Here is a 114589-nt window from a genome sequence, read left to right as displayed (position 1 = left end):
CAACACATTTAAAACGGCCAGGGTGAGAACAGGAGAGATAGTACAGCAGGTAGAGTGTTTGCCTTGCCATGCAACCTAGCTGGGTTCTATTCCCAGAACCCTATATAATCTCCTGAGCCAGCCAGGAGTGATCCCTGATCGTAGAGGCAGGATTAAGTCCAGGGTACTGCCAAATGTGGCCCCAAAACAAAAACGGGGGCTGGAGCAATAGTACAGCAGGTAAGGCGTTTGCCCTGCACGCATGGCTGACCTGGGCTCAATTCTCGGCATCCCATATAGTCCACTGAGCACCGCCAGGAGTAACCCCTGAGCATCCCTGGGTGTGACCACCCCCCCACCACACACACAAACGGGCCAGAGAGATAGTACAAGGATAAAGGTGTTTGTCTTGCATGAGTCTGGCTGGGGTTAGATTCCTGTAGCTACAAGCAGCCAACGCAGCCCAGAATAGTCCCTCAGTCACCCCTGGACCTCAAAACAAAAGTTGCAGGGCTATGGTATGGCTTAATGTTAAAGTAATGTGTCTTTGCATCTGAGGTCATGGTTTTGCATGCGCTGACCCTGGTTTGATCCCTGGCACCTGAGTACTGTAGGGCTGGTTAATAACTTTCTTTACCTTGAAAAAGGAAAAATCTGCAGATGTGCAATCTTCAAAGTGACAGAAGAATGAATAATGACACAATTTTGCTTTTTTCTTTATCTCTTATTCTTTTGTAGAGAGCAAAGATGAAACATTTTGGTGGCAATATCCAAACAAGAAATTAATTCAAGGAACCAGAGCAATAGTACAGCACATAGGACATTAATTTTGCACGCACCAACCTGGGTTCAGTCCCTGGTATGGTACCCTGAGCACTGCCAGGAGTAATTCCTGAGTGCAGAGCCAAGAATAACCTCTGAGCACTGAGCATCACCAGGTATGCCCCCTTCCACATACACACACACACAAAAAAAATCAAGTCAGGGGTTGGAAAGATATGGAGAGATACTAAAGCCAGTTAGGTGCTTGCCTTGCAGGTGGCTGACCTAGACTTGATCCCTGGCACCACATATGGTCCCTTGAGCCTGCCAGAAGTGATCCTTAAACACAGAAGCAAGATATGAAATAATTAGATAATAAACCTGTTGCATGAACGTTCTGCAATCAGAGGCGCTGAGGTAGGAACGCGGAAGAAATAATCACTGACTGGAGGACTAAGGCTCGCTCTGGCTCTTAGCAAAGGCAGATGGCCTCGTGGACCTCCTTTTATTGATCATGGTACCTCTAAAGGGCGCAATATAGTGACTTCACCAAAGGCATCAAAAAATGGTACAGGGAGAACATTGAGACAATGGGAACATATTGTTTCCTTGTATGGGTAGGCCTATAGCCTCGGGAAAAGAATACAGAACTGAGAAGGAAAAGATACAAAACCGAAACTGAAACCTTCTACAGGCACCTGGATTTACATCCCAAAGACAAATCTGGGCCAGCACCTGAAATCTACAATTTACAATATCAAAGGTCAGGCCTGGCTAACGCCATCTGCATGTCAAAGACCAGCCAGGCTTCTGTGAGAGAAGGAAAAACTGCTCTTTTCAGTATTCTGAAATTATTTTTCTGAAGGCAGCTTGAAGGGGGAAAATGTTCAGCTTCATCCAAACCAGTCAGGACACACGAGAAGTCTCGCCCATTTTCATGGGTCCCTATGTTCCTGTCCGTAGCACGGTACAGTGTACATGGGCTCGCCCTGATAGCTCAGTCCAGCCCCAACATAAACCTATTGTTGTCAAAATCATTAACTTGGGGGTGTGGTGTCACCAGCATGTCAACCTGTATCTTTGGGGCAAGTGCATCAGCAGCCTGATGGTGCCTTGAGGCTTCCTGATACCCTAAAAATTGCTACTGTGCATTTGGCTGAACCCTAACAACTTGTGACCAAGTTTTCCAAGAAACTGTATCACTGCCATCCTGTTGCTTATCGATTTTCTCGACTAGGCACCAGTAACGTCTCCATTGTGAGACTTGTTACTGTTTTTGGCATATCGAATACACCATGGGTAGCTTGCCATGCTCTGCCATGCGTATGAGATACTCTCAGTAGCTTGCCGAGCTCTCTGAGAGTGGCAGAGAAATCAAACACGGGTCATCCATGTGCAAGGCAAACACCCCACCCACTGTGCTGTCACTCCAGCTCTTCCAAAAAACTAAACTGCCAAAATTTAGGTATGTGAGAGCCACACCTAACCTACAAACAACCACCAGCTCAGCTATACAAAGTTCATTTATCAGCCTTATTTCAGAGACCCATAAATAAATCTCAAAAGAGATCAAAAGTCACAGAAAAGCTCAAACCCACACATGGCTTAACAGACTAGGGTAAATCAGAGAGGGACGGGTTGGCCTGAGGCCTGTGCAGCACCTGTATTGCAAACCCCCCAGAAGCCGCTTGCTTTCACAATCCAAAATTGCCACCATACCGCTGGCTTGGCTCCACCATCTCAGGACAGACCTCACTAAGATATAATCTGCTGAAAATTCAGATATGCGGGTTTTGTGACTGAAATATCCAGGCTTTCTTGGGGTCAGAATGGGCTTCAGAATGGGCTACCTTCCCTCACCACCCTGTACTTCCAGAAGCCTTGGAAGTCACATCCACACCCCAAAGTGGATACCCAATTAAAAAGCTACTCCAGCCTTACTGTCCCCATAAAAGAACTGAATGCCCTGAACAAAAACCATGACTTCTTAGCACCTGTATTGCAAACCATAATGCACAAAAGGAAAAGGAGAGAGCCAGCAAGAAGGAAAGTGGCTCCCATAGAGGGAGACTGGGGTTGGGGGTGGGATGTTGGGGGATTGTGGGAGGAAACGGGACATTGGTGGTGGGAAATGTATACTGGTAGAACGATGGGCACTGGATCATTGTGTGACTGAAACCCAATTATCAATAGTTTTATAATTCAATAAAAAAATTTAAAGAAAAAGTAATGTGGAGTTCATGCCCAATTCAATCAGCTTAATCAATGGCTGAATAAATAGTAGTACTCCTACATTTAAAAAAAACATTAATTTGGGGGGCTGGAGCAGGTAGGGTGTTTGCCTTCCACACAGCCGACCCGGGTTCAATTCCTAGCATCCCATATGGTCTTCTGAACACTGCCAAGAGTAATTCCTGAGTACAGAGCCAGGAGTAACCCCTGTACGTTGCCAGGTGTGACCCAAAGGCAAAAACAACAACATTAACTTGGGTGTATTTTGTACCTCTAGGAAACTGAGATTGTATTTTGGGGGCTGGAGATATATTGCATCACATAGCTTACCTTGCATGTAGCCTGTTGGATATCATTGGTTTGTCCTTTCCCCCTTGCCACAAGGAGCTTAGGTTTATCAGTCACACCCATCAAAGTGCTCCCGAGTCACTCCCATTCTTTTGTTTATCTGTAACCAATTCTACCAGTTTATCTGCTCTTCCCTTAATCAAACTCTGTTAATTGGTAAGGTCAGAACTTCCTAGGACACTGAATATTATAACATTGCCTTTCTCTCCTCTTTATGCCTTTTGAATAATTTACTTTAAAGCTATGTCTTTTTTGTATGGACACAAGAAGACAATATTATGTTTTTATAACTTAAGACTTAATTGGCCTCGATATTCCCTCCTGGGCATCTGCTTTCTCCACTTAAGCCTCAGTTGCCCTCAGTTCCTAGCACCCCAAAGTAGGGTCCCCGACGTGGGACGGGAAGGATCCAGGGCAAGCGGTGAGTTATGTGCTACCCTGGCATCGAGATGGGCCTGGCCAAAGTGCCTAATTCTTAACTATAAGTTAAGAGCTTGATCATAGACAAATGCTGTCATGATCCAATAGTAATTATGAGACAGGGACCCTGCCAGGGATAGGAAAGACTGATCTGGCCTGAGCACTGTAGTCTGAGATTGAGATGGCCCCAGGAGAGCAATTCTATAAGCTTTAATGCATCTCTTATTGTGTCCATACAAAATAATTAATATTATGAATTCTTATATGTTTGCTGGCTGAGGAGAAGAGAAACACATTCATGGGACTCCGCCCTTGGGTGGATCCTCCTGCTGATAGAGAATTAAGTCCTAGGAGAAGCATCCCCTGAGGGAAAAGAACCTTACCTTATTGCTGACCACACCTATGTGTATGCCCCAACCCCCTCATGCTGGGGAGATTTAACTAGGCTGTAAGAGTGGGTTGGGGGCCAGATCCACCGGAGCCAGATCCACCGGGGCCAGATCCACAGGGCCAGATCCACGGGGGCCAGATCCACAGATCGAGAGAGAGACCGAGAGCCGGGAGAGAGGCAGAGAGAGAGAGAATGAAGTAGGATGGGGGAGAAAGAAGCAGGAGGAGAATCAGAGGAGAATGGAGATGGACATGAAATAAACCGATCGAGCAACCAGTTTGGCCTTCTTCCTTCCTTCGCCTGCCTCGCCGCCGCCTGCGCGCCTTTTCTTTTTCTTTTTATTTTTATACAGTAGCCAACCCAGGTTTAATCCCCAGCACTCCATGTCTCCCCTCACCAGCCCCCCTCACCACCCATGTTGTGGTCCCTGAGCACACAGCCAGGAGTGACCTCAAAAAAAAATTAGGGCCAGGGGCTGGAGTGATAGCACAGCGGGTAGGGTGCTTGCCTTGCACTCGGCCGACCCGGGTTCGATTCCCAGCATCCCGTATGGTCCCCTGAGTACTGCCAGGGGTAATTCCTGAGTGCAGAGCCAGGAGTGACCCCTGTGCATCGCCAGGTGTGACCCAAAAAGAAAAAAAAATTAGGGCCAGAGTGATAGTACAGCAGATAGGGCATTTACCTTGTACATGCTTGACCTGAGTTTGATCGCCGGCATCCATATGGTCCCCTGAGGACTGCCAGAAGTAATTAATGATGCAGAGCCAGGGATATCTGGATATTCTCTGAGCATCACTGGATGTGACCCAAAAAGACAAAAGAATGTACATTTCTTTTGTTCTAAACCCAAGTTCTGGTGCACACCATTCAAAGGCCAACTGTTTATGAGGCAAGATGATGTGAGAAAAGGATTTATTTGGGGCCCTAAACCTGAGATTGATGTCGGTGGGCCCCATGGGTGGCTTATATGAAGCGGAGAGAAGAAAGACGGTTACTTTCTCCCCATCTGCCTCTGCCACCAGGATCCAGCGTTACTGGGTTCTTGTCTCGTCTCACAAAAAGAACTTCAGAAATAGATGAGAAATGAAGCAAAACAGATTTTATTTGGAGGTTTCTGAAGGGAAGGAGGAAGAGAAAGTAAGTGAGAGAGAGTAGAGAGTAACATGCTCAAGAGAGAACATGGGGGGCTGGAGCAATAGCATAGCGGGTAGGGTGTTTGCCTTGTACACGGCCGACCCGGGTTTGATTTCCAGCATCCCATATGGTCCCCTGAGCACCTCCAAGAGTAATTCCTGAGTACAGAGCCAGGAATAACCCCTGTGCATCGCCGGGTGTGACCCAAGAAAAGAAAAAAAAGGAGAGAATGTGGGCTTCTCCAAGGGCAGAGAGAGCGCCCTACACACATCCTAGCATTAAATAGGAAAGCATGAAAATATACATCTCAAGTGGAGAGATACAGGTGCTCCGGCACAACATGTGCTTGGCCATGTGGGCACAAGTAGCACCTAGACTAGGGCAGCATATGTGCTCCCTTCCTTTGTTCAAGGGGCTTTTATAGGGTTTTTCCAACTTACCTCCATGCGGGGCTTCTACCTAGATAAAAGTCCATGCTAAGGTTGTTGCTAAGTGGGTAGAACTCCTTTTCTTGACCTTTGGTTCTGCTGGATCTTCTCTCAGAGAATGGGTCCAGCCTTCTCTGGTCTAGGCTACTAATGGTTAATCAGGTTAAGGGAAGGAATTGAGGTTCTCCAGTAATTTCTTTCAGGATCTTTCTGTAGGGAGAGGTCCAGTATCTTCAGGGTGTGTTCCCAGAGAAAGTCTTATCAGGTATTACTATCTGTATCCACAAAGTGGGTCAGATGTAGGACTGGTGGCTTTATTACTTCCAGATATTTCATTGCCATCATGTTGGTTATGATGGTAGCCACTATAAGCCACACTCATAAACTGCCCTCAGTGCCGTGTAATCCCACCAAGGGCCAACATCCAGAGACTGTAAGACCAAGCTCCAAGAAGCCCTTGGTCTAATAGCCTTGTTCTCCCTCTTGGAGAACCTGACAAGCTACCAAGAGTCTATTGCCCGCACGAGAGAGCCTTGCAAGCTCCCCAGGGCATATTCATATCCCAAATACAGTAAAAGATAAATACATACCTCTCGGAGAGCCCGGCAAGCTACCAAGAGTATCTGACCTGCATGGCAGAGCCCGGCAAGCTACCCGTGGTGTATTCGATATGCCAAAAACAGTAATGATAGTCTCATTCCCCTGACTCTGAAAGAGCCTCCAATCGTTGGGAAAGACAAGTAAGAAGAGGCTGCTAAAATCTCAGGGCTGAGTGTAATAGAGACGTTACTGGTGCCCGCTTGAGTAAATCGACAAACAACAGGATGACAATGATACAGTGGTACAGTTATCATGTTGGTGGGGTTGGAGGGAAGCCTTCCCTAACCTACCTGCCTGCATCAAGATGATGATTCATGTTCCTCCCCCAAATCCACCTTCCTCTCCAATAGGGAAGATAGGGGCTTATATAGAGCTGGTTGGGAAAATAAGTTAGAAGAGGAACTTGTCTTGAGGACATCAGGGCAGTGCCAATGGTGAGATCCTTGGAGCATGATGGCCTGTTCTGTGACATGGTCAGGCAACCATACTTCTCCTGAGTCTTCAAAATAACCTTGAAGAGTCCTTCTGGAGGGCCAGTTGTTTTCTTCTCCATCCTTTTTTTCAACTGGACCTGGTTTCAACACACAAAAGGATTAACACAAGGCATTGAGACTGGGCAAAGACTAAAAGAAAAAGATATTACAAGCACTGTGTCCATTGTTGGATAACACTGGTTCAATCCTTTCTTCTCCACTGCAAGGACCTTAGGTTTATTGAGTAACACCCGTCACAATGCTCCCAAGGCACTCCCATTCCTCTGTGTTTATCTCTAACTTCTCTTTTGTGCTCTGCTTCCCCTATCTGCTAATCACTTATATTCCCAAATCAGACCTTGTGACTTATAGAGTCAGATTCTTCTGAGGACTCTGTATTTTGTATATGCAAGTGAAAGACTGCTTTTCTCTTTCCTTTATGTCCATTTTTTTTTTTTTTTTTTGCTTTTGAGTCACACCTGGTAATGCTCTGTACTCAGGAATTACTTCTGGTGGTACTTGGAGAATTGGACCTGGGAGGGCTGCATGCAAGGCAGATGCCCTCCCGCTGTACTATTGTTTCAGCTCTCCTTTTTGTCCTTTGCATAGTTTACTTTATTTATTTGATTTGCTCATTTTATTTTATTATTTTGTAAATTTTATATTTTTTATAAAGTAGTTCACAATCTTTTATTACATTTAATATTCAAACACCAATCTCACCACCATTACATGTTTCTCACCACCATATTTTGGATGTTTCCATCCCAAACTCAAGCCCTGCCCCAAAGCAGAACCAAAATAATTTATTTTGAATTGTTTTTTGAATAAACTGCTGAAAATTATCCAAAAAATGTTTCCTTAGAGAAAAATGTGTGAAGATTGTTGTATTTCACCGAGGGACCATTAAGCCCTTCTATAAGAGATCACTAACATGTTGTTAAAGATTAAACCTTGTGCTTATATATATATGTATATGTATATACATATATGTGTGTGTGTATATATATATCTGTAAAAATATATTTTCCCCTAAGATTGGTTGCCTTCTATTTTAAAACCCATCAAATTTGAGTGTTACTCTCAGAATCATAAAGGGAAATACATATATATATGTATAAGTATATATATATATTTGCCTCTCGTCGTTTGGACAGGCCTCACGCATGAAGGTACAGGCAGAGGAACCCAGGTGTGTGTAATCCCATCAACGGCCAACATCCAGAGACTTAAAAGCAAGCTTCCAGAAGCATGAGGCGGCGAAGTAGCTGCAAGATATAACTTCTCCCCCTGGAAGAAACTAGCAAGCTACTGAGAGCTTCCTGCTCACATGGGACAGCCTCGAAAGCTTCCCATGGTGTATTCATATGCTAAAGCCAGTAACAAGCTGGATCTCATTCCCCTGACCCTGAAAGAGCCTCCAGTGCGACATCCTTGGGAGGGCCGAGTTGAGAGAGACTTCTTAGATCTCAGGGAAAGGACAAATGAGAGGTTACTGAGCCTGCTCGAGAAATCGATGATCAATGGGATTTCATGATTCGTGATTTGTGATTTGCCTCTCGGAGAGCCCGGCAAGCTACTGAGAGTATCCCGCCTGCACGGAAGAGCCTGGCAAGCTCCCCGTAGCGTATTCAATATGCCAAATACAGTAACAATAACAGGTCTCATTCCCCTGACCCTGAAAGAGCCTCCAATCATTGGGAAAGATGAATAAGGAGAGGCTGCTTGTTAAAAATAAAAAGAAAAGGCGCGGGCGAGGGAAGGACGCCTCACCGCACCGAGCCAGGCACAGGGCCTAGGGCAGCAGCTGTCTCTCCCGCCACCCGAGTTCGGTAGCCTCCGGCCGCTTCCCCCACCCCGGGGAGGTTGATGGCGAAGATGTGGCAGGCGAAGGAAGGAACGGAGCCAAGATGGTTGGTCTCACTTGCAGTTTATTCCAATCTTCCCTCTATACACTCTCCGTCTTCTCTACACCTTTATGCCCCCCCCCACCTTCTCTCCGAACCCCCTTTTATTGATCATGGCCCTTCCAAAGGGCGCAACACATTGACGTCACCAAAAGCACCAAAAGATCTTACAGGAAGAACATTGAGGCAACATAATTCTCTTGTATCTGCAGGCCGCTAATCTAGGCCCCCCGGAAAGAAGATACAAAAACAAAACCAAGGCCTTCTTTGGGCTGAAAGTACTCGGATTTACATCCCAAAGACCAGGCTGGGCTGCAGCAAGAAATCTACATGTCAATTACAAACTAGACAGCACCTGAAATTTACATTCCAAAGACTAGGCTGGGCCAGAGCCTGGAATCTACAAAGTCAAATCAATTCTGGCTAGCACCTTAGATCCGGGTCAAAGATCAGCTAGGTTTCTGTGACAAAAGGTTTCTGTAACAAAACTCCAGAAGGCAGCTGGAAAAGGGGAAATATTCCAACAGCTGCTAAAATCTCAGGGCTGGGACAAATGGAGATATTTCTGGCACCCACTTGAGTAAATCGATGAACAACGGGATGACAGTGATACAGTGATTCAGTGATACTCTCAAAACATTAGTGGTGTGAAGTATGAGATGTCGCGCAGCCTCGATGCAGCCATGTGGTCCAGGAATAAGTTCAGTCATGGGTGAGCCTTGGCCCAAGCATGTGGACAGAGGCTGTGAGCACGGTGGTGGCTGAGTATGGAAGTTTTCAGCTGCTGGGGCTGGCTCCTTTGGGGAGGGGAAGGGCCTCACCCTCCTGGCTACAGATAGCCCCGAATGAAACAGTGTCGTGTGGGGTCTGGCAGCATGGCTATGGCATGTCGTTTTATGCTCGCTTCAGAGGGATTTACATTGAGTGTGCATAGTTTACTTTAGAGCAATGTACTTTTTGTATAGACACAGGAAGACAGCTAATGCTGTGCTTTTGTAACTTGGGAGTTAATTGACTCTGAATAATATTTATTACTGGGCATCTGTCATATTTACTCAGCTTAAGCCTTAGTTGCCCTCAGTTCATAACACCCCTAAAGGAGGGGCCCAATAAGGGACTTGGATAGATCCAAGGCAAGCTATAATCTACACAGGAATCAAAAAAGGTACAAGCTATATGCTACCTTTTTATCAAAAAGGGACAGTCTGAGTGCCATAAAACTTATTATAAGTTAAGAGCCTGGTCATGGACAAACTCTGTCATGACCCAGGAACTTGGAAAAAGGGATGAACTATTTCTATCTAGGTCTTTTTTCTTCTTTTTCAGAGAGTTTGAGGTCATATCTAGTGGTGTTCACTCCCTAAATTGGGGGTGAAGGAGGATTCAGCACAGGAATCTCACTGGTGGAAGCTGAGTTCACCCTTGTATTCTCGCTGGCCTGGATCCAGGGCTTCCTAATCTGCTTTTAGCTGACGAGTGGAGAGAGGACTGGGAGAAGTCAGGGACACACTGTAGCCCCACCAAAGGTCTCTGTAACATCTCAATTCAGGGGCAGGAGCAATAGTACAGCATCCCTTGCTGCACTTTCCTTGCATGTGGCCAACCTGGTTCAATCCCAGGTACCCTATAAAGTCCTCCGTGTCAGGAGTGATTCTTGAGCACAAAGCCAGGAGTAAGCCTTGAACGCTGCCAGGTGTGGTCCCAAAACAGAAAATAAGCAAATGAATCTCAATTCAACATGGCCAAAACCTAACTGCTAGTGTTCCCACTAAAAACTGCTTTTACCACCAATGTCCAAGAGGTGGCACTAACTTGCTGGATTGCACACAAGGATCATACAGGCAGGAAAGCAGTGTCTTGAGGCTTCAAGTTATACATCAACACCCCTACTCCATGTTCACATTGCATTGCTGGAGTAATTTCTCTTGTTACTGATCCAATGATAAGGGTCACAAAGCCTAATCAAAAATATATTGAAAGAAAAAGGACCACTTCGACTCCATTTTGGAAAGTCAGACACCATTTTGTGCCCTAGGGTCATGAGTTTACAACCTAGTAAGAAAAACATGGCAGACTCCAAGGGCATGACATAAACGCCAGGCATTACTACAGATATCAAGGATGATTCAAGTCGATGTAACAAGATGTGTGAACTGCTGTTTCGCTTCTGTACCCTCCGCTTGCTTGCTCAAAGCCGGGAGAATGCACCTGGCAAGGGGCACCCAGACACACAGGCATGAACCCAGGCATGCGGGCAGGAGGGCATAGGGTTTAAAACCTCTTCCGAGGGCGAATCGGGGTTCCAAGTCTCTTAAGCTTGAGAACCTTCAGTGTTAAATCACTTGTATGAGTGCTCTCAGCGCTGAGTCCCTTGTATGAGAGTCTTTTGGTGTATGAATAAAACCTTGAGAAATCTGTCCTATCTCTGAGTATTGAGTCGGCCATTGAGATCAGGCTGTGGCCACTTAACATTTGGAGGTTTCACAAAGATCTCTGACACTTAATAATAGCACTGTAGCACTGTCGTTCCGTTGTTCATCTATTTGCTCGAGCGGGCACCAGTAATGTCTCCACTGCGAGACTTGTTACTGTTTTTGGCATATCCAATACTCCACGGGCAGCTTACCAGGCTCTGCCGTGTGGGTGGAATACTCTCGGTAGCTCTCCGACAACGATGAAGAAATCGAACCCAGGTTGGCCATGTGAAAGGCAAATGCCCTATCCCACTCCAGCCAGTTAATAATATTTATTTGTTTTGAAACAATATTAATTTCCAGTTATCAGCTGTGTGACATATATAGTGTGTCCTTCATTCAAACATCTTTGTATTCATTTGTCTGTATTAAAAGAAAAAAAAAGGAAAAAAATACACAACATATAATAAAATTGTGGGTGAAAAATCCCTGGAAATGAGGACGCGATTCCTTTAAGCATCGCAGCTCCACCCACTTTGCCAGTCTGACGTTTTTAACCCGCACTGGGGACCTGGTGGTTTGACCTTTGCCCTGGAGGTGTAGCTTTTAGTTTTGTCCTGGGGCCACATTCGGAGGGCCAGCGCTCAGGGATCACTCCTGGCAGTGGTTGGGGAACGAACCCGGGACGCCTCCGTGCAAGGTTAGCCTTGCACTCTGCCATCCGGCACCCGCCTGGCCCCCGGATTGCGGCTGAGACTGTTCCGCGGTTCGGGGCCCCAGGCTGAAAGTTCTGAAGCGGTGGCATTCCCACCAACAGTCTGTGCGTGCTTGACTTCTATCTTCAGTGCATCATGGTCTTCAAAGGTAGTTGATATGATTTCTATCTTCCTGATTCTGTTGAGGTATGTTTTGTGACCCAGCACATGGTCTATTTTGGAAAATGTTTCATATGCACTGGAAAAAAATGTATTTTTTCTTTTTGGGATTCTTTTTGGGATATACTCCCTGTATAGATCTATTAGCCCTCTCTCTTCTATCTCTTCCTTCAAAGCCAGTGTTTCCTTGCTGAGTTTTTTTGTTTTACTTTTTGGGTCACACCCGGTGATGCACAGGGGTCACTCCTGGCTCTGCACTCAGGAATTACCCCTGGCAGTGCTCAGGGGACCATATGGGATGCTGGGAATTGAACCTGAGTCAGCTGCGTGCAAGGCAAATGCCCTACCTGCTGTGCTATTGCTCCAGCCCCTCCTTGCTGAGTTTTAATCTTGTTGATCTATCTAGAGGTGATAGGGCAGTATTGAAGTCTCCAACTACTATTGTCTTGTTAGCAATGTCCTTGTTAAAATCTGTTAGCAGTTGTTCTAAGTATTTAGCTGGTCCCTCATTAGGTACATACACGTTTAGGAAGTGTGATTTCTTCCTGCTGCACATATCCCTTGACTAGTAAAAAAATGTCCTCAGGAAGAACCAAACTTTATAGCTCTTACTGTGCTCATACAGAATGACATTGCTGGAAATATTAGAAATATTAGAAGTAGATTTACTGTAACTATTTAAGCAGATTACTAGCTCACACCCTGACACACCCTTGTTTGGAATCACTCCCTTGAGTGGATCTCCTTAGATGAGATTTCTTTAGATGAGGTCTTGTTAATCTCCTCAAAAAACGGTCTTACCCTTCTTTGTTGATTTGTTGATGTTAAACCCACCTTTGTGCTACGCCCTATGTAATTTGCTATATAAACAGACTGTGGGACAAAGGGGGAGGGGCCTTACTCAGAAGAAGGAGAGAGAGAGAAGGAAATAAACTGATCGAGCAACCAGTTTGGCCTTCTTCCTTCCGTCGCCTTCCTTTGACCGACAGCACACACAGCGGTTCCAGAGCACGGACGTGGGTGGTGAGACAGAGCTACCCGGAGAGCCCGAGTACACGTGCCCATTGGCGTGCCTTAGTTTTTTACAGCAGTGTCACAGTCAGAGCACCCAAGACTAGCTCTTTTATCCAGAAGATGCACCCATGTGAAAAATGTGGCCCAGTCTTTGAAAGACATTTTCGACCTGGCTGAGCATCAGGAAACATATTCTATCTAGAAACAATGTATGTGTATCACATGTGGGAAACAAGTCTGGTTTAATACAAACCCTAAGAGCCAGAAACAACAGCGTGGAGAGAAATCCCTAGAGGAGATGAAGACAGGGTCTTGCGTGTGAGCAGTTTTTCTGTCCTATCATCTGAGATGCCCTTTATGACAGGAGAGAGCGGTATGGACATTCCAGCTACCTCAGGCATTTTCCAGCATTATGCCCCTCCTGGTAAATGAGAGCCACAGAGTAACACCAAGTATGTAGAAGCCTTTCACAGGGGACAGAGACATTATGAGTGCAATGAGTGTGTAAAAGCCTCAGCTGCAAAGACTCACTTGTTCAGCACTGGAGAGTTCACACTGGAGAAATGCCTTATCAGTGTGGCACATGTGGGAAAGTTTTTAACCATAGCTCTAAGCTTATTGTACACCAGACCTTACAGGCCTTACTGGAGCAAGACCTTACAAGGGCAGTGAGTGTGGGAAAGCTTACAGCCACAAGTCCACACTTGTTCAACATGAGAGTCTCCACACTGGAGAAAGGCCTGATGAGTGTAGTGAATGTGGGAAATACTTTGGACACAAATACAAACTTATTAAACACTGGAGTATTCACACTGGGGCAAGGCCTTATGAGTGCATTGCATGTGGGAAGTTCTTCAGCCAAAGCTCTTACCTTGTTGCACACCAGAGAGTGCACAATGATGAGAAGCCCCATGTATGTGATGAGTGTGGAAAAGCCTTCAGCCACAAACACGTACTTGTTCAGCACTACAGAATCCATACTAGAGAAAGGCCGTATAAGTGCAGTGAGTGTGGAAAGGCTTTCAGGCAAAGTGCTTCCCTCTTCTGACACTGGAAGGTTAACACTGGAGAAAGGCCTTAGGATAGCAAAGAATATACCATCTTCTTGTTCACCTTGATTCCTGACACCACAGAATCTCTGAAAATAGCTTCTGTGAATAGCCATCAGCTGAAATTGAACCTCCTGGAAATCCCTGCGTGCCATCAGTGAGGAAAGCTTCCTGGAGCTATGCTGTACCTGGTAATCTGCCCAGGATCCTTGCTGAAATGATGTCACTGTGATTATCTCTGTTAGAAGACATCACTTTACACAGTGGCCCATGTTACTCCATCATGTCTAAGGAGACATATCTCTGTTCCTCTTTCCTTACCTAGGGGACAAGCATTAGTAAGCTAAGGCCATTAAAGATCCTCACTCTGGGGCTGGAGCCATAGCACAGCGGGTAGGGCATTTGCCTTGCATGCGGCCAATCCGGGTTCAATTCCCAGCTTCCCATATGGTCCCCTTAGCACTGCCAGGAATAATTCCTGAGTGCATGAACCAGGAGTAACCCCTATGCACTGCCGGGTGTGACCCAAAAAGGCAAAAAGAAAAAAAGAAAAAGATCCTTACTTCTTTCTCCCACTATCCATTTAAAACATGAACATGACTCTGGCAGGAGGGTATAATCATTCTGCTGGTCACTTGTAGAGAAGGTTTCCAGTACGGACTTTTGGTAGATTTGCCCGGATTTCAAGTTTTCTAACTTAAGAATTGCCTGCCTCAGGACTGAACTTGGGGGTGCTGGAGCAAAAGCATTTGCCTTGCACATGGCCAACCCAGGTTCAAGCCCCAGAACCCCTAAGGTCCCTCAAGCACCACAGAAATGGGCCCTTCCCCCCAAAAAAAAGAGAAAAAGCCAAGGAAAAGCAGGGCTGAGCCAACAGCACAGTTGTAGAGTACTTGCCTTGCATGTAAGAAATCCTAGGTTTGCTCTCTGGCACAGCAAGAAAAAATACTGCTCCTTTTTCTCTCCTAACTGTTCACTTTGTGGGTTAGACTGAAAACAGAATTAGAATTTTTTTTTAAGAAAGAAGATTCAGCCTAATTCTATTACTGCTATGGCCTATTAGAAAAGAATTAATCCTTGTAGATCTATCCTTGTGAACTGTACGCCAAGGTCATGGAGACGTTTGATGTGATAGTCTCTCCCTTAGGAACAGTGTGCACTGGATCCCTCATTCCCAGGGAGTGTTTCATATTCCTTAGCTCCTTTGTTGGAAAACTTGATGCCCTGGAATCTTCATACATCCCTAAAATTACTACTTGGGATACAAATGTCACTGTCCCTGAAAAGGACTAGGTAAGGAGGCCGGAGAGATAGTACAGTGGGTAGGGCACTTGCCTTGCACATAGCTGACTCATGCTTGACCCTGGCACCTCAAGCCCCACCAGGAGTGATCCCTGAGTGCAAAGTCAGGAATAAGCCCTGCACACCACTGGGTGTGGCCCCACCACCAACAGGGTGCACAAAAATTGGAAAGGACTAGGTGGGAATATTTGATATATAAAAAATGATTAATAGGGGTTTGAGACTGCAGCAAACTATAGAGAATCAGACACTATCCATGAGTGTTTCTAGCACTGGGTCTGGTATGGAGTTAGGGAAATTCTCAGGACTCCCATAGTTATATCTCTTTTGTGGCTGTGTCACTGTGACAACAGTTAGTCTATTATCTACAGTAGACTGGACCTATTGTATGATGTTTAGTTTGATATGTTTCAATATATATTTATGCCCAGGAAGCTTTATCGCTCCCTTTAAAATCTTCTCCACCCCCCCAATAGCCTGATTACTATATTATTTTATATCACTATAGATATTTTCTACTTCCTAGGACTTTGAGAATAATTTAATATGTATTGCTAATTATTTTGTGACTCGCCAATGTCTACGCATAAGTGCCTTATTTTCATTTATGCTTTTGCTGAAAGTAGTTCACTTTGGAGAAATAATTCCAAAGCAAATGATATAGGAGGGATGAACCTGGGTTGGTTGCATGCAAGACAAATGCCCCTCCTGCTATACTATCTCTTTGACCCAATTTAATATTTTTGTGTTTCATCTTTTTTCCATCTTGACTTGCCACTGCCTTTTTCTTTAATTAGATTTTATTTCTCCTCTTTCGCTCTTGTTAACATGAAAGCTGCCGAGATTCTTCATATGCAACTTTTCAGTTTTTTCCTAATATTGGTGTGCTAGGTGTTCTGTAAGAATTGCTCTGGTTCTCTCCTACAAAACAAAATATGGTGGGCCTCTGAGATAGTTTAAAGAGCAGGAGTATGTGCTTTGCACACAGTCCCCATGTTTGATCCCTGGTACCAAATGGTCCCCTGAGCATCACAGAGTGTTGCCCTGATGGCCCAATGGCACTTAACACTGAATGTTCAGACCTGCACAGCTGGGCTAAGTTTCATGAAAGTAGCCCCCAGACCTTGGGGCACTGCTTGGGAGGACCATGGGAAATGCTGTATTTTCATTTTACCGTCGTGGGCCATAGAGATAGTAAGAGGGTTAAGATGCCTTGAATGCAGTCAAATCCAGCTCTGTCTTCTGCATAGCACATGGTTCTCTTGAGCACCATCAGAAGTGACCCCTAAGCACAGTCCCAGGAACAGCTGATGAGCACCACTAGGTGGGACCCAGATCCCCAAACCACAATTAAAGTCTTTTCTAATGTCAGTCTTTTATATGACACATGATCATATTGGAGGTGGAAAAACTACAAAAGTTAAAAATGAACCCTGACAGCTTCTACATTAATGACTAGCAAAAGGGGATATGCAATTTAATGAGATGTTACTTAATTTTTTGGTAATTAATTTCTGATTCCATTACAAGAAGTACAGTATGATAAATTGTTTGCTTTGGGGCCATACCTGGCAGTGCTCAAGGCTCACTCCTGGCTTTGTGATCAGGGGTCACACCTGGAGGTGCTCCGGGGGACCATGTGGGATGCAGGGACTGAACCTGGGTCAGTGCCCTACAAGTAAGCGCCCTGCCCACTGTACTATTGCTCTAGCCCCTATGATACATTTTTTTTTTTTGCTTTTTTTTTTTTTTGGGTCACACCTGGCGATGCACAGGGGTTACTCCTGGCTCTGCACTCAGGAATTACCCCTGGCAATGCTCAGGGAACCATATGGGATGCTGGGATTTGAACCCGGGTCGGCCGCGTGCAAGGCAAACGCCCTACCCGCTGTGCTATCTCTCCAGCCCCTATGATACATTATTTTTATTTATTGATATTTGCTTTGTGGTCTATAATATACTATACTTTTGTTTGGCAAAGAGTTCTACATATGTCAGCAAGGTTAACATTGTTGATAATGTTTTAAATTTTCTGCATCTTTACCATTTTGAAAAGATTTTTTTATCTGCCATTAGAAGAGAATTGTTGACATTTCTGAATGTAAAAATGAATTTACCTATTTTCTGTGTGACTATTGTTTTTTGCTTTGTGTATATGTTTGTTTGTGTCTTTTTGGGGGGGAGATCACATCTGGCGTTACACAGGGGCTACTCCTGGCTCATCCACTCAGGAATTAATCCTGGTGGTATTTGGGGGACCATATGGGATGCTGGGAATCGAACCCGGGTCAGTCGCATGCAAGGCAAATGCCCTACCCGCTGTGCTATCGTTCCAGCCCCTGTGTATATGCTTATACATATTTTTTGGGGGGACGTTAGGGGCTGAGGGCCACACCTAGCAGTGCTCAGACCTTACTCCTGGCTCTGAGCTTAGGGATCACTCCCTATTGATGACCAGGTGACCATATGAAGTGCCAGAGATCAAACCCAGGTCAACTGCATGCAAGGCAAGTAAATGCCCTACCCAGTGTACTCTGGCTTTGTGTATGTAGTTTATTATTTATAAATATTTATATTTTAATATATAATATTTGTATGGCTGGAGCAATAGCACAGTGGATACGGCGTTTGCCTGCACGCAGCCAATCCGAGTTCGATTCCTTTGCCCCTCTCGGAGAGCCTGGCAAGCTACCGAGAGTATCTCGCCCGCACGGCAGAGCCTGGCAAGCTACCTGTGGTGTATTCGGTATGCCAAAAACAGTAACACTGAGTCTCACAACGGCGACGTTACTGGTGCCCGCTCGAGCCAATAGATGAGCAACTGGATGATAGTGATACAGTGACAGTGATTACTTGTATATACTTTTCAATTTTTTGTTTTTTCTGGCCAGACTAGTGGTACTCAGGGCTTACTCCTTGGTCTGCACTCAGGGATCCTTCTTGCTGGATTCAGAGTATCATATAGGGTGCCAGTGATCCAACCTGGGTTGACTACATGCAAGGTGAATGCCCAATCTGCTGTACTATTGCTCCAGCCCCTGGCTGTCTATATTTAAGTCTTTTTATTTAGGTGACTGCTCTAAAATTTTACCTTGTTTGAGTCTGTTAAATGGTATTATAGTTTGTTGATGTACAACATCTCACAATCTCAGGCCTAACTATGCTTGGAGGAAAAATTGTTTTTCTTTTACTGTTACTTTAATTGACTATGCTTCTGGTTATGTAACTGACTTTGATACTGTTTCCGTTGATTAAGTGAATGTGCATATTCTGCCTATGTGGCTGAATATCATTGGTTAGAACATTAAGCTAGTTAATAAAAGGGGCTGAACAGGCTGCTCTGGGTACAACACAATACCAGAGACAGTTTGTGATCCTCCATAAAGTATTTCTTTCACGTGCATATCTCAATGCCTCAGACTGTCTAACCAAACCTTACTGCAACATTAGTTATATTGTTCAGGTGTCATTTGTGGCACCTCTTTGGCCATTAGGGCTACACCTGGTGGTGCTGGGGGTGTGCAGTGTAGTTCAGAGATTCAGCAAGAGCCTCATTAATGCAAGATGTAACTCAGCTCTACTCTTAAAATGGCACTTTTATTTTGCCTATTTTTAGGCACTGAGATTGATACATATTTTTGCTACGTGGTTGAATGAATTCCTTAGATATATTGTAATAGTTTGGGATCTTGATTCTAAACATATTTTATTTTTTAGTTTTTGGGCCACACTCAGAAATCTAAGCATTTTTACGATATAAATGCAGTATTCATTTAAAAACTAATTTCAGGGCTTGAGAGATAGTACAGCAGGTAGGGCACTTGCCTCGCAAGCAGCCAACCTACACTTCACCCCCAGCACCCAATATGGCACACTGAGTACTGTCAAGAATAATTCCTGAGCAGAACCAGAAGTAACCCCTGAGCATTGCTGGATATGACCCCAAAACCAAAAACAAAAAACTAATTTCAGGGTCAGAGTCATAGTACAAAGGGTTGGTTGCTTGCTTTGCACATGGCCAACCTGGCTTTGAAACCCTGCACCCCATATGGGTCCACCAGAGGTGATTCCGAGTGCAGAGCCTGGAGTAAGCCTTGAATACAGACTGGTGGCAGCTCCCCACAAAAATTCACTTTCAGGGGTTGGAGCGATAGCACAGCGGGTAGGGCGTTTGCCTTGCATGCAGCTGACCCGGGTTCGATCCCCAGCATCCCATATGGTCCCCTGAGCACCGCCAGGAGTAATTCCTGAGTGCAGAGCCAGGAGTAACCCCTGTGCATCGTCAGGTGTGACCCAAAAAGCAAAAAAAAAAAAAAATTCACTTTCAGTGTTGAAACATAATTGTTATATATTCCTACCTGAGGTTTCCTCATGAGGTTTCTCATTTATACTGGCTAGGACAGCACTTTATACTGTGTTACCCTTGAAATTGTCCTTTTGAGTATTTGATCATCAAGCCTCTGGTAGTTCCCTACATACAAAATAGTACAACTGGATGATTCTGTCTCTGTTTCTCTCTGTTCTCTATGAACTCTGGCACCTTCACAGGCCTAGACTTCACACCCCATTACTCACACTTACGGTTGCCTTTTGGTACCATGTGAGTGGCATTGAGGATATATCAACATGTATATCAACCACCATTTCTGGGACTTCTGTAGTTTAAAAAAACACTTTCTTTTTCCTTTTTGGATCATACCTGGCGATGCACAGGGGTTACTCCTGGCTCTGCACTCAGAAATTATTCCTGGCGGTGCTCCAGCTCCCCCCCCAAAAAAAAACCCTTTATTTTTTGTCATCTAATTTCCCCAATGCCTTACATCTAAATGTTCATCTTTCCACTTTTACTAAAGATACTAAGGTCAAGGAGAAATGAGACTTCTATTTAAAGCATAAGTAATAGCTCTGTCAGGCTACTGCCCTTCAAAAGAAATGTGATGCCAGATATGTCAGCAAAGAGTAAACATTACTAATTAACATTTAATAAATGATTATTAATATTTTAATAATGTAGGAGCACTGCTATTTATTCAGCCATTGATTAAACTGATTGAATTGGTCATGAACTCCACATTACTTTTTTTAAAAATTCTATTCTGAATGCTAACTTTATTATTTTACTATTATTTTTTGCCCTTTTATTTTGATTCACCGTGAAATACAGCTACAAAGCTTTCATATTTGAGCTTCGATCATATAGTCATCAAACACCCATTCCTTCACAAGTGTACACTTTCCACCACCAAAATCCCCAGTATTTGCCCCCCTCCCCCCTTTCCAACCCTTCCCCTGCTTGTGTGGCAGACAGTTTCTCCCATACTGTCTCTCTAGTTTGGTTACATTTGAAATTTTGACCCCAATCTCACCACTACTCAAACCTGCCAAAAAGGCAATGCTAGACAATTTGTTTTGCATTGTTTGTTATGGATAGAATATAATGTTCAGGAAATTCCGTGTCATTCTCTTCCAGGAGCTTTAGTTTATATCTATAGTCTCTGGGTCTTGGCCATTGATGAGATTACATGGTGCCAGGGGAAGTTTGTGGGTTTGACTGCCAAGATTCTGGAAAACTGGGGACCTGGGGGGAGGAGGCCCAGTCCCGATCCAAGCCAAGCCAGCTTGGAGATCTCAGTCATGGGTTCCCGAATATCTGGGTTTTCCTGCCAGTCCGCTCTCTGATGAGGTTCATCCCGTTTTGGGTGAGGCTCGTGCCCTCTTGGGTGAGGATCGTTCGAGCATTTGGAGAATGGCCTTGGGCATGGCAGTGATTGGGTTCTGGAGGTTTTTGGTTGCCGGGGTTCTGTTTGGGGCAGGGAGGGAAACTCAACCCGAGTAACCCCCTCCTACCTCCGAGGTGCCCCGCCTCAGTGAAGACAGCCTGGCAAGGGGTCAGGGCATTCTGCAGCACTCTACTGGCTCTCACAACAATCATCTCAGGGTGCACACCAAAACCCTGGCATCCAGCACACAGGCTTAGTCCCAGGGAGCATTGTGGTCTATCCCTGAAAGCTTTGAACAATGCTTGACACATCCATGAAATCTTACCACTTTATGCTGGGTCTAATTCTGTTTTCAGTGCTACTTTCCCACTGAGCTGAAACCCAGGATGAAATGAAACCCAGTAAACAATAAAGTTTTGCTATGAACACACCAAAACAAACTGAGGCAGACAGCTCCCAAACAGGGTGGCTTGAAGGATAACAACCATAAGAATATGAATAAAGTCGTACAAGGGTTTTTGTTTGTTTGTTTTTTATATATGTATCTATATTTTTTTTAATTTTTTTTATTGAATCACCATGTGGAAAGTTACAAAGTTCTCAGGCTTATGTCTCAGTTATACAATATTCAAACACCCATCCCTTCACCAGTGCCCATATTCCACCACCAAAAACCCCAGTATACCTCCCGCCCCCGCCCCCCAACTGCATAACTGATGAATTTCACTTCATTTTCTCTTTACCTTGATTACATTCCATATTTCAACACAAAACTCACTATTGTTGTTGGAGTTTCCCCCCAAGAAAGACAGCCCTACTACCAAGGAAGCATTTGATAATTAGTTTTCCATTGCTTAGAATGAAGAGATATGTAGCCCCACTGCTCCAAGTACATAACTCTTTTTTCTTTTCTTTTTCCTTTTCCTTTTTTTTTCCTCATCCCCCATCCCGCGCCTCATAGTATGGTGGACGCCACGCCACGTTTCTCCCCGAAAATGGGAAACAACCTGGAAAGAGGGATATTTCATCTTCTCGGCCTGCGTGGGGCTATTGCTTAGTTCACAGTCTAGAGAAATGGCTGCTACTTTGATTACCTTCAATATTTCAATAAAAAACTCACTGTTATTGTTTGGAGTTTCCCCCCAAAGTCAGACCTGCAAAAAAGGAACCATTTCACATTGCTGACAATTAAGAGATGTTAAGTCGCGCGGCCGCTGCGCGTTTTGGATTTCTGTATAAAGTCCAGGGAAAATTCTGCCAGAAATTGCATAAAACTCTAGAATCAAAATGTTTAGGAGCAGAGGGTCCATTTAGCTCTCAGCAGCTCCGGATTTATCTGGGCCGAGGGCGTGCCGGTAACACCCACTTCCCATGATTACCTAGGAGCCCCAAAGTGTAAAAATCATATACCTCTGGGTTAGGAGTCTTAGAAGGTGGCTCTCGCCACATGGATATTGCTGCTGCCGCTATTTTCCATGCAGAAAAACAGGGTGGAGAGGAAAGATCCATCCCCAGGCAGCTCGGAGTTGTAGCCCAGCTCACAGTCCCAGTGCACTGCTGTAAGAAGCTGTTCTGGATGCCAAAATGGGTTAGAAGGCCTCTGGAATCAAAGTCATTAGGAGCAGAGGGTCCAGTACAAGGGTTTTGTAAGCCACAGGCAGGCCCGAAACAGGGTCTTCTGGGTCAAAGCTTATCAGGCCCATGTCCTAGCCAGATAAGAACAAAACATCCAGGAGCTTGAGATAGCATACCAGGGAGCTGAGGTACATGCCTTGCCCATAGCCAACTCTCATTCTATCCCTGGCACAAATAGTCTCCCAAACATTGTACAGTGCAGCTCTGGAGGCCCCTGAGCACCAACTGGTATGGCCTGTGTTAAAACCAGAGCACTTCAATAGTGGCCCCGTTAACTCCTGATGCTGCAGGGCTCCTACATACCCCTCGCAACACCTGGTGTTCTGAATACCACTCAGGGGAGCCTCCCCAAAGAATGACAACATCTAAGGGTTCATGTTACTCATGCTTCCTTCCAGGTGATGGGAGAGCAGAGACTGACCTACCTTCATCTCATTGAGGTGACTGATGCAAAATGTGGGAATTGACTATTTGACAGAAAGAAGATGGTTTTTCCCTTTTTGAGCAACTTGCAGGACATAACTATATTAAAGGCTATGGGCTAGTTGGCAAGTAAAGCATGGTTCCCTAAAAGCTGCTTATGAAGCTGGTCCACACAGGCAGTCTCTCTGAATTTTACCAGGTATGGGGCTCAGGGAGTCCCCACACCCTCACAGAGGCTCTCTAGCATGTGTCCTATCAAATAGGGAGAATCTGTTCCCTGCTGTCTTGTTCTAAAGCTTTTCTCTAATGTGTACTTAGGGTGTCTAGTGAAAGTAGACCTGCAGATGAAGGATTTTCCTCACTTGCTGCATTCATAAGACCTATCTGGGCCGTGAAATTTCTGGACTTCAATGGGAGAAGACCTCTGATCAAGACTTGCCCACATCTGCTACATTCATGGTAGATATCCTTCTGAGGTGTGAACTTGGGGTGCCAAATAAGTTGGATGCTTTGAGCCAAGAATCACCACATTCACTGCACTCATAATCTTTTCCCAGTATGAACATTCTGGTATTGAATGAGGCCAAAGCTTTGGCTAAAACGTCTACCACTTTCACTACATTTATAAGGCCATACTCCAGTGTGAATCCTCAGATGTTTAATGAGGCTGAGGCTTCATTAAACAAATAATTATTAAATTAAATAATTTCCCACATCCACTGCATTCTTTCTGTGTGAACTCTCTGGTGTTTAATTAAATTGGAGTTGGAAATGAATAATTTTCTACATTCATGACAATTATAAGGCTGAGACCCAGTGTGAATTCTCTGATGTTCACCAAATCTAGAACTTTGGCTAAAAAATTTCCCACATTCACAACACTCATAAGGTGTCTCTCCTGTGTGAATTTGCTGGTGTCAAACAGCTGGTTTGTTACTGAAGGCTTTACCACGTTCATTACACTCATATGGCCTTTTTTCCTGTGTGAACTCTGGTGTTGAACAAGTCTGTGTTTGAAGCTGAAGGTTCCCACATTCACTACACTCATAAGGTCTTTCTCCAGTGTGGACTCTGGTGTGCAGCAAGCCTGTACTTCTGGCAAAAACTTTTCCCACATTCACCATACTTATAGAGTATTTGTCCACTTAGAAATTCCTCTTCACACTTGGCATTTTTCTGAGGCAAACCATGACTGAGAGAGAGCTGATGAGGGAGAAGACTGGAGCTATTAGGGAAGTCCTCTCTACCCTCTTGGCACATGAAGGTCTTGACATGTGAACTCTGCAACTGTCCTCAGAGGGCTCCTGGGCCTTCTTCATGTTTCTTCTGAAAAGTTTCTCTCCATTGTGCTTCTGCTGCTAGTGGCATTTCCCACACTCCCACATAGTTTTCCTATGGTGTTTATTCTGAGGGTATCATTTAGATAAAAACCCCTGGGTTGAGGTCACACATCTCCCAGACATAGGCCTGTGTGGACACATCTGCCTGTGATACTTCTGCAGAAATTCTCTTCTGAAACTGCCTTCTCATCTTTCACACCCTGAAGACAACCTAAAAGCTGAGAAATTCTGGTGAATTTTATGTACACTTTGGGAGGAGGAAGCATCATTATAAATGTAGATCTGACATACACATTTTAGGAGAGTGCTATGAGCATTTTGAGGAAAGGGTCACTTTGCAGAATGACAAGGCCTCTATCACATAAGAGGAAGACACTCTAGATAAGAGACACAGGGACTAGCACAGTGCAGAGCAGAGCTGGGGGTCTACAACTCACTCTCCACAGAGTTCCTACTAGTGCCTTGGCTGCTGTGTGAAGGTTTGTGTCCAAGCCTAAGGAAACCCAACTGTCACGAAGTACAAAAACCATTTTAAAGATATATGCAGACCTCATAACAATATTGAACATTGCAGAGGGAATAGGGGATGGAGAAATGAGTGGTGAAAGAGGTAAGGGATAATCCTAGGGCTTTTCCAAAAGTAGAAATGACTGGCAGGCAAAGAAATGAAATACATAGCCACTGGCCTCAGCAAAAAAAAAAAATGTTGGGCACAAAACAAATCCTGACATAATTTAAACCCAGTCGTACTGTCACCCTTCCCCTTTATGTGAACCTCTATGGCAGGCCACTCATTGTGCCTATTTCTTTATGTGCAGTCATGGTCTATGAAGATTACCCAGAGTTCGATGCCCAGCTCCTGTGGGGCAATACATCTTCCTAGAAGATGGCAGTCCCAAAGGACAGCCAAGACAGGTGAGTGGTCAACACTGGCCAAGTAACTAGTCACAAAACCTTCTTCAGAAAGTGTAGAAGCAAGTAACCAAGAAGCCCTCACAAAGTGATCTTGATGGGTCCTTGTAATTCCTGGTAAAGTCAGGTCCTAGAAATGACTGCTTAAAGGGGCAGAACCAGAAGCACAGTTGTGGCATTGTTGAGAGGGTCAGATTAGCAGGAAATCACATCATCAAATCAGACAGAGTTATTGGACTGAGTCCTATCTTTTGCCCAAAAAAACCTCACTGCAAAAGTTTCAGACAGTTGATGTTTTGTGTTGGGGCTCCTGAGAGGTGAGGGTTTATATAGGTAACTTGGGCCCTTGAGGAAAAAAGAAAGAGACCACTGAGGACACCAGGGCAACTGAGCAGGTCTGACCCAATAATGCAACAAGTGCAAAGACACTGCAGTAAAGAAATCTGTGTGTCATCAAGAAGGCATCACTCCTCCTGAGAAAAATACACAGCGACATCCTCAAAGGAGCCCTGGATGATGGGGAATGTGTACATAAGCAGCCTTCCCAGAACCCCATAGCTATTCCCAACCCCTGACGCACTACCTGTGTATTATTTCCCCAGCTCTCTAACTTCGCGGGCAAACAGATGCTCACTCTGCTCTGGTCTGGGAAGCAGGGCTTATCATTCACCTGGACGAAAGCATGAGTCCCAGGATCATGCCTCCCAGACACTGTAACTTAAGTTCATGCAGCTCTCTTCAAACTCCAACTACCAGGACCTTGGCTCCTGGATCCATTAATTCTCACTCCCACATCACTTATAGGACCAGACCTCCATCATACATATCCTCCTCACCACTACCATTGGTGTTTCTCTGCTCTCTTCACAAACCCTCTGCACACAGCATTCATGGCAAATGCAATACAATAAATTAAACTCTAAACTTCCAAGCTTCACCTACAACTACCCCAAAATACCTTCAGATCTAAATACCTCTCGTTATCTTCTGCTTCTATAACACAAATTGTCTTTTAATCAGTTAGAATCTCTTGTCTAACTAAAACAGATCAAAACTCCACCCACTTACATACCTTAGGCAGCTCATTTGAAATTCTATCAGAAACTCCCCAAGTTCCATAGATAGCCATAAAACAACCCAAACCAGATGCCCAGTACTTCTCCAGTTTCCACAGTTCATTCTAATCCAGTCCCTGTCTGCATTGTAGCACTGTCATCCCATTGTTCATCGATTTGCTCAGGCAGGCACCAGTAATGTCTCCATTGTGAGACTTGTTACTGGTTTTGGCACATCGAATATGCCACGGGTTAGCTTGCTGGGCTCTCCAAGACGGAAGGAGGAATCAAACCCGGGTTGGCCATGTGCAAGGCAAATGCCCTACCTGCCATGCTATCGCTCCAGTCCATGTTTTAAATACTTCTAATTTTTCTCTTTAGTTTTTTCTGCCACACTCAGCTTTTTCAGGGCTTAGTACAGGCTCTGCTCAAGGATCATTCCTTGCACGTCTTAAAGGGCCATATGTATCAATGGGTCATATCCAGGTAAGCACCTTACCTGCTGTGCTATTTCTTCAGCCCCACTAATTTTCTTACTAATCTAAAATATAGAATACATTACTTATTCTGAGAATTTCACATCTCTTAAATCCAATAATAAATGTCTTGCAACTTAAAGTTTGAATATCTTATTAAAGTATTACTTCTGACATTAATAATTCTCATCTTACATTTTATCATAAAATTTGCCAACCACAACAAATTCTAAATCCTACTATACAGGTCACAAGGTTTCTCTAAAGGATAAAAAAAAAAGTTAAAAATTGTTTTAAAGCCTATTCTTACTACACTTCCTACTCTAAATGGGGGGAGAAATCTATTCAGGAATGAAGTCAAATGCAGATCTTAATTGAAGATAATAAAGATGAATAATTCTGAGATTAATAATTTATTTACTGTCTGCACATGAGAATACAAATAATACATTTGCTTATGAACAAACTCAAGAGTATAAAACTTAAAGCCAGTGTTACTGTATAGACTTATCTCAAATATGTAAGAGGATAATACCACTAGGAGTACCTACAGAATCTATCAACAATCACAACTAATGAAAAACCAAAAGCTAAACAAACTAATACACTAGTGTGTTGGTGTTTCTTTTAAGTTTAATAGATTGATGGTATAGTTTTAAAAAAAAGGTATCCTTTTAAATTTTGGGGAGCAGCATTTTTTTGTGTCATCATAAATGTAATTGTTAACAATGCAAAAAAAATACATTGTTTGTCCTCAACCTTTTAAAATTATAAATGAAAGAATGTACAATTTATGCTACATGTAATTAGGAAAAACGTGTAAAAATTCAACAATATAAAACACTGACTATTCAAAACAATTATTTTCTTTTTTTTTTCAACTAAAAATTAAATCTTTTATTTGTTGGATTTTAACTTCTATTTTTTTTTTAATTTTTATTAGTGAATCACCGTGGGGGTACAGTTACAGATTTATACATTTTTGTGCTCATGTTTCCCCCATACAAAGTTCGAGAACCCATCCGTTTACCAGTGCCCATTCTCCACCACCAGTAAACCCAGCATCCCTCCCACCCTCCCCAGTCCCATCTCCCCCCACCCCACATTGCCACTATGGCAGGGTATTCCCTTTTGTTCTCTCTCTGATTAGGTGTTGTAGTTTGCAATAAAGGTGTTGAGTGGCCATTGTGTTCAGTCTCTAATCTACATTCAGCACGCGTCACCCTTCCCTCGCATGACCTCCGACCACATTTTACTTGGTGTTCTCTTCTCTAAGTTACCCAGAATGAGAGACCAGCGTCCAAACCGTGGAGACAGCCTCCTGGTACTTATTTCTACTATTCTTGGGTGTTAGTCTCCTAGTCTATTATTCTATATTCCACAGATGAGCGAAATCTTTCTATGTCTGTCTCTCTCTTTCTGACTCATTTCACTTAGCATGATACTTTCCATGCTGATCCACTTATATGCAAACTTCATGACCTCATTTTTCCTAACAGCTGCATAGTATTCCATTGTATAGATGTACGAAAGTTTCTTCAACCAGTCATCTGTTCTAGGGCACTCAGGTTTTTTCCAGATTCTGGCTATTGTAAACAGTGTTGCGATGAACATATAAGTGCAGATGTCATTTCGACTATACTTTTTTGCTTCTCTGGGATATATTCCCAGCAGTGGTATTGCTGGATCAAATGGAAGCTCAACCTCTAGTTTTTTGAGAATCGTCCATATTGTTTTCCAAAAGGGCTGAACTAGTCGGCATTCCCACCAGCAGTGTAGAAGGGTCCCTTTCTCCCCACATCCTCTCCAACAGTGGTTGCTTTTGTTCTTTTGGATGTGTGCCAGTCTCTGTGGTGTGAGGTGGTATCTCATGGTTGTTTTGATCTGGATCTCTCTGATGATTAGTGATGTAGAGCACTTTTTCATGTGCCTTCAAAACAATTATTTTCAAGAACAAAATCATTTGCTGGTGTAGAAAATTACTGCTTTGGGGCTGGAGCGATAGCACAGTGGGTAGGGCATTTGCCTTGCACGCGGCCGACCTGGGTTCGATCCCCAGCATCCCATATGGTCCCCTGAGCACCACCAGGAGTAATTCCTGAATGCAGAGCCAGGAGTAACCCCTGTGCATCGCCAGGTGTGACCCAAAAAGAAAAAAAAATACTGCTTAAAGGTAAAGGTTTTAGGCCCAAAGAATAGCTCAGTGACTAGAAAACGTATCTTGTAAGTGTACAGTCCCTTATACCTCTTCATGCTCTAAGCACTGCGATTTGAGCCTGGTAGCCCTACAGCTTCAATTTTGGGGCCACAGAGCAGTCAAATATATATATATATATATATATATATATATATATATATATATAGGCAGCAAAGATGATCCTTGCTAAGCACAAGGTGCAAGTATAGCAACTAGGAGTGCAAACTTCAAGTTTGCACCGCAACTGAGTGTGAACACCGCAACCTGATGTGTCCCCACACCCCCAGCATAGGAGCAAAATATATAACTCCTGGTGTGTGCCCCGCAGGGAGCATCAGAGTGAAATATACAACTATTGCAGCAGATGTCGTGATTCCCATCATTGCAGTCACATCAAGAACAGTGAAGGGAAGGGGAGGAGGAAGTGAAAAATGTAAATAACACTTCTCGCTTATTAAAAAATGGAAAGCACTGGTGTTAGAGTCCAGAAGAACTGAAGATTAAGGCCACTCTGGTTGCCCACATAACTGAGGCAAGGAAGAAAATTAAGTTTTTAAACCTTAGAACTCTCATCAGTAAAACTTTTGAACAGTGCCACAACAAGTACGAATGGATCAAAACCATTATCATTACCACTATAATGATGAATAGCCCCTTCAATATGTTAGACATCGATCTGCAATCTTAAAGAAATAGGACATTTTTTATTCTTCCAGAATAGTCCCCATTCTAATCATATGACTTCCTGTATACAGCTTTAAAAACAAGCCAAACTATTCATGCAAATTTGTTTTCTTTCCAACTCTAATCTTGAATTGTACAATATTCAACAAACTGCGTTTGCTCTTCTTTTGATTATCTTATACTTATCTTACACTTCACCAAGTGCAAAGTATGGAGATGAGATTCCATGCGTAATCTATTGTGAAAGGTGTTTTAATCAATAATAATCGGACGACCGCAGCGGTCCACTTTAGAGTCTGTCTCCCTCCCTCCAATTCAGTTTTGTGCTCTGCAGTCGGGGCAGCCTGTTAAGACTCAAGATCACTTTTCCCCTCTGCTACTGAAGTTCCGTAGCTGACTTAACTTTCAGAACAGAAACCGCTACGTGTCACACTGCCACTACGTGCCTGACCAAGGACTCCTCATTCTGTTCTCATCAGATACCACAAAAACTTACCAATCACGCACGCGGCGGCGGCTGGGGACCACGGCGACTACCTACCTACCAGCCACGCAGAGCTGCGTGGAGACTCCGAGCCCCTAATGTTCCGGAACGGACGGGGCCGGAAGACCCGCCTCTAGGGCGGAAGTGCTTCTGCCCTGGGCCTGTCGCGGTGCCGCCTGGGTAACGCGAGCCTCGGCGCCCACGGCATTCTGGGAAGGACGCGGCCTCTGTCTTCGCTGGGGCACCTACGCTCTTAGCTGGGACCTGGGAACAATGGCGGCGAGGGCGGAGGAGACGCACTCCCTGCGAGAGGGGTGTGGGTGCGGGCTGGCGGCGGCGCCGGGTCCTCCGTGTTCGAAAAACTCCCGAGCACCCTCCTCCCGCCCGTTCTTACACGCAGACCCGGGAGGACCCCAACCGAGTAAGCGACCCTTGACCTCCTTTGCGTGTTGCGTACAGGACTGCGCCCATGGGCACCGGTGCACAGCGCCGCCGGGCGGAGTGAGGTGGGCGACAGAGGGCGTTTCCTGCATTTCTGTGGTTGAGACTTCGTGTCACCCTTTTCAGGTTCCTCGATCGCTCCGTCTTCTCTTCATTTATGCACCGGGGAACATGCTCAGGTCTGGCCGCAGTATAAAAGCCATTCCCGGTTTCCTAGCAGGTTCTCTTAGCTATAGAAAACATTATTTTGAAAAAAAATTACATATTACATAAAATCATGTTACAAAATAGTCAAAGGTCGAGAAGAGTCACACACACTCCCTCCTCTTCTCCCCCCCCCCCCATTTCAGTGGCTCCTCACATCAATCACTCACGACTTTCTGTGGATTTTCAGAGATACAAACTTTTGGTGAAAGGCTTTGCTCTTTCATCATTGATCTTTTTGCTGGGGCAGAGCCCATGACAAGCTCCTGTCTCCCTGCTGTGGTTTGTAGCGAGGAGGAAAACAGATCCTCGTGCATATTCCAAATAGTCAGGCTAACACCAGCGTGCAAAAGCTGCCAAGGAAGATTTACAAATCATATATTTGCAGTAACTATCCAGACACATTGTCGACCCTCTTGAGAGGGTGGGGTGCGATGGCGCTGAAGAAGTGAGCAGGAGACCAAGGAGAGCTGCACGTTCATTCTGGTTTCTCTCCTCTTCCACCCTGCAGCCCTGTGTCTGATTTTTTAATACCCTTTCATGTTCCTGCGTTCCAATCAGCGCAGCTGCCGTCTGGCGCCACCGTGTGTTTGCACAGTGTAGGCTGGTTCAAGGCTGGCAGTCTGTCTCTAGTGAAGTGGTATTCTGAAAACACTCAACCTTATCCTCCAAGGATACGTTTGTCAGAGGACCGGTGGGGTTTTCTTATAGCTGTAGGCAGTGCTGCATCCTGTCTTTATGGAGTCCCACACATAATTTTGTGTATCTTCTGTAGGAAAGATGGGTAAGGAAATTGAAATGTAGTTTGCATTTTTCATGTTTTTAAGATTGTCAGGGGTGGTGATATAAGTGCATCGATTAGCAAATACTATACATAAATTAGCATTTCAATAGGAATAAAGTGTGGACACAGTACTTCATTTCTAATGGCCCAATTACGTGTACATATATTTTTTTCTCTTTGGGACACACCCAGCGATGCACAGGGGATACTCCTGGCTCTATACTCAGGAATTACCCCTAGTGTTGCTCAGGGAACCATATGGGAGGCTGGGAATTGAACCCGGGTCAGCCGCGTGCAAGGCAAACACCCTACCTGCTATGCTATTGCTCCAGCCCCTACATGTACATATTTTAATAAATATCTCCCATGTTCTAAATAAATATCCCCCTGAAAGCCTGAACTTTCCAAGTTGAGGGGCACCCTGCTCCTGTGATTCTCTGAATTCAGGGCTCATATTGGAAGTGTTGATGACAGCCCCTTTCCTTACACTTGCCCTAAAGGATGGAGGAGTCCTTTCCTTGTCCCACAGGAACTGTCCCTAGTATCACCTGATGTACAGGGTTGTGTCCAGACCACCTGACACCTGTGCCTCCAGCCAAGCCTGCACTGTACCCCATGCAGGCCAACACAACACGTGGTCAGAGATGCTCCTTACTGAAAGGAGAGTTTAGATGGATCCGTTCATCAAAGCCAGGACTCCGACCATGAGATAGGTTCTCATTAAGAATTTGAAACCTTGATAATAGGTTCTTCTGTCTCCGGTGAAGTGGTATTCTGAAAAAACAGCCTTGTTTGTCAGAGGACCGGTGGAGTTTTCTTATAGCTGTAGGCCATGCTGCATCCTGTCTTTATGGAATCCCACACATAATGAGTGGGGATACACATGTCCCCCTCAAAAGGGCAATGTGTCCTTTAAACAATTTAGGGGCTGAAGAGAGGACAGGACTTAAGGCACTTGCCTTGCATGATGCAGCCAACCAGGGTTCCATCCTGAGTCACATAGGGTTCCTGGAGTCAGGAGTAATACCTTAGTAGTGTCAGGAGTAAGTCCTGAGCACTACCACTGGGACTCCCAAAACACTAGACGATTTAAGCACAGTGTTTAAAGTGGTCTTTTTTGGGGGGATGGTCACAGAGATTGAATCCGGGTTGTCCATGTCCACTGCAAGCTCTTCCTGCTAAAACAGCCCTTACCCGCTGAAAGCCTAAGTATCAATCTCTGGCAGTTCCCACCTTGCTGCCCAGTGGCTGGACATCTCCCCCTGCAACTTGCAATGTCTCTGCAAGGGGAGTCGAGATGTTGGCTGGAAAGAAAAAAGAAGAAAATCACTGTGGAATGGACATGAAGTAAATATTAACAGTAATGATTTCTTGGTTTTCCAAGAAAAGTGACAGAAAGGATTCTTGGAGGGAAAAAAAAAGCCTGACAGTCTGCCACATACTTTAACTTGGCAAGAGTTAGTCTCTGCTGATCACCATCATCCATTCCAGAAAAGATGAATGTTTTGAGTGTTCCTTTCCAAGTGACACCTGACAGCTGCAGTGGCCACTTCCTTAAGCTGAAGGCACTTCCTGTGTCCCACAGACTACCAATTTCAAGCTCTTAATTGTGACTTTTGCACTCTTGACTGAAAAGCCCTAGAAATTTAATAGGGAGGAGTGTATTAAACTGCACATGGCCAAAGAGCCTAAAGTTAAAAGGGAAAATTTCAAACTAATTTGAGCTAGGCGGAAATTAAAATACTATCTGTAAAAATCCATGTGACACAGCTAAACTATTAGACGGAAATGTACAGCTTTTTTTTTTCTTTTTGGGTCACACCTGGTGATGCACAGGGGTTACTCCTGGCTCATGCACTCAGGAATCACTCCTGGAGGTGCTCAGGGGACCATATGGGATGCTGGGAATCGAACCTGGGTCGGCAGCGTGCAAGGCAAACACCCTACCCGCTGTGCTATCGCTCCAGCCCCAAGAAATGTACAGCTTTAAACAGTTTACCACAAAAGAATGCCAAGAAACCAGTGAAGGGGCCAGGATGTCTCAGTGGTAGGATCCTTGCATATTGTGAAGCATGAATGGGCAAAACCCTACCATGATGTGCCCTAACAGTGCAGGAATAGTCAAAATACAAATGGAAGTGGGCTGGGGAGATAGGGCAAAGGACTGGAGTGCATGTTTACAGGCAGGACCCTGGGTTTCACCTCCAGTCTGCCTGTCACCCACATACCAGTGGCTAACAGTGGACCAAGCACTGCCAGGTGTGGGCTACCTTCCCCAAACACAAATAAACTGTTAGCAACTTTGCTTCCAAGAGTTATGGTTAGGGGACTGGCAAGATAGCACAGCAGGTAGGGCACTTGCCTTGCACTTTGCAGACCTGGGTTCAATCCCTGGGCACAGCCAGGTGTGATCCCTAAGCAGATAGCCAAAAGTAAGGCCTGAGCACCACCAGGTGTGTGCTCCCAACCCTGAAAAATCTTCTGGCTAGTGAAAAAGTTGAGTCCCCATCCCCAGCAAGATTCCACTTCCATGAACGCCTAAAAAAATGGTGCTGCTCGAGAACAGTGGGGAGTGGAAAGGCGGATAGGACACGAGGAGCCTCCTGGCCACGTGGGAGACATTGGTGGCCTTGACTATGTTGACAGTTAACTATACATACAATATATATACATGCTGGAAAAAAAAAGTTTTATACTTTACATATATGCAATTTATTTCAGGATAGGCATATATATCAGAATTGTTAAGATTAAATATTCACCTTAAAAATTAATAATTATCATCCTCTTAGAAAGTAACATCTTCCAACTATTTTGGCCCTACTCTGTTCTTCCCATAATTTAGGAGGGTGAACTTTGCCTATGTCAGCAAAAGCAGGACAGTGATTAATTTTCATCACTAAAAACACTGGCTCATCAGAGGTCCTATCCTTGATGTTTGGGGGTTCTTGCCAGAGAGTGAAAAGGTGAGCAACTCAGAGAGGTATAGGAGCCAAAAAATTTTTGGAATATTTATGGAGAGCGGCTCCAGCCACAGTACTTGGGGTATCTGAGGAGCCTAACGGTCTCTGTACACTCTCAACCATATCCAAACCCAAAGGACATAAACGCCTCTTTTTTTTTTCCTTTTTGGGTCACACCTGGCGATGCACAGGGGTCACTCCTGGCTCTGCACTCAGGAATTACCCCTGGTGGTGCTCAGGGGACCATATGGGATGCTGCAAATTGAACCTGGGTCGGCCGCGTGCAAGGCAAACACCCTACCTGCTGTGCTATCTCTCCAGCCCCCTTTTATTTTTTTATGCTGGGGACTGAACCCAGGTCTCACCTGTAAGGCTCTATTACTGAAGAATAACCTCAACTAGAAAAGCTTCTTTAGAATAGAATGTGGCCTCATTCACCAGTCATCCCACCTATTATCCCAGCATTTCTGTACCAACTGTAACACACACTTTGCCCTCTAGCCTCCCAGTCAGTGAGTCTGGCCTTCAGGGTTCTGAACACAGAAACTGGCCATGTCCACGTCCAAAAGACAAAATCTCTCCAAAGTGCTGAGTTATACAGGATAGTCCTTAGAACAAAGTACCCTCATCATGTTGCTTCCAGAAGCACTGGAGAGCTTCGGCAGACCCAGCACTCCCATGAGATCCTGGCTGCCAGACCACAGATTAGGCACAAAGCCCAGGGGTTTTCTAGCCTGGAAACAATGCAAATGAGGACAAGCGAAACAAGGGCTGTTCCATGCCCTGGAAGCAGAGCAATTTGGTGCCCATGAGAACTGCCTATACTTTCATAAGGAGAAAACACAATTCTTCTAACGTGGAGAGTGAGAACAACTGCACAGCCTTTATCACCCTTGGACCAGAGCAGCCCAGGGTGGGCAGTCCCAAAGTCATGTGACTTGGAAGCAGGATTATCACTTTTATTGTCCACTTGTCCACAAAGAAAGGAAATCATGCCTGGTAACCTCCAGTGGCATCCAGCTCAGACAGCTTTAGCCAGAGCCAGATCATGTCCATGAGAACCCAGTCACGGGGGAGAAATAAGCCCGACACACTTACTGGCCCACCAGGCCAGAGGTGAGGCGCAGACGATAACCTTCCCTGAGCACACTGGAATGACTTGTACGCAAATGCTGACAGCCGGGAATAATGGGCTGGCTCCACTGTAGGCACTGGCGGTGACACAGCCCTGCATGAAGCTTTGGGAACCTACCGTGGGCAGATACATGAATGGATAAGGCATTTCTGCTGGTGTGGCTCCCTCAAAAGCCACTCACACACACTGATCCAGCAGGCTGAACAAGAAATCAGCACATTTCCTGCCTTCTTCTGACATTTCTTGAGGGGAAGTGACAGTTAAATTGCCACCAAAATGGCTTTCAGAGACTGTTCCCCCCATGAACTTTCTGGTGTCGAACAAGATGGGAACTTCTGCCATAGGCTTTCCCACAATCACTGCACACATAAGATTTTTCTCCAGTGTGAACCCTCTGGTGTAATATGAGGCTCGAATTGCGGCTAAAAAACTTGCCACATTCAGTGCATTCATAAGGTCTTGCTCCTGTGTGAACTTTCTTGTGCTGAATGAGGTGGGAGCTGCTGATGTAGGCCTTTCCACATTCACTGCACACATATGGTCTCGCTCCCGTGTGGACTCGCTGGTGTAGAATGAGGCTGGAGTTGTGGCTAAAGCACTTTCCACACTCACTACATTTATAAGGTTTTGCTCCTGTGTGAATTCTCTGGTGTACAATAAGGTTGGAGCTGTGGCTAAAGAATTTCCCACACTCACCACACTCATAAGGCCGTTCTCCAGTGTGGATTTTCTGGTGCTGCAGTAGTGTGTCTTTCCGGCTGAAGGCCTTCCCACACTCAGTGCACTCATAAGGTCTTGCTCCAGTGTGAATTATCTGGTGCTGAACAAGGGTGTCTTTGCAGCTGAAAGCCTTCCTACATTTGCTGCATACATACATCCTGGCTCCTGAATGGGCTCTCTTATGTTTACTGAGGCTGGAGTTATGACTAAAGAACTTGCCACACTCACTGCATTCATAAGGTCTTGCCCCAGTGTGAATTCTCCAGTGTTCAATAAGGTGGGAACTTTGACTAAAGAACTTCCCACACTCACTGCACCCGTATGGCCGTTCTCCAGTGTGGAATCTCTGGTGCTGGATCAGAGTGTCTTTGCGGCTGAAGGCCTTCCCACATTCACCACATTTATAAGGCCTTTCTCCCGTGTGAATTCTTTGGTGCTGAACCAGGTGGGAGCTGCGGCTGTAGGCCTTCCCACATTCACTGCAATCAAAAGACCGTTCTCCGGTGTGGATTTTCTGGTGCTGAACAAGTGTGTCTTTGCGACTAAAGACCTTTCCACATTCACTGCAGGTGTAATGTTGCTTTGCAGTGTGCTGTTTCTGGTGCTCTTTCAGGTGGGATGGGTGAGTGAAGGCCTTTCCACACTCCTTACACATGGGAGATGCTTCTCTGTGCATTCTGCAGTGAGTTGGAGCTGATTTCTCCTTGGACGTATTTCCCCGGGGCAAACCCTCAGAGGGTCCCCTTTTAGAACGAATTCTCTGGCTATCAAGGTTAGGAAAGGGGTTCAGAGACAATTTGTCTTTACCACTGTCTCTCTGCCCGAAACGAGGGTTATGTGGGGAGGTGACTGTGATCCCAGTCCCCTGGTCCATCTCTGTCCCACTGTGAGGGGAGAAGCCAGGACAGCCTGGCCAGGCCACTCCATCTTCCATGCCAGCACAGTCCTTCCCTGACACATGGGTGGCAAAGCTCTTCACAGGGAAAGCCCCAGTGCTATGCCCCCTGAAGGGATTTTCCCCAGGGCACGGCTCTTGATGCTGCTGGTGGTCACTGTCTGTGCTGACCAGGAGCCTGTCCCTACTTGGAGCCACACAGAGTGAATCCCGGGGTGCAGTTCTGGGCACAGTGTCCCTCCAGAGCAGATCACACCTCTCATATGGGTGAGTTCTCTGAGCACAAGGACTTGTCTTCAGGGACCAGGCCGGCGATTCTCCTTTTGTGGACAGCTCCGAAGGGGCCGCCTCACGGGCTGCATCACGCCAGCATCCTAAAGGCAAAGCAATCTGGTAAAAGACACAAGGCTGTGGGGAGTAGGAATCTGTTATGATATGGGTGGAGACATACCATGAGCATTCACTAGAGAGCAAGGAAGCCAGGGTCAGGGATGGGAGCCTCGGTGTCAATGCTGAGCAATAAAACAATGTGTAACTAGCCAACCTGAACCCACCTGGGAAAGTTCCTAGCTCGGCAAGTGGGCTTAATTAATCAATTCCCACAATGCCCCAGAAGTTGCTTTTTGTTAACCCTAAAAGAATGGGAAGTTTATATAATCATAAAATTGGTATTGATAGTGGAAATTATCGTTTAATTGTTGCCTAACTACTGTTACCCTAGACACTTGCCAAAACACCTTTGTTTGGTAACTAAGTAAGATTCTTTTTGAAACAATAAGGCATGTACTGCTAATGTAATCAAACCCTATATAAACTGCTTGCTGCCTGAAGTCGGGGTTGCTATCAAGAGACCACTCTGTGGGTGAGATAGTTGACCCCAGTATACCGGAATAAAACTCCTACTACTTTTGCATTACCGTGTTTGTGTCTGTCCGTCTTGCCACTTGGGAACCCAGAATCCTGGGCTTAACAAGGGTACCTTATAGTGTACCAGGGGTTGAACCTGGGTTAGCCAAATGCAATTGCTCCAAGACCTACAATGACTTTAAAAAATTACTTTAAGCCACTACATTTTGTGTTGACTTGCCAAGTACCAATAAAAGATTATAATGGGGACTTACCCAGTGAGGCCACAAGTGCAAAATTTTCCAGCATCACATCTCGGTACAGGAGTCTCTGAGCCTCTTTAAGGAGCTCCCATTCCTCGAGGGAGAAGTACACAAAGACATCCTCAAAGGTCACATGAGCCTGTCATGATGGGTCAGTTAAGTCCACAGGCTGCAGGATCCCCCAGTCTATCCACTCATGCCCATCTCCAGTCCCTTTTGTTTTGGGGTTACAACCAGCGGTGCTCAGGGCTCACTGCTACCTTTGCACTCAGGAGTCACTCCTGGTGTGACTTAAGGGACCATATATGTTGCCAAGGATCAAACCCAGGTTGGTTTCATGCAAGTTAAGCATACTGGACATTTTACTACCTCTCCAGTCCCACCACTGGTTCCTTTTTGTCCCACTTTTTATCTCAGAGTAGATCCCACTAGTGCTACTTTCTGTTTCTTGTGTCCAGCTCAGAGCAGAAAAAGGCATGTGAGAGGCATTTTCTAAGCGGATGCTACCGGCAATTTGCCTCCCAGACTCAACTTCATAACCGCCAGCTGGAGAGCTGGAGCACCTCCATGTAGACCACTCTCTGAATTCCTCATTCTCTTACTTGGCTTCCCCACTACCTCTGATAACTTTCTGATCTACTCTGTAACCTTGTACAGACATGTTAGTGCTTGTATGTTTCCGTCCAAGGCACCATGCTACCCAGAAGCCTGGTAAGAAGCCCACTTTTTAGGCCATCCACCTCTCAGGTTTTTTTTTTGGGGGGGGGGGTTTTGCTTTGGAATCACACGGGAGGCGGGGTAAGCTTAGGGGTTATTCCTGGAAAGGCTCAGGGAACTGTATGTGGTGCCAGAGATGAACCCAGGTCAGCTGCATGCAAGGCTAGTGCCAGCCATCCTGTTATCCAGGTCTCTCCTCTTTTATCTTAAATTACCTGGCAGAGATTCTGAAATTAACCTGTATCTCCACCCCACTGCTCATACAGGCATCCCTTGTTAAATATCAGCACCTCCTCCCGAGAACTAAAGTCCTGTGTCCAGCCTGATGTATGAGCAGAGGGCTCTTCAGCTGAACCTCAGGACAGCCCTACAACTCGGGAATGATCACTTTATCCTGTGGTGGCTTGACTCACAGGGACCAGCTGAGGGCTACTGGGGCATTCTACGTGGGCCCCCACCACGAAGCATGTGCAAGTAAGAACCTCAGTGCGTCTGGGTTCAACCTTATCCTTCTTCTGCAAGTCTGCCATGGCAACATAATTAGCGCCATCACACACACAACAGCACCATTACACATATACATCATCCCATGCCAGCGCTATCACAAACACATGCACCACCACACATACAGCATCGCATCACACACACACACACACACACACACACACACACACACACACACACACACACACACACCCAAACACACGCGGATTCCCGCACCTGCGCGGGCCAAGGCGTGCGGGCTCCGCCACTCACCGGCGCTAGAACCCAGCGCTCCAGAGCGGACATAGGCTCGTGGGGGGCAGCAGTAGGTTTGGGGAGGCGGGTGGATAGCGCTGGCCCGCCTCGGGAAGAATGACCTCGGGCTGATCAAGACACTCGCGCCGCAGGGGCCCCCTCATAGAAGACAAGCTAGAATAGGTGGTGCCGACGCCAAGGCCTCGGGCCACCCCCACTTAAGCTCGCACCTCCCGCGCAGCGCTGCGGCGCGGGGCACAACCTTTAAGTTCCCGTCCTGCCCGAGGAACGGACCCAGCAACAGTCTCAGCAGCTAAGTCCGGCGCGGCAGACTCAAGCGAGAGACGTCACCATAGCTACGCCGAAAGTTCCGCCTCCACCGCAGCAGCAGGAACCTTTTCCGGTCTTTCTGCTAAATGCACGTGCGCCGGGCACAGACTTCTGGGTAAAGTAGTTCAAGTCAACCGAGCCGTGCCCGGTAGGAGGGAGAAGTTCCCGTAAAGGCGACAGAGCCGCTTCCCGCGATCATGAGTCCTAGATAGTGCTTGCCCTCCGGGCTTCCTTCTTTCATTCCCTGCTTATTTGGTCTCGGAGACCCGACTGGCTTTTCAGAGACTGAGATTTATCTTAATTTGGGGGACAGCCCATGCCGGGGTCCCCGCGTGCACAGCGCAGGCTCCATCCTTGGGCGCCACCTCCTGGGGAGTAGCTGCGCCACACCTAGCTAGCACACCCCCTGGGGAGTAGCTAGCTGTGCCACACCTAGTTAGCACACCTCACACCCCCAGTCCCCTCACACCTTAGGCGCTTTCAAAAGGCGAAACCGCAAACCCACCCAGCAAAAAAGGTCCCAGGAGGGTCGGTTGCTAATGACAGACAAGCTGGTCTTACTGTGGGGTGGGGTGGTCTGCCTGGGCAGGGGTGCAGGGCACTTCACACAGGTGAGGGCTGGCTTTGATCCCAACACTGTTAATAGGGGTAAATTCCACGTATTTTAAAACATAAAATGTAATCATTCTGAATCTCAGGAAGCATCATGAATAATGACGTTTTTCCAAAAGTTTCACATGATGCTCACCTTAAACTTTAGGCTCAGCTGCCTTCATCAAGGCACCTTCTCTCACCCAGATGTACAGCAAACAAGGGGACAATAATTCTGGGAAAATGTGGAACGAAGTCCAGCAAGGAACACAAATCAGAGACGATCAAATTAAATATTTTCAGTTACGCCTGCTTATACGGCACAGGCTGGAATCCAGCTGCACGTTTCTAAGTAAGGCAAGGGGCCATGCCTGGAAGAGACTGGCGAGCATCTGGGCAGTTTCTTTTTTCGGTTGTGTTTTTTTGGCGGTGCTCAGGGCCACATGGAGTGCCAGAAATACAACCCAGGCCGACTGCGTGCGAGGCAAGCCCCCTACCCACTGTAGTATTGTTCCCGCCTACGTACCTGTGCAGTTTCTAGCACAGACCATCAGTTTGCTCATAGGGTGACCCTCTCACATTTCATGAATAGTCCTCACCTGTGTGACCAATGACATCCTTTACATGCATTGGCTATTGCAAACTCAGATGCAAATACTATTTCTACTTCTCAGGGCCCTGGAAGACAACTTACAGTCAACATAAAATTGTTTCAGGGGCAAGACAGTACAGCAGGCAGGACACTTGCTTTGCATGCAGTCAATCTGGGTTTTATCCCTAGCACCCCTTTTGTCTCCCTGACCCCATCAGGAATGATCCCTGAGTTAGCCGTGAAAACTGCCGATGTGGCCCCCAAACCAACATGAATAAAATTGTCTTAGTGACACAGTGGAAGGGCATATTAAAGCTGAAGAAATAATCATCAACAGGGGCCGGAGCGATAGCACAGCGGGTAGGGCGTTTGCTTTGCATGCGGCTGACCTGGGTTCAATCCCCGGCATCCCATATGGTCCCCCAAGCACCGCCAGGAGTAATTCCTGAGTGCAAAGCCAGGAGTAACCCCTGAGCATCGCTGGGTGTGACCCAAAAAGCAAAAAATAAAATAAAATAAAATAAAATAAAAAGGTGTATTAGGGGGTATAGGGTTTAAAAAAAAAGAAATAATCATCAACAAATCAATACACATAATAAAGCATCTCAGAAAGAAGTTAGTATTTGTGAGGTAAATTAGAGATTTCGTAGAAAAAATAACCACTTCAAATAACACTGTAGAGATAATAAATAAAAGTGAAGATATCATTACTTGGCCCAATTTTTTAATTAAAAGTTTTTTTTCTTCTTTTTGGGTCACGCCCAGCGATGCTCAGGGGTTACTCCTGGCTCTGGACTCAGGAACTATTCCTGGCGGTGCTTGGGGGACAATATAGGATGCCAGGGATTGAACCAGGGTCAGCCACGTGCAAGGCAAACGCCCTACTTTCTATCGCTATTCTATTCTTCTATTCTTCTTCTATTGTACTATCGCTCCAGCCTCCTAAAATTTTTTTACCATTATTTTTTTTGAGCTTTATTTTTGGGCCCCACCCAGCGATGCTCAAGGCTTACTCCGACTCTGCACTCAGAGTTGGCTATATTCAAGGCAAGTGTCTTCCCCACTGTACTATCGCTCCAGCACTGGTCCAAATTTTTAATCTTTACTTTTGTAATGCATGATTTAGGATTTTGAATTAGATTTAATGATTCAGAATTTCAATCACGTTTTGTTATTTCCATGTATCTGTTGGTTGGCATCTTGATGATATTCTATTTTAAACAAACAAGTCACTTTTAAGGTCACTTATAGACGGTTCTCAATTCAATGTGTACACGAACAAAAACAACCCTGACTTTCTCTTTGGGGGAGTTTGGGGGTAGTGCACATGACAATGCTTGGCCTACTGTGAGCTCAGTACTTGGGTGACCATGAGGTACTTGGAATAAACCTGGGGCTTTAGACATTCCCACCTCCCACTGTCTCCCAACAGCCACAGATGGCTTTCACCTCGTTCCTGCAGCAGACTGAATCCTGCCAGTCACCAATGCTGGAGCTGCTCTTCTCCAGCAGAAATGACCATGAGCCCCGCCGGGGCCGGTGCTCCGCTCTGGCCGGCCGGGTTTTCGGCCCGGGTGCCCATGCCTCTGCAGAGCCGGTGGATGTGGAACGAGCGGGAACCAGAGACAGCTTTAGGAATTGGGGTTCCAGCAAGTGCTTGCACCCGTGTATGGAGACTGTGAACTAAGCTTTTGCCCCACACCGGCTAATGGAGGAAATAACCTTCCTTCTTGGTCTCTCTCCCCTCCGGGAGAAGGCGAGGTGTCCGACATTTTGTGGGTCCGTTGAGAAGGTATGAACTTTTGGCACGAGAAAAAAAAAAAATGTGTGCTTTGAACTTGAAACAGCCGCGGGATACAGGGCCAGCCCCCGCCGGGGCCGGTGCTCCGCTCCGGCTGGCCGGGTTTTCGACCCAGGTGCCCATGCCTCTGCAGAGCCGGTGGATGTGGAACAAGCGGGAACCAGAGACAGCTTTAGGAATTGGGGTTTCAGCATCTGGCAGAATTTTCCCTGGACTTTATACAGAAATCCAAAACCGTGCGGACGCGGTAGCGTCCGCGCGACTTAACATTTATAATTGTCAGCAATGTGAAACGGTTCCTTTTGAATAGGTCTGACTTGGGGGGGAAACTCCAAATAATAACAGTAAGTTTTTGTTGAAATATTGAAGGTTTTTAATGTAGCAGCCACCTCTCTGGACTGTGAACTAAGCAAAAGCCCCATGCCGGCCGACGCAGCATGGCGTACACCATACTATGAGGCGCTGGAAGGAGGATGAGGGGGAAAAAGGAAAAAAAAAAAAGGGAAAAGGAAAAAGGGAAAAAAAAAGAGAGAGAGAGAGAGAGAGAGTTATGTACTTGTAGCAGTGGGGCTACATATCTCTTCATTTCCAGCAATGAAAAACTAATTATCAAATGTAGTAGGTCTGTCTCTCTTGGTTGGAAACTCTAACAACTATAGTGAGTTTTGTGTTGAATTATGGAATGTAATCAAGGTAAAGAAAAAATGAAGTGAAATTCATTAGTTATACAGTAGGGGGTAGGGGGTGGGGGCGGGGGGTATACTGGGGTTTCTGGTGGTGGAATATGGGCACTGGTGAAGGGATGGGTGTTTGAATATTGTATAACTGACATATAAACCTGAGAACTTTGTAACTTTCCACATGGTGATTTAATAAAAAGTTAAAAAAAAAAAAAAAGAAATGACCATGAAAAGGGAAAGTAGGGACCTGTACATGAATGAACAGAAACACTACTATGTCACTTCAATTACAAAAGTAAAGAATGTGAGGGGCTAGAGAGATAGTACAGAGGGGAGGGTGATTGCTTTGCTCAAAGACAACCCGAGCTCTATCCCTGTCATCCCATATGGTCCCCCTGGCCTGTGATTCTTGAGTGCAGTCAGGAGAAACCTGAGTATCACCAGGTGTGGTCCCCCACAAAAAAATCACAAACAATTAAAAATTAGCTGGGAAATTAAATGACTCTTCCCAAGGAAGACAAATGCCCAACAGGTCCATGAAAAAGTATCCCTAAATCATTAAGAACATCAAAGCCAAACCAGGTTCTACCTCAGCTGTAAAGGCAGAGTAAACATGCTGGGAGTGAGGAAATGGCCCAATACAGCAGCCAGAAAAAGGCATGCGTTGAACCACTTTGGCAAACAGTACGAGGCATCTAGAGACTGAAGAGCATGGTTACCAGATGACCCTGCATGTCCTTCTAGGTGGACCTCCGAGAGAAATGGAAACAGGCTATCAAAGGCATACATACATCTATGTTTATATAGCACTGTTCATGAGTGCCAACATCAAGAAATTCAGTACTCTTTCACCATAAGGAAAAAAGGAAATCCCGCCATTTTTTCCAACGTGGATGACTTCAAGGACATCAGGATGTGAGTTATGCAAGATGAACACAAATGCTGCATATCCCTGACATGTGTGATCTAAAACGAAAACACAGGAGTGGAGGTAGTACAATCCAAAATTGCTGCCATGCCCCTGGCCTAACTCCACCGTCTCAGGACAGACCTCACCAAGATATAATCTGCTGAAAATTCAGGTGTGTTTTATGACTGAAATCTCCAGGCTTTCTTGGGGTTGAGATGGGCTACTCTTCCCCACCTCCCTGTACTTCCAGAAGCCTTGGCAGTCACATCCACACCCCAAAGCAGACACCCAATTAAAAAGTTACTCCAGCCTTACTGTCCCCATAAAAATACTGAATGCCCTGAACAAAAACCATGACCTCTTAGTACTTGTATTGCAAACCATACTGCACAAAAGGAAAAGGAGAGAGAGAGCAAGAAGGAAAGTGCCTCCCATAGAGGGAGGCTGGGGGTGAAGGAGAGTGTTGGAGGATTGTGGGAGGGAAATGGGACATTGGTGGTGGGAAATGTACACTGGTAAAGGGATGGGTGCTGGATCACTGTGTGACTGAAACCCAATTATCAACAGCTTTGTAATTCAATTAAAAATTTTAAGAAAAAGTAATGTGGAGTTCATGCTCAATTCAATCAGCTTAATCAATGGCTGAATAAATAGCAGTACTCCTACACTTAAAAAAAATAAGAAAGAGTGGAGGTAGTTCCCAAACCTAGGAGATGAAAGACTGGGAAAGACGGTGCTGGGCTGGATATGCTTGCAACCAGAAGAACCAGAACACAGGACAGTACTCACAGGACCCCTGCACCAGGCGCCTCTCCCAGAAGAGCCAGCACACAGGACAGGGCTTATTACAGTGCCCACAGACCCTTTCTGTGTGACACCTCTCCCTGCTCCTGCCACTAGAAAATCCATGACGGAAAAAGCCTGTGCTAACAGCATAGCAATAATGTGCTAACATGAATGCACAAAATCATTAAATCATACATTTGAGATCTGTACATCACAGGCCAACTCTAACTCAAACAGAACAGAGAAATAAAGTAAAATTGAAACCATAATCCATCTTAAATGGCATAAGTAAAATGTACCTACTTGTGTCCATATCTTCTTACATATAAGTTTAAGAAAGAATATTTTAATAATTCTACTTTTAAGATATTTTTTGCCTTTTGGGGGGCTAGAGGGGGGGCACTCAGGAATTATTTCTAGCAGGGCTCAGGGGACTATATGAAATGCCCAGGATTGAAACAAGGTTGGTCACATGTAAGGTAAGCAACCTACCTATTGTACTATCCATCCAACTATAAGTTTTAAGTGACTCGGATATATGCTCCACACAGTTGAGCTGTCTTGCAACTTGTCTTGCAATGAATATTTCAGTATTTTCAGAGCTGCTCTAAAGTGTGCTGCTGACACAGAATGAAAGACAAAATGACAAAATGAATTATAGAGTCAAGTCAGTAATTGAGGCCTTTTTACTTCTCACATACGGAACAGTCCCAGACAACAATGACAAATGAGGCACAGGTTTGTCAGAAAACCTGAAAGAGGGGCTTGGAGCAATAGTACAGCGGGTAGGGTGTTTGCTTTGAAGCCATAAATGCATTTGTTTTGTCATTTCAACTTTTCTCCCACTCCTTTCAAGGCCTGTTTTCCTTTTGTTATATTCCTATGACAGCTTTTCAAGGTATGCTCAGGGCAGCGTCGCAGGCGTCTGTAATGCACAAAGCTACAGCTTCTCTCCCTCACCAACTCTCAGATCAAGAGTAATGGTCTAGGCTGGGTCAGTGGCTGGTCTTTACATGATATCAAATGATTTATCTCAGATTTTCTCATTGTGATGACACAGCCTTTCTCTTTGGTAATATTCCTCAGATGCCGAGTTTTCTCTGGTTGAGAAATTCTCTTCAGCAATTCATGAAAAAAGCTCTCCCCGCCCATCCCTTTGAGTTCTTGAAAGTTGACTGAGGGGGGTCCACTCAGAAATGGCTTCTCCTCAGTAAACACTCAAAGCTGCTGAGGGATGAAGGCTTGGGGTGAGGTCATTCTGCACAAGACTCACAGGACTTCAAGACAGCTCCTCGTACTGTAGCACAGAAGAGCTGTCACAGAAGGCTCTCTGACATTCTTGACTCTCACAGCATTTGTCTCCAGTGAGCATGCTCTCATGCCAAAAATTAATGAAGTCTTAAAAAGTGTCTCCACCGAACTCAGGCCTTTCTCCCAAGACGCCTCATGAGGTACAAGTAAAAAGCAGTGCACCCAGGCTCACCCACTCACTCTACATTAATGAGGCTTCTCCAGAGGGAATAGGTTCTTTCCCACACCAGAAGCCCTGAGGGGGCGTCACTGCAGTGTGAATCCTTGTTTGTGTAGGGAGGGTTCACTGGGCTCCCAAGGTTTCAGTAACTCAGCAGACATCATGCTCCAACCAGCAATTGCTCCACCTTTTTCCCCATCTTTAATGTTCCAGGCAGATCCCTCCCTGCACATAACACAGAAGCTGTGCTGGTCCACATGATCACTTCATGACCAGTACCCTGTGACTGGCTCCCAGGACTGTGCAGAAGGTTCTTCCTCCTTACCCAGCAGAGAGCTCCACGTCCTGGGGGGATTCTCCACATCCTGCATTTGTGATGCCAGCACTGTACCTGGGCTCACTTTACCCGGGTCAAGGGTTAAGGCAGCTTAGTGGAAGGGCTTCACATCTCACCTGTCAAGAATGTGACACACCAAAGGGAGGTGGTGACACAGAAAAACCTGCACCCTTGGTGCACTGTCCTTTGTGGCTTCTCCCAAGAGGGCTGTAGCATGGGCAAGCTCACAGCTTACCGTCTCTGCAGTCCAGCGTTTCTCTCACAGGAGCCACGTCTCCTCCCGAACAGAACGCAGCACTATTCCGTTTGGAAGACTTTCTCTGCACTCGTCTGCTCAAGGTTCACAAAGAACCAGAGCATCTCAGACTCAGTCACATGGTCCTGCCTAGATGGTGTAAAAATGTCCTTCAAAACTAGACGACAGATGTCATGGTAGTGAGTCTTGGAGTTGAAGAATAAGCCTTGAGGGTTCACATCTGTAAGGCTTGTACAGAACATCCCTGCAAAGGAGATTCTTTCCTCATCCTACAGTAACCTGGGAGGAAAATAAATGCCAGTGAAAGATGTTTGATTCATGACAACAGGTTCATAGTTTTCTCAAGTGGTGCTCAAGGGGGACCAGTGACTCCCAGCAATTCTAGGGCAACAGGTTCACTGAAGCCCTGAGAACAGTGCTATGGACACCAGGGCATGCCCCACCCTAACTCCCATACCATCTCCCAGTCCCGAAGCAGAACCTATGGACCTGCCAGCAGACACAGAATGGGAAGGAGGATGAGGAAGGTCCTGCAGACCTCCAAGGCTTCAGACTGGAGAAGAGGACACAGGACACTGCCAGAGAGAAGAGGGGGGAAGTTTCACATCACCCTCTACCCGGGATTGCCAGCAACATTCCAGCTCCTTTGCCAAAGAACACTGCAGGACCAGAAGCATCAGATGGAAGTGAGTGCGAGGGGTGCTGGGAAGAGTTTAGTGCCCCAGAGCTGGGTCTGGAGTTCCACCAGGCTGACTCACAGATAGATACAGTGATGCAGAGGGTTGGGGGACTAGCAGGCCCCTGTGAGCACTGCGTCAAATGGGGAAGGAAAACAGGCTGAGCCGAGAGGCTGGTGTTGGACGCAAACCCAGAAGCCCCAGAGTCTGCTGGCTGGAAGCTGCCCAGACATGACACTCCCACTGTGCAGCTCAGAAGAGCTAGGCTCTCCCAGGAAATCTGTCACTGTGGCTGCAGCTATTTCTACCTTCTCAGGCACCCTGGACTCCCGTGTGCTCCATTTGGGAGACCCTATGGGATCAGATGCAGGTGAGGGTTGAGCAGAGATCAGGCGACACAGAGGAAGGACTTCAAACAGAACCAGACCCTGGGAGACGATGGCATGGCAGTAACATAACAGCTCCACTTTCTACAGGCAGTGACGGCTCAGAGCCTGGATTCCCAGCAACAGTCAAGTGCCTCAGGAAGTGCCACTCAGAGGAAGCAGGAGCAAAGCCAGTGGTACTACTTATTACATCTCTGCGGTGGAGACCAGGCCTCTCTGCAGTGAGGCTAAAGGGAAGAGTGCTCATGCCTCAGGCCTGCACCCTCTCTGGTCCCAAGACCTGTGACTTGGATAGTCACCAGCCAAGGAGCATCTGGGCCACCTAGGATCTGCTGATTGAAAAACTCCTGACCCCTAAACCCCTCACACCAGACTCCTGAGTCCTGACCCCCTGACTGCAGACTCCTGAGTCCTAAAATCCCTCAGGGCAGAGATTCCTGTATCTTAAAGCCCTCACTAAAGACTCCTCACCCCTAAACCCCTCATGGCAGAGATCCTGATCCCTAAACCCAACTGCAGACTCTTGAGTCCTAAACCTCTCACTGTGGACTCTGAGTTCTAAACCCTTCACTGCAGAGACTTCTGACTCCTAAACTCCTCACTGCAGACACCTGACTCCTAAACTCCTTGCTGCAGGGGTACAGCAAAAGTCAGCCAGGGGACAAGACACCACAGCACCCCTGGTACCTGTGCCCTGGCTGACTTTGAGCATATACTAGATCAAAGAACTCATTCTCATGAAGAGTCCAGCTACAGGATAGGGTATTACTTCCACACAACCAGTTTTATCCTGGACATTGTCTCTCACCAACGCTAAGTGAGGTCAGGTGGTGATGGTCATGCCCCATTTATGGAGAAGACATTGTGTATGTGTGCAATGGGGGGAAGCCAGCAGCAAGCCAGGATGTGATTAGATGGGGAGTCTCCTGAATAGTCATGACCTTGAACTTGAATAGCCATCACTTAAGACTGCAGTCCTAGATGGTGTGGCACAGTCTGACAGGACACCCTGAGCTGGGGGTACCTAAGCAGGGCATGGCTTCTCCCTGATCCACAGAAATGATGACATGGTTAATGTGCATTTTTGGCAACAGAGTTATGGGGTAACTGGCCACCAGCAGCAGGCTGCTGGAACAGGGATTCACCCGGTGAGGAGACAAGGGCAAAGTTCTCTAGCATCACATCTGGGTACAGGAGCCTCTGGGCCTCCTCCAGGAGCTCCCAATCCTCTCGGGAGAAGCACACAAAGACATCTTCAAAATTAACACCAGCCTGCACGTAATTGTGCACAGGCTGCTGAGCCCACAGGCAGGTTACAGTGTTCACACACACCGATCCTTTTCCCCAGCTCAGGGTAGGTGCCAGACTTGGCCCGCCAGTGTCTACTTCACCCTCAGGCCTCTGGATCACTGTCCAGGAAAGGAGCTGGTGTGTGTCTGGTACCAGCTCTCTCAGCCCTTGTTCAGCTATCCTGCCCCTGGCATGAACTGAGCCCTGCTGTGATTCCTGCAGCCAAAGGGAACTTTCTAGGTCTCGCCATCCTCTTCCCAACTCTCAGAAGTCCTGGCATAGTGCCGACCCTGGGACAATACTATTTAAACGGGGCACAAATGAGCCCCGAGTCCCCAGGCCCGCCTGGTGTCTGCACTCCTGTTTGTTCCCCTCCTCCCAAGGCACTACCTGGGACGCCTCCAGCCACCTGCTCTGGTCTCGAAGAAACTCAGGGACTCTGGGAAGGAGGGACAGGTGCAGTCTCAGGGAAGTGGTGAGGCCCAGTGGACCACACTCACGGGTGCCATATTCATCACTGCGGCTCACCTTGGGGCCGTACCCCCAGACAAGGAACCCATGCAGTGCCCGCAGGGGCGTGGCTCCAGTTAGGCCACATCACAGCCTTGGTTCCACGAGTCGGGAGTGTGGGCTTATGGAGTGGGGTACCCCTAACATCACTCCTTTCTGCACACCACCAAAGCCACCTGCGGTGTTGCAGTGCACGTGGCTCTTGCTCAATCAACAAGCACTACTGGGGTTCTCCCGCAGCAGTCCCGTCCAGTAGATGCCAGGAAGTGCTTCCCTCAGGGCTGCCAGTGGCTCTGCGGAGCAGGCACTTCTGGGTAGAGTATCTTGCACTCCTCCCGCACTTCCCCAGCCCGCCTACTACTCGCACAGCAGTAGCTCCCACACAGTCCCTGGGATTAAAGGAAAGGTGGAGAGCCTGCAGTTCGCAGAGTACCCGAGTATCCGGAGTCCACCCTCGGCCCACCCTGACCCAGCAAACTAGAGCAGGTCACAAGGAGTCCTTCCAGCACTCGCTCTGGAACTATACAGGTTTCATTCCCAAGAGAGCCATGATGAAACACCGCCCTAGGAAGAGGTTAAATAAGCACCAGGTTCAATTCCGTACCTGTCCCTGCACACAGGCAGGAGTGCTCGCCGATTAGCTCCCTGCCACGAACCCCCCTGCCCCCCCAAATTATAAACAAGCAAAGCACTGCACTGTAGCACTGTCGTCCCATTGTTCATCAATTTGTTCCAGCGGGCACCAGTAATGTCTCCATTGTGAGACTTGTTACTGTTTTTGGCATATTGAAGCAAGCAAATGTAATTAGAAAATAGGTAGATGCATTTAAATCCAAATAGACGGCTTGCACCCACATGTATATAGTGTCCGTAAATACTTAAGTTTATTTGTAAGCAAAATGAATCACAGCAGCAATGGCAAATCTAAAGGATGAATTAGGACCATTTTATAATAGGGAGGGACACTACCTGTAAAACTGTGTTATTAGGGAGCCAGAGAGATAGTACACAAGTAGGGTGTTTGCTTTGCACATGGCCAAGAGGGTTTGATCCCCAAGATGGTTCCCAGCGCCCGCCCGGCCAGGAGTGGTCCAGGAGTGGTCCAGGAGTAAGTCCTGAGCACTGCTCAGTGTGACAAAAACAACAACAAAAAACAAAACTGTGATTAGCGTGGACTTACATCTCTTATAAACATCTATCAAACTCCAGGGTGAACACTAAAAATATTTTTAGAAGTATAACTCAAATAACTAAGAAAATGAAATTATGGGAAAGACTCCCCTGAAACCACAAAAGAATAAGGAGCAGAAGACAAAAACAGTAACAGAGGATAAGTACAACAAACCAACAACAACAAAGGAAGGGGTGGAAGGCTCAGGAGGTAGTGCAGGGCTCAGCATGCAGTCCTGGAGGACCACTAGGTGTGGCCACAGAACAAAACAACAATAAACCATGGTAGACACTAACCCAACCAATCTCTAATCATTGGAACATTAGTGACCAAAATGCTCCAATTATAGGACAGAGACTAAGAATAGACCAAAAAAGACTTACAGATTATTAAGTGCAGGATGCCTTGAGGGAATATTAACTCATTAGAACACATGAGAAAAGCAGTGGCCGGTGATGAGATCTGGGAAGCACAGATGGAGGAGAGAAGCCTGCTGAAGGATAGTAACTCAGAGAAACCAGAAGATGACTTTCAAGTTAGAGAGGTGGGAAGCAGTAAGACGCTCCAAAAGCAGGGTCTGGAGAGAGAGTACTGTGGGTAGGGCGCTTGCCCTGTGTGTGGCCAAACCTGGGTTCAACCCTCATAGCCCTGTGATCCTTCAAAACTTTACCAAGAATGACCCTGGAGACTAGAGCCAGAAGTCCTGAGCACCACTGGGTGTAAAACACACATACACACACACACACACACACACACCCAGACACACACTCCAAAAACAAACAGGAAAAGGAAGTGGACAAACAGAAACATCATTTATGCTATTCACAGAAACTTAGAACAAATGTACTGAAAAGATTTAAGGCTGAAAACAAACTTATGGTAAAATATCAAACCATGGAAACCTAAGAATCCGATAATGGCAATAATATAAAGATGTTGGGGCCAGAGAGGTAGAACAGGGGAAGAAGCCTGCCTTATACATGGTTAACCTAGATTCAGTCCCTGGCACCACATATGAGGTCCAGCACCTCCAGGAGTAGGATTAAGACTTGAGCACCACTGGGTATGGCCCAAAAAAACAGAAAAAAAAAAAAAAAAAGCTATGCTTCAAAGAAAAGAAAATTTGTAGAAGCAATAGACATGATAAAATAATGTAATGATCAATATGCCAACAAGAAAAAGCAGTATTAAATGTATACATATCAAATATCAGAGCTTTAAAATATATGGAAACAAAACTGACAGAAGTTATCAAGATATTCCAAAGTTATATGACAGCCATAGGTAGAAACTATTGGCAGAAAATCAACAATGTCCTAGAATCTTGTTCTACTATCAAGAAATAGAATCATATAGACACTTAATGCAAGTCCACTAAGGACATCAGAACATACCGTAGTCAAGAAAATCTAAAGTACTGGTTCTTTAAAATTGGTATTATCGGGGCTGGACGATAGCACAGCGGGTAGGGCGTTTGCCTTGCATGCGGCCGACCTGGGTTCTAATCCCAGCATCCCGTATGGTCCCCTGAGCACCGCCAGGGGTAATTCCTGAGTGAAGAGCCAGGAGTAACCCCTGTGCATCGCCGGGTGTGACCCGAAAACAAAACAAAACAAAACAAAAATTGGTATTATCTAAGAAAATTCAGATTAAAAATAGTGTTGACACATTTGTAATAAAACAGTGAAAGCACTCACAGATTCTACTGTCAATAAGGGGATAATAAATAACTAAAATAAGAAAACAGGTGAAATGGAAGAACTAGAAAATGACAAATTAAGAAATATACTTATTATATTTATGAAATATACTGATTTCTACACATATTAAATAAAATAAATACATAATTAAAAAGCAATTAAAATTTCAATACCTAAATATTTCACTAAAGCAACTGATCAATGTGGCTGGAGAGATAGTACAGCGGGTTAGGCATTTGCCTTGCATGTGGCTAACCTGGGTTTGAGCTCCATATCCCATAGCACTGCCAGGAGTAATTTCTGAGTGCAAAGCCAGGAGTAACTCAGCACTGCCAGGTATAGCCCCAGAACAAAACATCTAGGGCTGGAGCGACAGTACAGCAGGTAGGGCAACTGACTTGCACATAGCTGATCTAGGTTCAATACCTAGCATCCCAGATGGTCCCCAGAGTCCCACCAGGAGTTGTTCCTGAGTACAGAGCCAGGAGTAACCTCTAAGCATTGATGAGTGTGAGCCCCACCTACCCCCAAAAAGGTCACCGAAAGTCAGGTTCCTAAATAGTTCACTAAAGCAACTGACCAATGAGGTTGGAGAGATGATATAGTGGGTAGGCCTTGCCTTACAATCAGCAGATCTGGATTTGATCTTCGACATCTCATATGGTCCCCCAAGTCTACTACAACTTATTCCTGAGTCCACAGCCAGGAGTAACCTCAAAAATTAAAAAAAAAAAAAAAAAAGAAGTCCACCAAACATTAAAAAAACATCCTATTTTACACTCTTCTGAATAATAGACGAACACCTTACAGTACATGCTGGATGGGTGGCCAATATCATCTAGAATACCAGACAATGACAGTAAGGAGAAACAAATGAACAAAGGAAAGAAAACTACATATCATTAGCAACATAGAATTAGAGAAAAATCACCTTAACAAAGGCCAGCATGTTCAGCACAATAATAATTACATTCCCTGGCCAAGTGGGGCCTATTCCAAGGCTACAAAACTGGTTCAGCGTTCAAAATCTAAATCAATGCAAATGCATCAAGTCAACAGGCTATAAAAGATGAAATACACGATCATTTTCAATCTACAGGGGGGTTAATTTGACAAAATACCCATACATTTAACAAAATACCCATTCCAATACCAAAAAGAAACCAGCAAATCTGGAGAATGGATACATTTTCTAAACGTGGTTAAGATACTTCTGTGAAAAACATCTTTTAGCTAACATTCTATTTAAGTATGAAAATCATGTTTATCCCTAATATTGGGACCATGCAAGAAAATGCTTTCTCACTATTTAGTGTTCAACATCATTATAGAAATTGTAGCTATTACAGTAGAACAAGAAAAGGAAATAATAGATATACTGATAGGAAGAAAACAAAACTGTCTCTGTAAATTTTTCTCTGTAGAAAATATCAAGCATTCCATCAATATAAAGGACTACAGTTAAGGTTTCAGGACATAAAAATAACAAAGTTTTAGCTCCATATATTACAAATATTGAATGAAGGAAACTTGGAATTAAAAAATTACCGGCCAGGGATGCGATGTGGTCACAGAATGCAAGTCTCAGGTGTGAGTTAAATGCCCACGCACACACGTACACCCACCTACCCGCCGCCCCCCCTCCCACGCACAATCACAGTCTCTCCCTCTCCCCTTCCATTTATAATCAATAAAACAAAACCACCTAGATATAAATCTGTTTGTGGCTGCTCCCAACATATGTTCATACTGTTCATATGCCTGACAGTACTCAAGGATCACTCCAAGTGTGCTAGGGGTGCTGAACCCAAGTCAATATGCAAGGCAAGCACCTTACCCACTGTACTATTGCTCAGGCCCCATTTGGATCTACATCTTTCACTCTCTATCTCTCCTATTTTACTCTCATTTATAATCAACAAAAACAAAACCACTTGGGTGTAAATTTAAATATAAAAAGGACTGAGAAATCTGGAGCCGAAGTGATAATACAGCAGGAGGTAGGGTGCTTGCTTTTGCATGGAGCCAGTCGAGGTTTGATTCTTGGGCATCCCATGTGTCCCCCTAAGCACTGCTAGGACTAATTCTTGAGCACAGAGACAGAAGTAACCCCTGAGCATCACTAGGTGTGGCCCAAAACTTATTATTAAAAAATAAGATTGATCACTTATTACTAAATTTTAGAACAGTAATAAACTAAATCAAGCTATATGAAAGTAGGGATATAATGCATTTATAAAATGAAGACAGTATGGATACCAATTCTCAACAAATTGCCAATTTAATTCAGTTTCTACCAAAACTCCTTACCTTTTTTGGGTGAAAATCAAGGTTTCTCTAAACCATCATCAACATAACTAGGAGGGATAAATCAAATTTATAAAGTTAATAAAATTACCACAAAGCTATAGCAATAAAACAAACCAAACTCCAGGAATAACAGTTTTCTTTTCTAAAAGCCAAAACTTCAACCTGTCTTAAATAACACAAAATGTACCCACCTTTCAAATATGTATTTGATGATTTACGTTTTAGTATCTCCTCACAAAAATTAAGCTCCTTAAGAGTTAACACAGGGGGCTGGAGCAATAGCACAACGGGTAGGGCATTTGCCTTGCATGCGACCAACCCAGGTTCGATTCCTAGCATCCCATATGGACCGCCAGCATCACCAGGATTCTTAGGTGCAGAGCAAGGAGTAACCCCTGTACATCACCAGGTGTGACCCAAAAAGAAAAAAAAAAGTTAACACAGTATTTTCGAAGACATTCAATGAAAAATTTCCAGATTTGTTTTTCACTGTCTTACCGAACTACAATGAATGTGTGGAAAAGACATACAGTCAAGGCCTTTTGCTCTGAAAGAAACTCTCTCAGAGGGTAAAGTAAGAATCCATGCAAATGTCAGTTTGGCAAGGCTGTCCAAAAGAAACAATCTGTAGATAATTTTATGTTCTGAGTCTCTTCCTTCCTGTAAAAAGAATTCCTGAGATAATGCTGGAGTGTAAACTAAAGGGAAAAAAAAGAGAAAAAGAAAACCATATTTAAAGATATTCCTGGGTTCAAAATAATCACAGGGTCATTTTCCTGGATGATGCTCAGATATAGAATAAGGCTCTAGGCTGTGTCAATTTCCATCATTACATTTTGGATGACAAAGCATATCTGCAAAATATTTTCCTCACAGGGAAGAAATCTGAGAGGTCTTTCTTTGGCATGAATGATCAGATTCTGTGGAAGATGTGTTCTCTGGCAAAAGATTTTCCTCAGTGGTTATATCCAAAAGGTTTTTCCTAGGCAGGAGTTGCTGAAGGTCATCTGAGATCGTGTCAGGCTTTCCCACACCGGCCACACCAATGGGGTTTCTCCCAGTGTGAATCCTCTGATGCTGTGTGAGGGAAGAGCTCCGGCTGAAGGCCTTTCCACACTCGCTACACTCATAGGGCTTCTCTCCCGTGTGGATGACTGAGTGGCGGATCAGGTTCGTGCTCCAGCAGAAGGATTTCCCACACTCCCCACACTCATAGGGCTTCTCTCCACTGTGGACGCGCTGGTGCCTCGTGAGGCCTGACCTGCGGTTGAAGGCTTTCCCACACTCCAGGCACTCGAAAGGCTTCTCCCCTGTGTGGATGCTGAAGTGCCGGATCAGGTCTGCTCGATTACTAAAGGCTTTCCTGCATTCTTTGCACTCAAATGGCTTTTCCCCTGTGTGTGCCCTCTTATGCAAGATGAAAGTGGAGCAGTGGGTGAAGGCCCTTCCACAGTCGGTGCACACATAGGGCTTCTCCCCGGTGTGTATGCGCTGGTGTCTCCTGAGGTATGACCTGTGGTTGAAGGCTTTCCCACACTCGAGACATTCAAAGGGCTTCTCCCCGGTATGGATGACATAGTGGTGAATGAGGGCTGCGCTCTCACAGAAGGCTTTCCCACATTCACTGCACTCGTAGGGCTTCTCCCCAGTGTGACTCTGCTGATGCCACATGAGGTATGACCTGTGCTTGAAGACCTTGCCACACTCAAAGCATTCGTAGGGATTCTCACCACTATGGATGATGTAGTGGCGAATAAAACCTGGCCTATCTCGAAAGGCTTTTCCACACTCTTTGCACACAAAGGGTTTTTCTCCAGTGTGGCTCCTGTTATGCAAGACAAACGTGGAGCGGTGAGTGAAGGCCTTCCCACACTCTGTGCACTTATAAGGCTTCTCTCCACTGTGGATGCGCTGGTGCTGTGTAAGGTGTGACTTGCGATTGAAGGCTTTTCCACACTCCATGCACTTATAGGGCTTTTCACCAGTGTGGACCATGTGGTGCTGAAGGAGGTAAGTGCTCTTGCTAAAGGTTTTCCCACACTCTGTGCACTCATAGGGCTTCACCCCAGAATGGATCCTCTTATGTCGAGCAAGGAGACATTTTTTGTTAAAAACCTTCCCGCATTCATTACAGTTGAAGACATTTTCCTCTTCCTGGACCACAGGATCTTTCCCTGACTCCCAGGAGTTCCGGTTAAGGACAGCACCTCCAGCAGGGAATGGCTCCTGTGAGATTCCTGCACACATGCCTTCAGCTGACTTGAAGCCGCCCCACTCAGGGCTCGAGTTCTCCCGGAGCATCTCTGAGGGAGGGTCTTGCTCTGTCCTAACATGTCCTCCCAGCACCTCTGATGCTCCATTCTGATCCCTAGTCTGACACTCCTGGGAGTCCCCAGGGCCTCCTCGGGTCAGCTCCGCCTGGAGTAAGGTTTCCTCAGATAGGGCTGGCTCATAAAAGGTAAGTTCTGTGATCGTCAGATTTCCTTTGTTACCTGAGAAAGGTACAATAGGCAGAAAAAGATTATCAGTTATATCATCAGAAGAAACAAAATCAGCTTTGTAGAAAAAAAGCTTTAAAAACAAGAGTGCTTCTGTGTCTTCTATGTTTTGCTAGCTCTATATCCTGGAATTATTCACATCTCAAATACAGTAAAAGATATATACATATCTCTTGGAGAGTCTGGCAAGCTACTAAGAGTATCCTGCCCGCACGGCAGAGCCTGGCAAGCTACCTTTTGATATGCCAAAAACAGTAACGATAGGTCTTATTCCCCTGACCCTGAAAGAGCCTCCAATAGTTAGGAGAGATGAGTAAGAAGAGGCTGAGTAAGAAGAGGCTGCTAAAATCTCAGGGCTGAGTGTAATAGAGAAATTACCGATGCCCTCGTGAGTCAATCAACACACAACAGTGATATCCTGGAAAGCAATTTCTTTCTTTCCTGGTCCTTGGAACTATTGATGACATGAATGAGTGACCCCACAGGGAACAACTTGGTAAGAGATCAGAGTGCTGGAAAGGAGATAGTCAACTGCAATGACATATCTATGCAAACAGGAAAAACTTGGATCCCCTACACAGAGATATGAAGATGATTCAGTATAGAGCACACTGGAAAGAATAATCCCAGGATTTGGATTTAGAGTTCAAAGGCTTAAGGTCATAACTGAGCCTGCAGAAAGAGACCGAGAACTGTGACCAGAGAGTGAGATAGTACAGTGGGCAGGTTGCTTGCCTTGCACGAGGCTGACCTGGGTTTGATCACCAGTATCCCATATGGTCCCCGGAGCAGTGCCAGGAGTAATTCCCAAGGGCAAAGCCAGGACTAACCTCTGAGTACCACCAGGTGTGCCCCTACCTCCAAAGGGGAAAAAAAAAAAAAAGAAAAAATAATTAGAAGAGTAAGAAAACTGCTATCAGCAAAACAGAAATACTACAAAGTGCTTCTAGCTTCTGGCATAAAAAAAGTATTTCAAAATTCTGGGGCAAAAAAGTATAAAAATTGAAATAAAAATTATACCAGGATTGGTGCTGGAGCTATAGTACAGTTAGGCAGGGTGCTTTCATTGCACTCGGCCAACCTGGCTTTGATTCCAGCACCCAGTATGGTCCCCGAGCCCCACTAGCAGTGATTCCTGAGCCCAAAGCTAGGAGTCAGCACTGATCACCGCCGCCAGGTATGGCCCAACCTACACCCCAAAAAATGTTATTAGAACTCAAATATTTAAATATGCAGATGATAGAATCAGAGAATGTCTTGTAGGCACTGAATTCCTAAGTTTGAAAAAAAATAAAAAAAGACCCAAGAAACCTGAAGGAAAGAAATCAGGGGGGAAGGCAGAGGGGGCTAGGCAATAGTACAGGGGGTAGGGCATTTGCCTTGCACGCAGCCGACCTGGTTTTTTTTTGTATTTTATTGTTTTTGGGTCACACCTGGTGATGCACAGGGGTCACTCATACACTCAGGAATTACAACTTTGGTTGGCTGCATACAAGGCAAGTACTCTACCACTGTACCTATCATTCTCGCCCCATAAATTTATTTTAAAACAAAAAATTGGGGCTGGAGCAATAGCACAGCAGGTAGGGCATTTGCCTTGCACACAGCTGACCTGGGTTCGATTCCCAGCATCCCATATGGTCCCCTGAGCACCGCCAGGGGTGATTCCTGAGTGCAGAGCCAGGAGTGACCCCTGTGCATCGCTGGGTGTGACCCAAAAAGCAAAAAAAAAAAAAAAAAAAAAGAAAACTGGGATAGCAAGTCTTCCATGCAGTGCTCAGAAACCTAGGGATCACTTGTGGTGATTATCATTCAGAAGAAGACACTGGTGGTGGGACTGGTGGTGGGATACAGTAAGTCTAAAACCCGACTATGAATAAATTTGTAAATCATCGTGATATAATAAAATTTTTAAAAACTATATGCCAATTCTATCTTTTAAAAATTACTACATGGGCCCAAACAGTATAATATATAGGGAACTTGCCAGGCATGCAGCCAACCTGAGTTGCATCCCCAGCACTCCATATGGGCCCCTGAACTGTGCCAGGCAGGTGTGGCCCAAAAACCAAACAAATAAAAATAAAAAGAAAAACATTTTTTTTTTGTTTTTTGGGTCACACCTAGCGAAGCTCAGGGGTCACTCCTGGCTCTGCACTCAGGAATTACCCCTGGCCATGCTCATGGGACCATATGGGATGCTGGGAATCGAACCCAGGTCAGCCGCGTGCAAGGCAAATGCCCTACCTGCTGTGCTATCACTCCAGCCCCAAGAAAAACATTTTTAAATAAAAATTTACTATATGATAAACAATTTCACTGCTGGCTATATATCCCAACAGAGTAAAAACAAGATCCCGATGAGATATTTGTACATTCTTGTTCACAGCAGGGAAACCCATGATTCCAGAGAGAGAATGAATGAGGAACCCCAGTTTCTAAGGCTGTGCACTGTGACTCCAGATAGAGTGGAGTAAGGCTAAAAGCCTGCACTATGGGTTCATAGAGATAGCATAAGGATTAGGATATTTCGTTGCATATATCCAACCCCAGTCGAGTCCCTGACACAACGTGGCACTTCCAGAAAAGTCTCTAGAGTTCCTGAGGAGCACTGGGGCGGTCCTGGTCCCAGACTCATAGTGTTTGGCTGTATCACATCCTTGGGCCAACCACTGAACCATCCAGCCTGAATGATAATCACCACAAGTGATCCCTAGGTCTCTGAGCACTGCATGGAAGACTTGCTATCCCAGTTTTTTTTTTTTTTTTTGCTTTTTGGGTCACACCCAGCGATGCACAGGGGTCACTCCTGGCTCTGCACTCAGGAATCACCCCTGGCGGTGCTCAGGGGACCATATGGGATGCTGGGAATCGAACCCAGGTCAGCTGCGTGCAAGGCAAATGCCCTACCTGCTGTGCTATTGCTCCAGCCCCAAATTTTTGTTTTAAAATAAATTTATGGGGCGAGAATGATAGGTACAGTGGTAGAGTACTTGCCTTGTATGCAGCCAACCAAAGTTCAATCCCCAGCACCCATACAGTCTCCTGAGCTCACCAGGAATGATCACTGAGCACAGATACAAAAGTAAGCCCTGAGTATCTCTGGGTGTTGGAAGAGGAAAGGGGAGGAGAAGGGAGGCAGACTCTTGACACATGGTCTAGTATGAACAAATGTTGGTGATATTATGCAAGTGAAATAGGCTAGTTATAAAACCCCTTCCAGCCCCACTGAGCCGTTATTAAAGCAGTATGCTTAAGGGGCAGCCCTGCCATGGCAGCTCTCCCTCAGCCCTGGTGAACAAGGACATGGCTAAGTCTTGACCCGAGCCACTACATTGCAAGCCCAGCTCTAAGCCTAAGCAGCTGGGACCTCAAGAAAGATACATCTCTGTTCTCTAAAGATATGGTATGAGGGATCTCAGGGCCTCATGAGTCCCAGACACCTGGGAGCCACAAGCAGCAGTTCCCAGAGCCCCATTTAGTGCTCCCAGTCTCCCCACCTGCCCACTCCTGGCTTCTACCTGGATAGAAATTCTGGGAGGGGTCTCTCTTCACTTTCTGTATTTCTTGCCAGTGTTCCAGATGGTAGATCAGTTCGGGGTTGGGCACAGGACACCCTGTTGAGAAAAAGAGGAAACAATCATCTTTGTAGAAAGGGAGAAAACCTCTCAGCAAGAATACAGATCACAGTAGAACTCGTGCCATGTGTGTGGGAACCACTGGATTGGATTTCCAGCAGAGACACACACACACACACACACACACACACACACACACACACACACACACACACAGAGTGGGAGGTCAGCTGAAGGCAGGGGAGAACGAAAAACCTCTACTGTAGTTTGAGACTTCAAGATGTGGAGCAAACCTCAAATAAACCTATTTCTGCTCACACAGAATACTGCCCTATGACCTAGTGCTAGAAGGCATGTCAAACCGGAGTTTTTATTGCAAATACTCAGTCCAAAACTAATATAAAGGGCCGGAGCAACAGTACAGCAGGTAATGTGTTTGCCTTGCACACACATGACCAGGGTTTGATCCCCAGCACCCCATACAGACCCCAAGTACTGGCAGGAGTGATCCCTGTGTGGAGAGCCAGGCGTAAAGCTCTGCACTCTAGTTCATTGCCAGGTATGGCCCAAAAACAAAACAAAAAACGAAAATGGTGTGATTTATTTAAAAAAAAAAAAAAAGATCTGGGGCCGGAGCGATAGCACAGTGGGTAGGGCGTTTGCCTTGCACGCGGCCGACACGGGTTCGATCCCCGGCATCCCATATGGTCCCCCAAGCACTGCCAGCCAGGAGCAATTCCTGAGTGCAAAGCCAGGAGTAACCCCTGAGCATTGCTGGGTGTGACCCAAAAAGCAAAAAAAAAAAAAAAAAAAAAAGATCTGGCATGAACTAGAGGCTTCCCTGAAAGGACTGACCTCCCCAGTGTGCCTCTATAAGGATGGCAAGAGTGTTCATGTACTAATTTCTTTCATTTGCTTCTGTTTGGAGTTACAGCTGGCAGTTCTTGGGCACGGCTCTTGGTGGCTCTGGAGATCTGGAGACCACTCAGTGCCACAGAGATGAAACGCCAGACATTTGAAATAGGGAGTCTAGCCCTCTGAACCACCTTTCCCCAAGCACCACCTATGCAAGGGTCCCCAATCTTGACAAGACGGACATGATGAGGGACTGGAGAGATAGCACAGCGGGTAGGGCGTTTGCCTTGCACGCGGCCGACCCGGGTTCAAATCCCAGCATCCCATATGGTCCCCTGAGCACGGCCAGGGGTAATTCCTGAGTGCAAAGCCAGGAGTAACCCCTGTGCATCGCCAGGTGTGACCCAAAAAGCAAAAAAAAAAAAAAAAAAAAAAAAGACGGACATGATGACCCAAAAAATTAGTTACTGGAGAGAGGGGAAGGGAAGGGTACTTGCATGCTGTGCATGGAAACCTTTAGAAACATTCTTTTTTTTTGGGGGGCTGGAGTGATAGCACAGCGGGTAGGGCGTTTGCCTTGCACGCGGCCGACCCGGGTTCAAATCCCAGCATCCCATATGGTCCCCTGAGCACCGACAGGGGTGATTCCTGAGTGCATGAGCCAGGAGTAACCCCTGTGCATTGCTGGGTGTGACCCAAAAAGCAAAAAATAAATAAAAATAAAAATAAAAGAGCATAGTATCTTTATCACCTCTTTAAAAAAAAAAAAAAAAAAAAAAATTCTTTTTTTTTTTTTTTTTTTTTGCTTTTTGGGTCACACCCAGAAGTGCACAGGGGTTACTCCTGGCTCTGCACTCAGGAATCACTCCTGGCAGTGCTGGGGGACCATATGGGATGCTGGGAATTGAACCTGGGTTGGCCGAATGCAAGGCAAATGCCCTACCCACTGTGCTATCGCTCCAGCCCCATTTAGAAACATTCTAGATGCCCATATAATCTCTATCCTTGTGGTAACACACGAATTTCCAGATATGCCAAGTGTCTACTGGGACACAGCAGAGCCACTGCTAAGGATTTAACTGGAGTGATAGGAGAAAACAAGTGTGACAGACAATCTGTGTGAAGAGATTAAATACCTGAGAATACCCATAGGGAGAAAACAGAGATCAGAGTCAAAATATGAGCAAAAAGCCCAGCAGGACTAGAGCTGACCTCAGAAAGGTAGGTGAACCGAGGGATGACATGCGGGACCAGGAAGTGACATTTTGTCCAGTTACTTGATTTACTTAGCTTACTTTGGATTTGGGGGCACAAAAGATAGGGTTTGGTGGCTACTGCTAGCCTGGTGCTTGGAGTTAGTTCCTAACAGTGCTCGGGAGGCCATATGGTATAGAAGATTAAGCACAGAAACCTACATGCAAAGCATATGCTCTAGCCTTTAAACCAATCCCTGTGCCAGTGGAGGTTTCCACTCCCCACCGCCCAAAAAAAATGTTTACTGTCGGGCCCAGAGAGACAAGACAGAGGTTAAAGGATTTGTCATGCATTCTACCAACCTGACTCAAATCCCCAGCATCACATATGATCTACTGAGGACTGTGCCAGGGAAAGCCCGAGCACTCTGTGAGTGCTGGTGTGACCCCCAAACCAACATTATGTTTCTTGCAAAATATCCAAATAGAAGGCAGGGATATGATATTACACCAAGGGCCACATATTGTATACTCTACCACTGAGTAAAATTCGTGGACTGACAAAGGCCATAATAAAGACAGAATTAGGACAAGAGATCCACAGGAGCATAGTTGGTGTGGGCCCAGCCCACTTATCAGCCCACACAGGAGTCTACAGGGATTCCATCTCCAGTTCTGCAGAACACCCCCATTTCCTCCCACCACTGAGAGCCAGAGGTTTGTTTGTTGCCCAAAGACACCAGGAGGCAAGAGAGGTGAAGCTGGGGGAGGAGGAAGGCTCCTGAAGACATCTCGACCTGCCAACAAAGAAGCAGAGCTATTAATGAAGGATGTGTCGGGGCTGCTGGGGGCAGTGATAGAGGGGTCCATTACCCAGGGACACCAGGAGCCGACAGTTCTCCAGCATCACCTCCTGGTACAGAGTCCTCTGGGCTGGGCCCAGCTGCTCCCACTCCTCCTGGGTAAAAGTCACAGCCACATCACTGAAGGTCACAGTCACCTGAGAAGGGAAACAGAGGTGCACGAGTTTGCCTTGGGACTGCAAGATGGAACCAAGCTTCTGTCTGCATTACTGCAGATGTGTCCCTCTATGAACATAAATCAACAGTGTACAGAACAGAAGACATTCAAAACTACAATGGGGAAAGGACAAAATGACTTGCTATAGAGTAAGGGTCCTGAGACGTCAGAGGAAAGAGAAAATTATGATATATTAATTATCAGTAATGGTAATAACAACAGTACTGGGGTCGAGGTACTGTCCCCAACATTTTTCACATTTTCTGCTGGCTGGGGAGGGGGAATGTGACAGAACTACACATGTAAAATACATGCTCTACCACTTGAGCAACAAACCCACCCCTGGAAGTCCCCTGCATTTGGGTTTGTTATTTTGGGGCCACACCCAGTGGAAGTACTCAGGGATCACTCTGGGGCGCACAGGGAACCATGCATGATGCTGGGGTAATTCTGAAAGAAAACACTTCATAGGATGTTTGTCTTGTTGATACTACCCCTATTACCACATTCTACACATTGTCTGCTATAGACCTGCCCAACAAATGGCATATGCAAAGAGCACACATTACTGCAGAGCTATCATTTCAACACGTTATGGCATTTGCTCCAAGGGTTTTGTGGGCTGTCGGTGCTCTGAGCTCAGTGTTTCTGGCTTTGCTCTGCACCACACCTGATTGCCGAAGTATTTCGGTAAACGATGCATTTGGCCAGGGTCTGAGCGTCACAAGTTCAGTAAGGAAGGCACTTGCCAGGTATGAGTCAACCTGGATTCCATCCCCTGCACCATACAGCGTTCCCGGACAGGGACAGGAATGACCCCTGAGCATAGAGCTAAGCTTACGCCCGCGGTGTGACCCCTGAACACGGTGCCAGAAGAGGTCGCTGGGCACAGTCAGGAGTGACCCCCGAGTACAGAGCCAGGACTGATACCTGAGCACCGGCGGGCTTCGTCCCCAAAACCAAAACAAGCCTACAGCAACGAACAAATCCAAGCTGAGCACAAGTTGCGTTTAAACGTGGAGTCCGACGGGGTCACAGAGAAGCTTCAGGGTCAGCTGGGTGCGGGGCCAGCAGCCCTCGGGTGTTCGGTCAATTATGGACCGAATCGCGGTCACCGGATTCCGCAGCCTGTTCCCTGGATCTGTCACCGTAGGCGACGAGGGGCCTCTCTCAAGTGACTCGGCACGGGCTGGCCAAAAAGGGTCGATCCCAACCGCCGCGGTGCAGGAGCTGCTGCGCGCTGGGGTCCTCTTTCCGCACCGGGTCTGTCCCTTGTCCGTCTGCCTGGAGTTGCCGTGGTACCAGGGATGAGGTTATGGGGACGGTGATCACCGTCGGCCGTCAACGATGCGGCCGGAACCACCCGCGCGCGGACAGACACTCGGCGCCCCCAGCCGAGAAACGGCGGAGACTCACCTGCGCGGGGCCCACCCAGGCTGCCGCCATCGTGGGGCCCGTGAAGGGCACCCGGCGGCGGGAGATGGCGACAGATGCTGTGTGCGGGGGTGGGGGGTGACAGGCCTTCGCACGGATCTACGCAGGCACGTCCTGCGGAAGACAAGAGGTGCGAAGCAGGCGTTCTTGCCTTCCCCGCGCTCCTCACAGCCGCCGCCGCCGCCGCCCTCCACTGGCGCGGACAGAGCCGTCGCGCCCCGATGACGAGGCCTCCAGGCGCCGGAAGTCCCGCCCCCGCCCGATGTTCCTCGGCCGGGGTCGGCAGGGAATAGCGCAGAGCCTAGCGGGTGATGTATTCCCCCACGGCCACGGCCGGCGTCCCTTCCAGAGTGGTTTCTATGGTGTGGAGCCCGCAATCTGCGTCAGAGCACGCGGCTGTGGCCAGCGACATGCGGGGAGAGGCCCGCGTGCGACGCATGAGAGGCAAAGGCACACACAGGTTCTGGGACCCAGGGGGACCGCCCAGCTCGCTGGAGCCCCGCTTGGGATTCTCTCCTCGTGGAGGACGCCCCAGCCTACAGTCGAGTCCCGTTGTGTTCTGGGGCATCTAGGGGTAGGCCATCACCTCCCCTTGGTGCCCGGTACCCTGAGAAGGCTCATCCCCTAGGGAGGCGCGGAGGCCAGTGCGGAGTCTGCAATGTTCAGCGGGATGCACTTACTAAGTCCCTGATAGCACAGAAACCGAGGATCCCAGAGGATCCCACTGGCGAGGCCTGGGCACTCAGAGGCCTCGTGAGTGCACGTGGGATCACAGGCCTGATGCTGGGGAGCCAGCAGGCACAGAACTGAGGAAGAACCGACGGGCTCCCTGCGGTTGCTGCCTGAAGTGAAGCCCTCAGTAGGGCAGTGGCAGTGCGACTGCCACTAGAAACTGGCACGTCTCTCAGCCCTGCCTTTCCATGGTACCAGGGCCAAGGGGAAACAAGGTTTCAAGCGAAGGGGCATCCTCAGGACTGCACTCAAGTTTCTAGGGAAAGAAAGCTTCTGCCCCATCACACCAACCCACTCACTAAACATGGTGAAAAACTAGTCAGCCTTTATTAAACATATCTTGAAAACGAACACACAGAGCACAGTGCTCCAGTACTCCTCTGCTGCTGGCACTCAGGACACAGGCTGTGAGGATGGAGGCAGCACCCTCAGAGAGTTTGCCTTGACCCAGGGGTGCTCCAGGATGCCAGACAGGGGCAGGCGCTCTGAGGGCTGGAGTCTGAGCAGTCTGGATATCAGGTCTCTGGCACCAGCAGGGATGGACTGGGGGAACCGAATATCCACCTGATAATGCGAGAAAGGAGAGGAGGCTGGTTCATTCCATTGTCCAAGTTATCTTCATTCCCTGAGTCAGCTTATCTTTTTCTTATTCATTGGTTTGGGGGCCACACTCTGTAGAGTTCAGGGATCACTCCCTACAGGTGAGTGACCATATGCAGCATACTGGGATTCAACTAGGCTCAACCACGCACAAGGCAAGTATCTCCCAAAATCCCTTAATGTGCTCTTCTGGATTCTGGAACTAGCCTTGGGGGGGGGTGGGGGGGCTGAGAAGCCACTGACCCAGCAACCACTTGGCTCCAGGAGCACCCACGTGTGAACCCACCTTAAGGATGCGTCTGTATGTCTCATTGTAGGAAGCACTTTCAAAGGGCGGACTTCCCACCAGCAGCTCATAGCACAGCACACCCATACACCACAGATCGACTTTCTCATCGTATGTCCTCCCCTCGATCATTTCTGGAGGCAAATAATCCAGGGTCCCACACATTGTGTTTCTCCTAGAGTAAAACTGGGATGGGAGCAGTGCACAGAGGCCTACATTAAGGAAACTCTTGCCCAATTTCCACTGACATGGGATCCCCTAGAAAATCCTCAGCAATGTCCTAGACAGGAGTTTGGAGATGGTGTGTTCTACCAATGGATCAACATTCAGAGAAAGCAAGGACTGGAAACCACAAATTCTTCTTAGAATTACTCATAAAATTATTTAGCTTACATATTGTGGAATGTTTGGAAATGAATATCCTCAGTGGGTGGGGATGTAGTGCTTGCCCTTCCTGTGTGAAGCCTGGGTTAAATCACTGGTGCCCCCCACCCCCGCCAGCAAAAAAAAAAAAAAGGACAGTGCATAATGGGGCAGGAAAGACAGCCCATAGGAATCCTGGGTCCCAGCCCTGGGACTGGATGCTCCTCTCTAGTCTGCTTTGTATATCCTGGTGGTTCAGTTCCACTGTGGGGATCCCATGCACTCAGGAAACAAACAATTTTCTGGGCATGGAACAAGATTTGAAACATCCTGAGGATTCCTCAATATGGGAAAAGTTTTCAATTAGCAATAATTGCGCCTTGGATAAACCTCATTGACTATGATACTGCCACTGTGCAAAACTAGGATGCCTCACTATGAACCAAGTAAATGAGTGATATTTTTCGGATTACTGACAAGTAAAATATATTCCTGGAATTACTAAGCAAAAATTTTTGTTGTTTGCTTTAATTTTCATATTTATTTTTGGGCCACACCTGGCAATGCTCAGGAATTACTACTGGCAGTGCTTGGGGTACCATATGGGATGCCAGGGATCGAACCCAGGTCGGCGGCATGCAAGGCAAATGCCCTACCCACTATACTATTGCCCAGCCCCTCTTAATTTATTTTCATGGAAGTTTATTGATAAAATTGTGTTTAGATGTTGTTTAAAAAAATTATAACAACCAATTTTTTGTTTTTCCTACTTTGGATGGTGCTTGGTGTCATACTTGAAAGGTGTGTGGTTTTCGTTTTTTGCTTTTGGGCCACACTCAGAGCTTACTGAGTCCTCAGGGCTTACTCCTCAGGGCTTGCTCTGTGTTCAGCAATCACTCCTGGCTGTATACTTGGGGGACCATATAAAATGCCCAGGATCAAACCCGGTCAGACACATGTAAGGCAATCACCCTACCCAATGTATTATCACTTCGACCCCCAAAGGGTGTGCTTTACAGGAAGCTGCATCCGTGGCCTGTGGACCATATTCTTTTTTTTTTTTCTTTTTGGGTCACACCCGGTGATGCAGAGGGTTACTCCTGGCTCATGCACTCAGGAATTACTTCTGTCAGTGCTCAGGGGACCATATGGATGCTGGGAATCAAACCTGGGTCAGCCGTGTCCAAGGCAAACGCCCTACCTGCTGTGCTACCGCTACAGCCCCAGGACCATATTCTTTAAATCTACAAACATATGCAGATGCTTTGGGGAAAGGCAGTATTCAAACACACACCAGAGTTGGTGTCTGAATAGTAGATGTGAAATAAAACAGCTGAATCATCCAACCAACACCCAAGCCCTGTGACCCACCAACCTACCTCAAAGAAGGAGTGTGCACAGACCAGCCAAAGTCTGCGATCTTCACCTCTCCCATGAGACCCAGAAGCAGGTTCTCTGGCTTGATATCCCTATGAATGACCTTATTCTCATGGCAGTATGTCAGGGCATCTGCCAACTCCTCCATGATCTGGTGAACAAGGAAAACACAGTTGAAAGAAAGCCTGTCACAATTACCCTATGAGGCTGAATGTAAATAATGAATTTTACTTGATTTTGTTTGTTTTGGTATTGGGGGTCACTCCTGGCTGTGTTCATGGCTTACTCCTGTTGATGCTTGAGGAACCCTATGAGGACCTGGGACTCAAACTGGGGTCTGCAGAAGCAAGGCAACTGACTTAACCTCTGTGTTTACTTTCTCCAGCCCTCAACAGCATGAATTCTATATTGTAGTAGAATCTTTTCCAGTTACCGACTCTTATTTTTTTGGTTTTAAGGTTAGGGCTTACTTCTGGTTTTGCACTCAGGGATCACTCCTAGTGGGCTAGGGGGCCATATGAGGTGCCAGGGATTAAACCCAGGTCAGGTGCATGCAAGACAAATGCCCTACCTGCTGTACTATCACCCCAGTGCCTTACCAACAGAATTTGTAGTTGGAGATTTCCCCTCCATTGTATGTGGTATTGAAGGGTACAGGCTATCAGGACCTACAAAGCCAGATGATCTTCCAAGGGGACTGGAAGACATGATATAAATAGGAGTAAGGGGGTATGGTGCCGCCCAGCAGGTCAACCTGTACCTTCAGGTGAGTGCATCAGCAGCCTGATGGTGCCTTCAGGCTTCCTGATGCCCCAAAATTGCCACTGTGCCTCTGGCTGGACCCCAACAACTTGGGACCAAGTTTCCCAAGAAATTAAACAGCAAAAGTTAAGTATGTGGGAGTCACGCCCACATACCACCTCCAGCTCAGCTACACAAGCTCATTTATCGGCCTTGCTTTAGAGACCCATAAATAAATCTTGAAAGAGATCAAAATCAGGCCATTTAAGCATATAAATAGACATGATTCAGAGACTCACAGATTAATCTTGGAAGAGAGCAGCAGGCCACAGAGATGTTTCCTCACCCTGTTGGAGGGTGGCAGGTGTGTCTGTCTGTCCCACATGGGCCCTGGCAGCCACAAACCTCCAGAACCCAGTTGCCACCATGCTCATGGCCGATCTTCACAGGCTTGTCCCGAACTCCCCATGAATGAGAACAAATCTCTGAAAAACTCCAGGCTTCATGGAGTTGGGGATGGGTGGCCTCCTCCTACCTCCCTGCCCTTCTGGTTCCCTGGAAGTTATCCCAAGAACTGCCTCTGGGCACCATTTAAGCGCATTAATGGCCATAATTCAGAGACTCACAAATGAATCTTGGAAAAGAAAAGCATGCAGAGGAGATGCCTCTCAACCCAGTATTTAAAAAAATTAGTAATTCCAGGAACACACGGCCACTTTTGCAACAGCATAACATCTCATACTATTCATAACAAGCAATAAAAAATGAATTATTTAGCATCTGCCTATGGGGCAGGCTTGGGTGGTGATGGGAAATTTTGAAATAATGGTGGTGGGAAGGTGTAATGGTGGTAGGATTAATGTTGAATGTAAACAATTATTGTGAACAATTTCATGAAAATAAAAATTAAAAATTTGTTTAAAAGACTAATGTAGAACACCCTAAAGGAGATAGAGAGTGAAAAGGGACTCCGCCTGATACGGGGGTGGGGGGTGGGGATTGTGAGGGGATGTGGGAGGGATACTGGGAACATTGGTGGTGGAGAACAGGCAGTGGTGGAGGGATGGGTACTTGGTCCATTGTATAACTGAAACGTAAGCACGGAAGTTTGTAAGTCTGTAACTGTATGCCATAATGGTTCATTAAAAAATTAAAAAAATTAAAAAATAAATAAAGTGGCTGGAGCAATAGCACAGTGGGTAGGGCTTTTGCCTTGTACGCCGCCAAGCCGGGTTTGATTGCCAGCATCCCATATAGTCCACTGAGCATGCCAGGAGTAAATCCTGAGTGCAGAGTCAGGAGTAACCTCTGTGCATCGCCAGGTGTGACCCAAAAAGCAAAAAAATTAAAATAATAAATAAATAAATAATGTGGAGTTTATGCCTGTTTCAGTCAGCTAAGTCAGTGGCTAAATAGCAGTACTCCTACATTTAAAAAAAAAGAGGGGGAGAAAATTTGGAAGATCTTTCTAACAGATTCAGTTGATATGACCATTGCACCAGAACAATTTGGGAAACAATCTAGTTTCCCAAACGGAGCCGGCCACAAATCTCTTGCTTCCTGTTTCTAAACTGTCCCACTCATTTTTCCAGACACTCCTTCAGAAATTGTCAATGTTTCTTTGCAAAAGACATGAAGATACAGTCTATGACTTAGAACTGAAGAACCCAAACTTCTATCCTTCCTCGTGGAGTGTAGGGCGGGTGCCTAGGACACAAGTCAGTGGCTTAAGTATATGCCTGACAAGTTCGATGCAGCAAGTTTGATTCCTGCTGCTGCCCCATGCACTGAGAACCTCTAAGAGGATGCTCTAGTGCAGCGGCCAAAAGCGCTACACCACAAAGCAGCCAGAATATGCTTGACAGCACTGCTGTGCTGGGCAGGTGTGTGTGAGAGTTGGTCACACAGCATCCACCGAAAAAAGGAGAACTAAATCCAGCAAATTTTAGGCAAAGGTATTGAAAGATGAAATTGGGAGGATTTGCAGGTCAATACAAAATATACAGAACTCAGAAAAAACTCAAAAGTACCCTGGAATGTTGGACATGCACAAAGTTAAGGAAATAAACTTAACTGAAAAGATTAGTTAGGTGGTGTAGGGACCTTTATCTCCCATAGCTTACCACAGGGGAAAGCTCCTTTGGTGGGGGTCCTGTAATTTCTGTTATCTCTGCCACCTCTCCCTGTGGATTCCTTTAGATAAATTCACTTTAGAGACTTCTGCACCAGCAGCCACTAGTTCCCTTTGTTATGTCAAGTTTGCCCTGGTTAGATCAGCACATACAGGCAAATGTCTAAAAAATTTTTCCTTTGCTATTCCTATGATTTTTGGTCTAAGAATATATATGGAATGTGATGTTCCTTTAAAAAAATGGGGTGGACAAAAGGAGAGAGAACAAAAGGGAATGCCCTGCCACAGAGGCAGGGTGGGGTGGTGGGGGATGGGGTGGGGGTGGTGAGAGGGATACTGGGATCATTGGTGGAGATGAATGGGCACTGGTGAAGGGATGGATAAAGTATCACTGTATGAGTGAAATGCAAACACAAAAGTTTATAAGTTTGTAACTGTACATCACAGTGATTCTCTAATAAAAGTTAAAAAAAAGGGGTGTGTGGAGTGATAGTACAGCAAGTAGGGTGTTTGCCTTGCACACGGCCGACCCGGGTTCAATCCCCAGCATCCCATTTGGTCCCCCAAGCATCGCCAGGAGTAATCCCTAGGTGCAGAGCAGGAGTAACCCCTGAAGATCAATAGTTGTGACCCAAAAAGCAAAAAGAAAAAAAAGGAGGGGAAGAAGAAATGGGTCCCCATCCTTGCACTACTGAGTGGGCTTTGCCCTGGGTTCCCACCTCACAGCAGCAGCAACTGAATACTCTGCAAGCCTTAAAGAGTAACCCCTCATTGGCCTCATATAAACTTGGCATCCCAGGACCTGCAATTCCTCTTTACCATAGCTGTGTGCTGCTCATCAAACCTCTTGGTCTTCTGCAGCTCCTTGTAGAGCTCACCCCTAGGCGCATACTCAAGAATGAGGTAGATGCGGCGTCTGTCGTGGAAGTAATTGTACAGGCGGAGGATATTCGGATGTCTGGCAAAAGGATGAAGAAGGTCAAGAATCCGCCCTAAGTGACAGAACAATGGGGATGGCACATCTCGCACAGACCCAAGATAAGCCCCAAGTGCCGCCAAGGATGGCTCCATCCTCCCCCTCCCCCCCCCCCCCCCGCCAAATTCTCCAAGAATTAAGTCCTGAGAGGCCTGTACCAGAGGAGCCAAAATCTCCTCTAGGAGGGTGAGAGTAGGGACAGGCACAGTTCAACTCTCACACATGGGTGAACTTCCCCAGGTGCAGAGAAAACTCAAGGTGGAAGAGGGCCAGACCTGAGAGAAAGCATTTATTGGGGTGAAGGTGCTTGCCTTGCACAGAGCCAACCCAGGTTCAATCCGGCACCGCAAAAAGTCCCTCAGATCCCATCCAAAGTGAGCCCTGAGCACTGATGGGTGTGCCCCTTCCCCCAAGAAAAGATGGGAGTCTATTGGGCAGTGCTGGGGATAGGCTGGGTCGCACGTGAGAGACAGGAGGAAAGAAGAGAAGCATCGAGAGAGGCCAGAAGCTGAACTCACTGCAGGTGTGCCTGGATCTCAACCTCCCGGCGCAGCTGGTGCTCCAGCCCCTCCTTCTCAAGCTGGGACTTAAAAAGCACTTTGAGGGCCACAATGAAGTGGTTCTCCTTAAGCCGAGCCAGGTACACACTTCCAAATTTCCCCTTGCCCAAAGGACGCCCAATTTCGAAGTCATTGATGGTGAAGGTTTTCCTGACAGGAAAGGAGAATCTCAGTCAGGTCTGGGGAAAGTTCTTGACTCACCTGACCCTCCCTGCACCTGTGCCCCTCAAGGCGCATGCTCAGTGGCCCTTCCAGGAGCCTAACTAGCCCCCAGTTCGGCTTCCTCCCAGGCCCCCTTCCCTGCCTCTTCAGGTACAAAGCCAGAGACACTCACTTGCACCTCTTGCTCTGCCCGCGTGGCAGTGTAGGGCCTGAAATGGCTTCTGTGAGGGGCAAACAAGGAGAGTAATGTTAGGGGTGGGCGCTTAGAGCACCTGTCCGGAATATCAAGGTCAAGAGTTTGACCAGCATATAAGCTAAGGGTGAGTTGCACGGCAATAGCTTCCGGGATCCCCTGAGAGCTCCTTACTAAGTGCAGGAACCCTTTAGTGCTCCCCATACCAGGCCAGGAACGTACTCAGCGTTTCCATCAAGCCCTGGAATCCTTTAGGGCTCCCTACCAAACCCGGAACACCCTCTTAGGGCTCTCCACCAAGCCTGGGACCCCCTTAGCACTCCCCATCAAGCATGCACCAAGTCCAAACCCCATCAGGAGCTGCAGTGATAGCAAAGCAGGCAGGGCGTTTGCCTGGCACACAAACCACCCAGGTTTGATCCCCAGAACCCCCTATGGACCCCCAAACACTGCCAGGAGTTAATTCCTGAGTGTAGAGTCAGGAATGATCCCTGAGTATCGCCGGGTGTGGCCCTCAAACCAAAACCAACCAAACAAAAATCCAAAATCCCACACAGGGCAACAAAAGAGGCAAGAAAAAGATGAGAAATAAAAAATGTAGGGTTTTGTTTTCCCACTTTTTGAGTCACACCTGGCGATGCCCAGGGGTCACTCCCGGCTCTGCACTCAGGAATTACTCCGGTGCTTGGGGAACCATATGGGATGCCAGGGATCAAACCCAGGTCAGTCGTGTGCAAGGCAAATACCCTACCTGCTGTACTATCTCTCCGGCAAAACAAAAACATTGAGAGTGATGGCAGCATCTTTCGAGTACCTCCCACCACCCCAACAATGGACACAGATGCCTCTCAACCCACTTTCCCCAAGCTCTCTCACCTTCACTGGGCACACAGTTAGACATGTCCACTTTGGGGTGGCACAGGGCGAGAAAGAGTGGGGCGAAGTCACCTTCCAGGTCCTCAGGATCTGCAGTAACTGGTGATCCTCAAGAGGATTTGGGGGGCTGGGGGTGGGGAGTCGGTTAGGCCAATCTTCCTTACCCTACGGTGCCCTACCCTACACCCTTGGGTACCCAGAGGCCAAGCTTGGTGCTCTGTAATCCAGATTGGTTTCAAGTGGGATAACCCCAGGAACTAGTGACAAGGCCTTTTATAGGGCTTGCCCTGGTCCCACTGGCTAATAGGACTAGTTCCTATTGGTTAGGGATTGTATCAGGCACCAATAAAGGAGCAGGAGTGGTGGGATCAATGAGATGGCAGGGGACAGGGATAGCAATTAGGATCAGGAAGGGCTGTGAGCAAGTGGGGCCACTCTGCATCATCTATATCTTTATCCGCTTCAGTTAAGCAGAACCTACCCAATTTACATGTAAACAAAACGAACAAGCCCTCAAGAGGAAGCTGGTCTCGGTCAGTCCAAGAGTTACTTCAAAAAGCTGGAGTTCAGGCTTTGAAGCAGGAAGTTTAGAATTGATCCCTGGCACAGCATGATCCTACAAGAACTGTGTCAGGTATAACCAGGCGTGGCCACAAAAATTAAAAAAGAAAAATTGTTTTTGTTTTGGGGACACCTGCAATGCCCAGGGTCCTAGCTGTGTGCTTCTGGCAAGTTTGGAGGACATAAGTGCTTTCTCAAATCAAACTCCCATCAGCAACACGCAAGGCAAGCACTCTACCTGCTGTACTATTTGCTCCAGCCCCTTCATTTCCTTACGTTTTAGGAGGGAGAATTAATCCTTTTATTTAAAATTTAATTTGCACTTAGACGATTCAGTTGCGAAGCACATATATTACACACACACGCCAAGGTTTTTAAGTATGTATTTAAAATATACAATTTTAAAAAATATACATACATTCAGAAAATTCAGTTGCAAAGCATATATACACACACACATATACACCAAGTGTTTTTTTTTTAAAAAAACAACTTAATTATTAAAAGGAATTCTACTTTATGTTGAAGTAACCTACAAAAAACAAAAACAAACAAGAAAAAGTCCCAAAATGACAAAAATTAAGCAGTAAACAATAGAACATGAAAAGAAAACAAATCATTAAATAGCACACTTAAATGAAGTGGTCTAGTGAACTCCCCCAGTTGGGGGCCAGAGCGATGGTACCATTAGGTTGACCCAGAGATGGACACTTAGAAATCTGCATACACAGCTCCATAAAAGCACCACCCCAGGGCCCTGCAAGAATCCCTGGGACCCACAATGAAAGACAGGAGTATACAGGACTTTTGCCCCAACCAACCAACCTCCATCAGGCGAATACAGGACCTGGTTCTGAGTTAGCCTTGCACCCCTTGAAGCCCCAGGCCTCCTTAATTTCCTTGTTAACGCACCTAAAACACACGTGCCTGAGATCTTCATTAGCCTCTCTGGAGGCTTGTGAGATCCACCCCAGAGCGCTGTCTTTCTCAATAAACCCCATTTCAGCCTAATTCTCCTTTTGGACTGTTTCTTCCTTTCCTCGACCCATTTCAGACCTTTCAGGTACAACGGGTAGGGAGCCCACCTTTTACACAGCCAACCCCAGGTTCAATCTCTGCGCCTGGCTTAGAATATTTGATATACTTTCTCCCCAAAGATGTGTACATGTCTCCCTCCCAGGGCTAATTATAGAGCGCAGAAGTTTCTTGCCTCCCACAGCCCAGATCAAAAGCATTCCCTAAGAACGTGAGATGGGTCTCTCTCTGGAGATGTCAGCTGTGTCATCAGACCAGTGGACTTTCTTTCAATAAACTGACTTTTCTGCCTAGTAAAATTGGTAAAATTTTTTACTGCTCTATGACTTGGACCCCAAATTATTTTAAATTCAATAATCTAGACCTAATTGAAGGTGGTAGAATGAATTAATAAACTATGTAAAATTATTTTAAATAACCTAGATTTAAATCTGGTAAAACAGATTTGGGAAAAAAACCTACATGGTGTTTTTGGAAGAGCAACGGGGGAGATGTCAGCAGACAGAATGCCCTGGCAGTGTCCACACCAGAACCCCTTCAGAGCCAGTGGCCCAGCTCTACAGATCAGAAGTCAGCACACTGCAGCGCCCTCCTAGCCCCGCAGGAGCACAGCAAACCTGACAGTAAAGACAGGTAGAAGCCCACCAAGGTCAGTGAGTGAAAAGAAGATCACAGAAGGTTCAACTAGCACCAATAAGCAGTCGATTCTCACATAAATACTTCAGTCACACCATCATGAGCATGTATACGCAGCCCAAAGAAGCAATGGCACAGGGAAAGCCAGCCAGGCACAAGCATGTATGAGTGCTAAATGAGAAAACTACAAGTGGAAATGAAGATGAGAGATAAAGAACGCAACAGAAGCTGTCAACAGCAGAGCAAGAGCAGAGGAAAAGATTAAGAGCTCCAAGAGGAGGAGGAAACTCTTCACAACAGGTGTGAACTAGTTTGAAAAGAAATGAACAGCATACCAGAGAACTACAGGATGATCTGAGGAGAAATGATATAAAAATCATTAGAGTCCCTAAAGACAGGAAGGCAGAGTCAATGAAGAAATAAATTATCAATAAAATTTTTGATAATTTATCAAAGTTGAGGAATACGGGACTGGAGCGATAGCACAGCGGGTAGGGCCTTTGCCTTGCACGTGGCCGACCGGGGTTCAATTCCTCCATCCCTCTTGGAGAGCCCGGCAAGCTACCAAGAGTATCCCACCCACACAGGTAGCCTGGCAAACTACCCGTGGCGCATTCGATATCCCAAAAACAGTAACCATAAGTCTCACAATGGAGACGTTACTGGTCTCACTTGAGCAAATTGATGAACAATGAGACGACAGTGCTATGACAGTGCTACAGTGCTACACGAGGAATATAGGCACCAAGATCTAAGAGGCCTGCAGGTCCCAGCGAAAATACTCAACTAGGAAGAAAATACTCAACTAGGAAAATTCTAAGACACTCCTCAAAATGACAAATTCCGAAGATCAAAACAGGAATTTATGGTGGCTGGAGTGATAGTCCAGAGGGTAAGGTGCTTGTCTTACTTGTGGCCAACCAGGGTTCAACTCCTGGCATCTCATATGGTCTCTGGGTACTGCCAGGAGTTATTCCTGAGTGCAGAGCCAGGAGGCCAGGAGTCAGTGCAGAGCAGCTCCAGTTATGATTTCGCTCCCCCCCCAAAAAAAAAAAAAACTTACAAAGGAAAGTCCAGAAGATTCACAGATCTACCAAATGTGACTCAGCCATTGAAGAAGGGGTAAGTACAAAAACTCCAAGAAATGAACACCTCACCAAGACTACTCCAATCAGCTGGATTTGAAGGAAATGTCCAGAGCTTCATGAACAGGCAACAGTTTAGGGAATTCATGGCTATGAAACAGTTTTACCATAGAATCTAAGGACCTTCTTTAAAGGACAGGACCAATTTCCAGCAAGTGGAATTGAGTAAGGCACCTCGCTTGCTAAGGAATCTTGTGCTTTCTGGTAATGAATTAACATCTCATTTATATTCTTTTTTTTTTTTTTTTGCTTTTTGGGTCACACCCAGCAATGCTCAGGGGTTACTCCTGGCTTTGCACTCAGGAATTACTCCTGGCGGTGCTTGGGGGACCATATGGGATGCCGGGGATTGAACCCGGGTCAGCCGCATGCAAGGCAAATGCCCTACCCGCTGTGCTATCTCTCCGGCCCCTCATTTATATTCTATATCCTATGTCTTGTGAGATTTTTACAATCCAGAAATGTTTATTCCAATCTTTTGTTAATGCAGACACTGAGCAATATATATAATTTACTATTTTCTAATATGAAACCAATATTCCCTTAGGATAAAACTGTACTTTTATAGGCTATTCAGATTTCCCCCTTTAAACTTTTTTTTTTTTAAATAGTAAAAATTTTATTTCAGACTAAGAAAGAAAGAAAAAGCAAGCTGGTTCTCAGAAGTCTAAAATGAAGGCTTTCACTTCAACTCTGGTACTGCTTTTGATGCATGTGTAGAGCCTCCTGCTGTTCACTCTGAAGTGTGGGCCCATCACTGGTGGACTGTGTCGTAGCAGCACCCCGAAAACTTCTAGAGACACCTGAATGTCACTGAAGGTGCTCAGGTCACAAGAAAGAAGAGGCCTCGCCCTTCTCCGCACTTACAGCTGGAAATATCCCTTCAAGTCAGTAAACAGCTCAGATAACCCAGCATCCTACCATAAGAATGTTTAGATCTTACACTACACTTTAGTCTAAATCAGTCAGGTTAGGGCTGGAGCGATAGAGCGATCAGTGGGGAGGGCACCTGTCTTACATGCGGCTGGTTCCAGTTACATCCTGGGTATCTCATATGGTTTCCCGAGCCCGCTAGCGGTGGTCCCTGAGCACAGAGCCAGAAGGAGGCCCAGAGCACCCCCTGGGTGTGGCCCAAAACCAAACAAACAAAAAAATTAATCAGGTGAGGATTTTTGTAAACTCCTAGAAAATAGATAACACTAGCATGTCTTTCAGGTATCCCTGTGCGTGGTCAATAGTGTGTATTTGTGCCATGGTACCACTTCACAAGACCAGCCACTTACTTGGCCAGTGTTCCTGACTCAGAGTAATTGTTTTCTCATATCTGAAGAGCAGTGGATACTGGTGAAGGGATTGGTGTTGGATCAATAGGCACTTGAAACTCAATCATAAATATATTTGTAACTTGTTAATTTTAAAGTGATTCAAGTTGGTTTTTTCTTTTTGGATCACACCCAGCAATGCACAGGGGTTACTCCTGGCTCATGCACTCAGGAATTACTCCTGGCTGTGTCAAAGGACGATATTCCCCCTTTAAACTTTTTTTCTCCAAAATTTTATCATAGCTCATGAACTAGTTATTAATAGTTGGGTTTTTGAGATCCTCTTTAAATTTTCTTCCCACTTAACTAAATTTTACATTTGCAGGCTTTGCCTATCCCATGCAAACTCCAAAATATATCAGCTGAGAATTTTTTTTTCAAGTTTTATACAACGGTCAGATGAAAGGACCAAAAAAATTTTGAATGCAAATACATTTTTGATACCAGTTGAAAACTTAATAAGCATCATGTTGTATTATGAATCATATTATATTATTGTATCTGAATTTACATAGGTTAAAATTGTAGGGCAGCCAATCATCATGAATTGACTTTTAACTGATTTTCTGATAATTTCATCTGCCATTCTTTGGGTTTTCTTGAAGCAAGCAATATGAAATAAATTTGTTGTGTTTGCGAAGGGGCAGGTCAGCAGATGGCAGAGAAATCAGTAACATTGGTGGAGGGAAGGTCTTACTAATGTTGGGACTGATGTTGGAACACTGGAATATTTGTTGAAAATACTCCAGACACTAAAAAATTAAACAGTAAGCTTCTAACAATTAATGGATTTTAAAGTAATAAAAAAAAGTTTCAAATCATTGCAAAACCCACTTCAAATAAAAAAAGCAAAATATTAAAGCAAAGTAGATTCAGGGCTGTAGAGAGTATACAGTGCTTGTCTTGCCTGCAGGTGACTCAGGTTTGCTCCCTGGCAACCCATTTGGTTCCCTGAGCCCTGCAGGAATGATCCCTGAGCAAGAGCCAGGAGTAAACCCTGAGCACTGCCAGGTGTGTTCCACCAAAAACAAACAAAAGCAAAGTAGGGTGCAATGAAAACAAAGAGCAGGGGCTGAAGCGATAGCACAGCGGGTAGGGCATTTGCCTTGCACTCGGCTGACCTGGGTTCAATGGTCCCCCGAGCACCGCCAGGAGTGATTCCTGAGTGCTTAGGAGGAAACCCTGAGCATCACCGGGTGTGACCCAAAAAGCAAAAAAAAAAAAAAAAAAAGTTGAAAACAAGAGCAATGAAGGAAGCTGTGGCAAGATCCCTGGTGCTGCAGGGTTCCACAAGCACCAAGTCAAGGGCAGTTTCTGAGTCCCACCAGGTGTGGTCCAGAAACAAAGAGAACAACTTTCAGTGAAATTAATAAAAACTAATAGAGAAAAACTAAAGTGTCGCATCTTCAAAATAAATTAGTAAAATTGCCAAACTTTGGACGCGATAGCACAGCAGGGAAGGCATTTGTTTTGCACACAGCTGACCCAGATACAATCCTCAGCATCCCATGCGTTTCCTGAGCACCACTAGGGGTATATTCCTGAGTGTAGAGCCAGAAGTAACCCCTGAACACCGCCAGGTGTGGTTCCCCAACCCAAATAAAAGGTTATACTTATTTGAGCAGAGCCATAATACAACTGGTAGGGTACATGCCTTGCATATAGCAGACCTGGGGTTTGATCCCTCAAACCACTTTGGTCCCTCGAGTCCCATGAGGAGTAAACCCTGAGCATGCTGGGTATGGCCCAGAAACAACAAAAAGTTATGCTTAACCAAGCAGGTTTATTCCAATAATGAAGGGCTGATTTGTTCAAATTAAAATCATGTGATCGGGGCTGGAGGGATAGCACAGCGGGTAGGGCGTTTGCCTTGCACGCGGCTGACCCAGGTTCGAATCCCAGCATCCCATATGGTCCCCTGAGCACCGCCAGGGGTAATTCCTGAGTGCATGAGCCAGGAATGACCCCTGTGCATTGCCGGGTGTGACCCCCCCCAAAAAAAAGCAAAATCATATGATCATATCAAATGACAATAGATAAAATGATCATATTAAATTATAAAGAACTTTAACAAAACTCATTTTGGTAGCAAAATCAAATCTCAACAAATTTAGAGAGAAACTTTCTTTTTTATTATTTCAATGAATCATCGTGAGATACATTTACACTCTTACAGACTTTCATGATTGTGTTTCAAACAATGTTCAATACTCATCCCCCCACCAGTGCCCATTCTCCATCCCCAATGTTTCCAGTATCCCTCCTTCTACCCTCACTCCTTCCCTTCTCCTGCCTCTCTGGCAGGCATAATCCTACAGGAAAACTTTCTAAGGTAAGAAAACTGGTGACAAACAACAACAACAGCAAAACCCTTCAAACCTACAACTAGGAAAGGGAGATAGTTCAAAGGGCTGGTCGGAATGCATGCTTTGTATACAAAGGTTCAATGCCCAGGACAGCTTGGCCCGAATACCATCCATACACACAGCTGAGAGCAGTTCCTAAGCACTGCTGGATATGGCCCAATCAGAACAAAAGAAAAAACCCACGCCATTTAGAATCCCTCAAAAAATAACTCACAAATCTGGATATAATTCTAGCAAAAATGTAGAGCCTGTACTCTGAAAATCATACAGACGTATTGAAGTGTGTACTTAAGTACATGAAGTGGCATACTATGTGTTATGTCCCTGATGCCACTCATCAAAAGACTGACCTGGTGCAAGGCTTGGCCTTGATTTTCTTCACCTGACACATACCAAAGAGAGAAAAAGGAGTCAGGGATGTGGTTTACAAGTGCAAATCCCTGGGTTCAATCCCTGGCACCCTACAGGTCTACCAGCACTACTGTGACTATCCAGTACTGAGCCACGAATAGCATCCCCTTCCCGAGCACCAATCAGTGTGGCCCTCAAAAAAACAAACAACAAAAGTCTCACAACTGAAGGTTTACATGAAACATTTAAGGAAATACAAAATTTACATCAATTTAAACAGGAAAAGAAAGATTATTATCCAGTTTCAGGTGTGGAATAGAAATACATAAATTAAATAACAGACTGGGATTGAGAGTTTTGAGTGTCAAATCTTTAAAACCACATGAAATTTTCTTTTAAGCCTTAAGCACTTGTTTTTCTCAGGGGCTACTCCCTGCTAGCATGGGGATCACTCCTGGTAGTACTGGGGAACCTCATGGTCCCAAAGATCAAACCCAGGCCTCCTGCATAGTCTCAGTCACTGAGTTCTCTCTCTGGTCTTAAAACCTTGAGAATTCTTAATCGGTAAGTAATGCCCATTCACAAGTATCCTTATCACCTCAAAATACCTGCCCCTGACACCAACACTCACCAGCAATGCAAGACACGCAGCAACGCAAGGGACACGACCCTTGCCTCTGAAACATCCCCCTACACAAGTAAACAAAGAAATTCATGATGAAGTGCAGAGCTTCAAAGCAAAATCTCAAACAAATTTTTCACTTTTAATTTCTCGAAGTCCCCACTTTTTTAAAAATAAAAATTCCTGAGACCACTTTTTACTACTCTGTAGTGTAAACAAAAGAGAGAAGTGGAGTGAAGATTTTCTTTTGGGCACATCAACACGGGTCTCACCCTCCTGAAGGAATTCTCAGCTGTAGAGTAAGGCTTCTAGGGCAAGTCTGTCTTTAAAATGCATCTCCATCACTACTGATGTGTGCTGGAATCTCTCAGCAAAGACCTTTGTGGAGTTTCTCTCTGGTATATATGTATGGGTGTTATAATAGATGTGTTCCCTGGCAAAAGATTTTCCTCAGTAGTTATATTCAAAAGGTTTTTCCTGGGCAGGAGTTCCTGAAAGTCATCTGAGATCGTGTCAGGCCCTCCCACACCTGCCACACCAGTGGGGTTTCTCCCAGTGTGAATCCTCTGATGCTGTGTGAGGGAAGAGCTCCGGCTGAAGGCCTTTCCACACTCGCTACACTCATAGGGCTTCTCTCCCGTGTGGATGACCGAGTGGCGGATCAGGTTCGTGCTCCAGCAGAAGGATTTCCCACACTCCCCACACTCATAGGGCTTCTCTCCACTGTGGACGCGCTGGTGCCTCGTGAGGCCTGACCTGCGGTTGAAGGCTTTCCCACACTCCAGGCACTCAAAAGGCTTCTCCCCTGTGTGGATGCTGAAGTGCCGGATCAGGTCTGCTCGATTACTAAAGGCTTTCCTGCATTCTTTGCACTCAAATGGCTTTTCCCCTGTGTGTGCCCTCTTATGCAAGATGAAAGTGGAGGGGCTGGAGCGATAGCACAGCGGGTAGGGCGTTTGCCTTGCACGCAGCCGACCCGGGTTCAAATCCCAGCATCCCATATGGTCCCCTGAGCACAGCCAGGGGTGGTTCCTGAGTGCAGAGCCAGGAGTAACCCCTGTGCATTGCCAGGTGTGACCCAAAAAGCAAAAAAAAAAAAAAAAAAAGATGAAAGTGGAGCAGTGGGTGAAGGCCCTTCCACAGTCGGTGCACACATAGGGCTTCTCCCCGGTGTGTATGCGCTGGTGTCTCCTGAGGTACGACCTGTGGTTGAAGGCTTTCCCACACTCGAGACAAAGGGCTTCTCCCCGGTGTGGATGACATAGTGGTGAATGAGGACTGCGCTCTCACTGAAGGCTTTCCCACTTCCACTGCACTCATAAGGCTTCTCCACAGTGTGACTGGATGCCACACAAGTATGGCCTGTGCTGAAAGAGTATGACCTTGCCACACTCAAAGCATTCATAGGGATCCTCACCACTGTGGATGATATAGTAGTGAATAAAACCTAGCCTATCTCGAAAGGCTTTTCCACACTCTTCGCAAAGGGTTTTTCTCCAGTTTGTTTTTTGTTATGTCAGACGTAATTAGAGCGATAGGTGAAGGCCTTTCCACAATCGATGCACTTGTAAGGCTCTCTCCACTGTGGATGCGCTGGTGCTGTGCAGGTAGACCTGCGGTTGAATGCTTTCCCACACTCCATGCTCTCATAGGGCCTCTCCCCTGTGTGGACCATGTGTACTCAAAGGAGGTGTGTGCTCTTAATAAACGTTTTCCCACACACTGTGCACTCATAGGGTTTCACTCTGATGTTGGTGGGCCCCATGGGTGACTTATGTGGAGTGGGGAGGAGAAAGACAGTCACTTTGTCCCTATCCGCCTCTGTCACCAGGGACCCAGTGTTATTGGTTTCTTGTCTTGCCTCAGAGAAAGGAACTTCAGGAGTAGACGAGCAGTGAAATTATACAGTTTTTATTTGGAGGTTTTGAAGGGAAGGAGGAAGAAAAAGTGGGAGAGAGTGGAGAATAACCTGCTCAAGAGAGAGAGACAGCCTGGGATTCTTCCAACGGCGGAAAGAGCCCCTACACAGATCCCAGCATTAGATATGAAAATATGAAAGTAGACATCTCAAGAGGGGAGATCCGGGTGACACGTGCTCAGGCACCACATGTGCTCGGCCACATGGGCGCAGGCAGCACATGGACTCAGGTAACATATGTGCGCACTTCCTTTGTTCAAGGTGGCCTTCATATGGCTTCTCCAACCTGCTCTCATGTGAGGCTTCTACCTAGGTAAACGTCCATTGCTAGGGTGGTTACGGGGGGTGGGGTGGGGTGGGAGTGGTGATGGTCTTTGAAATTTCTTTCCTTTTGTTTCTGTAGGAGCTTCTGTTGGAGGGGGTTGGTTTAGCCTCCTCAGGATCTGTTACAAACAGGCACCAGTTCTCCATGAGGTCAGGGCTACTACTTCCCAGGAGATTTACTGCTCGTGCCTTGGGAAGGGGCCTTCCCTATCTGCCTGCCTACATCAACTCCAAACTGGATCCTCTGGTGTCCATCGAGAAGGTGTTTTTGTTAAAAACCTTCCCGCATTCATTACATTTGAAAACATTTTTCTCTTCCTGAACCACAGGATCTTTCCCTGACTCCCAGGAGTTCCAGTTAAGGACAGCACCTCCAGCAGCTCCTGTGAGATTCCTGCACACATGCCTTCAGCTGACCCGAAGCCGCCCCATTCAGGGCTCGAGTTCTTCAGGAGCATCACTGAGGGAGGGTCTTGCTCTGTCCCAGCACCTCTGATGGTCCATGGAAATCCCCAGCGCCTCCTTGGATCAACTCCTGAAGCGAGGCTCCCACAGACAGGACTGGCTCACAGACAGCAGGGCCTATGGTGCCATGTTTTCCTCTTGAACCTAAAATAAATTCAATATACCAAAAGCCCTATTAGTAATGCCAAAACAAAAGGAAAAAAAAAAAACCTCAATTAGAAAGTCAGTGAAGACACAGGATGAAAACAGTGCCCCATGTCTGAGCTGTTTTGTTTTCTTTCAAACCAAGGCTTGCCATTCTTTTATTCTTTTTCCCTTTTTGGGTCACACCCAGCGATGCACAGGGGATAATCCTGGCTCATGCACTCAGGAATTACTCCTGGAGGTGCTCAGGGGACCATATGGGATGCTGGGAATCGAACCCAGTTGGCCTTGTGAGGCAAAATGCCCTACCCGCTGTGCTATCGCTCCAGCCCCAAGGCTTGCCATTCTTGTCCTCCCACCCCTCAAACACGTGATTCTCTGTAATGGAGTCAGGAGAGTGTGGTAGAGGGGCACAAAGGACTTCACTGGAGACACTCATACCATTCAAAACAGGCACTGGTAGGCCCAGGGAGCTGGCTCTAGGGGCTAGAAAATATGGCCCAATACTCAGCACCACATGGTCCCATAAGCACTACTGTCAAAGCCCTCCTGAAGGCTAGAGTACTGAAGAGACCAGCCTACAAGGCCTGGCCTAGTATTGAATGGAGTGACCCTCCAGGGCATGGACAGCACAAAACAAAAGAAACTTGCATACTGAACAGAGTTAGTGTTCTGAGCTCCCTTCCCTTAAGCATATCCCACTTTAAGAACTGTAGCACTGTAGTCCAGTCCCGTTGTTCTTGTTCATCGATTTGCTCGAACGGGCACTAGTAACGTCTCCATTGTGAGACTTGTTGTTATTGTTTTTGGCATATCGAATACACCAGGAGTAGCTTGCCAGCCTCTGCCATGTGGGCGGGATACTCTCGGTAGCTTGCCAGGCTTTCCAAGAGGGATGGAGGAATCGAACCCGGTTTGGCCGCGTGCAAGGCAAACGCCCAACCCGCTGTGCTGTTTTAAGATATTAAGCCTCAATGCAGGCCCTCATACACACAAAGCATGTAATGAATTACTGATTTCACCTTCCTGGTTCCAAAGGGACAGTAATGCAGTCCCAAAGGAAGACAGGAAGTGTATAATGCAAAATAATTTTTTCCTAAGAAGTGTGGCTTTTGCTCCAGCTCCATGTAAGTGAGCACTTTCAGAGTGATGGGGCTGTTTCTGTTATGAAGGGGAGGTACTTAGAATATGCCAGATACTTTATAACAACACGTAACTCATTAGAGAGAAGCTCAATTCCGACATGGACGATTGCTACCCACAGATGCTGAGCAAAGTTCTGGTGGCTCTGTGGTCTGGAAACCTAAGGCCACAACAAAGTATGTGGTCTTCTGTCCCCTGGAGTCAGGTGTGTGAGAGCACCACAGCTGAAGTGTGCTATCTCCAGCAACATCCGTGGCCAAGTGTAGGAGCTCCACAACTGTGTGCGACTGCAGATCATTGCAACCACAATGAGGAAGGAAAAGCAAAGAAAGATGACTATAACAGAACAAGCAACACACCCGAAGACACTGGGGCCTGCAGCAGCCCAGATGTGGACAGAAGAGGCCCATGACAGCATTCTGAATTTTCAACACAGCAGATGGGGGATGAAGGTGAGAGGAGGTCACTGGGAGAGTAAGAAAGGCCTTCAGAATTCAGAGGGAAATGTTTATTTATTGTGACCAGTATGTTAAGGATCAACACCAACAATTCACTTTCATTGAGCCACTTCCTAGAACTCAGATTGTGCTAGGCAGGTAGGTATACATGCATGGGTGTGTCATATGGCTATATTCCCAACAACCCAAAGGCATATACACCATCCCTACATTCAGAATGGGATTGGTGAGCAGACAACCAGCACAAAACCGTTAACTCATATGATAAAGAACTCAGATTCCCAAGACCTAATGCGATCAGACGGCAAGTTCTGAGTGGGGGAATAAAGGGACATGGCATTTGTGAAGTTAGGTGTCACACGTCTCCTCTGCAACTATAAGTGAGGACAACTTGACAGCCACATCTTTGACATCTTTGACAGAATGGATTTGGAGTCCTGAATGACTCATGACTGAGGCAGAGTTCCTCGCTGATCCACATGGACTCAGGCATGAGAGAGAACAGCCAAGAACAGTTTTTTGATCTGACAGCAGCAAGCTTTAACTTAGAACACTGTGTAAACAAAATGACTGTGGAATTCCAATCGGTGACAAGGCTGGTGACTGGCTAGTGCCAAGCAAAACGTAAATAAACGAAGCCTTAAGAAAGCTCTCAGCACACATACCTCCGTGAACCCCAGAGCCACTTCTCAACAGAATACCAGTAGGTGCTCACTCAAGCCTTGAGAATCTCCCACTTGCCCATATTTGGTGCCTGCCCAGACTGGTATTCTGGGGGTCTTTCTTCACTGTCTGGAGCACCACTGTTCCAAATAGTAGATCAGCTCGGGTCCTGGCACAGAACACCCTGTTCACAGAGAAGACAGACAATTTCTGTGAAAAGAAAGCATACCTGTGTCTTATTTGAGATCTCAGATGTAGACAATAACTTGGACTGGAGCTGCTCCAAAGAAATATTAACCAGTGACTGCAGAACCAAAGGTACAGGTATCTAGAAAACCCAGGTGCGCGGGACTTTGTGATTTTGCGGCTGAGAACTCTGGGTTCAACAGGACTGGGAATGGACATACTCTGCCCATATCCGCCTATTTCCAGCAACTCAGTAGTCATGACCATAAGCCACCCCTGGCTAGTGCCAGATAATGTCTCCATCAGCCACCATCCAGATTGCACGTCCTTCTTTCCCAGAAGGGAGCATAACATGACACTCACCATAACCATGCCACTGGACCGCGCCAGGCTGTTTCATTGGGGCGCCCCTGAGGAAGGCAGTTGAGACTCCCTCCCCACCCCACGGGACCCAGCCCTGGCAGCCAAAAACCTCCAGAACTCAATCTGCCATGCTCACAGCTGCTCTCCACATGCTCGAGCTGTGCCTCACCTACGAGTGAACCTTTTCCTGAACCATGTGGCCACATTCGCGGCTGCGCCACACTCCATATGATACATCCTACCCATACTCCAAGAGTACCCCACCACATTTAAAAAAAAAAAGGCACAGGTATCACCACTGGGACGCAAAGGCTGTGGGTGGCAATGCTGACTACAGCAGCAGCACTACATGGCATAGAATCCCAAGACCTTTGAGTTGCAGCCCTGAGAGCCAATGAGTCTGAACCCCTCCTTCCTGAAGTCATTTTCTAAATTCTCCAAGTATGTGTATCTCAACCGCAGTGCACCAGCACTTCTTAGATGTCTCATCCTCACCCAATATCACAGAGACCCTGTAGGCAAGGCCTGGAGAGAAGCAGGTTCAAAAAGCTCCCCAGATGGCTCTGGACCCAAGGGAGGTTTGACTCAATGGTGGTCACTCTCCACCGACCTGCACTGGCAACAACCAGGAGGCATTTCCCAGTGACCTGCAGGTGGAGAGAGCTAATGGCTGACCAGCCTCATCCTGGGGCAGGGGGCGGGTTCTCATCACACTACTGGGACAGAACCTCCTGAGGACCCAGATTGCACTGGGAAAGCACCTGTTCCCAAGCTTCCTAGGGGAGCCCCCACCTCTATACCACACTTCCCAGGGGACACCCCCAGCCCTACCTGAGCGTCTTAGGAGACACCCACACCCGAGCTTCCGAGGGAACACTCCACGCCCCCGTCTGAGATTCCTAGGTGAGATCACTCATCTCTGTTAAGGTGAAGATGGAGAGGAGTAGACACGACTGACTGCAGGAACCTGAGCAAATGCTGCCTCCTGTCTGCCACACAGGGGTCAATGATGGACTGAACAAAGGATGATGAGACCCCTTTAGCCAGCAGAGGTCGTCACTCTACCAGCAACCACAGCTCGCCTCATCCTTCTGCCTTGAATGTGCTGGCCTGGACTTTGCTCGTCTAGTCTTCTTGTTGTTGTTTTTGGGTCACACCCGGTGATGTTCAGGGGTTACTCCTGACTCTGCACTCAGGGATTACTCTTGAGAGTGTGCTGGGAACCACATGGGATGCCAGGTTTGAACTCAGGGTGCCTACGTGCAAAGCAAGTGCCCTACCTGCTGTCCTATCGCTCCAGTCCCTTCTAACTTCTTGGTTCACAAAACTGAGACTCCAGATTTAGGAAAGCAATCTATTCTGCTGCTCTAGAGTTTTAATCCCAGGAGTAATTAAAAAATGCTTAAAGGTTATAATCGGGGCAGGCAAAGCAGCTCAGCAGTAGAACAGTTCCCTGCCATGTATGAGGTTACTGGTTTGATCCCTGGCACTGCCAGAAATTTTTGGAAACATATTACTTACCAGCCGTCATCATACTATAGGGACTGTGCCAAGCAAATTTAATGCTTTTTCTGGTGTCACAGAGCTGCCAAAAGGGCTAATGGTGCAGGCTTTGCATGCAGGAACCCTGGGTTTGCTCCTCGGCACCACATGATCCCCCAACATCACTGGGCCTAAACATGGTAGGAGTATCCCTGAGCACTGCTACATAAAAAGTAGTGTCCTCTGCTGTGAATGGTGGTGCTCTTGCATACTGGTGGTTGTGAGCAGAGCTGAAATGAGCTTGAGCCTGAACTACAGAGGATACAGTCTTATGAATCCAGAAGTTGTAGGGGGATTCAAATCAAATCACCCAAAAAGCACTGCCTTTTCTTTTTCTTTTTTTGGTTTCTGGACCACAGTCATGAATGATTTACTCCTGGTTCCATGGACCATACAGGGTGCTAGGGATTGAGCCAAGGTCAACTGTGTGCAAGGTGTACCTTACCAGTTGTACGCTCGCTCCAGCTCCTTTATCATGTCACTGAAAAGGAAATAAATGTGTAGATCAATGTGAAGAATTGATCTTTTTTAAAGAAACTGACATTATTTAAATTATCATGACAATTAAAAAGCAAGCATGTTTTTATTGACCCAATAATTGGAGACCAGGGTTCACTGTAAGAGTAAAACAGAAATGAAAGGAAACAGCAGAGTTTCCTGCTCCTGCTCCCCTCAGACACCTACAGCCTCTGGATCTGTCATACTGTGTGTCCCTCTGCAGGCAGGCTCAAACACATTTCAACTCTCCTTACAATCAAGTTCACATACCAGGATGTAAGAACACCACCATTCACAGCAGAGGACACTACTACCAGGAGATTCTCAGAAAAACCCAAGCAGCGGACAGAGGGAGGAGTAAACAAAATTTATTTGGAAGAAAATAAGAAAGGAACCAACAGTACTGTGAAGAGACCATTCTAGGCAGATGCCACTGACTGAGGACTGGGTCCCTTCCCCTCGCCCTTTCATCAGCAGGTGGCAAAAAGCCCAAGGAAGGATACGGGTGGGTATGAGAGGATAGAGACGCTTAAAACAATTACCAAGCCCACAGACACAGAGCAAGAAAACAAAAGATGACAAAATATACAGTATAAACTAAGTTAAGGCTCTGTTGGTTGGGTAGGGGGTGTGGCTTGTTGGTGCCTGGGTTTGATCCTCAACAAATCCCATCGGATCAATCCCATTGGAAACTCAAATTTATATATCATAAGTAACTCACTTTAGCGCCAGAGAGATAGCTCAGAAGACTGGAGTGGATGCTCTGCAGGCAGGAGGTCCAAATTTAATCCCTGCACTGCCTGGTCCCCGCCCACCACCACCCAGGTGGGACTCTCAAACCCAATTATGATACATAAGTAGGCACCAGTATAAGCTTTATATAATCAAAATATTCATGCTTCACACTCAAATCTCAAAAAGGAAATTTTATGGGACAGAAAAAAAAATAGTACAGCAAGCAGGGCATTTGTCTTACATGCAGCCACCCCAGGTTCAAGCCCTGGCACCACAAATGGTCCCCCGAGTACTTCCAGGTGTGATCCCTGAGAAAAGCCAGGAGCAAATCTTGAACAATAGGTGTGCACTCCCACACCCCAAAGTAACTTAGAGAGGGACAGGAATGATAGCAGAGGTTAAAGCACATGCACACTTTGCATGCAGCAACCCCCAACTCGATCCCTGCACATCATGGTACCCTGAGCATCACTTAGAATAATCCTGCTAGTCCCCAAGCAGTACCAGAGTGGCCCAGGGAACTCACAGCACCCCTTAAGGCCCTTATACTGAACCAGCCTGGCTGGTTGTGATTCATGCCTCCTCCTGAGTAATTCTTCACCCGCCCCCACTCCCCATTAATTTTTTGGTTTTGGGTCATACTGGTAGTGTTTAGCTGTAGAGATAGTACAATGGACTTGTCTGGACTTGGGTTCTAACCTCAGCACCACATATGGTTCTGTAAGAACCGCCAGGTGTGGCTTCTGACCTTTTATTTTCCATCTGCACAGAAGAGGAGGACCAGTTTCACCTCAACTTAGTTCCTTGCCAGATTTCATGTGCTAGAGGCACATGCCCCATGGCTCCTGAGATGAACAAGAGAATGGCAATGGAAAGAGACAGACCACAGACACTGCCCACCATAACAATGGGTCTGAGTGCCCGAGGCAAGGGCCAAATGTCAGGGCCCATTCTGCTACTGGATACTGATCAAAAAATGACAAATGGTTCCACCTTCTCATTAATTATAAAGGTTCAGCCACTGTCAAAATTTTGTCTCCTGCCCTAAAACAGATGATTAGTTAAAGAAACTTGGGTACATCTACACAATGGAATACTATGCAGCTATTTGGAGAGATGAAGTCATGAGATTTGCTTATAAATGGATAAACATGGAGAGTATAATGCTAAGTGAAATGAGTCAGAAAGAGAGGGACAGACATAGAGGGACTGCACTCATTTGTGGAGTGTAGGATAGCATCACATGAGGCTGACACCCAAGGACAGTAGATACAAGGGCTAGGGGGATTGCCCCATAGCTGGAAGACTACTTCATGAGCTGAGGGGAGAAGGCAGATGGAATAAAGAAGGGATCACTAAGAAAATAATGGCTGGAGGAACCAGCTGGGATGGGAGATGCATGCTGAAAGTAGATGATGGACCAAGCATGATGACCTCTCAGAGTCTGTGTTGCAAGCTATAATGCCCAAAAGCAGAGAGTATGGGGAATATTGTCTGCCATAGAGGCAGGGAGAGGGTGGGAAAGGGGGGGTATACCTGGGATATTTGGTGGTGGGGGATGTGCAATGATGGAGGGATGGGTGTTTGATCATTGTGAGATTGTAATCCAAACATGAAAGCTTGTAACTATCTCATGGTGATTCAATAAAATTAAATAAATAAATAAATAAATAAAAATTTTGTCTCCCTCAAGACAAAAAGTCCAGCATCTTATGTGTGATACCTCTAACTAAAGTAAAACCCACATGGCTCCGCTCAGGAAAGCCTCCACAGAACGACTTGCTGGGCCCTCCAAGCATCTGGCTTATGTCCCCAGTCCCCATAAAAACCTAGAAGAGATAAAGGTGAAAGGAGAATTTTCTGTTCTTCCTACGGTGGCATTTGAGGACTGGGACTCAGTCTCCCAACCTCCTCACCCCTAAGGAGGGCAGTAGGGCTGGAGATTGAGCCCAGCACCCAGTGGCCTACAATTCTTGCCTGGACAATAAAACCTACATATATGTCTGAGATCCTGAGAGAGAAGGAAGAAAAAATAGCTTTCTGAAGACCCCAATAAAGTGGTGCAGTTTCCTGGAGCAGAGCAGAAATGTGCATTGCTTCCATTTGCCCATTCTCATTTATAATACACTAGTAATTTTGAGAAACTTTCCTGGATCCTATGAGCCGCTCTAAGCTTAAATTTACTTAACCGAGGGGCAAGGCCGTGCAGGTGGGAAATTTATAGGGCAGGGGAGGTGAAGGCCTGGGCTAAGGGCTGCCCTCACAGAGTGCTGGTGAGTGGGAAACAGACCTGTGCTATGGAATGGCCTCTTAACCTGGGGTGGGGGGAGGGAACAACAGAGGTGGGGGAGGTGTGTGTCTGCACAAACCGTGGCACTGTCAGATACTTGGTGTGGGGAAACACGTATCTGTGGTCAGAGGTACTGAGTAAAATAATGAATGAAGACAGTTTCCCTCCTTACACACAAACACTGCACACATACATTAATTGAAACTTACACTTTCTACGCATTTTACAGCCCTACTTGTCATCCCAGAGTTCTCAGATAGTGGATTCATAATACACCACACTATACAGAAGCTTAGTGGGGGACACCAAAGAAAAGAAGACCCCAGGAACAGAGAGATAGCTCCACAGGCTAAACACACGCACTGCAAGCAGGAGGTCCTGCAGCAGCACCTGGTCCCATGAGCAGAGCCAATAGGAACCCCTGAGCACCACCATATGTGACCCAAAACAAAAAATAAATAAGATACCCAAACCAAGATCATGCTGTTTCCAATAATTTGGGCTGGCTCTCATGGAAAGGGCTTCTGGGGGCTCTCTCCCTGGAGAACGTCCATCTGCACTGGCCATGCTGAGCTGTTGACCTTCAGCCAACTGAGTCCTCTTTGGAGTGGGAAATAAAAACCAGAGACACAGGCCAGTTTCTGCTGGACACTGGGAAGGAGTTCTGGAAATTAAGAGCCCTGCCAGAGCCAAGTAACACAGAAAAAAAACATGAAGAAAAGGAAAAGAAACAATGTGGAGGTCACAGGGAGCAGGGACTGGTGTGGCCATGACCATCACAAATGCATGAGGCAAAAGGCCTATTAAGGCCTTTTCCTATTAGGAGTGGAGGGGTAGCAGTGAACACACCCAGCAGTGCCCAGGAGACCATATATGATGCCAGAGAAAGAACCAGGTCAGCCATGCGCAAGGCAAAATGCCTTGTGCCCTATACTATCTCTCCGGTCCTGAAAAAGGCCTTTGTATGACAGAGGCATACGATTCAGAGAGAAGACAAGAGATCCATAGGAGCATAGTGGGCATGGGCCCAGCCCACACAGAAGTCTACTGGTGTTCTGCAGAACACCCCCATTTCCTCCCACCACTGAGAGCCAGAGGTTTTTCTGTTGCCCAAAGACACCAGGAGGCAAGGCAGAAAGGTGAGGCTGGGGGAGGAGGAAGGCTCCTGAGGATACCTCGACCTGCCAACAAAGAAGCAGAGCTATTAATGAAGGATGTGTCAGGGCTGCTGGGGGCAGTGATAGAGGAGTCCATTACCCAGGGGCACCAGGAGCCAACAGTTCTCCAGCATCACCTCCTGGGTAAAAGTCACAGCCACATCACTGAAGGTCACAGTCACGGGGAAGGGAAACAAAGGTGCGACCAACTGGCCTTGGAACTGCTGGATGGAACCAAGCTCCTGTCTGCATTGCTGGTGAAGGTGCAGGACCCGAAACACCAAGCTCCTCTGTGATTAGCTACACGCTGGGATCAAGGCAGGTGGATGTAGATACAGCAGAGAAACCTATGAGACAACCACTGGGCAGTCATACAAGATGATGGAACCCATGTGTGGACTGTGAGAGAGCAGACATGAGGTCTTGCAGATGGGAGAGAGATGAAAAAATGACGAAACCAACAGCAGTAACAAGGGCAGCGGTGGCGGAGCCCAAAGGATTCCCAGGAGGGGAAAGGGCTAAGGGAACCCAGCAGAAGCCCGGTTCAGGTGTGACCCTAGTGATACCTATCTCCCTGGACCTTGTTCTGGACCACGTGATGCACCCACTGCCTCCGCAGCTACACCCTGCAGAGACGGCCAGGCACCGGTGCTGGGGTCGGTTACCCCTTCTCCAGGCCGGGAACCCCGACACCGCAGTATCTGGAGCTCCGAGCACCAAGCCCAACTTGGGAGACCCCAAAGTGAACCGAAAGCCATGGATTTCCCAGCAAGCACAGGCGATGAAACTTCCGGAGCCCCAAAACACAACCAGAGTCTCGAGCCAACCAGGAGCAAAAAAACTCGTTTTGTTTCTGGGACACCCCCGAAGGTGCTCGGGGTCACTCCAAGCCAGCACCTTCTCCCCTTGGACTAAGGGCGCCGACTCGGGCAAGGGCCGGACGGGGACACTCCTTCACTCCCAAAAAAGGCCGCGATCCCCACGGGAAGCGGGACTATAGCAAAATCCATAGAGCTCGTCCCCAGGCCCGTCTCAGGGTCTCCCCCAAACAGCCACGGCCCTACCCCACTAAGCGTCGCCAGAGCGAGTGCGCCCCTTCCAAGCGTCTCTCAGGGACCCACCAACCCCACACTAGGTCACAGGCTCCAGCGCCGCACGCGGCCCACCCCCCAGTGTCTCCTCGCCTGGGTCTGTCGGCTCGCCGCCGCCATCGCGGAAGCCGGGTGTCCAGATCTTCGATGGCCGTCTGTCAGGGGGAGGCGCGGCTCGGGCTCCCTCCCGACCGTGAGAGGGCTGAGAGGCAGACAGGACCCTCCCCAGGCCACTGCCAATACGAACCGCCGGGAAAATTGTCGGCCGAAAAGGAAGTCCCGCCCACGAACGCGGGTCGCCGGAAATGCCCCTGACGCGCCGCCTCCGAGACGCGCCGACGCCGGCGACGCGCAGGCCCGCGACGGGCAGACCGGCTGGGTGAGGTGTTTCCTCTCCTCAGACGCAACGACCGGAGGCGCGATAATCCGGAAGTACATTTCCACGCGCCATGTCGCCGCAGTGTCGGCCCGGCCCCAGGGAAGCCACTCAGGGACATGGCCCACAGCTTCCGTCCGCTTCGCGCCCGGAAACACCGGGATTCGGGAAGCCGGGCTATCCATCCTAGGTTTGGGCAAGTGCTACTGCACGGAACGCGTTCCCCCCTCCCCCGGCCCTCTGCTGGGGCAGCGGAAGCAGGGGGAGCCCTTCCGGAGCGCCGGAAGGCCCGCCTCCCGTGCACGCGCTGGCCCCGCGACGGCGCAGGGGCTTCGCCTACTGCCGGGAGTGGGCAGGCCGCGAGGCAACGGGCTGCGTGAGCGGGCTGCGTGAGCCGTCTGCGACCCCAAGACTTAACACTGGGACTCAGTAGCTTCTTGCTGATCCCTTGTCGCTTGAGGTTGCCTGCTGAGAATGCAACACAATTCGCGTCAATCATACGGAAAACATCCTTAGGCTAGGAAGGAAGGAGATTTAATTATTTAACGTCAAGTAGACCGCAACTAAGCCATCCATCCGCAGTTACGGCCAAGAGCAGGAGTACGGAGTTTTTCTGGCACCCATTGCAATGGTGAAACAGAAAAAGTGTACAAGAATGGAATTTTTCGATTGGTTGCTTCACAATACACTGAGGTACATTGAGGCAGTAGGGTCACAACATGGGTTTAGAGGGGTCCCCTGTTGCTGGGAATCTTTGTGGTGGATATATTGTTTTATGTCCTGTATGGGCATTTGTTAATTTAATAATTGTTTCGGTTTCCCACTTCCCTTTCTGCCCATGTAACAGATGAGTTTGGGCTGTTCTGTTCTGAATCATAATTTATAATTTCTGACCTATTCATCTCTACCCAGGGCCCAAATGGGCCGCTCAGAGCTCCTGCCTCCTTGGTTACCTGTACTTAGTTACTTGCTTATGTTCCTAATTTTCCCATCACTATTACAATACATCAAGATAAGGCCTTTCTTAATTCCAAGAGTATAGGGAGGGCAAAGCAAAAACTGCATTTTAGCCCTTACATATTACAAGAACATCAAAAGAATTGACAGAATCAACGGAATGGACACAATGTGAGCCCCCACCCACCCCAGCATTCCGGATACCACTATGTGGTTGATGATTATATATGTGACTTATGCCTGCCAGATCCTAACTCTACAGAATGGAGGCAGTCAAGTAGGATGAAGCCAGTGTTGAAGCTGTGTTAATTCCTACCCCTCGCGTTTCTCTTCCACCAGTTGGGTAAGGCCCAAATACATGCTCAAAAGACAATCCTTCGGGCTGGAGCAATAGTACAGCTGGTAGGGCGATTGCCTTGCACACAGCCAACCCGGGCTCAATTCCCAGTATCCCATATGGTCCCCCGAGCACCGCCAGGAGTAATTCCTGAGTGCATGAGTCAGGAGTAACCCCTGTGCATCGCGGGGTGTGACCCAAATAAAGCAAAAAAAAAAAAAACCTCCTTCACTGACTGGTTGAAGATGTTAAACACATCAAAGACCTTCACTACAATACTTAGGTGAGGCCTCTCCTAGGACTGTTTTCTATTTCATCGATTTCAGAGAAAATTGGACTCAAAATTACTGGCTTGTCAGAAACTGTCAGATTTTTCTTTTTTTTTTTTAATTAGAACTTAAACCACTCTTCCAGACTAGGGAAAGCTAGTTAATTTCATTGAATATTATGCAAAATAGGCTGTTTTTCTGTGCCTCTAAACATGGGATTTCAGGAAGATGAAGACATTAAAAATTAGTACAGTGGGTAGGTATCTTTCCTAGCATGCAGCTGACATAGGGTCCCCTGAGCCCTACTAAGAATGGTCCCTGAGCATAGAGCCAGGAGTAAGCCCTAAGCACTGCCACGTGTGACTGAAAACTGATCACAACTAAGTAAGGGGTTGAAGAGAGAGCACGGTGGATAAGGAGCTTGCCTTGCACATGGATTACCCTGATTTGAGTTCCAGAACCAAATAAGGTCCCCTGAGCACTTCCAGGAGTGATCCCTGAGTGCAGAGCCATTAATAAACCTAAAACACCACTGTTAAGCCCTGAATACTACAACCAGGATGGCCCAAGCAAACCTAAATGAGAAATTCTTGTTTAAAAGGAACATGGAAGGAAGAAGCAGAAAGAAGAGGGAGATTAGTGCACCAAAAGAGAGAAACTATGGCAAACATAACTTTGGTAGAATTCAGAAGGAATTGTGTCAGACAAAAAAGAATCATATCAGACAATGTTCAATCTTAGAGGCAATATGACGGGAATGTTGTGGTCCAATGACTCAGTGCTGAGAAATAGCACTGCATTGTCATCCCGTTGTTCATCGATTTGCTTGAGTGGGCACTAGTTATGTCTCCATTGTGAGACTTGTGTTACTGTTTTTGGCATATTGGATACACCTTGGGTAGCTTTCCAGGCTCTGCCATGCAGGCAGGATACTCTCAGTAGCTTGCCAGGCTCTCGGAGAGGGAAGGAGAGCCCGGCAAGCTACCGAGAGTATACCATGTTTATTTTATTATTTGGTTCTTGGGCTGCATCAGGTGGTGCACAGGGACCAGATAGGGTGGCAGGAATGAGCCTGGACTCCTGTAAATAAAGCCTTCCCTCCAGCCCACTGAGTGAGTTCTCTGGTCTGAAGGTTGAAATTTTATTTTTTGTTTGAGTGTTTTTTGTTCTGTTTTTGGAACACACCCCAAAATGCTCAAGGATTACTCCTGGCCCTGTACTTAGGAACTACCAGGGCCTGGTAGTGCTAGGGGAACCATATATAGTGGTGGGATCAAACCCAGGTTGGTATGCAAGGCAAGTGCTCTGCTATCTCTCGGGCCCTGAGGGTTGGGATTTTGAACTTTGTCTTTAGACCAGGTATACTTTCCCAAGTCCTGTGGAATGTTGATGATTTTGGAATTATGCTTAAAATTTCCTTTCTCCCCTTTACCTTTTTTTTTTTAATGGGGTAGGGGAGGTAGGTATAGAGAGATATTATAAGGGTTCAGCTTGCATGCAGAGAACCTGGGTTCAATCCCCACCACCATACATGGTCCCCAGAGCCCTTCCAGGGGCGAGCCCAGTGCATAGAACTGCAGAAGGAAGAGTGAGCACAGCTGGGTGTGGAGCCTGGCGGTGCTCAGGCGTCACTCTTATCTCTGCACTCATTTTTAAAGCAATGAAAACCTCCTCTATGCTCCCCTGTAACCATCAGTTCTCCCCACTTCACCCCGAGATCTGGTGTCAGACTGGAGAGCTAAGCCCCACAAGGGAAAGAAGGAGGCTAGGAATCAAGATGATATGAGAGGAGGCAATTCCAGGTATGGGACTAAGCAGGGCGGCCCACAGGGAGCTTCTCTGGACAGGTGGCAGAGCCTACTCAGGACTTAGTGGGCACCTAGGGCCAGGGATTGGCCATAATCCTGGAAAAATTTCCCCAAATCTCTGCTCCCCCACAAAGAATTGCAGGGCCTGGAGCACCCAGACACTGGCCACAGGTGCACTTGCGTTCTTGGAATCTCCCAGTGCCAGAACATAGGAAAAGGAGCTTTGCTTGTGGGGAGCCCAGTCCACAGTGTGGAAGTGAGTCCAGAACCCAGACATGATATTCACATTTTTCAGGAGCCCAAATTTAATGAAAAGCACAGAGGGAAAAAACCCCTCAAAATAAATTTAAGTACAAAGGACACAGGGACCACTCTCAAGACCCATTCTCCCCCAACCACATATTTTTGCTTACTTTTTCCACTCTGGAGAAGCTCATATTCTCTCTTGAGTGCATATTTCCTTTTTCTCTCCCCTTGCAACTTGTTTTTGTTTGGGGGCCACATTCAGCATGCTCAGAACTTACTCCTGGCTCTGTACTCAGGGATCAGTCCTGGTGGTACCTGGGATCAGATCCAGGTCAGAGGGTGTGCCAGGCAAGCACCCTACCCCCTGTACTATCACCCTGGCCCTCTCACTGTATCTTTCTAATTTTCATTCCTTAAAAACTACCTTGCATCACTAAAATTGGAGTATCCCTTCTGTGGAACTGCTCACGAGAGTTAGTTCGCATCTCAGAACTGGGGCTGCTCAGGACATTTGACCCCAAATGCCTGGTGCTCCTCAAAATTTAGTCCCCATGCAAATTTGCAAAGCGCTAAGGCTCAGGCCAGATGAAGTCCTTGGCGATTATATTGAGACACCGGTGAGGTGACAGATCCACAGTGAAGGTGCAAGGCAGAGCATGCTTCTCTGTTTGCCCCTTCCCTACCGGCATCTTCCCTTCTCCTGGCACAGTGCTTGGGCAGTGCTTAGGGCAGATTAGATGAGCAGAGGTCTCTCAGCCTTGGCACTTGAGGCATTTGTAGCATACGTCAGTGGCAGTTTTGTTCATCATTTCAAATGAGGCAAGCAAAGAAGTCCTTTAACAGCCGAATGGCCAGCACACTGTTACTACCCTTGCTGAGATGATATGAGAGGAGGCAATTCCAGGTATGGGAATTAAATATTTTTGGGCCAGCGTTAGCACCACAATACAACGAACTTGCCTTGCAGTGGCCTACCCCAGTTCCATTCCTGGCACCCTGTGATGGTCCTCTGAGCCCTGCCAGAATGATTCCTGAGTTCCATGCCAGGAATAAGTGCGGAGTAGAGTCAGAAGTGAACCATGAGCACTGCCAGTTGTGGCCCAACCCTCCTCCCAATGTAAAGAGGTTTGTAACATAAGTCTATTATAAGAATAAAGTGGGAGAGTGGGAAAACTATAGTGGGACTAGCAGCTTCAGACCAGAGCTGGCTTTATGGGAGAAAAGGGAGAAAGTCTGAAACCCCCAAGATCTACCATGTGGCTCCCAGTGCTACCTAGTGACCACATATAGCCACGAACATGGACATGGGCAGCCTCATTTTTTGGGGAGTCACACCTGGCGATGCACAGGGATTACTCCCGGCTCATGCACTCAGGAATTACTCCTGGTGATGCTTGGGGGACCATATGGGATGCTGGGAATCGAACCTAGGTTGGCCGTATGCAAGGCAAATGCCCTACCCGCTGTGCTATTGCTCCAGCCCCAGGCAGCCTCATTCTTGAGGGGAGAATCAGAACCCACAAATGTTCAGGGTGCATGGGCAGGCTCTGAGTGGTTTTGCAACATGTAGACGCCTCATGGCTCCTTCCCCACACTCATACCGACGAATTTAATGCTTCCTGGCCACTGAAAGAAATGTTTTCTTAGAAAGGAAAAGAAAAGAGTCCTTGTAGCAGAGAAGGGGCACCTCTCATCTGCACCTATGGCTCTGCCTGACTCAGACACAGATGTGGGTGGGATCTGCTCTGTGTCTCTGCAGGGTCCTCGCTGGGACCATGCAGAATGGGACTCAGTGAGGTAAGGAGCAGGAGGTGACATAGCTGGTGTGGCTCCCAGTCCTGCTCACAGGGGCTGGTGTATTGTGTATCACAGGGTATGGTCTGATGTGTGTCACAGGGGCTGGTGTAAGCACATGTCACAGGAACACATGTGGAGAGCCCACAGGGGCTGGACTCAGTTCAGGCCTGGCCAAATCCGTGTCCCCAGAACGGGTCATCCTCTTCCTCCCACAGGGGCCTGATGGGGCGTGGGGGTGGGATTAGACCTCCAGGGCTGTGGTTGCCTGTGGGGATCCCAGGGGGACGCCTCTGACTGTGGGGTGGGGGGGGCTCTTGAGTAGCCCCTCAAAGTCCCTGGCTTCTCGTGGCCATATCTCCTGTGAAACCCATGTGGGGCTCAGGGCCACCAATGACTTCGTTCCCAACCTCAGCACCGCAGGGTCCCCCAAACTGACAGCTCTCTGGGAAGGGGCTTGGCCTGCCCTTTCCTGGTGGAGGTGGAAGGCCTCACTTCACAGTTGGGACTGGGGCACAGTCCTCATCCTAGGGGCGCTGAACAACTATTTCAACCTCAGACAGGCCAGCTGTAGGCACAGGTGGCCTTGGGAGAAAGAGGGAGAGTAGAGGTTGAGGGTGACACACAGGGGCAGCTCCTGGTTGGCTCTGGGGTTGCTCCTGGTGGGGCGGGAGTGGGTTGACTACAAGCCCCCTACCCAACCCCTGCTCGGGACAAACTTGTGGCTGTTGGTTCATTAGTGAGGGGGGGCGGCGGGTGGACTCCTGTTCAGTCTCTGTACTGACTCCAATGGAGTCCAGAAGCTCATCAGAGAGCATTTGTGAGTCCCACGTGGTGTCCCCCTGGCACCTGCTCACTTTCCCACGAGCCTGTTGCTGCTTCATGGTCACACTCTAGTGGAGGCAACGCCCCGCCCCCGCCTCCTCCAGAATCCCCCAAGCATCGCCTCCTGAGGGCTGCATGAAGCGGTGTGAACAGAAGCTGGGGAGCCGCTCCCCAGGGCTGCTGTGGGGAGATCGTGGAGCCCTGTCTTCAGTACCCCCAACAACCTCTTCTCCCTTCCTCCTCTCAGCGCCCCACAGCCCCCTCATTCCCACCCTCAGCGCCCCCACACGCCCTCCCCTCAGTTCCCCTGCATCCCGCCCCTCCTCCCCTAGCCTGCGTACCGCTGAGCAATCGGCCGCGTGGAGCGTCAGAACACGTCCACATTTGGCCACAAAGACACGTGCCGGCGCGGCCGTGACAGCATTCTGGCTGCAGCTGTCCCCGTCGACGTTCCGCTTGCAGCCAGGCTCCAGGGCTGAGCTAGGGGGGCTGTCGCTCCGGGTGGCTCCTGGTTGTGGTCTGTTTTCCCCGCTCTAGGCTAGGCGGCCGAATTGCATCGCCCGGAACACCCCCGCACTTGAGGACTCGCCAGGGCTCCCCGGTCCTTTCAGACCCTTGAATGGGGCACTTGCCTCTATCGCAGGTGCTGGGGACAGACCCCACCCGCACCCCTGGGGCTAGTTCCTTCCACACACCTCTTGAGTTCAGCCCGGCCCCATCTGGGGGCGGCGGCGCGAGCAGCTTCCCCGTGACCCTTTTCCTGAGCACCCCTGAAGCGGGGGCAGGGCAGAGGAGGGGCCCAAGACTGGACCTGGGGACAGTGCCGGCTGAGCTGAGCTACCGCGGAGACGCGAGGGGAGGGTGGGGCGAGTCCCGACGCCGCGCGACAGTCGCGGGCTGGCAAGCAGAGGCTGCCGCGCGTCTCCCCGAGGCTGACGGGGCAGCAGCACCGCTCTGAGCCGGGCGCTGTAGACGTCTGGCAACGCAGAGTCCCCAGCCGGGGGCCCCCTCCGCGCCACCTCCGCATCTCCGCGCCCCCGCGGCACAATCCGCCAGCAGAGGGCGCCCCGCGGCCCTTCGGGTCCACGTCCTACCCCGCACCTCCCCGCACTTCCCCCGTGGAGTGCGCTGGCGGCAGGGTTGCCCGCCAAAGTGTACCACACTTTGGGCCTGTGTCCCTCCTCTGAAGCCAAGTGCCTGGGTCCGGGGGACAGCACAGGGAAGGCGCAAGTGGCGTTCGCTCCCCAGCACCACGCCCGGAGCACCCCGGGATTGGCGCAAACACCAAATGAGAGAAGTAGAGGCTCCAGCAGCGCCTCCAGGCCCCTGCAAGGCAGCACCTGACTGGCCTGGCGGGGCCGGTGACTCAGAAGCTGGGGACGCCCTCCCTCCCCCCCAATTCCTGTGTTAACCTGAGACTTGCCTGTAGGTGAAGCCTCCCTCCCGCCCCGACAGAGAGAAGAATCAGCTAAGTGGAGTGAGGTGGAAAGGCTCTGACAATGACGGAAAGTGCTATTTGGTGTGGGGTGTGGGGTGGCCTCCCCCATGGGGTGAAGGAAGGAGGCTCTAGGGAGGCTTTTTCTGTCTCTTACACCAGGTGAGTTTGGGGCCATGCCTGGCTGTTTTCAAGGACCACTCCTGGCTCTGTGCTTAGGACTTAACTCCTGGCTCTATACTCAGGTCTGACTCCTGGATCTGTGCTCAAAGCTCAAATATCCTCTGGGATTACTCCTAGGTCTGTGCTTGGGGATCACTCCTGGCTCTGTGCTCTGGGATCACACCTGACTGTTCAAGGATCACATCTTACTCTATGATCAAGGCTCACTCCTGACTCTGCTCTGTGCTGGGCAGTACCAGGGGTGGGACCCAGGGCCAGCGCCTTCCCCCTTTCCTCTCTCTGGCCCCGAGATTGCTTAAACCTGTGGGGCCTCTCCTTGCAGCGTTGGGGGCATGCAGGGCCTGTGTGCTAGGTATGGGCTTGTGTGAGCCCCAACTGGGTCCGCACTCCTGTGGGTGTCTTGACCTTCCACCCTTCCTGCTCACCCAGCCAAAACAGCTTTTCTATCTTCTCGTGGCTCTTCCAATCCCGCTATAGCTCCGCTTCCTCCTGCCCACTCAATAGTGAGAGATGGGGGCCTTGGGACCTGCCTTCATTGGCTACTCAAGCCCCTCACTGGAACAGGAAGCCTCAGCACAGCCCCAGAGGCCCTGCACGGAAATTCCTTCCCTGGTGCCTGCTGCATGTCCTGGTCGGCTCAAAGCTGTCTGCTCCCTTCCTTCAAGACCTCATAAGACAAAGGTGCCTCCGTTTTGGAAGTTGGACGCTATAATGCACCTCCCGGTGCTGTGTCTCAGGGCAAATCCCCAAGTCATTTGTCATTGTATTTCCTGCAGCTGCTTCAGTGCCCTCCCCCCTACCCCCGCCCAAAAGGCAGAGCCCAGTGTGAGGCCCAAACATGGAGAGCTCCAGCAAGGGCATCCATCCAGCGGACACCCCATCTCTTCACTCTGAAATGTGCCCAGGCAAGGCTGGAGCATGCCTGGGGTGGTGCCCACTAATGGTTCCAGCTTGTTCCACACCCACACCAGGGTTCCAGAAGCCAGTGGTACTGCCACTGATACAAAGCCCCAGGTCTCCAGATACACCTTCAGACACCAGAGGGACACAGTTGCTGAGACCCAGAGTGCGTCTGAACAGAACACAAGAGCACCAAACCCAAAGTCCATCGGGACTCATGATGCTGAGGCTTTTCCAACAAATTTTTAGGGCTAGAGAGGCAGGACAGCAGCGAAGTCTTTTGCCTTACACAGGGCTGACCCACATTCCATCCCCAGTACCACACAGGGTCTCCCCGGCCCCGCTAGGAGTAAGCTCTGAGCAGGCTAGCTGTGGCCCCAAAACAAAAAAAATCTGGGACCCAGGGATGACTCAGTGGCAAAGCAAGGTCAATAGCTGGATACCTGAGTTGTGAGGCCCAAGGCTGACCCACAGTGCCAGCAGGAGGAGAGAAGAGAAGGGGTCCCAGCCTGTCTCACACCAACAATCAATCAAGGGCCAAAACGCAAAGGGTGCTGGCTGCTGCCTAATGTCCCCCCGGCCCCAGCCCACATCTCCAAGGAAAGCGTGGACAAGCTCGTCTCTGTCCTTTGGCAGGGGGCACTGAACTGTTGCCCCCCAAAATGGATTCTCTGGGCATCTGGTGTAACTGAGCCCCCAGCTCAGGACTTTTCTCACTCCCACATGCCCCCAGCCTGGCCCTGCAGATGCTGGACACATTTTTCCAGCGAGAAGCAGCCACTAGAGCTTTCCTATGCGGCTCAGTGCCGAGCAGAACTGGAGTGCTCCAGAATCCCACGGAATTTCCATCAGGTTCAGGGAGGGTCCGGCCAGCTTCCAAACACAATGGCCCCCACCCTCCCTGCTCTTGGGGGACCAGCGCCTTCCAGAGCAGCCGGGATGCAGGCAGCGAGCTAAGGCTGACATCTGCCTGGCAGAACGCGATAGCTGCAGCCGCAGACCTGCATCTCCTCTGGACAGAGTCTGGTGTTTCCAAACCTCTCCTGGTGAGGGGCTTCATTGCATCCTGCAGTGTGTCCTGGGGGCTAGCCTCACTCCCCTCACCCCACTAATGTCCTTGCTGAAGGCACAGAAAGTGGGACCTGACATGGCCATCCATGGCTGAACCCTGGCACTTGTCATAGTTTCTGTTTTTGTTCTGTTTGAGTTTTGGGGCGACACCTGAATTTGGTCTTGGGTGGGAGGTGGTGACTTCTGGGACAGTGGTGCTTTGCAGTGTTGGGGATGGAGCCAGGTCCCATGTGTCAGTCCAGCTCACTCACTACACTCTAAGGTCACCAGGCTCCATGTTTCCTTGCAGAGGCAGTGCCCACTGTGAAGAAAGGGCACTCTGCGCGCTCCACACCAGCTTCACAGACTCCCACTTTGTCCCACAGCAACTGCTGTCATCATGCAGAGACTTTTGCCACACTTTCTGGGGCAGGGGGATGCGGGTGCTGGGATTTCACAACCCCCCTGCTCCCATGAGCTTGTCTGGCGCCTCTGAGCAGGAAGTCTGCAGAGCTCACTGGGGCCCAGATGTGGCTTCACTTCTGGATGAACTCTGAGGCTGTCCTTGCGGATTTAAGTTGCTGTGTTTGCAATCTAGGTCCAACAAGTATTGATCAATGGCCTCTGGGCCAGAGGGACCAGCACAGTAAATCTCGGACACGTCTGCAGATTCCTTCTCCCGGGTGTTGTCCTGGTGAGAACATCAGCACTCCTCCTCTGGCTGCGCTGAGGCCCCCCGAGAGGGGGTGGGAGGGAGCAGCAGCTCTGATCCATGACTTTAAATCCTGCTGACTCCAGGGTTCTGGAATGCTGGGGGCTGTGGTGGAAGTGGAGGCCCACAGAGGGGGCCGGGTTGTCCTGGGGGGAGCAGTGCCTGGGGCTCCATCCTTCTCAATCTCTGATTGTGCTGGCTGTGGTGTGACTCAGGAAAGGGGATTAAGATGAGCTTTGTGTGGGTTTGCATTAGTCAGAGCTCACCTGCTGTCCATAATCCACATCCATGCTCTGAAAACCTCTCCCCTCCCCTCCCCTCCCCTCCCCTCTCCTCCCCTCCCCTCCCCTCCCCTCCCCTCCCCTCCCCTCTCCTCTCCTCTCCTCCCCTCCCCTCTCCTCTCCTCTCCTCTCCTCTCCTCCCCTCCCCTCCCCTCCCCTCCTCTCCTCTGTCCTCTGCTCTCCTCTCCTCCTCACCCTCCCCTCCTCTTTTTCTCTCTTCTCTTTTCCTCTACTTTCTTCTTTTCTTTTCTGTTTTTAGTTTCTGGAGTTGAAGAGATGGCTCATGGTCAGGGTGCTTACATATGGTGCTTACGTTACACCTTGCATGTAGCCGACCTGGGTTCAATGCCTGGAGTTGAATCACCCTCTCACCACCACCACCCCCAACCCACCAGGAGTGAACCCTGAGCACAGAGCCAAGAGTCAACCCTGAGAACAACTAGGTGTGGCCCAAAAGCAAACAAAAAGAATTACAGATATGTTACTGTATCACTGTCATCCTGTTGCTCATCATATGTTACACATGTTTTTTTTCTGATGAACACAAGCACATGTTTCTGGAATGTTTCTTGATTTTTAAACACAATCTTTAAATTAAGGGGGATGTTCTGCTAGGGTTCTTAGGTTGTCATAGCCAATTCCACAATTGGGGAGCCTCAAACGACAGACATGGATCTCCTTCCAGTCTTCTTTCCCCACAAAATCAAGAGTTGGTACAGTGCGACCGCCAGAGCTTGGCATTTTCATCTCCTGAGGTACCAGGTTGATGTTCTGGTGAGAGGGCCACATGGGTGGGTGGACAGATGGTTGGATGGGTAGATGAATGAATGATGGATGAATGGGTGGTGGATGGTAAATGCATGGGTGAATGGATGGATGATGGATGGATGGGTAGATGGATAGATGGATGGTGGATGGACAGGTGGATGGATGGATAGGTGAATGGATGGATGGATGAATGGATGGATGTGTTAATGATGACTGGGTGGTGGATGAATGAGTAGGTGGATAAGTGGTTGATGGGGAGATAGTGAATGGATGGATGGATGAAGGATGGTGGGCAGTGGATGGTGGGCAGATGGGTGGATGATGGGTGATAGGATGGATGAATGGGTAGGTAATAAATATGTAATTGCAAAATTCTGGTAACTTTGTACCTCTTCTCTTTTCTCTCCACATGCCACCCCCCCCTGCCAAATTAGGATTCTCTTAGGCTTATGAGAGCAAACACAGAAGAGCCTTAGGCTGCAGTAAGGAAGAAGTCCTGCCCTGGGAGAAGCCACCTCATCAGCACCCATGATTGACAGGCTCTGTCAAGGATCAAAGGATTTGACTCAGATTGATCTGTGACAGAGCCTGTCAATCAGGGGTGCTGATGGGACCCATGGAACCCCTGCTGGCTGGGCCTGAACAGCAGCCTCTGCTCAGACTCTGTGCTCTCTCTCAGCCCTGACTCTCATGCTTCTTGGACAGACAGGTGTAGCGGGATCTGCAGCCAGAGCTTGCTGCACTCCCACAGATATGCGTCCTGTGAGAAGCCCCTGGAGTGCTCCTGGGGCTGACACCTTGCGCCTCTGCAGGCCCTGCCACTCTGAGGAGGGCTGGAGGGGACAGCTGGAGGCTGCTGTGTGCCGAGAGGAGTTGAGAGCTGTCTGGACTCTGTCTGGGGAGCTGTGAGTGCCTGTGAGGATCCCCGTGGGGAGAGCCAGCTCAAATGATGGACTTCAGGGTGATGGGGCATGAAGGTGGAGTAGTAGAGGTTCCTGAAGCATAGACTCTCCTGGCTTAGATGCTCACCGAGGACAGGGTGGGTGGCCCAGGAATGGCATGAATGCCTGTCACAAAGGCACAAAGCAAAGGCTGGTGTCCTCCATTGAGCTGGCTCAATAATCGTTTCCATGGCTACTGCATCAGCCAATGCTCAAGCACTGGGGGCTATTCAGAGGCTGAGAAGCTGCCACTATTGTTGGTTTTTTCCCTTCATTTTCTCACATAGTGGCTGGGGAATCTCAGATGCAGGTGACTAAGCCCAGCACATAATTAGGGAGCCAGGAATGCTCTTCACTCTAAATTCCTGACAATGACCCCTAACAGAAGAAAACGAGGTGGAGGGTATATGCCTGTGTGTGCACCTGTGTGCATAGGTAAATGTGTGTGTTTCTGTGTGTGCGTGCACATGTGCTCATGTACCTCATTTCCCATGCTCTGTAACTCTATGCACAAATACACATATTTTCTAAGAACAGTACCTTTGTTCTCTTGGTATGCAGTCACACCACACCAGAGTTAAAAATTAAGGAAAAGCTTGGGGAGACATTCTGAACACCATCTTTTTCAAAGTGTTGCCTTCCCCAGCACACACCCCCTCATGCTGAGTGAGCCCTCAGCTCCACCAGGGTCTTTGGAAGCTGGATGTGGAGGCAAAAACTCACCACCCTCTTCCACTGCTAGCACCTGCCACGCCCCAGACTCTGAGTGCTGACTCTGATCTCAGGCAACACTGGGCCTCGCATTTCCTACATGGAGAGATGACACAGTGCCTGCAAGCGCCTGGTCTCAAGTTCGAATCCTTGTGATCACAGTTATTATTGTGATCCTCATTGATATGATGATTTCCGGCTGCTGTGCAGCTAGATTTGGGGGACCACCTACAAACAGGCATGGTCCTAGAAATCTCTGCAACAGCAGGCATGTGTTTGACACAGCCAGGAGTTGTGACATCTGTGGGAGCCTCAGGGAGCACCAGTGGGGCTGAGCTCCTTGGGCCAAGACATGAGTCCCAGCACACACTCGTTCCAGCACCTTATCCCTCCGCGCCCCCAAAAGGAGGCTGACCCTCAGCTAGTTACCTACACCCACCATGAGAGGCTGGGGATGAGGGAGGAAATTTAAACATGAGGGAAATGGAAAGGTCTGGTGGTCTGTTCCTTACGGATGCCTCCCTGTGTGACTTGCAGCTGCTGCCAGGCCACAAGAGCTGTGATGTCCTGTGATGTGACACTGGATGCACTCACAGCTGCCAGGGTGGGAGAAGGAACTTGGTCCGCCGGGGGTACAGCTGCAGACCATAAGCCTCAGCGTTGAAGGCATTGCCCTGCATGTTTCTGTAGCACCTGGGATTGAACCTGCAGCCCCACATGGTCCCTAAACACCTTCTTGGGTCACTCCTAATCACTCGGTGTGATCCCCCCATAACATGGCATTGGCTCACGGCCCCCCAGAAATGGGCTAAATGGGAGCAGAGCAATGACTACAAAGTTCATCCCCCCAGTTTAAATCCTATTTTGCATGTCTGTGCTGTGTGAGTCTCCATGAGAACCTCAAGGGTACCCACAAACCAATTCAGAGGCAAGAACTGGGAGGACCAAGGGGCCTCATCAGGGTTGTGGTTGTGTTTGCAAAGCTGAAGATGGCATCAGTGGACACAACTGATCATATGGGTCCCGTACCAGGGATGGAGGGAAGGCCCTCGACAGCTCCCATGGGTGCAGAGGCGGTGGCAGCAAACCCCATGGCACCTACCGTATCTTTAGCTGCTCAGGTCTTGGTGGGAGGAGGCATTGTGGCTTCTACACAGTCCTATTCACAGCAGCGCCCACCAGCTCCAGGGTACCCCCATGTCTGTGGCCATTTGCTGGCCACATAGCCACATGCTGCTCTGCTTACAACACAGGGCTTGCAGGGGAGAGGCAGACACATCATGACACACCACTCAGGGACTCTGCAGAGACACAAGGATAGATGTTGTGTGTGTACATGTGTGGGCGTGTAGCAGGAATGGTATGTATGTGTAGCAGAATGGGGTGGAGATATAGCAGGTATGGTGTGTGTGTGTGTAGCTGGAATAGGATGTGCATGTGTATAGCAGGAACGAGGTATGTGGGGGCTGGAGCAATAGTACAGTGGGTAGGGCTTTTGCCTTACATGCGGCCCACCCGGGTTTGATTCCCAGCAGCCCATATGGTTCTCTGAGCACCGCTAGGGGTGATTCCTGAGTGCAGAGCCAGGAGTAACCCTTGTGCATTGCCAGGTGTGACCCAAAAAGCAAAAAAAAAAAAAAAAAAAAAAGGAAGGAGGTCTGTGTGGTAGGAATGGGGGAGTGCTTGTGTGTGTAGTAGGAACAGGGTGTACATGTGTGTAGCAGGAATGGAGGTGTGTCTGTGTGTAGTGGGAACGGGGTGTATGTGTAGCAGGAACAAAATGTGTGTGCGTTTGTGTAGCAGGAACGGGGTGTGCGTGTGCTGCACTGTGAACCTGAACCCTGAGTCCTGTGCAGCTTCGCGGGGAGAACACGGGTTCACTCCTTCACTCTGACACAGTCTGCACAGGAAGAGCCCAGGGCAGTTACAGGAGTGAATTCTCACCGGCAGAGCCAGGAGACATCTCTGCTCCGCACCTTCCCTGGCGCCCCTCAGTTTCCATAACAACTGCCTGACTTGCTCCGCATTCTTCAGAAGGTGGGCCAGGGGCGAGGGGAGCCGAGAGCAAAGGGAGAGCCTGTGCCTACGTCTTCGGCTTCGAGTGCGTAACAGCGCCTGCGTGCGCCACAGCCTGTGCGTGCGTCACAAGCAAAAGTAAAAGATTGTAGTAAAAAGATAATAAACTGGAGTCTGAGGCATAGTACAGCGGATAGGGCGCTTGTCTTGCACACAGCTGACTGGGGTTTCATCTCAGGCACACCAGGTAGTCCCCAGAGCCGCTAGGAATGGCCGCTGAGTGCAGAGCCAGGAGCAGTTCCTCAGCAATGCTGGATGTGACCACCCCCACGCCAAATGAGCAAGTAATATAATAAGTAAAAGATTGTAATAAAAATTCTACATATTTTTGTTACCCCAAAGTACAATCTATTTTATTATGTCTATTCAGGTGAAAGGTCACCTGAATAGTCAGAACATTCATTATAAATGAAACAATTCATTATTGAAAAAGTATGAAATCTCAGGGCCAGAGCGATAGTACAGCGGGTAGGGCGTTTGCCTTGCACGCGGCCGACCCGGGTTCGATCCCCGGCATCCCATATGGTCACCCACGCACTGCCAGGAGTAATTCCTGAGTGCAAAGCCAGGAGTAACCCCTGAGCATCACTGGGTGTGACCCAAAAAGCAAAAAAAAAAAAAAAAGAAAAAGTATGAAATCTCAAGAAATTCCGTTTTCTCTGTGTATCTCCAGCTGTGACTACCAGCATTTATGATTTTATTTGCAGCTATACTGTGACAACTGACAAACTTTAATCTTTTTTTTTTTTAAAAAAATCTATACCCTGTATAGATTTCATCTTACCCTGTAGAGGCCCCAGATATGTCCAGAAACTCCCTGGTGTCTGGGGTGTAAAACTCAGTCTCACTAAGCCCCCTTAGGGGCCAGATCAGCTGTGAGTGTGGGGAGAAACATCCCCCTGAGCTCTGGCTGCCGCAGTGGGTGCGTGTAGAGCAGGAACAAAGTGTGTGTGTGCTTGTGGTAATGCTGAAGACTGTATTTTTTTGTTGTTGTTTGTTTTGCTTTTGGGGTCACACCCAATGATGCTTAGGAGATACTCCTGGCTCTGCACTCAGGAATTACTCCTGGTGGTGCTCAGGTAACCATATAGGATGCTGGGGAATTGAACTCAGGGCAAACACCCTACCTGCTGTACTATTGCTCCAGCCCCAAGACTGGGCATGTTTATGTTGGAATTTAAGGAGAGAGAGAGGAGGAAGGGAGAGGGGAGAAAGGGGAGGAGGGGGGAGAGAGAAAGGAAGAGAGAGAACGTCAAGGATTTACAAAAACAGCAAGACTGCAGAGCCAGCTCATCTTTCACTGTGGAAGGCTGAGGGCTCTGAAATTGCTAGCAAAAGTATGTCTTTTGCTTCTTGGATTTCCTGTTTGGACATGTACCATTTGTATTTTGCACTTGTCCACATGTAATGCTTGTTTTTTGTAGGAAGGTAAAGCTAAGTGTGAACCTACAATCAAAAAAGGAAATTAAAAACAAACAAACTTTATATTTGGGGGCTGGAGTGATAGCACAGCGGGGAGGCCATTTGCCTTGCACATGGCCGAGGAGGGTTCAATTCCCGGCATCCCATATGGTCCCCCAAGCACCGCCAGGGGTAATTCCTGAGTGCATGAGCCAGGAGTGACCCCTGAGCATCGCCGGGTGTGACCCAAAAAAGCAAATACATAAATAAATAAAAATTGGGCGCTGGAGTGATAGCACAGCGGGTAGAGCGTTTGCTTTGCACGAGGCCGACCCGGGTTCGATTCCCAGCATCCCATATGGTCTGCTGAGCACGGCCAGGGGTAATTCCTGAGTGCAGAGCCAGGAGTGACCCCTGAGCATCGCTGGGTGTGACCCAAAAAGAAAAAAAATAAGTAAAAATTAAAAAAAATCTTTATACTTAACAGTTACTGGAATTTTGTTAAGATACTCTATTTTCAGAAAATGTTTTATACAATTTAATTTATTATGGAATGGTCTTTTGTCATAGTCATTTAGGTCAATCTTTCTATAAAACCTGCTCCTATAGGGTGCTGGAGCGATAGCACAGCGGGTAGGGCGTTTGCCTTGCACACGGCCGACCTGGATTCGATTCCCAGCATCCCATATGGTTCTCTGAGCACCGCCAGGGGTGATTCCTGAGTGCAGAGCCAGGAGTAACCCCTGTGCATTGCCAGGTGTGACCCAAATAGCAAAATTTCAGAGCCCTCCGCCTTCCACAGTGAAAGATGAGCTGGCTCTGCTCCTATATTTTTTCAAAGCGGTTTTCTCTCTGTGAAGTAAAATGCCCTGTGTCTGCCTATGTTCCCCCTCATTCTGCTTACCCAGGTTCCCAGCCTCTGAAGATATTTGAAACAAATCTGCTAATTACATTTGAGTTTTGTTTAATTTTGTTCTCTTTTGTCTAGGCCAGGCATTCTTTTCAAAGAGGCAAATGAAGCCACTATCCTGCAACATTAGGAGTGGTAGAGAGAGAACCTGGGAACACTGATGGAGGGAAACTGACACTGGTGGTGGAGCTGTATGTCAGAAGCCCAACTATGAATAACTTTGTTATTCACTGTGCTTTAATAAAATAAAACTTGGGGGGA

The 114589-nt window shown here is 47.4% G+C and overlaps 3 protein-coding genes, 1 non-coding gene and 1 pseudogene across 18 annotated transcripts; 1 reads left to right on the top strand and 4 right to left on the bottom strand.

Annotated features, from left to right (window-relative positions):
• The first annotated feature begins 11939 nt into the window (after positions 1 to 11939).
• Positions 11940 to 14058, top strand: LOC105942744 (zinc finger protein 772-like; annotated as a pseudogene).
• Positions 14059 to 33635: 19577 nt separating this feature from the next.
• Positions 33636 to 66544, bottom strand: ZNF805 (zinc finger protein 805). Of its 15 annotated transcripts, none has more exons than XM_055145345.1 (7): positions 66319 to 66544; positions 64756 to 64882; positions 61778 to 61873; positions 55950 to 58250; positions 55759 to 55805; positions 54380 to 54476; positions 46294 to 47993 (listed from the first exon to the last, which is right to left on the bottom strand). In XM_055145345.1, the coding sequence occupies exons 1-4, from the start codon at positions 66346 to 66348 to the stop codon at positions 56629 to 56631; spliced, it is 1875 nt and encodes a 624-aa protein (XP_055001320.1). In that variant the 5' UTR covers positions 66349 to 66544; the 3' UTR covers positions 46294 to 47993; positions 54380 to 54476; positions 55759 to 55805; positions 55950 to 56628. The 15 variants fall into 15 exon arrangements, with proteins under 15 accessions (XP_055001318.1, XP_055001316.1, XP_055001325.1 ...); XM_055145349.1 differs by lacking the exon at positions 46294 to 47993 and adding an exon at positions 54097 to 54161; XM_055145347.1 differs by lacking the exons at positions 54380 to 54476; positions 55759 to 55805 and adding an exon at positions 46249 to 46267 and having other exon boundaries at positions 47694 to 47993.
• Positions 66545 to 67371: 827 nt separating this feature from the next.
• Positions 67372 to 78934, bottom strand: AURKC (aurora kinase C). Its single transcript, XM_012934598.2, has 7 exons — positions 75334 to 78934; positions 74437 to 74485; positions 74061 to 74252; positions 73386 to 73524; positions 69697 to 69845; positions 67955 to 68129; positions 67372 to 67632 (listed from the first exon to the last, which is right to left on the bottom strand). The coding sequence occupies exons 1-7, from the start codon at positions 75356 to 75358 to the stop codon at positions 67462 to 67464; spliced, it is 900 nt and encodes a 299-aa protein (XP_012790052.2). The 5' UTR covers positions 75359 to 78934; the 3' UTR covers positions 67372 to 67461.
• Positions 68595 to 68741, bottom strand: LOC129406930 (U4 spliceosomal RNA). Its single transcript, XR_008631339.1, has one exon. It is a non-coding gene; the product is annotated as a U4 spliceosomal RNA (small nuclear RNA).
• Positions 78935 to 82011: 3077 nt separating the features above from the next.
• LOC129406766 (zinc finger protein 805-like) lies at positions 82012 to 91045 on the bottom strand. The gene is made up of 3 exons (XM_055145405.1): positions 91023 to 91045; positions 88489 to 88696; positions 82012 to 86222 (listed from the first exon to the last, which is right to left on the bottom strand). Exon 3 carries the CDS (start codon positions 84370 to 84372, stop codon positions 83716 to 83718), a length of 657 nt encoding a protein of 218 aa, XP_055001380.1. The 5' UTR covers positions 84373 to 86222; positions 88489 to 88696; positions 91023 to 91045; the 3' UTR covers positions 82012 to 83715.
• Positions 91046 to 114589: the final 23544 nt, after the last annotated feature.

Source organism: Sorex araneus, chromosome 8 (assembly GCF_027595985.1).
Source record: "Sorex araneus isolate mSorAra2 chromosome 8, mSorAra2.pri, whole genome shotgun sequence".
Lineage (NCBI taxonomy): Eukaryota > Metazoa > Chordata > Mammalia > Eulipotyphla > Soricidae > Sorex > Sorex araneus.
The sequence above is the reverse complement of the archived record's forward strand: the minus strand, read 5'-3'. Positions and strand labels throughout refer to the sequence as shown.

Excerpts from the sequence above, each read along its gene's own strand:
- ZNF805 (XM_055145341.1), bottom strand. The coding sequence starts at position 40,011 with ATGTCCGCTCTGGAGCGCTGGGTTCTAGCGCCGGTGAGTGGCGGAGCC. Across the intron at positions 38,645-39,942 it reads GCACGCCTTGGCCCGCGCAG|GCTCATGTGACCTTTGAGGA; the intron begins GTGCGGGAATCC and ends CCATCATGACAG. Across the intron at positions 37,909-38,517 it reads TGCACTTGTGGCCTCACTGG|CATTGACACCGAGGCTCCCA; the intron begins GTAAGTCCCCAT and ends TTTATTGCTCAG.
- AURKC (XM_012934598.2), bottom strand. The coding sequence starts at position 75,358 with ATGTCTAACTGTGTGCCCAGTGAAG. Across the intron at positions 74,486-75,333 it reads TAACTGTGTGCCCAGTGAAG|AAGCCATTTCAGGCCCTACA; the intron begins GTGAGAGAGCTT and ends TGCCCCTCACAG. Across the intron at positions 74,253-74,436 it reads GGGCAGAGCAAGAGGTGCAA|GAAAACCTTCACCATCAATG; the intron begins GTGAGTGTCTCT and ends CTTTCCTGTCAG.
- LOC129406766 (XM_055145405.1), bottom strand. The coding sequence starts at position 84,372 with ATGGGATGCTGGGATTTGAACCCGGGTCGGCTGCGTGCAAGGCAAACG.